General features: G+C 37.0%; 2 protein-coding genes, 1 long non-coding RNA gene and 1 pseudogene across 3 annotated transcripts in view; 1 reads left to right on the top strand and 3 right to left on the bottom strand.

Annotated features, from left to right (window-relative positions):
* The window catches only part of FCHO2 (FCH domain only 2), a 151567-nt gene extending 132310 nt beyond the window's left edge, over positions 1-19257 (bottom strand). Inside the window, exons 1-2 of the mRNA XM_027864185.1 lie at positions 19217-19257; positions 18966-19161 (exon numbers count right to left, since the gene is read on the bottom strand). Of these exons, the coding sequence (XP_027719986.1) occupies positions 18966-19161; positions 19217-19257 (237 nt within the window). The remainder of the gene's footprint in view (positions 1-18965; positions 19162-19216) is intronic.
* A 455-nt stretch (positions 19258-19712) lies between these two features.
* LOC114044665 lies at positions 19713-44571 on the top strand. Its single transcript, XR_003569270.1, has 3 exons — positions 19713-19856; positions 27816-27873; positions 44495-44571. It is a non-coding gene; the product is annotated as an uncharacterized LOC114044665 (long non-coding RNA).
* Positions 44572-46103: 1532 nt separating this feature from the next.
* LOC114044632 lies at positions 46104-49866 on the bottom strand (annotated as a pseudogene).
* Positions 49867-61877: 12011 nt separating this feature from the next.
* Positions 61878-136058, bottom strand: TNPO1 (transportin 1). The gene is made up of 25 exons (XM_027864165.1): positions 135908-136058; positions 135658-135771; positions 132513-132588; positions 130575-130724; positions 122616-122722; positions 121151-121284; positions 119003-119084; positions 111839-111961; positions 108528-108646; positions 103866-103926; positions 100736-100904; positions 99429-99581; positions 95891-96116; positions 93434-93605; positions 89686-89772; positions 86598-86705; positions 86289-86447; positions 85979-86066; positions 84731-84829; positions 84438-84533; positions 80982-81057; positions 80015-80114; positions 72231-72305; positions 71134-71276; positions 61878-67750 (listed from the first exon to the last, which is right to left on the bottom strand). The coding sequence occupies exons 2-24, from the start codon at positions 135760-135762 to the stop codon at positions 71169-71171; spliced, it is 2673 nt and encodes an 890-aa protein (XP_027719966.1). The 5' UTR covers positions 135763-135771; positions 135908-136058; the 3' UTR covers positions 61878-67750; positions 71134-71168.
* Positions 136059-144179: the final 8121 nt, after the last annotated feature.

Below are 144179 nucleotides of genomic sequence, written 5' to 3'. Positions count from 1 at the left end.
CTACATGTTCAATTAAGGAAAGATTGGACAAACTAGTAGATTACATCATAACAATGAAAAAATATGAGGAATGTGGAAAGAAATACAAAATAATGTGAAGTGAAGGTGGCAAAATTAGAATCATTATACACTCAATATCGATAACTATATGAAAAATGAAAAAATTGTTTTGGGGTCTACCTCTACTATTTCTCCACTGTTTACTATCAAAGTTCTCTGCTCCACCCTGGGGGAGATAAAAATTTAAACAAAACAAGGACTCTGACTTCATAGAATTTAATATATTCAAGAGAAATAAGACAACAACACAGATACTAAAAACATGATATTTCATTAAAGCATTAGCAAGTTATAAAACAAGGCTGTTACTAAAGGGGGGTTAGGAGGGAAGGAGTTATTTATCAGTGGAAGCTTCCAGAAGGAGGTAACATTTGAGTTTTGGTTTAAAGTATAAGTTTAAAGGAATTTGACAGAAGACAGGGAGAGAGACCACACCTAATACAGGCAATAACACAAGAACCTGGGGGATGCTGGAGGGGCAGAGCTAGTCTAATGTGGCTACATCATATAGCACACAGAAGGGAGAAACATGAGACAAGGGAAGCTGCTCCCAAATTGCACAGGGCCTTGAATGCCAGTAGAGTTTCAATTTTGTTTCACAGACAATAGGGAGCTACCTAAGATTTTTTGAGCAAAGGCAGCAGCAGAATGAAGACCTAATTAGAGGGCGAAAGAGCAGCAAAAGGAAGACCTGAAAGGAGGTTATTATAATAGTCTAGGTGGGTATTAATGAAGGACTTATACTAAGATAGGGGTAAATGGGAATTAAGAGGTGGTGCTACATGAGAGGAAAGCTGTGGAGAGAAAATCAACAGGATTTAGAGAGATGGAGGAGAGAATCAATAAGCATTTAAGTGCCTACTATTTGCTAGGCACAACACAAGGGCAGGACATAAAAACACAAATATAAAAAGTGAGAAGGTACCTAATCTCAAAAGGAACCTACATCCTTCTAAAGGGACACAACTAACATTCAGATAAGAAAATAAAGGGGAAGCTAGGTGGCACAGTGGACAGAACTCCAGCCTTGGAGTCAGTAGGGCCTGAGTTCAAATCTGGCCTCAGACACTTGACACTTATTAGCTGTGTGACCCTGGGCAAGTTACTTAACCCTGATTGTCCCACCAAAAAACAAACAAACAAACAAACAAACAAACAAACAAAAAACCAAACCCCTAACAAGATGCTAGAGCATAAAAATTCATAAATAAATACAGAGAAAGATAAATATTAAACAGATAAAAAATACAGTATACATATAACATATACAATGACAGGGGATGGGGATGGAGAGGATTGCCTTGCTGGAGCCAATCAGGAAAGGTCTCTTACAGAAGATGACTCAAGCTGAGCCCTGAAGGGAGCCATGAGTTCCCAGAAGCAGAAGTAAAGTATGGTAGAGAGCCTGTGCAAAAGGCAGCAGACAGAATGGAACAGAAACATGTACAGGAAGGACAAGTTTGGCTAGAATGTAGAAGGCATGAATGAGAATAATTTGCAAATAGATTTGGAAAGACAGACTAGAGTCAAGTTATGAAAAGATTAAACAGAAGAGTTTGTGTTTTATGCTAAAGGCAACAGGTAGGCACTGAAGAATCTTAAGCAGGGAAGTGATGTGGTCCAGCCTGTGTTTTAGCTGTGTGGAAGCCTGACTAGAGATCGGAGAGACTAGATACAGGAAGAATAATTAAGAGGCTATTGCAATAGTCCCAAGCAAGAGGTAATGAAGACTTTAACTAGGGTGGTTTGGGTATGAGTAGAAAGAAGGGGATAGATTTGAAAAATGTGAAGAGATGGAATGAACAAGACTTGGCAATCAATTGAATATGGGTGGTGAGATGGTGATAAAACTGGATGACTAGCAGAACCTTTAACACAAACAGGGAAGTCAGAGTCAATGATTATCCCCAAAATTATGACCATGGGAAAATGGATGAATGCTGATGCAGTGAACAGAAACAGTGAGGTCAGTAAGGTCACAAAGCAGGATGAAGGGAAAACATAATGAACTCTTCTTGGTACATAATAATAGATGATATTAACATAGTGTTTTATAGGTTACAAAGAGTTTAATAAATATTACCTCACTCAAACCTTATAACAACCCAATGAAGTAGATAAATAAATTATTGTATCCATTTTACTGACAAGGAAACTGAGACTTAAAGACAAGAATAATTCCCTCAAATTCAGAGTTAATTCAGTGGCAGAGCTAGAATTTGAACTCAAATCTTCCTACTTCAAACCTCAATGTCTCTCCTTCCACTTTACCTGTAAGTTTCAATTACTATTATATTACAGGCAGCTTGAGGATGTGGATCTAGAGCTTAAAAGAAGGCAGGCCTAAATACCTGCTTGATATCTGCACAGAGTTAAAATTTTGCTTGGGACTAAGTCTATCATTGGAATGCCTACATTTGAGGAACAAGAAGAGGATACAGGAACCAGGAAGGAAGCAGAGAATCAGAGGAGTGATTGAAAAGGCAGAAGGAAAACCAGAAAACTCTTGTGTGTATGAAACCACTAGAGAAAAAAGTATCCTAAGAAAGGGGTGATTAACATAACCAAAAGCTGCAGAAAGGTCAAGAAGGATGAAGAATGAAAAAAGACCCCTGGATTCCTTTGTTAGGTTGTCATTAGTGACCTGACAGAGCAGTTTCCTTTCTGACCTTTTCAAACAGTTCATTTTACTCTCCCATCACAAACTCTTAGTCTCAGGAAAATTGACTGAATGAGCTCCCCAAACTCAACACTCCATCTCCCACCTGCATGGCTTTGCATATACGAAGAAGACCCTCCTCCAGTCTTGCCTCTCAGAATCCTTAGCTTTCCCCAAGGCTCAGGAAGACACTACTTCTTTCATGATGCCTAAAGAAGGCATCATGAAGCCTTTCCTGATGCCTGAAGTGTTAGTCTCTCTCTTGTCCAATTACTGTGTATTACTTGCCTATGTACATATTTTATCTCTGGTACAATGTAAGCTACTCAAAGACAGGAACTGTTTTCATTCTTGTCTTTTCATCCCTAGTGTACTAACAAGGTCCCCTACAAATAGTAAGTACTTAATAAATGTAGGCTGAATGAATTCCCCAACATTTATGGATAAATGGAACATGTCTATATTTGAATATATAATGAAGAATGACCAGAGATACATGGTAAAGTCCCTACACAATCTGCTCTTTTGAAACACCAAGACACAAGAAATTCATTGTAACCAAGTTTTCTTTCAAATTAAAATGACTTTCTAGAAGGAGAGGAAAATGGTCAGTTGCCAGTCTATCTTGTGGATCACACAGCCCTACAAAAAAGATCCATGACTACTCAAAAAACACTTCTAACAATCCACAAGAGAAAAAACAAATAGATGAAAAAAATCCTGTTTATACGAAGAGCACTTATTCTTAACCAGGGGTCTCCAGACAAGGAGTCTGTGACCTTGGATGGGAAAAAAGAATTACATCTTTCTTTTTCACTAACCCTGAACTGAAATTTAGCAATACTTTCAATTATTTAAAACCATCATTCTGAGGAGTCTGTTGGCTTCACCAGACTGCCAAGGGGGGTTTAATGACTCAAAAAAGGTTAAGAATCTATGGATTAGACATGCTACTGAATGTCAATCTATATTTTGAACAAACAGCAAAAGGACAATGAGTTGAGAGTCTAGAATTAGAAAGGAAGTAGGGAACAAAGCTGACTTGCATTTCGGAAACTGTTTGGTAATATCAATGATCCCAAGCTCCTCACAGACACAAAAACTCATTTACTTATTCTTTTTTTTTTTTTTTGGTTAGGCAATGGGGTTAAGTGTTTTGCCCAGAGTCACACAGTTAGTAAGTGTTAAGTGTCCACGGTGCAGCCTGGAGAGGAATGAGACAGGGCTACCCTGGGTGTCCTCCTTAAATAGAGGTTCTAAGAGGAATCATCTAATCAGAGGGAGAGGCTGCAGGGATTGGATGGTACTTCCAATGTGTGAAATTCCAGGGCTAGAGTGATTTTCCAGGATGAAAAGGTTTCTCATGACGGAGAAAATCTGCAATACAGTTTGGAGACAAATGAAGTGATAGGGAGGCAACAGAAAGATGGATGATAAACATAAATAGGCTGTAGTATGATATCAAAGGTAACTGAGATATCCAGGAAACATTTAATTAGAAAAAGAGGTGGATCTTCATGTAGATAGACTAGAAATAAGTAATAAATATACAATCCTAATGTGCCTTTGGTACCCACAGAATGCCAAAAGATCTAGAGGAAGACTCACAGATGTCCTATAGAAGGATTTAGGGGAGGACAGACAGAAGTTACACAAGATGGAGAAAGTGTGGTGGATAGGATTCACACCACTGATGGGAATACTCACATTAATGAACTCATGAATCCACTGAAGTACCCATCTCATCCTCTCCCCATCCCATTAGATTATAAACTATGTTCTGCACATATCCTTAATAAATGTTTGTCAGATGAAAGTTGGATAAATGAATGAAGAAGTATTTATTAAGTGTATACTACGTGCCAGGCACTAAGCTAAATCCTAGGGATACACACACACACACACACACACACACACACACACACACAGATGTGGGACACTCCCTGCTTTCAAGAAGTTTACATGCTACTAGGGGTGAACAGCATATATAAGGTAGCCAGGGAAGAGTATTCTGGTCTGGGAAGTCACAGGGATACAGAGTAGAGCCATAGGGGCAGTTAAGCAACACACCCTTTCCAAAAGTAATGGGTATATTGATTTGATTACAGTTTCCAGAGAAAAAGATAGAAGGTGAGGGATAGGGATGGGTGGTAGATGAAGGTGAAGAAGCCTGGTCCCATAGCAGGAGTTTAGAGATAAATGACATATGTTACATCTAACTGGTATATTAGTTAGAATTATAATGAAGAGATGCCTGAGTTTAACTTAAAAAAAAAAAAACACCAACTTTCCTATATCATAGACACTCAGAATTGGTAAGTGTCATGGAGTGTACCCTATCAAAATAAATACTAGAAATAAGAAATTATTCAAAAGCTCAATAGTCAGTACTAAAAGCTCAAATGCATAACAGACTGGCACACCCAGTCAGAAGACCTAGTCAGAAGATAGTATATGGTGCAGGGAGAGCACTAAATTTGGAGTTAATAGGGATTAAATCCCCAGTTCTTCTACTTAATTCCTATATGTTTTCCCCATCTCAATATCCATCCTCTTCCCTCCACTCACATAATCACCAGCCCAGTTCAGGCCAGCAGCACCTCTCACCTAAACTATTCCAAAATCTTCCTAATTGGTCTCTCTATCTCAAATATCCCCTTTATCTACCCTTCACACAATTACCAAACTGATTTGCCTAAAGTGCAAATCTGGCCATGTTCTCCCCTACTTAGCTCCCTATTACCTCCAGGATCAAATATAAACACCTCTCTTCAATATTTAAGGACCGTCACATGACTGAGCCTTAACTCACATTTCCAAATTTATGGCATACTACCTTCCCTCCATAAATATTGTGGTCCAGTCAAACTGACCTTACTGATCATCCTATACCATCTTCCATCTCTGTCTTTGCACAGGCTGTCCTCCATGACTGTAATCTACTTCCTTCTCCCCTCCATTTCTCAGAAACATTTGTTTCCTTTAAGGTTCAGCATAAGCACCACTTTCTCCAAAGGGCCTTTCCTGATTCTCCACCTCTCACTCCCAGTGGCTAGTTCTTCCTCTCACAATCAAATTTTATTTATTTTGCATATACCTTACACATATATATTGTTTCCTCTGCATCTTCAGTACCTAGAATCTGGCACCTTGGCACACTGCAGCTGCTCAGGAAAGGAACAATCTCTTAACCTGATAACTGTAGTAACCTGATAACTATAAAAAGGTCCCTTCCAACTCTAAAAGTCCTGTGTCTCCAGCTAACATTGAGCTAAGTCTCTAAAACTTGCAGGGCCCAGTTTCTTCATCTGGAAAGTAAGGCTTTAAATTAGAGGCTTCTTAAGGTTTGAGTTGAAAGATTAACATTAAATGTTCCACGTTTTATCTTCTGCTATATATCTGGCGTAGAGAAAAAAAGTTGATTTCTGAACCCTGTTGACATATCTGTAGTTTTGCCATAATTCCAGAATTTATCTACTGTTTTTCAACAACTTTTTTGTCTCTTCTGAAGACAAGAACCCCTAACTGGGGCTCTGTAACTTTTGTATTACACCTACCTTTATTTTTAAGCATTTTGTTTTTAATCTTATTTTTACATTACACCTAACTTTAAGAAGTACTTGTTACAAGAACATAGAAAAATTTCCAGAATTAACTACATATTAATTTCTAACAAAATAAGTCTTGAGAAACTATATTTCTGTTATACTAAGCCTCATGACTGTTTCATGAACAAGACTTTTCACCTCTCAACTCCGGGTATTTCTCAGCCTGTCCCCTATGCCTGGAACGTTCTCCCTCCTATGCTCTGACAACTGAAGCCTTTAAGTCCCAACTAAAGTCCCACCTTCTACAGGAAACCTTCCCCAACCCCTCTTAATTTCAGTGCCTTCTCTCTGTTAATTATTTCCAACTTATCCTTTATATAGCTTGTTTTAACTAAAAATGTCAGATCTTCATGGAAGGTAGGCAAGCAGGAAATAAGCATTTATTAAGTACCAAATATGTGCTAAACATTTTTACAAATATCTTATGTGAGCCTCACAACAAGTGAGGTAGCTGCTATTATTATTATTCCCATTTAAAAGCTCAGGAAACTGGCAGATAGAGGTTAAATGATTAGCCAGGATCACACAGCTAGCAAGTGTCTGAGGTTAGATTTGAATACAGATCTTTCTGGCTCCAGGCCCAGTGCTCTATCCACTAGAACACCTAAACTGCCACTGCAGGAATAGTGAATTTCGAAACACTTCTGACTGATAAATCTGTATTACATTTCTGTAATGGAAATTTACCAGGGTAAAAAGCAGAAGAGTTGTTTCTCTCAAAAAGGTATTTTTCCCTCAGGGAGAGTAGCTATTTATATTACTATGCATCACTTTGAAAATAGTTATAATCATAAGTATTTTTTAATGCTTTTGGTATGCTATAATTGTCAACATAAAACCCTGCTCACAAGTTGGAAGTCTTTAAGTCTGAAATTAAATGACATTCTTACTCAGCGGTGGCAAGCTTATTTACAGCTGGATTATTCATTAGTTTAATTGATACTTAAAAGCCAGGCAAATAACATTTTTGTACACTTACTCTCCTGGGTTTCTGCATTTCTCTGTGTTTAACAAGCTTCTACTGCCTGAAGCAGTTATGGTTAGAAGAGTACAGCATATTCTCCTGGATTTATTCTTTTAGTGAAATTTTCCTTAACTGACAAAAACATGTATTAAAATACTACTGGTAAATAGACAAGCAGTAATACAGGAGGACAATAATTTTGGTATCCGACACTGCATAATATGTGTGCTGAAGTCAAAAGTACTTTACAGAATCCTGGATTTTCTGATGAAAAAAGTACCTTGACTAGAGTCAGGAAGTCCTGAGTTCAAATCCAGACTCATATACTAGCTATCTGAGCTTGGGCAAATCACTTAACTTCTGCTTGCCTCAGGTTCAACTGTAAAATGGGAATAACAGTACCTATCTCCCAGGGTTGTTGCATGGTTCAGATGAAAGTAATCTTTGTAAAGTGCTTAGCACAGTACCTGGCACATAGATGGTACTATATAAAGGTTAATTATTATTAAATTCCACAACCTCTCTATATTTTGCTACAATTAAAGAGTTGAAATTTTTCACATACCTCATACGTATTATGAATCATCACAAAGTTTTATCCTCCTTTAAGAGACTCAAGTGACTGGTGTGGAGTCACAAAGTTCCTTAAAAGGAACACAAGCCTTCCAGGATTTGTTGCCTCCTCTAGCAACAACAATAACAATGAATAATTGGCATGTATATTAGTTCTTTATGGTTATAAACTATACTATCATATTTGATTTCATGACCACTTTGGGAGATAGATAACCACTATTCTATTCAAATTGTCACTTTGTCAACTTAATTGGAATTTAACTATTGAGGAATTAAATTATAAATTAAACCCCAAAGCTACAGAGACTCTCTAGATGTTTATCTTATCTAGAAAGGAATTGGGAAAACTAGAATCTTTCGAAGTTTCTAATGGAACAAATCTTAACTCCATCATTATAAGGATGACTTTGAAAACTAAAAGGTATTTTCTGAGAACTTTTCAGTATAATTGTAAATTCAAAACATAACTATTAAACAAGCAATACTGTGTTTCCATTTTGAGAGGAAAATTATATCTACATACCAGTAACAATGATGATGAATGCATATTTCAACTATGGCAGAGTTGCCTACTGCTAGCGTCAAGGACCATAGGATGGGACATAAGGATAGAAAGGATTATAAGATGTGAGAGAGCAAAGATAAAATGCAACCAACAAGCTTTATTTAGCAAATGGTTCTGCCCTCTTCCATTAAATCTTTCAAAGATTTCAACAAAACAACAACATAAACTGCTTTAAGATTCATCTTAAATTACTAGTAAATGATTTAGATGTCCAAAATGCAAGAAACAAGGAGATGATCCACAAGTAGTATAAGCAACTCATAAATAACTGAGAATTGATTGCACCGTGTTCCCTCATCTTTTCTCTTCCTTCCTCTAAAAATAAGGGAGACAATGTCTCTCTCATCAATCTGTCACTCTCTTCCCAATGGCTCCAAAAGGAGCCACTGTTCTTTCCTTCTATCTCCATATTTTCCATTATTTTCTTTACTATCTCTTTGTATACTTTTATGTCTATCCATCTTCTTACCTTACCTCCTCCGACAGTACTCATAAAACATGTAAAATCTTGTGTCTGTTTTAAACAGCAATTACACAAAGGCAAGGAAAATATTTTCTTTGATTTACCTCAATATTGTAATATCTACTAGTATCAAATATAAATTTGATAATCATGGACCCCTGCTGCTATTTTTTATTTTGAAGTCTGCTAGAAAGTGTAGAAGTACTTGGCAAAAAAGTTTTCCTAAACTAGCAGGAACTACAAAACTGTTGAATTCAATTATACCTGTTAAACAGCTTTTACAAAATGTTTTTTTTATCAGCAACTTGCACAAAAGTTAGAATCACTCTCTCATCAGTTATTTGTACATGTGATATCTTTAGATTGATACTATCTGTGTGATCTTAGGCAAGTCACTGAACCTCTCTGGGCCTCAGTTTCCTCATGTATAAAATGAAGAGGTTGAACTAGATGGCCTCTGAGGTTCCTTTCAGCCCCAAATAAATGATCCTATCAATAACAAAATTCTACAAACAAAGTCAATTGCAAAGTGTACCTAGAATAGACTATGCTGTCCACCTTTTTATAGATGAGCACTGACCCAGTGACTCTAGGACTAGGTTTATAACATGAGGAAGTTATAGACAAGAACAACAAAAATATTTGTAGCACCACTATTTATAACAACTAAGACAAACTATGTGCTCAGCAACTGGGGAATGACTGTACAAATTGTGGTATATGATTTTTATGGAATGCCATGATGCCATAACATTCAACAAATTATAAAGACAAAGAAATATGAGAAAATTTGTAAGAAGTGATGTAAAGAAAGCAGAGTCAAAGAACAATATATATACTATATAAATTATCATATTAAAAGGCAACAAAACTCAGGTCAAATACAATGGAGAAAGACCATACTAACTTGCTCCAAAGTTAAAGCATAGAACACTTTTTGTGGTAGCAAAGTTCTGTGAAATAGGTGTCCATCAATCGGGGAACCATTAAACCAACAGATTTTTTTTTTTAAATGTAATAGAAGACAAGGAATATGAAGAATTCAGAGACACAATGGAAGATGCTGACTGAAATAAGCAGAACCAGAATAACAACATATACGCTGAAAATAATGTAAATGGAAAGACAAAAATGAATATAGTGATAATTATAATGGCCCAGGATTTAAGAAAATGCACCTTAATTAATCAATAAGCATTAATTAAACATCTACTATATCCCAGGAGATATTCTAAGCAGTAGGGATACAAATATAAAAATGAAACAATCCCTGTCCTCAAGGAGATGACATGCTATTGAGAATGCTGACATGTACAAACATTAAGGTTGTTAAAAATACATTCAAAATAAATGCAAGAAAATTTGCAAGGTGGAAAGGTACTAAGAGCTGAGAGAATTAGGAAAGGCTTTATTCAAGAGTGTGCATTTTAGCAGAGGATTCTAGAGATTTTAAAGAGAAGTGTTAAGAAGGCAATGAATTCCACACTTTGGGAACAGGTTATATTGCAAAGGCACAGACACAGGAGACAGGACAGAGTGTCTTGTTTGAGGAATAGCAAGAAGAATTTGGTTAAACTGAAGATTGTGTGAAGGTGAATAATGTATTACAAGGGTAGAAATGTGGGATGGAGCCAAGGTGAAGGTTTTAAATATCAAACATAGGAATTTGTATCTTATCCTACAAATAACACAAGAGTTGTTGAAGTTTATTGAGCAGGAAAGTGATACATGGACAGACCTATGCTTGGAGAGAGGAGAGTTGGAAGGCAAAGATCAATAATTGACTGAGGAAATAGTTCAAGCAAGATATGATGAGGGTTTGAGGGTAGGATGCAAACTATGTGAGGAGAGCTGGAATCAACAAGATTTGGTAACTATGGCATCATGGTAGAGTAGAAAGCATGCTGGATTTTAAGTCAAAGGACCTGGGTTCAAAACCCATGTCTGTCACTTGGATGTATGACTTCATTTAACTTCTCTAGGTCTCCATTTCCTCATTTGTAAAGTGAGGGGTGGACTAGATGGCCTGTAAGGTTGCTCCCAGCTCTGAATCTATTACTCTATGATGGGGTGGATAAGACTGAGGAGTCAAAGATGACTCCAAAGCTACAATCCTGGGTGACTAGAGGGGAGACTGAAAGAAAGGTCAATTTAGGGGTAAAGTTGAGTTCCATTCTAGAGAAGTTGATTTGGAGATAACTTTGGAACATCCAGTTCAAAATACCCAATCTATAGTTGGTAATGTGGGACTAGAACTTAGGAGAAACTAGGTTTAGAAGATACATAGATCTGGGAATCAGCTCCCTCCCTTAACTGCACAGCTGGGAGACCAGGGGTGTGAAATACTATATATATGGTGATATATTTTTCCCCTCTTCTTTTTTCATCCTTGTTATGAGGGGAGGCTCCTTGGGTGGGGAGGGAGAGATATTTAGATTAATGTAAAAACAAAAGGTTATATTTTTAAAATTAAAAAACAAAGTTAAACACAAATGCAATTGAGTGACTCAACAATTCTGGAAAATGTGAAACTATGCCAGAAAAGTTACTGTTTCTGTTCTCTGGTGCAGATTTTACTACTGCTCCTATAGCTTAAGAAGATTACTCACAGCAAAAAAAGACCAATATGTACAAAAATATTCATAGCGGCATTAATTGTAATGACTGAAAATAAAATGTGCTTAACAACTAAGGAATGGCTGAACAAACTAGAGTATATTAACATGATGAAATATTATTACACTAAAAAGCCTGGAAAATATAACGAATTCAGAGAAACATGGAAAGACTTATGTTAAGTGACAGAGAGGAAATGCTTCATCAAAAGAACAATATCTACAATGACTCCAACAATGTAAATAAAGTCACCAATGAGAGACAAAAATACTCTGGTCAAATACGGCAATATGATTTCTCAAAGTTAAAGGGCACATTACTCCTTTTTCTTAACAATCAATATACACTGGGAGAAGGGACATGGGAAAGTTAAGGTACATAGCCTTTCTTTTAACAAAGGGTAAATTACAAATGTGTAAGATTAAAAATGTACTAATAGTGGCAATCACTTTTCTGCTGCTTTGTTCAACTCTTCTCTTAGAAAAAAAAATTGTTGGTAATTTGTTGTGTACGCTCTGAAAAATGAAACTTAGGGTGTGGTTCAACTAAGTGTTTCTCCTCCACAATGTATACATACTACCTAATATTGTATATAATGTAGGAACTAAACCACTATCATATATTTTATGTCCTAGTTAACTTAAAAGTCAACCTTATATTCTCCAAGTTAATGTCTCCTCTCTTTAAGCCTATCTACTGTCTCTTCCATAGCCTTATGCACCACACTTAAATAGGTAAAGTACATGAAGCATGCCTGATTAATCAAGACATGACAGATTTTATATATTTAATAAATACTTGTCAACTACAGCTTCCTCCTTTTAATCTATTCTGTACACAAAACTGGTAGAATTACATGTTCCTCAATTGTCATTTTGTTCCTATAACTGCCTTTCCTCTCCTCTCAAAGGCTCTCACAGGTTCTTCATTACCTTCAATAAACTTAAACCTCTCAATTTGATCTTCAAAGATATTCAACAATTAGCACTCAGCTTTATCTTGCCTTATTATCTTCCTAACTATTCATTCAAGCTAAGTAAACATGCATGCCATCTCCTCTGTGACTTTTATTCACATCTTTCCTCCTCCCTGGATAATCTTCCCCTACCCTTCCAAATTACTTTCTTTCCCTCCTTCAAAACACTGTTCAAGAATTACTTTCTTGAATTAATTCCAGATTAATCTCAATTAGCTCTGAATACATCAGCAACATTCCCCAAAACAGAACAAGTGAAAACCGGTTATAAACCAGTTAAATATTAAAACTGATTATAAAAATGTTTAGCTCCTGACCCCCACAAGACCTCAGCTTCCTGATCTATAATAAGTGGGAACTAGACCAGATAATCCCTCAGATCCCTGTTAGCTCCATCTCCCAACTGCAGAAATTTTTACATGCCTAGAATGTTCTCCCTCTTCATTTCTGTCCCTCAATTACCTGCCTTCCATTAAGTCCCAGCTAACATCCCACCTTCCAAGGAAATCCTTTCCTGATCTTTCTTAATTCTAGTGCCTTTCCCTGTAAATAGCAAGTTTGTACACAGTTGATTGCATGTTGCTTCCACCTCCAAGGCAGCTAAGTGGCACAGTGGATAGAGTGCTGAGCCTGGAGTCAGGAAGAGATGAGTTCAAATTCAGCCTCAGACACTTAGTAGATACGTGACTCTGGGTAAGTCCTTTACCTGCCTGCCTCAAGTTTCCTCAACTGCAAAATGGGGATAATAACATCACCTACCTTCCAGGGTTATTTTAGAATCAAATGAGATAATATTTGTAAAGTGCTTGCCACAGAGTAGGTGCTATATAAATGTTCCTAAATCTTCCTTCCACCTTCCTGCATTAGATTGTGAGCCCCTCAATCACAGGGGCTGTCTTTTAACTTTCTTTGTATTCCCAGCACTTAGCTCAGTTTCTGACACACAGTAGGCACTAAATAAATTTTGACTAGCTTTAAAATTCTAAAAATTTCACTCCCTCTTTCAACAATTTTTTTTAGAGAACAGATTTTTTTATATAAATACTATATCCTTGACTTTGTGTCTCCTCATAGTATTTATTATTCTGCATACATTAGGATCTTGATAAATGCTGACTTAATCAGGCTGCTTCTTTTAATTCAGAATTAAGGAATCAGGAAGGATAGTTTCAGCAGACATCCAAGATAATGGAAAACATTTCAAACTAAATCTACGTTAAATTATGTTCACAAAATCATGTAAAGTATACCTGGTTCCGCTTTGTCTTTAGCTATTTAAGTAGATATTTTTGCCACTTCATTAAAATCACACAAAAATAATTCTACAGGTTTCAGTGTTCTGCAAGCTCAATCCTGATCAATAATATGACCTGGCAGCCAAAAAAGCTAATGCAATCTTATATTGAATGAATTAAGAGAAGTATAGCATCCAAAACAAGGAGTGTTAGAGTCCCGCTACTTTCTGCCCTAGTAATATTATTTGGTTCTCAGCACCACAAATTGAAGTAGTGTGGTTCTAGAGATGCACAGCTGGAAAAAAGAGAAGCAGGGTGAAGATGACACACATGATAGCCATCTTCAAGTTTGTGAAGGGTTGTCATGTAGAGAAAGGATTTTTACTTGTTTTGCTTGTCTCCAGAAGTTCTGTAGAAGTTAAAAGGAGTGTTACAGAAGCAGACTAGATTCTGATATAAGGAAAAGCTTTTAGAACAATTAGAGCTATCCCAAAGTGTAGTGTGTTACCTTAGAAAATAAGTTTCTCCTCATCAGAGGTTTCCAAATAAAGACTGGATGTTGTAGAGGGTTTCCTGAAGATATATGAGATGTACTGGAGGGCCTCTGAGATCCCACATCTGAGATTCTGTAACTCCCTGCTTTCTGTTACTATTGGTAATTCAAGAATTTGACAGTCTTAAAATGTCCTGCCCTATGATATTACAAAAAATTTTCTGATGTATTTGTGCATACATAAAACAATTATATCCACTAAAAAGAATTACTGCACATGGAGTTGGACCAACAAATTAGACAACAGCAATTTGAACCTCTCCATAGGTGAGGAATTAATAGGAAAGAGAAAATTTCAGGAAAAAATCAGAAAGAAATGTTTTCAGGTTTTTTTTTCTTTAAAAGGATGAATAGGGCTGATCTTCCTTTAAATGATCAATACTTGAAAGTCCTCTAAACCACAAGTACTAGTTATCAATGCATGTTACAGGTTAAAGAATATTCTAAATACCATATGGTCTTCTCAAGCAGACAAGAAGTATTATATAAGATATGGTACATAATTATATCTTGTACTCTTGAAAGTTTTGCCCTTACCCACTTCATCCTTTTGGTTAATAGTAATTTAGGAAATCCGTAGTTTATTAACTTTTTGTTCAATTCTTTAAAAAAGTTATTAAAATATAAAATAAATATAAAAATAAATGTGTTTATAAAATTTATATTTTATATAAACATATATAAAATATATATATTCAAGTTATTCATTAATAAGCACCTGTGCTAAGCACTAGCGATACAAAGAGAGGCAAAAACAATCCTGTTTTCAAAGGAGGTCACAGCTTAATCAAGAAGATGATATTCAAATGATTATGTGTAAACAAGAATCAGGCAGGAGAAATTAGTGATAATATATCAGAGGGGAGGTACTAGCATTAAGGACCAGAAAGACTTCTTACAGAAGGTGGGATTTTAACTGGGACATAAAGGAAGTTAGGCAAGCAAGGAGGTAGAGATGAAGAGGGAGAGAATTCCAGGCCTGGAGCGCAGCCAGTGAAAATGCATTAAGGGGGCAGCTAGGTGGCGCAGTGGATAGAGCACCGACCCTGGAGTTAGGAGGACCTGAGTTCAAATCGGACCTCAGATACATAACACTCACTAGCTGTGTGACTCTGGGCAAGTCACTTCACCCCAATTACTTCACAAAAAGAAAGAAAGAAAATGCATTAAGTCAGGAGAGATGGAGTGTCATGTTCAAAGAACAGTAAGAAGATCAGTATCACTGAACTATAAATTACGTGGAAGAGGATAAAGTATAAGAAGAATGCAAAGGTAAGAAGGTGCCAGGTCATGAAGGGCTTTAAATAGCAAACAAAGAATATATTTTACCTTGAAGGTAACAGGAAAGCACTGTAATTTTCTGACTACAGGGGTGGCATGGTCAGACCTTCGCTTTAAGATCACTTTGATAGCTAAGTAGTCGATGGACTAGAATAGGGAGAGATATGAGACAGGAAGACTAACAGAAACCTATTGCGATAGTTCAGGCATGAGATGGTGAGGGCCTGAACCAGAGTGGTGGCGATGTCAGAGGAGAGAAGAGGTTGTTTAGGACGGGGTTGTGAAAAAGAATCTACAGATTTGGCAACAAGTTTCCCCTATATATATGGGGGAAAGGAGATAAGAGAGTGAGGAGTTGAGGATGACACCTAATTTCCAAGTCTGTGTGACTGGGAGGATAGTGATGCCGTCAAATATAACAGGGAAGCGAGAAGGAGAGGCAGGTTTGAGTGAAAGGATCAGTTCAGTTTTGGACATGTTAAGTTTATGATATTTGCAGGACATCCAATTCAAAGACACCCAATAGACAGGTACAAGAAGAAGACTGGATGTCAGGAGAGAAATTAGGGCTAGATAAACAGATTTGAGAATCATCTGTACAGAGAGGTTAATGGAATTCAATATCAAATTATTCGTTTTAGGCAATGTACTATTTGGTAATACTGGTTATGGATCTCAAATATATTATAAATTTAAATAATTATAATCACATTCATTTAAGTGCTTTCCAATTTACAAAGAGTTTTCTTTACATAACCCCATGAATTAGGTAGCTTAAGTATTATTCCCATGTTATAGACAAAGTAAAAAAAAAAAAAACTTAAGTTAAATGACTTACCAAAGTCATACATATAGCTAGTTAAAGTTCCAGCAGAGACCTCCAACCCAAGTTTTCTGACTCCAATCCAGTGCACTTTCTAAACTCACTACCTCACACTACTCCAAATACACACGTGCAAAAACTATAACCACTCAGATCAGTTCATGCAGTATACATTTATCTTACACTTCTACAAGCAGACTTCCTCAATTTTTTTAATACAAATAGTCATCTTTTTAAAGTATTCTATTGATGGGCTAACAACTGTTTTCCTATATGAAAGACAAAGATTCTTGCTTTCTAAGTGATTTTAGCTGACTAATTTAGTTGAAAGGAGAAACAGTTTCAGTTTGACTATCAATGTTACCATACTGTGTAGCAAAAACTTACTTATCAGCAATAAAACACCTGTTCTAAAAGAAGTTTTGAAAGATATTTTCACTTCAGAATAGAATACTAAATGAAGGAATTAATCATTTCAGTATATCATTTTGGTCAAGAATGATACTTCAAAAGAAAAAGACTTCTTTAAAACTAGGCATGATATGTTTCCTCTTACAAATGTCCAAAAATGACACAGTAAAAAGACATCTTATAAATGTTGAAAAAGAAACAAAACTAATAGTATCATTTAGGCCTAAAGTTTTGTATCATTCTCACAGCCTCATCTCAACTAATTTTATTTCATTTCAAAAGCTTAATCCCTTTAAGTATGAACAACATTCTGTATGTATACACTATATAAGATTTAAATGGTTAAAGGGGAGCTAACATAGTGGAAAGTATGCTGATCACCTAAGTTCAAATCCTGGCTCTAATTACTTTATCTCACTAGGCCTAAACTTCCTCAGCATTCAAATGAGGGGTTTGACCCAGCTATTCCAACTCTCAACCTAACTCTCAACCTATGATCCTATACAGTTTTAATTCTTTCTTGGGGTAAAAAGGATGTGTGGAATGAAAGACCTGTGACTCTACCAATGCAAATCAGCAACTGCTCGGTAACTTACAGACTTAATGGGACACTAAGTGTTCAAGATCACACAACCAGTATGTATTAAACGTGGGATTTGGACTTGGGTGTTCTTGAATAGATAGGGGTTAGAACCTCTATCCATTAGACTGCTGGCAATATTTTCAGTAATGTCTGCCATGCAGACACCTGGGAAGGTAGTAAAATGTATCAATCTCATCTTGCTATCTGAACTACTTTAGGCTCTATCAGAAACATTGGCGGAAAAGAATCTGAAGCTTTGTTATAGAATGAAGCTTGGGAATTCTCTGGATTTTAATTATCCAAAATATTCTTGTTCCTCCATTACCATAATCAATAACTATTTAAGAAGTTTAATTAGCATTTTTTCTTAAAAAAAAAACTACAACTGCAATAAAGTCAGAGAATTTCAAGAATACCTAGGTTTATAACAACTTAAATTTTCACATAAATTTTGGTCTTTTGGGAAGAGAATACTAGCTTATAAATTGCCTTTTCACAACCTAACAGCTAGGTTTTACAATACTTCTGGGGGAAGAAAAATTTAAGAACAGCAACAGTTGTTCAAAGTTCTATAAACTAATTGAATTCTGAAAGGAAGAGTCCAAGTTAAAGAAACACTAAGGAATAAAGATTTTGAGCTTAGTAACCAAACCATAGCTCCGCCTTTTCTGATCCCTATAGTTAATTCAATATTTGCAGTACTTCAAAGTTTTAATGAAAATAGAATTTCTGTCCATAGCTGGCAGAGGGATGTCAAAGTGAGATCCATCTCAGTTACTTTCGTAAACATGCTGCTTTCCTGTATATGGCTGAACTGTACTTCCCAACCCTGCAAACAATAACTGCAGGAAAACACACACAGAGACTCAGAAACGGGAGACAGAAGTGATTTTTTTCAAAGAACAATCTTTGTCTAATATTAAGGGCTCAGAGCAGGGGCGCGACAGGAATGAAGAAGGCAAAAGGAGATCTGGGTGAAGGAAAGGGATGGGGGGGTGTCTCGTTGCACTGAAACTGAAATATTAACATTTCAACTTTTTAGAACCTTTTTTTTTTTTTTTTTTTTTGGTGAATAGGCCCAGAGGGCAAAGCAGTGGGCAATGTAGTGACCTAGCCGAGATGGGGGCGGGGTGGGCAGGGGGTAAGCCGAGCAGGCAATGGGGGGGGGGCTGCACAGGGGGTAAGCAGGGGCTGGCCCGGAGGTGGGGGTGGGGGAGCTCTGCTAGTGGGGGGGCGCTGGGCCCACGCCCTCGGTGCTGCTCCCCGGAGATCAGTGTGTGCCCAGGGCAGTCCTGCTGAGGGGCCCACCCCCACCCCCCGCCAGGCCTGCGGCGCTTTGTCCCCCCCAGCCCGGGGCGCGACCTTGCCCGATGACAGCGGGAGAAGACCCGAGAGGCCGGGGCTCCTTCCTCCCTCCGTCGGTTCTGCCGGAGCCGGAGCCGGAGCCGGAGCCGGGTCCCCCTCCGCGCCGAGCCCGGGCTCCGGACGCTCCCCGTCGCCGCGGCTCCCGCCTCGAAACGTCGACGCTGAACCCGACCGACCGGCTCCTCTCCCTCTTTCCCTCCCAGGACGCCGCCAGCCCCTTCTCCTACCCAGAAACTCTCGACGAAATGCGCCATGACCATCGTGCCGCCGCCGCCGCCGCCGCTCGGGCTCTTGTGTCCGCTCCCGGCCACCCCCGCTCGCCTCCGCTGTGTAAACACCAGCCCGGCCCCCAGCGGCACCCCCACCCTCCTCCGCCTCAGCCGCCGCCGTCGCCGCCTCTGTCCCCGGGGCCTGCCTGGGCGCCTCCAAGGCGCATGCGCCTCCTAGCGGCCATCGCGGCCTCTGCAAGGCAGCTCACCCCGCCTCCTCGGCTTCGCGCACGCGCCTCCACCCCCCCATTCCCCACTCCCGCTCCGGTCCAGTTCCCAGACCGCTTGCCGCTGCTCTAACCCCTTTTCTCTGAAGCGCGTGATGCTATTGGTTGCGTCCTCCTCGAGCGCTCCCCCCGCCCTTCTTTCGGGAACGCGCTTGCCCGCGGGCTTCGCTCTAGGGATCTAGGTGGGGAAGGGAGCGAAGTGGAGGCCGTAGGGGCAGTGAAGGTTCGTGCGCCGAGGGCACGGGTGGGGGAGGGGGAGGTGCCTCTCGGCTGGCCGCGCGCCTTGGTCCACCCTTCGCCCGCCCCCCCCCATAGCCTTCCCGCTTCGCTGGCCCCGCCCCGACGGAGAAGAAGCGGCGGGAGCGGAACCGTCCCCCGCGGCCAGTTCGGGGCGACGCCGGGGATCCTCGCGGCCTCTGGCTCGGGCGAAAGCCCGAGGGACGGTAGCTCGGCTTCCCGCCCGGCCCCGGAACCGGGATCTCCTCGGCCGGTTCGGGCCCCGGTGGCCAGCTTGATGCCCCCGCCCCGGGCAGCTTGCGAAGTCGTGGAAAAAACTGCAAGTTTTAACGTGCTTTGGCCCAAGAGGGAAAAGAAATCCGTTTTTCCTCCGTGTGTTCCAAAGGTAAAATGAATTTACATGTGCACCGTGCTGGGATCGGGCTCCGAAATTCACCATTTACCCGCACGTTTGCAACTGGAGAAGGAAGTGGAAACCCAGGACCCAGAGCAGCAATTATATTTTAGCCACGGTTCCCCCCACCCCCACCGCCCCCAGCTTTCTCTTTGCAGCCTCAAATGTAGAGTTGTAGACAAATGCTTTTATCCTAATTTTCATGGAATTTTACATTTTAATCTTTGGAGGAGGGTTACTTAAACCTTTTTTTTTTTTTAAACACGTGTCCTAATGGCTCACATGCTTCTGAAAACATTTCCAAATAGTGAAATATTAACAAACTGAAAAAGCCACACCTAATTCCAAGTAAAATCAAGTTTGGAGATGGCTTTCAGGCACACCATAATCCAATTTATCAGCTTGGACCTGTTTTTCTTAATGCCAGGGAAATTCCAAAATAAGGAAACGAAATAGATCGCCCTGCAATAGCCCTTGGCCTTAAATTCTCAGCACTAAGTAAAGGTTATTCCAGTCATCCTATAAGTACATTGGAAAAGTAACCAGGGTCCGCACAATGTAGTGCTAGTGTTTAAATTATTAAAATGACCAAATTTCAAAAAAGACTATTGGGTCATAAGTATGTATGATTAATGATTAGCAAACAGCTTGGGCAGGACATTGAAGCGGCATCACATGTATATGAAGAGCTGTATTAAGAAAGTGAAGCCAGTTCTAGTGCCCCTTCCCCCTCAAAAAAAAATGTGTGTTTGTACATATATTTATATGAATATATATGTATATACATACATACACACATGTCTTTATACTTAAACTTTATTTGGACAATTATAAAGAAGCCAGTACTTAGAAACAGAAAAATATTAGAACTGAATGGGAGCCTAAAGATCACACACAAAGGGGCCCCAATTTCTTCAGTGTGCCCTCTTAATAAGAGGTGGTAGATCTTAGATCCACTGATATTTCCTATGATCTCAGTGTAGTACATGGTCTGTAGCTCCCAACTCCCGTTCACATTAGCGTGTTAGTGTCCCATGTGCCTTCACCATTCTAGGAGTAGCTCTGAAGAGTTAGGAATGCTTTTCTAATGTGTAGCTTGTGAGCCCCTACTAGTGAGCTTCCCAATGATTATCAATTGGTATGAATTAGTAAACCAGATTTAGTCCTTTTTTTCTTTAGAGATATTCATCAATTTCTTCTTTGGAATGTTATGTAGCTTTCTGCTGAGTTCCTTATAGAGTCTTAAAACTTTCTTTCCTTATTTGTGTCCCTAGGGAATAGATGTTACTCACCAAATTGTTGATAATATACCTTGATAGCTAGGGGCTTAGGATGAAGTGGGCAACTCTTCCAACTAATGAAAAAGGGAATGAAGAACAATTTGAAAGTGGTATGGTAGAGACTTACATAATATAAGTCATTTATTAATTTGCCTTAGTAATTGGAAGAAAGAAATACAGAAGATGAGAAAGAGCCTTTAAAATGAGTAAGCATCCCAGATATTATGAAACTGCCCTTTTTTTGCAGGCCTGTTTTAGAATGCTGTCTTACTAAGATGAGAGAAGCAAAAAGCAGAGCTGTCCAACATAGAATAATACATTTGGTCACTTAGCTAATCATAAATGCCTTTTTATGCCAACAAGCAAAGTAGACAAAAGTCAGCTTGTGTGGCACAGCTATAATGTTCTCCAAGTTGTAAGTATACTTTAGGTAACGGATTACAGTGTTCCTTATTAACTGTTTAACTTTACTAAACATTCATTAAAGAGCCAAGTCCAGAGCACTCTTGTATATGCAGAGTACTGTACAAGGTACAGAAGGATTCTACAGGCTAGAATTTTTAAGAGCCTATTGTGTGCCTGGCATTGGGGACAGGAAGACAAAAAGAAAATTCTGTACCTTCACGGGGTTTACATTTTATCTGGAAAAACAACATGAACACATCAAAGTAGTTACAAAATATGTGAATAGGGACTGGCCCTGTGATTTTATCAATATAGGGAACTCATAGGTGAAGAAGCTCCCTCTTCCAATGCAGGTAGTTACCTTCGCTAAAAATTATAGCCTTAGGAGAATTGCCCAGGGCGCTGAGGGGTTAAATAATTTGCCTAGGGTCACACAGCCACGTATCAGAGGCTGGATTTGCACTCCTAGTTCTGAAGGAAGCCTTCCATCCACACTATCTCTCCAATACAAAATATATGCGCAGTAGACAGAAAGCAATTTGGAAACAGGTCACTGTCTGCTTGGAAGGTGAGTCAGGAAAGGCTTCTCGTAGGAGGCAGCACTTGGGCAGAGCTTTGAAGGGATCTAGGAATTTTGAGAGGCAGAGGTGAGGAGGGAGTTCATTTCAGGCATGTGCAAAAACAGGAATACAGGTGATTGAATGTAATGTATGAAGAATAGCAAATAGGTGATTTTGTATGGAAATTAGATATTATGAAGAATAATGTGTAATATTATACCTAGAAAGGTAGGTTAAAGTTAGATTGTGAAGAGCTTTGAATGTCAGAGGACTTTATATTTTATCGTAGTAGCAATAGGGAGCCAGTAGAGCCTTGGAGACAAAGGAGTGAAGTGGTCAGGAATTAGAGATTCCTTTAGGAATATCACTTTGGCAGCTATATAGAGGATGAATTGGAGAAGGGAAGGACTGGAGGCAAAGAGGTTAATTCGGAGGCTATTGCAATAATCCAGGCAAGAATTGATGAATATTTCAGTTAGGATGATGGCTTAAAGGAATAGAGAGAACAGGATGGTTATAATAGATACTGTAAAAGAATTAATGAGATTAGGCAAATGATTGGAGAGAGGGATGGAGAATGAAGAATGGAAGAGGACTCTGAGCTTGTATGGCTAGAAAGATGCCTTCAACAGAAAAAGGGAAGTTAGGAAGAAGAAATATAAAGATTAAATAAAATTATCCCTGTCCTCATGAATCTTATACTCTGTAAAAGGAATATGACACAAACACAAAAAACTATATAATACTAAAAGCTAAGTGTATAAGAGGTGCAGACCAAGTGTCATTCATGGTCCAAAGGGTGGGGCTGAAGAGCATGAGGGTCTTTATTGATTAAGGGGATCAAGTGAGGCTGAATAGGACAGACAGTAATTCAAGGAAAATGGATAGATTGTCAGTTATCTACCCACTTTGGCTAAAGCAAAGTATACATGTCACTGTTAACTTCACAAAATAGCACTACTTTGAGCAAACGATCACAAAACAACCTTTTGTAGTTCCTTTCCCTGAAATGCCGCTAGACTACATCTGCCTTGAGATACTTCTTACTGCATAACTTCAAGGACAAAGTAGCTCAAGCCAAATTCTTGTTTTCAACTAGATCCAGAAATTGCATGTTATTTTTTTCTTCTTACTTCCCATATATCAGCAAAGACTACTTCCTTCCTTTATTCAGAACTATGAACTATAACATCCTCCCCAAAAAGTTACCAAACGCTCCTACTTCCCTCTCTAATATCTGCCTTTTATCTTTATCTTTTTCTATTCCCTCTCTTTTTTTCTCTGTCACAACCTTTATCTTGGCATGCTTATATCCATCCAGGATCCTGTACCGTTCTGCCTGCCAACTTTCTTTTGTAATAATAACATTAACTTCTTTTCTCTGATGTTGCTTCCTTCACTCTTCAACGTCACCATTGTTAATTTACTCAATACTATTTTGACTGTAACTTTCTTCAAAGTTCTCCAAATAGTTGAAGCTACTAATTAGGGACTTCCTTTTTACCTCTTTCATTGCTTACTCCTACCACTCCTGCCTTTTCCATTCAGCAGCACTCCATTCCAATCAGTATAAATTTCTGTCACCTAGCTCTCAGCTTTCCCACTGAGTTCTGTATTTATATAAAAAATGCATTAGTCCATCTATACACATATATGCATACATTATAAGCCATACAGACTGATTAGGGCCCTCCTCACTTTGGTAGCATTCCTAAAACAACAAACTTTCTGATATAAAGCATTGGGTTTGTTTTCAAGCAAACCTACATGAAAGAATTTATTTTTGTTCCAAATCTTTGATTTCATCTAGAAATTAATTCCTTGTTTGGAAACTCTCCTCACCCAAAATTTATACTTTTAGAGAGTTACCTAGAGCACTCAGAAGTTGAGTGACTTCCCAGGCTCACATGCTAGTATGTGCCAAATGCCAGATGTGAACTGTGGTCTTCCTGACTTCAAGGCCAGCCCTTTATTTGATTAACTGTACCACTTTTCATGACAGAATACTCATTTATAATCTTTTTTATTGAGTTTAAAAGCTTTTTTATTTATCTAGCATTTATTAGCTCCTGTTATGTGATAGGCACTGTATTTGGTTCTGGGGATACAAATGCCATCAAGAAGCTTACATCCAGGGACAGCTAGGTGGCACAGTGGATAGAGCACCAGGTCTAGAGTCAGGAGGACCTGAGTTCAAATATGGCATCAGACACTTACTAGTTGTGTGACCCTGGGCAAGTCACTTAACCCCTCCAAAACAAGATTGCCTCCAAAAAGAAGAAAAAGAAGAAGAGAAAGAGCTTTCATTCTCCTAGGATGATACCACACACACAGAGAACCAGCCAAGATGGAGTAGTAAGAATCAGTACAGCCTGGCACTCCCCCACAACTACCCAAACAAAGACCTAAGAAGAGCACTAGACCAAATATTGATCAGAAAATCCAACACCAAAATACAGAAAGTTTTCTGGCCTAGGGAGCAGGAATAGGAGCCAGCCAGCATCTAAGTCTTTTTTACCTCAAAGCTGAACTGCAGATCCAGTTGCAGATTTAGGAGGGGACGTGTAGCAAGATGTGGGCCAACCTGGGGCTGTTTTCCAGGACACGGAATGGTCATGAGTCTAAGAGGAACTGGGCTTGATCCTATATACCTTGCAGACAGCAAGAACAGCCCCAACCTGAAGCTATGGAGTTCTGACTCTCAATTTGGATTTCAGATCCAACTTCAATGGGAAGATCCAGATTTAGGTGGAAACATGCAGCTATGTATGTAGCGAACGTGTGGCTCTGTGTCAGGGCAAGGGCCAACCAGTCATCTAGCAGATCCAACTTAGGCAAGGCCTGAAGCAGCATATTGGGCAACGAGCAAGAACAAAATATGCAGCAGCTGTCTGACACTGACTCCAAAATAAGATCTCAGATTCAGCCCCCAGCCCCCAGCCCATTCTGAGGTGTTAATCAGCAGTGGGGCCAGGGCAGGGAGCCCAGACTCAAGGAAGCCTGTAGTTCTGCCTTTCTGAGCCATCAGAGCCTTCGAGCCCACTGACACCAGAAGCAGTTTGCTGAAGCTCCAACCAGGGGCAAGCCCAAGGTTATGTTGCCCAGATTCAGACTGGGATTAGGAGCTTGCCAAACAGACCAAGAGAGTAGCGGTCAAGCTTTGTCCTGAATCAGATTGCTTAAAACACAATGAAAGTTGGCATATCCCCAGACTGAAGCACCTCTGATGACATCTTTGAAGAAACAGTATTTGATATCCAGAGAAAACATCAACAGGACTCCAGAGAATATAAAAGTTAGCCAATTAAGACACTGATATTCCATCTGGCCCTAATACAAAACCTCAATTTGTAAATTAAGGCTAGAAGACTGAATAAAAAACAAAAGACTCTCACAATAAAAAATTATTATGGTGCCAGGGATGCCCAAGACACAAACCCAGTAAAAGAAAATAAATCCAAAACAGCTATAAGCAAAGCCTCAAAGAAAAATGCAAATTGCTACAGGGTAAACTAAAATTCTGGAAAAAATTAAGCAAGAATCAAGAAAAAGGTTTTAAAATGATATTATAATTGAAATGAGAATGCTAGAGGGAAAAGTTGGAAAAGAACTGTGAACTTTGGAAGAAAGATTGAAAGAATTAACTTATTAAAGAGGTACGAAACCTCATTCAAATAACAGATTCCTTGAAAATTAAATGGACTATTTAGAATTTAATGACTCCATGAGACAACATGAAATATAAAAATAAAAAGACTGAAAAAAATAGAAGAAAAAGTTAGTTATCTCATATCAAAAACAGCTGTCCAGGAAAACAGATTGAGGAGAGAATCATTGGAAAATGAGAATGAAGGAGGCCTTGGAGTTCCAGGTCTCAAATTACGCTACAAAACAGTCAATATGATTTGGTACTGATTAAAAATTAGAAAAATTGATTACAGCAACAGTCTGTCAATAAACATTTATTAAATGTCTGCTATATTCCAGACACTGTGCTGAGGACTGGGGATAAGAGGAAAAAGAAAGATAATCATTGCCCTCAAGGAGTTTACAGTCTAATGGGAAAGACAGTACACAAAAGGAAGCTGAGAAGGGGGGAAGAAAGTTATTCTACATGAGGAGCATGACAGAGAAATTCAGAGGAGTGCCTGGGTGGGAAATGAAGAGATGGCTGGCATACATTCCCTCTAAATGGAGCTTTGCCTTCCAATCAGAAGGATCCTGGGAGTCCTGTTGGCTACTCAGGTAAACAGATTAGGTACACAATATATAGAAATAAATCAGTATAGTAACCTCATGTTTGATAAACCCCAAACCCCTGGCTGCTATAATAAAGACTTGTTGATTCAACAAAAACTGTCAGGAAAACTGGAAAGCAGGTTTGTCAAAAATTAGGTTTAGAGCTATAATCTCACATTATACACCACGATTAGCTCTCCAAATTGATACATGACTTAACTGTAAAAGGTCACATCATTAATGAATTAGAGGAACAAGGAAATTTCCTTTCAGATCTATGGACAGCTGATAGGATCACAAAAGATAAAATATGCAGTTTTTATTATATAAAATTAAAAAGGTTTTACACAAACAAAATCAATGTAACAGATGAGAAGGGAAGCAGTAAACAGAAAAAAATCTTTGTAGCAAATTTCTCTAAGTCTCATTTCTAAAACGTAAAAGGAATTGATTTAATTTTATAAGAATAAGAGCCATTCCTCAGTTGGTAAATAGCTAAAGGATATGAACAAGCAATTACTGTGGGAAGCTCTCAATAGCTATGTAAAAATCCTGCAGATCATTAATAATTAAAGAAATACAAATAAAGAAAATCTGAGGCATCATCTCACACCCTAGATTGGTAAAGGTGGCAGAGCAAGAAAAGGACATGTTGGAGGGGCTCTGGGGAAAATAGTCACAATGATATATTGTTGGTTGAACTGTGTCCCACCATTCTGGAAAGCAATTTGGAACCCCAAAAGTTACTAAACTATTCATACTCTTGGACCTAGCAATGCCATGTATGAATTAGGAATACCTGGGTTTTTTTCTTAATTCTGACACATTGTATAACCTTGGGCAAATCACTTCGCTTCTCAATGCCCCATGCAACTCTCTCAAGATATTAAATTACTGGAGAAGAGAGGGAAAAAAGAACAAGCATTTATTTAGCACCTACTATCTGCCAATCACCACACACAGCACTTTGCAGATAGTATCTCATTTGATCCTCACAACTTAGCACTGTGTTAGGTACTTTACAAAATATTATTTCATTTGATCCTAGGAGTTAGGTGCTATTGTTATCACCATTTTACAGTTGAGGAAACTGAGGGAGACTGAGTAACTTGCTGGCGTCACATAGCTAATAAATGGCTGAGAGCTAGTTTTGAACTCAGGTCTTCCTGACTCCAGACCTAGCACTCTATCCATTGTATCAGTGACAAATCGCATTGTTGGTCTCTGTAGCCTATAAGAATCAGCTATGGAATTGGTTCTGCCTCTTTTGGACTCTTCTCCCTAGTTTCAAGTTTTCTAGCAAAACATGGAGAGATTTCTTCCCCCTTTGCTCCCAGCATCAATAACAGCATCTTGTAGTAGCTACAAGTGGGACTGGGAGGTGTGCTCACTCAAGCAGTCCTGAAACTAGGGCCCCTAAACTCCCTGATTCTTGGTGTCCTTCATCTGCCATTTCCTTTTATTAGCACAGGTCATTGACTACTGTCCTGAGATGTGGACGTTTCTAGCCTTGGATTTTACCTTGTAAGTATAAAGAGTTCCTGAGTTCCAAAGTGAAGCATCACCTGCTGTCCAAATGAAGAAAGTTGCTGTACTAGCTGGCTTTTGAAAGAGGAAAACAACAACAGTGAGATCCTGTAGCAACAGAACTAAAGCAATACCTGCATTCAGCAGGAAATTCTGACTTTGCCAACCCTCCATGGTCAGTGCAGAATTGCTCACTGCAGGTTCAGGGAGAATGTGAAATGTCTGTGCAGTAGTTCATAAAAGGCCTTATAATTAATATAATGTGCTATTTGGAAATATGGTGTCTTTGGACACTGAAGTAGAGATCGGCTGGGAGTATATCATGGTAAGAGCAGTGGTAGCAGGAACAAAGAGCATTCCAGTGCCCAGGAATGGAAAGGGAGCTGAGACAGAGCACCAGGGTTGAAAGATCCCAGGAGACTCTGCACTAGCTATAAGAGCAGAAACAAATGACATCTAGCAGCACTGTTGCCGATAAATCAGTTTGGAGTCGTAGATCCAAGGAAGAAAGGAGCAGTCACTAGCAAGCATTGAGATTTGCTGGGTACCAAGCAATGAACAAGTTCTAGAAACACAGTTGTGTGGCTCTGAGCCCGGGAACAGAGCTAGGCCTTTAGCCTAACACATAAGCTTGTGGTGAAATAATCAGGGCAAGAGACCAAGACTAAGGGAAGTCAACAATTCTGTTGCTATGAACCTGCAGCAATCTCCCAGTGGGCAATCAATGACTGAGTCCTGTAACAGTCTACTGAAACTCAACCACATATAAGACAACAGAAGTAAACCTAGGTCAGGAGCTTGCAGAGCTCAAACCAGAAAGTCAAACAGACCTCTCCCCAGATCAAACAACTTTGGGATCACTAAAACTTACAAGCTCCCAAAATGAGCTATGGAAAAAGCTGAAGGACATAAAAGGACTGAAATTCAGGTTAGACATCCCCCAACCCAGAAGTAAGCATAACCCAACAAAGTCCAAAGGTAAGAAGTAGGCTTGATGAATGAATAAAAAAAAAAAAAAAAGGAACCTGACCATAAAGAGCTATTAGGGTGACGGCCCAAGGCACAACCACAGAAGACAGTGATTTAAAAACATTTACAACCATATGTACAAGCATTAAAAGATTCAAAGAAAAAGGCAGATTGGTCACAAGTCCAACAAGAATTCCTATGAAAGTTAAAGACAATGATTTTTTAAAACCAAATGAGAGCAGTAGAGAAAAAATAGGGAAAGAATTGAGAGCTGTGCAAAAAAATTATGAAAAGAGAATTAACAGCTTGGCAAAAGAGGTACAAAATGTCAGTGAAATAAGTAACTCCTTGAAAATTAGGATTAGCTAAATGGAAGCCTATGACTCCATGAGACATAAAGAAATAATAAAATAAAGTTTAACAAATGGAAAAAAATAGGAGAAAGTGTGAAATGTCTTCTAGGAAAAACAACTGACCAGAAAAATAGATTGAGGAGAAATAGTTTACAACTCACTGGACTAACTGAAACCCCATAAGCCAAAAGAGATCCCAGACTTATTTCAAGAAATTATAAATAAAACTACCCAAATAGCCTAGACCCAGAGGGCAAAGTAATCATCTTCTTAAAAAACAAACAAAAACAAACCGAAAAAAAAACCTCCCAGAAACATTATAGCCAAAATTCAGAGCTTCCAGGTCAAGGAGAAAATATTGAAGCAGCCAGAAAGAAAGAATTTAAGAACCTCGGAGCCACAGTCTGGATCAAATAGAATTTAGCAGCCACCACCACTAAGAGAGGGCTTGGAATATGATTTTGAAAGGCAAAAGATCTAGGATTATAACCCAAAATAATCTACCCAGGAAAACTGAGTTTAATACTATGGGGGTTGGGGTGGGGACAGGAAATGAACACTTAATGAAACAGACTTCTGAACATTTCTGATAAAAAGACCAAAAGTGAATAGAAAATTTGACATTAAAATACAGGACTGAAGAGAAACGTAAAAAGGTAAACATGAAGGAGGAATCATAAGGGACTAAACAAGGTTAAACTATTTACATTCTTAAATGGGGAGATGATACCTGTAACAAGTAAATAAGAACTTTATTATCACCTGGAGTTTTAGAGGGAGTCTAATTAGACTGAGGGCCTAGAAATTCTAGGGACAAAAGACAAGTGGTTCTACAGGCCTGCAGGTGGCTGAGTAGGGCAAAAGATTGGGGCAAAGTTCTCCTCTCTTGGCTCCAGAGGTCTCAAGCCATGTCCCCGGGAAGGTCCTTCTTCAGTTTTCCTTTGGAGGGTTGTTTTTTAGGCTTTTTTGGATCGGTTTAATTTGGTTTGAAGGGGAGTTGGGAGGCTTCAAACACCAAGCTGAGGGGTAAGAGTAGAGACAGAGCACAGTACTCTACAATAGAGTCAAGATTAGTTGTTTTTTTGGGGGGAGGGCTGGTATACAGATTTCTTTCAGAATTCTTTAGGTAAAGTCAAATTTGTATAATGTGAATTTACATAAAATGAGAACTGTCTATATATATCATCTCCCCATTTATGAATATAATCAGTTTAACCTTGTTTAATCCCTTATGATTGCTCATTCATGTTTACCTTTTTTAAAGGTTTTTTTTAATTTTTATTTATTTCACTAAATATTTCTTAATTTCATGTAAAAAATATTTTAATATTAATTTTTTAAAATTTTGAGTTCCCAATTCTCTCCTTTCCTTCCAGTCCTCCCTCTTCCTTGAGAAGACAAACAATTTGATGTTGATTATATATGTGAAGTTCTGCAAACATTTCCGTATTGGCCATTTGCAAAAGAAAACACGACAAAAAATAAAACAAGAAAAACAAAGTAAAAAAGTATGCTTCATGACCAGAACCACGTTGTGTGATGACTAATACTGATAAATTTAACCCTTCCCAGCAATACCAGGATCTAAGACATCTCCAAAGGTCTCATGATGGAAAATGCTATCCACATTCAAAGAAAGAACTATGGAATTTGAATGCAGATTGAAGCATACTATTTGCTATTTTTTTCTCTTCTGTTGAGTTTTGTTTCCTCTTGCTGGTGGTTCCTCCTATTGGTTTTAATTTTTACTTACAAGATCACTAATGTGAAAATATGTTTAGTAGTAATGTATATGTATAGCCTATATGATATTGTGTGCTGTCTTGGGGAGGGTGATGGGGGGAAGGGAGAGAAAAATTTTAAACTCAGAAGCATATGGAAGTGATTATTGATAAATCAAAATAAATTAATTTTAAAAAAGTATGCGTCAATCTACATTCAGAGTTCATCACTTCTCTCTATGGAGGTGGATAGCGTTTTTCATTATGGGTCCTTTGGAATTGTCTTGGATCATTGTCTTGATAGGAGTAGTTAAGTCTTTCACAGAATGTTTACCTTTTTATGCCTCTTGATGCCTGTGTTTGCATTTCAAGGTTTCTGCATAACTCTTAACTTTTCATCAGAAATGCTTAGAAATCTATTTCATTAAAGATCCATTTTTTTGTTTTTTACTATTTTCCTAGTAAGTTATTCTTGGTTCTAAGCTTATATCTTCTACCTTCTGAAATATTACATTCCAAGCTCTCCACTTTATGGTAGACTGCTAAATTTATGTGATCCTAAATGTGACTCTTCAGTACTTGAATTCTTTCTTTATGGCTGCTTGCATTTTTTTTTCCTTTAATCTGGAAGCTTTGGATTTTGGCTATGAAGTTCCTGGGAATTTTCATTTGGGGTTTCCTTTGGGAGGTGGCAGGTGGATTCTTTTTATTTCCACCTTGCCAATGGTTCTAAGAGATCTGAGCAGTCTTCTTTTATGATTTCTTGAAATATGATGTTTAGTTCTTTTTGTTGTTCTGGCTTTCAGGTAGTCTAATGATTCTTAAATTATCTCTCTTCAATGTTTCCCACCTCTTTTGTTTTTGCTATGATATAGCTCACATTTTCTCCTGTTTTTTGTTTTGTTTTGTTTTGTTGTTAGTCTTTTGATTTTTTTTTTTTTTTGGTGAGGCAATTGGGACTTGTTAAAAGTCACACAGCTAGTGAGTGTTATGTGTCTGAGGCCAGATTTGAATTCAGGTCCTCCTGGCTCCGGGGCCAGTGCTCTGTCCACCTAGCTGCCCCTAGTCTTTTGATTTTTAAAAATAATTTTTGATGTCTCAAGGAGTCATTAGCTTCTATTTGGTTAATTCTAATTTTCAGGGATTTATTTTCTTGGGTAAGGTTTTGTTCCAGGCTCTTAATTCTTTCATATCTTTCTTCCTTAGCTCTCATTTCTATTCCTATTTTTTTTCCTTTTCTACTTTCTTTTAGTTTTTAAAAAAGATTTTTAGCTCTTTAAAAGAAAAGAAGAAAGCCTCTTACTTTGTTTCTTTTTGTACTTTTTTTTTTGAGGCAATCAAGATTAAGTGACTTGCCCACAGTCACACAGCTAGTAAGTGTCTGAGGCTGAGTTTTGAACTCAGGTCCTCCTGACTCCAGGGCCAGTGCTCCATCCACTGTGTTACTTAGCTGCCCATCTTGCTTTGTTTCTTCTAGGAGTTTTGGTTGGATTAGTGTGTTAGTTGCATTTTTCTTTGAGGCTTTGCTTATAGATGTTTTGGAGTCATTCTCTTTATCCAGGCTTATGTCATAAGATTCTCTGTCTTTATGATAGCTCTTTATGGTAAAATTATTTTTTTCCCTCATTCTTCTAGCTTATCTCTTGACTTTGGACTTTATACTAGGGCTGGGTTCTTTGTACTTCTGGAGTGGGCTGAGCTTTGTTTTTTTTCCTTGCATCCTTCTGCTGCTTTCACAGCTTGTGTTGGGGGCCTACTAGCTTTCAGTGTTTCCAGAGTGATGTGATCTGGGGCAATGTCTGCTCACTGCCCTCCTGGTCTGAGTTCAGCAAGTTTTTGACCCAGGTTTGGATTTGTCAGTTTGTCTCTGGTTAGAAGTTTCAGCGGACTGCTGCTGGACTCAAGTCATTCTTAGACTATTAACCCACTTTGCATGTTCAGAACAATTGAACTGCAGAGTTCCCTTTGGTCTAGGATTCCTGTCCTAGTGATTCCACTGCAAGCTTCCAGGCTGGGCTGGAGGCTAGAACTGAGTCCCTACTCTTCTCCTAGAATCAAAGCTTCACAGCTACTTTTTGCTTCTGAATTTGTTCCTCACTCAGTAGGTAGAGTCCATGACTGACTGCCACTCTTAGTCCATCCTGGCTTCTTGACCTAGAACTGGGTAGTAAGCAACAGAGCTACCAGTTAGTACCTATTTTGGCACTGTGCACTTAATTCAGGGACCCCTGGGATCTCTTCCTTCCCTAGTACTTCTGTCCTGGTGCTCATTCTCAGCTCTCTCTCATTACCTGGGCACTGGAATGTTCCACATATGGCAGTCTCCTGACCAGTCCCACTCCTCATTGTCTGCAGACCTCTCTTTCAAGCTCCCTAAGCCAGTCTGTGCTAGGAAAATGGCTCACTGTGACTTTTTCCAGAATTCCCAATTAGAATTCGATCTGGTGCATTTTCCAGGTCTTTGCGAAGGAGTTTTGGTGGGGAAGCTAGGCTGTAGTGCTTTTTCCTGTGGTCCCACCATCTTGACTCTTCTTCTCCCTAAGATTTTCTAAATAAAATTTCATTTTCGCAACAAATAAGGATAGTTTTATCTCCATTGTGCCTATCTTTATGACTTTGTTTTCATTCTTTTGTCTTGTTACTATTGCTAGTATTTCTAGAAATATATCCAATAATATTGGGGAGAGTGGGCATCCTTGTTTCACTCTTATATTTGCTGGGAAAGCTTCTAGTATATCTGCCATTCTATATAATGTTTGCTTTTGGTTTTAACATATTTTTATGATATTAGAAAGTTTTATTTGCCTATACTTTGTAGAGTTCTTTTTTTTTAACATAAGTGAGTATTATATTTTATCAAAGGCTTTTTATGACTATTGAGATAATCATGTGGATTTTGATGTATTTGTTTTTAATATGATTATGTTGATTGTTTTCTTAGTGTTGAACCATCCTTGCATTCCTAATTTAAATCCAACTTGGTTAAAATGAATGATTTCTCAGATTAATTGCTGTAGTCTGAGAAGATTTTATTTAAAGTATTTCAATCAACATTCATTAATGATATTGATTTATAGTTCTCCTTGTATGCTTTATCTTTTCCTGGTTTATATATTAGGACTATATTTGTCTCATAAATAGAATCTGGTAGAGTGCTTTCTTTCTCAACTTTTGAGAATAAGTTGTGTAGTATTAGTACTAATTGTTCTTTAAAAATTTGACCAGGAGGGTTTTTTAAATTCCTTTGTAACTAGTTTTTATTTTTATTTCTGAGATGAGATTATTTAAGATGTATGTCTGTTATTATTTTGGTTATTTTATATTTTTAAAAGTATTTCTCTGTCTCCTTCATTCTTTTTTGTGCGTAGTAGATTCTGATAATTCTTTTTATTTCTTCTGGTTTTGCTGTAGTTTCATCTACTTCATTTGTTATTTTGGTTGATTTGATTTTCTGTCCTTTATAATCAGGTTGGCTAAAGGTTTATCACTTTTCTTAGTATTTTTGAAAAATCAGCTTTTAGTTTTGTTTATATTTATATAGTCTTTTTGTTTTCCAGATTATCTATTTCTCTTTTAGTTTTCAATATCTCTTCTTTTGTTTTTACTTTGCATTTATTTGTTGGCTTTCTATTTTTGAAAATAAAAAGTACCTATTCAGTTCTTTAATGTTATCCTCTTCTATTTTGTTAATATATGTTATTAGGGATTATTGGAGGTGTGATTCTAATACCAGTACCGTCTTAGTTCAGGTTCAAAGTTGAGATGAAATGAAGTACAGGCTTTTAACAGCAGCGTTTAACAAAAGAGGAAGTTTACTTTGCCCTATCACAATAAGAATTTGCAACATGGACACAGAGTCCTTTAACTTCTCTGGATGTAGTCCCCCCATCTCCATCTGGAAACATATCTGGTTAGTAAATCATCAGGGTGTGGTGACTCAGGTGGTTTCAGGCACCCACCAAGTATGGGAGGTCTTGCTTCTTAACCAAGCAGCTGCATCGGGGAAGCTGGGGCCAAAGGAAGTTGCTTCAGAAAATCCCGATCCTATCACGTGCCTCCCTTGGGTTGTAAAAGCCTAAGGATCTTCTAGAGGACCTTCTACCATTTAAATGCAGAGAGGACTTTTACTATTCAGTCCTGTCATGGATTGTGTATTAAGGGATGATAAAGGGGGAAAAGAGGAAAAAATAAAAAATAAACAAAAATGTGGAGGAAAACAAAAGTCAATAACCCTAAGTCTTTTTTCCTCCTTTGGAAAGACTAAGCCTCAAGTCTTTTACTGGATAGACCTTGTAGCATGAGCAGTACTAAAAAAAGGAAAAAGAGGAACAGAAACAAACCAAGCCAAAAGAAAATATGGAGGGGCACAAACACCAGAAGCCTTTTCCTTCTCCCTTCAGAAAGACTACGTCTCAGAGATTCACAGTTGAATCTCTGTGATGACATCTTTGTGGTTTACAGTGGGTTTCCTTATGCAAAATGGTGATAATGAACCAGAGCAGCACAGAAGATGCCACTTCTAAGATAGTCACAGATTTCTTTTCCTGATGTGAGGTGGTGTTGATCAACAGGAACAACTACAGGAATATCAGGGCCTCTGCACAGACACTTCTGATACAGTCAACAATTCCTCATCCTCCATCAGAGTCATCTGCAGTAAAATTGCTAAGAAGCCCCAACTTCTTACATACAATCTGTCCCAGGATCTAAGGTGATATCAGTGCATTTCTTATAATTTCCCACCTGCAAAAATGTCCCCATCCATGAGAATTCTGTCAGGGGAATGATACCAAATCTTTGCCCTTTTTGTCAGTCAGTTAATATGTATTGATTAAGTATCTACTCTGTGCCAGGCTCCACTGTGCTAAGTGCTGGGGATACAAGAAAGGCAAAAAACAGCCTCTAATCTCAGAGGACTTGCAGTCTAGTGGAAGAGTGGAAGCAAACAATAAATAAACAATATACAGGAAAAATAGGCAATAATTAATAGAGCAAGAGCCAAGGCAGAGTAAGCAGTAAATCACTGTCACTTTCCCTTATTGACCTCTGAAAAAATCAGAAAATAGGACCTCAGGAAAAATCCTGGAACACTGAAAAGACAGAGTGAAGCAATCTTTTAGCCCTGGAAACTTGAAAGATCAGCAAGAAAGGTCTGTCTCACTTGGATAAAAGGGGGCACATTCCAGGACAGAAAACATCCCAGCAAGCCAGCAACAAGCCCCACCTCAGCAAACCAGTGGGAGATCCTGAGCTCCAGAGTGGTGGAGCAGACAAATGCCAACACCAGGACACTCCTTAGCATAGCCAGGGGAACCAGCAGATTCCAGCTCAGAACCACCGCAAGCACTGGCATAGCCCCAAACAGGCAGGCCTCCTCCAGTGACTAAACCCCCACGTACTTCAGTGTAGCCTTGGGGAAATGCAGAAAAACTCCACCTGGCCTCAGCACATGCCAAACAGCACCACTAGGACCCTAGGTCAGCATCAGGTAAGCTGTCAGATCCCTGCAGCCTCCAGCTGGCAGCACCTGAGGCCCCAGCACACAAAACCAGTGACCAGGGCCCTGGCTCCCAGCACAAGAAGCTTGGGACAGTGCCCTCTATGCCCCAGAAGCAGAGCTCAACTTTAAAAGCCAGGAAATAAGCAAACATCATAAGCAAAAAGCAAAAATGAACACTGACCATAGACAGTTTCTATGAAAACAGGAAACATCAAAACACAAACTCAGAACAGGGACAACATTGTCAATATACCTGCATCCAAAACCAAAGGGCAATATGAATTGGTCTCAAGCTCAAAAAGTCTTGTTGGAAGAGCTCAAGAAGGATTTGAAAAGTCAGATAAGAGAAGTAGAAGAAGAATTGGGAAAAGAAATGAAAGTTATGCAAGAGAGAGTCAACGGCTTGGAAAAGGAAGTCAGTCAATTCAGTCAAAAATTGACTGAATAAAACAATTCCTTAAGTTTAGCCAAATGGGGGAAGAAAACAACTCCTTAAAAAGTATAATTGGCCAGGTGGAAAAGGAGATACAAAAATTCACTGAAAAGAAGAACTCCTTAAAAAGTAGAATTGGCCAAATGGAAAAGGAAGTACAAAAGCTAACAGAAGAAAGTGATTCCTAAAAAATTGAATTGGACAAGTGGAAGCTAATAACTGGGAGACATCAAAAATCAGTCAAACAAAATCAAAAGAAAGAAAAACTAGAAAAATGCAAAATACCTTATTTGAAAAACAATTGACCTGGAAAATAGATCCAGTACAGATAATTTAAAAATTATTGGTCTACCTGAAAGCCATAATCAAAATAAGAGCCTGAACAGCATCTTTCAAGAAATTATTAAGGAAAACTGCCCTGAGGTCCTAGAACCAGAGGATAAAATCATCATTGAAAGAATCCACCAATCACCTCCTGAAAGAGATCCCAAAATGAAAACTCCACAGAATATTTTAGCCAAATTCCAGAATTATCAGGTCCAGAAGAAAATGCAGCAAGCAGCCAGAAAGAAACAACATAAATACCATGGAACTGCAGTCAGAATTATACAGGACCTAGCGGTTTCTACATTAAAGGGTCAGAGGGTTTGGAATATGATATTCCAGAAGACAAAGGAGCAAAATTAAGCATAATTTTTCAGGGGAGGAGATAGACATTCAATGCAATAGGGGACTTCCAAACTTTTCTGATGAAAAAACCAGAACTAAACAGAAAATTTGATCTTCAAATATAAGACTCAAGAGAAGAATAAAAAAGTAAACAGGAAAGGAAAAAAAAAACACATGATTCAATAAGGTTAAACTATTTACGTCCCTGCAGGGGAAGATGATACTTGTAACTCTTGAGAACTGCCTCTTTATTATGACATTTAGAAGGGGTATACATAGATAGAAGGTGTGGGTATAAGTTGACTTTGATGTGATGATAAAAAAAAAAAGAGATGAGAAAAGGATTGTACTGGGAGAAGAAGAAAGGAGGAGGCAGAAAAGGGAAAATTATGCCATGTGAAGATGCACAAAGACCTATTACAGTAGAGGGGAAAAAAAGGAAGATGAGCATTGTTTGAACTTTACTGTCAGTGGATTTGGCTCAAAGAGGGAACAACATACACACTCAGTTTGGGCATAGAAATCTATCTTACCCTATAGGAGGTAGGGGAAAGGGGAGAGAAAAGGGAGGGGGTGGATAGAAGGGAGGGCAGACTGAGGGAAGCAGTAGTCAGAAGCAAAACACTAGTGAGGAGGGAAAGGGAGAAAGGAGAGAGAAAAGCATCAACAGAAGGGGAAATAGGATGGAGAGAAAGACACAGTTAGTAATCATAACTGTGAAAGTGAATGGGATTAACTCTCCCATAAAACAGAAATGTATAGCAGAGTGGATTCAAAACCACAATCCTACAATATATTGTTTAAAAGAAACACATTTGAACCAGAGAGATACATTCAGAGAGGTGAAAGGCTAGAGCAGAATATATTATCCTTCAGCTGAAATTTAAAAAGCAGAGATAGCAATCTGATCTCAGACAAAGCAAAAGCAAAAATAGATCTAATTAAAAGAGGTAAGGAAGGAAACTACATCCTGCTGAAAGGAACCATAAACAATGAAATAATATCAATACTAAATATATATGCACCAAGTGGTATAGCATCCAGATCTTTAGAGGAATAGATAATGAGTTACAAGAAGAAATAGTAAAACTATACTAGTGGAGGACCTCAGCTTCCCCCTCTGAGAACTAGATAAATCTAACTAGAAAATAAACAAGAAAGAAGTTAAGGAAGTAAATAGAATTTTAGAAATGTTAGATATGGTAGACCTCTGGAGAAAACTGAATGGGAATAGAAAGGCACTTACCTTTTTCTCAGCAGTATATGGAATCTACACAAAAATTTACCATGTACTGGAGCATAAAAACCTCACAATCTAATGCAGAAAGGCAGAAATATTAAATGCATCCTTTTCAGGTCATGATGCAGTAAAAATTATATGTAATAAAGGGCCATGGAAAGGTAGACTAAAAATTAATTGGAAATTAAATAATCTAATCCTAAAGAATGAGTGAGTCAAACAGCAAATCATAAGGGGCAGCTAGGTGGCATAGTGGATAGAGCACTGGCCCTGGATTCAGGAGGACCTGAGTTCAAATCCAGCCTCAGACACATAACACTTACTAGCTGTGTGACCCTGGGCAAGTCACTTAACCCCATTGCCTAGACCAAAAACAAAACAAAACAAAAACAGTAAACAACAAATCATAGAAACAATCAATAACTTCATACAAGAGAATGACAATGAGACAACATATCAAAACTTATGGGATACAGTCAAAGCAGTTCTTTTTTTTTGGGGGGGGGTTAGGCAGTGGGGTTAAGTGACTTGCCCAGGGTCACACAGCTAGTAAGTGTTATGTGTCTGAGGCTGGATTTGAACTCAGGTCCTCCTGAATCCAGGGCCGGTGCTCTATCCACTGCACCATCTAGCTGCCCCCCAAAGCAGTTCTTAGGGGAAATTTTATTTCTCTAAATGCCTACATGAATAAAATAAAGAAAGAGCAAATCAATGAATTGGACATACAACTAAATCAAAGGAGAAATTAATTAAATTGAAATTAAGAAAACTATTGAACTAATAAATCAAACTAAGAGCTGGTTTTATGGGAAAAAAACAATAAAATAGATAAACTTTTTGGTTAATTTGGTTGGAAAAAAAAAAAGAACCAAATTACCAGTATCAAAAATAAAAAAAGTGAATTCACCATCAGTGAAGAGGAAATTAAAACATTGATTAGGAGCTATTTTGCCCAATTGTATGCCAATAAATCTCACAATCTAAGTGAAATGGATAAATATTTACAAAAATATAAATTGCCCAGATTAACAGAAGAGGAAATAAAATACCTAAATAACCCCATTTCAGAAAAAGAAACTGAACAAGCTATCAGTGAATTCCCTAAGAAAAAATCTCCAGGGCAAGATGGATTTACAAGCGAATTCTACCAACATTTAAAGAACAATTAATTCCAATATTATATAAATTATTTGGAAAAATAGGTGGAGTCTTGCCAAATTCTTTTTATGATACATATATAGTGCTGATACCTAAACTGGAAAGAGCAAAACAGAGAAAGAAAATTATAGACCAATTTCCCTAATGAATACAGATGCAAACATTTTAAATAAAATATCAGCAAAGAGATTACAGGAACTTATCATGAGGATAATGCACTATGACCAGGTAGGATTTATGCCAGGAATGCAGGGCTGGTTCAATATTAGGAAAACTATCAGCATAATTGACCATATCAGTAACAAAATTAACAAGTCATATGATTATCTCAATACATGCAGAAAAAGCTTTTGACAAAATACAACACCCATTTCTATTAAAAATACCAGAAAGCATAGGAATCAATGGAGTTTTCCTTAAAATGATAAGTAACATCCATCTAAATCCATCAGCAAGCATTATATGTAATGGAGGTAAGCTAGAAGCATTTCCAAAAAGATCAGGGATAAAACAAGGATGTCCATTATCACCATTGTTATTCAATATTGTTATAAAGATGTTAGGTTTAGCAATAAGAGAAGAAAAAGAAATTGAATGAATTAGAATAGCTAATGAAGAAACAAAGCTATCACTCTTTGTAGATGATATGATGGCATACTTAGAGAATCAAGTAAAAAACTACTTGAAATAAACAACTTTAGCAAAGTTGCAGGATATGAAATAAACCCACATAAATCATTGGCATTATATATATTACTAACAAAGCCCAGCAGCAAGAGTTAAAAAGAGAAATTCCATTTAAAGTAACTACACAATATAAAATATTTGGGAGTCTACCTGCCAAGACAAATCCAAGAACTATATAAACACAACTACAAAACACTTTTCACACAAATAAAGTCAGATTTAAGTAATTGGAAAAATATCAGTTGCTCATGGGTAGGCCAAGCTAATATAATAAAAATGACAATTCTGCCTAAATTAATTTGCTTATTCAGTGCTATACCAATCAAACTTCCAAAAAATTATTTTATAGAGCTAGAAAAAATAATAACAAAAATCATATGGAGAAACAAAAGGTCCAGAATATTAAGGGAAGTGATGAAAAGAAAAGCAAGGGAAGGTGACCTAACACAGATCTAAAATTGTGTTATAAAGCAGCAATCATTAGAACTACTTGGTACTGGCTAAGAAATAAAATGGTAGATCAGTCGAATAGGTTAGGCACCCAAGACAAAGCAGTCAGTGACTACAGTAATATACTGTTTGACAAACCCCAAAACTCCAGCTTCTAGGATAATAACTCACTATTTGACAAAAACTGCTGGGAAAATTGGAAAATACTATGGCAGAAACTAGGCATAGACCAACATCTTATATCATATACCAATATAAATTCAAAATGGGTACACAATTTAGACATAAAGGGTGATACTTTAAGCAAATTAGGAGAGCAAGGAATAGTTTACCTGTCAGACCTATGGAGAATAGAAGAATTTATGACCAAACAAGAGATAGAGAACATTATGATATGTGAAGTGGATAATTTTGGTTACATTAAATTGAGAAGTTTTTGCACAAACAAAGCCATTGCACCTAAGACTAGAAGGAAAGCAGAAAGCTGGGAAACAATTTTTACAGTCAGTGTCTCTAATGAAATACAGCCAGTGACCTCATTTCTAAAATATATGGAGAATTAAGTCAAATTTATAAGAATACAAGTCATTCCCTGATGGATAAATGGTCAAAGGATATGAACAGGCAGATTCCAAATGAAGAAATTAAAGCTAATTATAGTCATGTGGAAAAATGCTCTAAACCACTATTTATTAAAGAAATTAAAACAACTCTGAGGTTCCACACCACATCTATCAGATTGGCTAACATGGCAAAACAGGAAAATGATAAATGTTGGAGAAGATGTGGGAAAATTGGAACATTAAAGCATTGCTGGCAGAGTTGTGAACTGATCCAGCCATTCTAGACAACAATTTGGAACTATGCCCAGAGAGCAATCAAACTGTGCATACCCTTTGATCCAACATAGCACTACTAGGTCTGTATGCCAAAGAGATCATAAAAAAGGGAAAAGGGCCCACATGTACAAAAATATTTATAGCAGCTCTTTTTGTGGTGGCAAAGAATTGGAAATTGAGGGAATACCCATTAATTAGGGAATGGCTGAACAAATTGTGGTATATAAATGTAATGGAATACTATTGTTCCATAAGAAATGATGAGCAGGCAGATTTCAGAAAAACCTGAAAGACTTACATGAACTGAAGCTGAGTGAAGTGAGCAAAACCAGAACATTGTGCATAGTAACAGCAACATTGTGCAATGACCAACTTTGATACACTTAACTCTTCTGAGCATTGCAGTAATCTAAGACAATTCCAAAAGATTCATGATGGAAAATGCTATCCAAAATAAAATAAGACAAAATTTAAATAAATAAAAAGAAAATGCTATCCACATCCAGAGAAAGAACTATGGAGTCTGAATGCAGATCGAAGGATACTATTTTCTTTTCTTTTTTGTTTTTTCTTTCTTGTGGTTTTTCCCTTTTGTTCTGGTTCTTCTTTAACAACATGACTAATGTGGAAATATGTTTAACATGATTGTACATGTATAGCCTATATCAGATTGGATGCCATCATGGGAAGCAGAGAGGGGAGGGACAGAGGAAAATTTAAAACTCAAAATCTTATAAAAATGAATATTGAAAATTAAAAATAAATAAATAAATAAACCCTAAAGAGACAAGGAAAAACAAATAATAGAGAGAAAGCACTAGAATTAAGAAGGGGTTGGGGAAGGCTTCCTGTAGAAGGAGGGATTTTAGTTGGAACTTAAAGAAACCCAGGGAGTTCACTAGTCAGAGCAGAGAAGGGTGAGCATTCCAAGCATGAGGGACAGCCAGAGGGAATGCCTAGAGCCAAGAGATTGGAGTGTCTTGTTCATGGAACTGCCAAGAGGCCAGCATCAGTAAGCTATTGCAACAGTCCATGTGTGAGGTGGTAACATCTGGATTGTGAATCCAGGGGCCTGGGAAGATGGTGGAAGAGAGAGAGGTTTAGAGGCTTCTGTGAAAGAGCTGTGCCCTTCTTCCACGTTGGCTAAATAAAAACTCTTCCTTGTCCTCATCCTGGTGAATCAGAATCACACCAAGTCAACTAAGGGATCCCCTTTGTTCCAGGCAAATACACACCCACCATAGTTATAGCAAGAGTTTCACATCTACCATGTTATTAGAAAGCAAGATGCCTTGATGAGGAAACAAAACTATCATTTGGGGGGCAAATAATATGATCTTTTACTTAGAAAACCCTAGAGAGTCAATAAAAAACTAAATGAAACCATTAACAACTTAAACAAAGTTCTGGGATATGAGATAAACCCACACAAATCATCATCATTTCTATGTTACCAGCAAAACCCAGCAAGAGGAGACAGATAGAGAAATTCCATTTAAAATAACTATAGAGGCAGGAAGGTGGCGCAGTGGACAGAGCACCGGTCCTGAAGTCAGGAGGACCTGAGTTCAAATCCAGTGTCAGACCAAACACTTGACACTTATTAGCTGTGTGACCCTGGGCAAGTCACTTAACCCCAATTGCCTAAAATAAATAAATAAAATAAAATAACTGCAGACAGTAGAAAATATTTGGAAGTCTACCTGCCAAGACACATACAGAAATTATACAAACACTATTACAAAATGCTGTTCACACAAATAAAGACATCTCAATACCTGGAAAAATATTAATTACTCATGGTAGGCTAAGCCAGTGTAATAAAAATGGCAATGTTGTTGTTCATTTGTTTCAGTCATGTCTGACTCTTTGTGACCCCATTTGGAGTTTTCTTGGCAAAGATACTGGAATGGTTTTCCACTTCCTTCTCTAGCTTATTTTACAGATGAATAAACTCAGGCAAATAAAGTTAAGTGACTTGCCCAGGATCACACAGCTAGAAAGTGGCTGAGGCTGGATTTGAACTCATGAAGATGAGTCTTCATGACTCCAGGCCTGGCACTCTATCCACTGTGTTACTTGCTGCCCCTAAAATGACAATACTGCCTAAATTAACTTATTTATTCAATGCCATAGCAATCAAACTACCAAGGAATTACTTTGTAGAACCTAGAAAAAATCATAACAAAATTCGAAGGAATAAAAGGTCAAGAATGTCAAGGGAAACAATGAAAAAAAAAAGAAAGGGGACCTTTTCTATATCAGCTCAAACTATACTACAAAGCATAATCATCAGAACAGTTTATTGCTAGATAAGAAAAAGTGGTTGATCAATGGAACAGATTAGGTACACAATATATAGAAGCAAATAAATACAGTAAATCAAGCTCAGAGATCCCAGTTATTGGAGCAAAAATCAGTGGGTGGGAGAGGGAAAGAATTTAGAACTGAAGATGAAATTGAATTTAAAAAAAAAAATGAAAACAGAATGTCCTCCAACAATACCACCCCTTGGACTCCCAAGCCCCTTGTTTGAAGGAGTCCCTGAGCTATCGAATAGCAGTCTACCAACTGAAAGGGACCTGAACTATTTCTCCAGGACATATGGAACCCTCTGAAGAGGCAGGAACCTTGAGGTCAAGACACCTGTGTGATGAAGAAGGAATAACGAGGGAGTGGAGAGGATCAGCCAGAACCATGCTAAAAAATTTTTCCATTCTTATCAAGTAAGTCTTCCCAGTGATTAGATCCAAGAAACTACTGGTTAAGAGAGCCCTTCCACTTTCCAGGGAAGCATCAATTTGTCACAGTCATGGCTTCTGGGAGGTTGGAGATATGACGCATATAGTCAGATGCATAATGATGCAGCTAGTCATCACTAGGGGCAACCTTCTTACCCTGAGAAGGGGAGAGTTACGTTTTGCCAGTTAGAGACAAGTCAAGGGCCATGTGGGTTAGGAATAGTTGCCTTTTCCTTAGGGGCATCATGTGATCCCATTCCCAGTACAAGTTGGCATCACCACCCAAATGTTCAAATTGACACTGGACCCATTCCCCAATTTCTGCTGTTCTTGTAAGAGCTCTAACTTGGTTGTTCAGCATTTGTCTAGTGGGTGCTGACATGCCTCACAAACAACTATATTCAATACAAAACACTGGCAAAATTCTTCCATTGGCTTTGACTCCAAAGGAAAGAGACTGTGTTCTCTGGGCCTGGGCAACCTAGTGTACAACAGTGACAAGATTAGCCAGACCACTTTGTAGACACATGGCCACTGCCCAGGAACTAGTATAGATAAAGATCTTTGTCCCATTGCCCAGGACTCTCTCACATGCCAGCCATGTATCCTGGAGCTCAGTCAACTGGAAAGACTTGCCAATGCCCCTACTCCCTAGGATAGCTCCAGTTACCAGATTAGTGGCTGCTGAAGAACATTATTTTGCCTGGTTAACCAATGGTTCAATGGTTCTCTCAATGACAAGAGAGGCATACACAATTGGATTTCAGCAGCCAGGTATTTTTTTTTTTGAAGAGAAAATTCCATGTATTTATTTATCAAAACCAAACTTGGCCATACACCAACCAACACACATATATGCATATACAAACATATACACACACATACATATGACCCCTAGAAAAGGCCTGTCAAGTAACATGGGAAAGGGGATGGAATGATCAAAGCTGGGCCTGGGATGGAGGGTAAAAGAGTTGGCAAAGGAGAGTCAAGGCTCCCCCTACCTCCTAACCATTAAGGGTTAGGGGTGAAAGACGATGCCAGAAAAAAAAAAAAGATGGGCAATAAATAACCTTCAGGTCAAAGCGTGAAGGAGGGATTGCTTTGGCATAACAAAAACAGAGAAATTGGGCAATGCCAACCGGTGACGCCTTTAGTAATTTGGTCTAAGAACATGTGACCCCCACCCCCACCCCAGAGCCAGGAGGAGGTGCTGGTGAGGGCCAAGTCCAGGGTTTCTCAGGCAAGCAGTCCAGGCTGGCAGGTTAGGGGACCAGGACCCTCCCAAGTCCGGCATAGGCACTTTGATGAGCAGAGGATGTTAGTGAGGGAGAGGGCATTGGGGCAAGGAGAGATCATACGGGAATAGAGGAGAACCATCACCAAAAAGGGGCATTTCTGCCTTTTCCAATGTCCACAGACCCAACATCCTCTCCTCCAGCCTCCCTCCACATCCAGAGAGTAGGGTGTCAGAGGAGAAGGGACAAGGTCGCTGGAGGTAGAGCAGAATGGAAACAGGCTGGCACTAGCTGTCCAGGTCTGATGGGGCTGCCTTCTTCTGAGTTCGAGACTTTAGGGAGCATGAGGTGCCCAGAGGCTTCCTCTTGCCGATTCAGAGGCTCCGGCTCCGTACCAAGGGCTTTTCCCTTGGACGGGGAAGGGTGTGGGCCTTCGTCTGGGAATCGGACCGACACTTGTCTTCAGTGTCCCTGTCCTGGAGGCCCCCAAGATGGTACCTGATGGGTGGTCTCTGGTGCAAATCCTGGTCCTCCAGGTAGAGGGGATCCTGATAGGATGGAGCAGGATCGTCAGGGATGGTGCTCAGGTCCTGCATGGAGAAGCTCCGAAGCCTACCAGCGAGGGCACCCTGACTCTTGGCAGCTGCCTGCACTGCGGCAGTGGCAGTGATGTTAAGACCTCACTTCCCAAAGCTCAGCACCGTCTCGTAGCTCCGCTCCTTGGCCTGCACAATGTATGAGTCGATCTCCTTTTCCAGGTAGGAAAGGGCTGGACAGATAAACTTCCTACAAAGCAGGAGCAGCCAGGTATTCTATAAGGATAGGTGGGAGCCCATTGGGCCAGAGGAGGAGGGAGGGTTCTAAGGTCTGGCCGGGAGGCCTCAGGCTCTGTCATAGTCACCATCTGTTTGTGAAGAGTGCTAACACCAGAGACACTCAGGTAAACGATTGTATGTACAATTGTAATGTATGATTTCTATTTTAGCAATAGAAGCATCCTGTGCTTTACCCGTCTTGCATCATGCAAGCCATAATAGACAACTCTGGGCAAAGGGTGAACTGTTTCTGAAATCCCCTGGGTTTTCCTCACCACTGTATTACACCAAAACTTGACTGACTGTGCCGGATCCTTGATTTCTTAGGGTTGATTTCCTACCCCTTGCACTTCGGACAGGCCACCATCTGAACTAGGGCCTCTGCCAATGGGCCCTTATCAGACTCAGTCAACATTATTGTCATCAATGTAGTAGTGTAGACCAATGCCCTCAGAAAGGGAATCTCTTTCAGGTCTCTGCCTACCATAATGTGGCAGTATGAGGGAGAGTTCAGATAGCCCTGGGAAAGGACAATGAAGGCTTATTAGACTCCTCAGGTGAAAGTAAATTCCTGACTAGTCTTAGCCCAGAGGCAGGGAATCTGTAGTTTGGAGGCCACATGTGGCCCTCTTGGTCCTCAAGTGTGGCCCTTTGACTGAATCCAAATTTCACAGAACAAATTCCCACCCCTGTCTTAGCTACATGAATAGAGGGGGAAAAACACTTGGCATGTTGGTAGCCCCATACCATTCACCATGGGCATGAGCTCCTTGGTACTGATGAGATCAGGAACAGCTTTAGAGATAGGCATGATGACTTTGTTCAGCTCCCTTTACTGCACTGTAATCTCACAGGTAATACAACGTTGTAAGGGAACTGGTATAATGAAGTACTTTTGCTGCTTTCATCTCCGTCACTTGAGAAGAAATATCTTCCGCTTCCTTGGGGACCCAATATTGAATATTGTTAACTACTTGGGACGGTTCAGGTTCAGGAAAATAAGGGTTTCTATTTGGCCCTACCCACATTAACATGCCTAGAAGGTGCTGAAAAGGCTTGTACAACTACTGAGCCCATAGTTCCTTCTCCCACCCTGTGCTGCCCTCTATAGCCTCTACTGAAAGATCCAAATGGGGCAGGAGCTTTGGAGGCTTGGGTGGGGCTGAAAGGGCATGAAGTGCTCTGGTACTTAATTTCTCTGAACAGTTTTACTAGCACGTCCATGTCCTGGCCATCAACTACATTCTTATTTAGTATTTTATTTTATTTTTCCTCAATTACATGTAAAAACAGTTTTTAACAGTCACCTTTAAAACTTTTGAATTCCAAATTCTCTCCCTTCCTCCCCCCCCCAATTGAGGCAAGCAACTCAATATAGGTTATACATATATAGTCATGCAAAACATTTCCATAGTAGTCATGTTGTGAAAGAAAATATAGACTTTTAAAAAAAACTCAAGAAAAATAAAGGAAAAAAAAGTATGCTTCAGTCAGTATGTTCAGACACCATCAGTTCTTTCTCTGAGGATGAATAGCATTTTTCATCACAAGTCCTTCAGAGTTGTCTTGGATCATTATATTTCTGAGAATAGCTAAGTCATTCACAGCTGATCATCTGACAATATTGCTGTTACTTTGTACAAAGTACATTTTACTTTGCATCAGCTCCGTGCTTTTCCTAGAGCATCCTGCTCATTATTTCCCATAGCACAACAGTATTCGATCACAATCACATGCCACAACTTGTTCAGCCATTCCCCAATTGATGGGCATTCCCTCAATTTCAAATTCTTTGCCCGCAGAAAAGAGCTGTTATAAATATTTTTGTACATATAAGTCTTTTTTTATCTCTGTTGGGATGCAGACCTAGTAGTGCTTGTGCTAGGTCAAAGGGTATGCATGGTTTTATAGTCTTTTGGGCAAACTTCCAAATTGCTATACAGAATGGTTGAATCACTTCACAACTCTACCAACAGCGCATTAATGCCCCATTTTTCCCACATCCCCTCTACTATTTGTCATTTTCTTTTTCTATTCTGTCAGACATTCTAATAGGTATGAGGTAGTACATCAAAACTGTTTTAATTTGCATGTCTCCAATCACTAGTGAGTTAGAGCATTTTTTCATATGGCTATAGATAGCTTTGATTACTTCCTTTGAAAACTGTTCACATCTTTTGATCATTTATCAACTGGAGAATGACTCTTATTTTTAGAGATTTGACTCGGTTCTCTATATGTTTGGAAAATGAGGCCCTTATCAGAGAAACTTGCTTCAAAATAGTTACTATTGGTAATTGTATTTCCCTCCAGTCTATCCTCCCCATTTGTCCTATTCTCTTTCTTTCCTTTCACCCTGTCCCTCCTCACAAGTAGTCAGCTACATTCTTATCAACCCTACATTTCAGAAGGCACAATCAAAGCTCCCTCCAGTGGATGATTTCATCCCCCTGTGACCACTTAGCAGGGCAGCTGCATGTTCTATGACTTCTGTTTCCAAAGAGTCAGCCCAAGCCACAACTGTCCCAACCTCCTGCTCAAAATTCACCAGTTGATCAACTGGTCTGGTTGTGTGGTGGGGGAGACCCATAGCTGAAATCTGAAGCCATTTAGATAGGGCTCCAAGCTAGAAGACAGGATCTAATTGCTCCAGAGACTGGCTGGATATAGGTTGTGGCAGGTGTTTGTTGGGGTGAGGGTGGGGGGAAGGAAATGGCAATGTATCAATGTATCATTTCCTTTAGGAATTTCACCCCCTCTTTTGCAGATCCCCATCTTTGAGCTGGCTGCAAGGGGAATTCATCTTTATACAGCAAGGTGCAAATAATTCCCCATCTCAGTCACATAAAACGGGACAAAGAACATAACCCTCTGGAAATTCTAACAAATGTAATTGGCTAGGTAAAAAAAAAGTCAGTTCCCCCAGTGGAAGTCCATAGCAGGAAGCCTCCTTTAAACCATACCCTCAGGAGCCGTTCCTCCGGGGACTCTTCAGGTTTCTATTTGAACTTTTTCTGCAAATGCCAAAGCTCCTTGGAGATCTGCACATAGGCTACTTCCTCCGGACAGGGTATCACTGGCCTCTTCCTGGGAGCAGTGATAGGATAAGCCTGCAACTTTCTTAGCCTGGGCAGGAGTGCCCCAGTCTCTTCTCCCAAGTCTGCCCTCTTTCAATCTCATGGCTCAAATTTTAGTAGGGACCTGGTTTAGGTCTGAGACCTTAGGGTAGGTTCCTGAGCACCCCCTTCCCCATCCCCAACCTCATAAGAGAGAACTCTTGCTTGGCCACTAGCCCCATTAGATGTCCCTGGCTTTCACTTCACTGTCCCTGAAAGTCAAGGACATCCCTGTCTCCAGCTGCTGAATTTACTGTCCCAGTTTATTTATACTGGCAGTCCAACTTAAGCAGAAGAGTCAACAACATGCTGGCCTTGCTACTTTCTTTACTATCCTGGACAGCCTTCTGCAGCACCCACCAAGCTAATTCCTCAGCTCTAATGGAATCCTGCTTCAGATCCCACAGACTCTTCATACACAGTCTTGCAACAGGAAGTGATGAAGTATCCTACCATCTAATCATTAGATCCTCCTCTATATTTGCTGGTCTGTTCCCCCAACTCAATTACTGTGTGAGCCAGGAGGCTATCTGCTCTTGTCCCAGCCTGCCAAGACTGTACCAAATGTTGGAGATGTAGCTGTACCACCAGTACCCTCTTAGTTCAGGTTTGGTGTTGGGACAAAAAGAGGTACTTGCAAGTCACTGAATATTTAACAGGAAGAACTTTACTTCGACACAACAGAGCGAAAATATACAATAGAGATACAATAGATGGAGCTCCTCTCATCTCCATTTGTTAGTAAGTCATCAGGGTATGGTGACTCAGGTGGTCTCAGGCACCCACCAGTCTTGAGAGGCCCAGACTGCATTGTACCTGGGAATTTTCATGCCTCTTGACCCGGAGGTTGTCAGGGAACCAATCATGTTGTGGGATGTGGGGGAGAGGAGTTTGCATCAGAGAAGCTGGGGCTGAAGGAAATTGCATCAGGAAAATGTTGGTCATATCACAGGGATATAGTATTTTTTTCCTGTGGGCTGCTTTAGTTGCATCCCAGAACTTTTGGTATTTCAACAGTATCATTCTCTTTTATATAATCGTTGCTTCTATTACTTGTTCTTTGACCTGTTCACTATTTAGTATTCCATTTTTAAGCCTCCATTTGGGTTAATGTCTTTTGTTTGTGCTCCTTAAATTGGTTACTATTTTTTATTGCATCATGGTTTGTAAAGGATGATTACTGTTTCTGCCTTTTTACATTATATGCAAATGTATGTTTGCAGTTGTCTTTGTGAGTTACTACATGCACAACTTTTGTAAAAATTCCTTGTGATTTTGAGAAATACATAAATTATTTAGCAAGCCCATTTAGAAGACACTGTAAGTCTTTTAGGTCTAGTTTCTCCTTTTGTTCATCTTCATAACACTTGTCTGAAACTGAAAGAATGACATCAAAGTCTCGAGGTATTATTGTGTTGCTGTGTGTGCCTTAATGTAATTAAGTTAATTTTTCCTTTATGAATCTAGATGCTAAAGAATTTGGAGCATATTTAACATTGATATTGATTTACTGTCTATAATTCCTTTCAGTATAATGTAGTTTCATTGTTTATTTCTTTTTATGTTGTGAATTTTTGTTTTTGCTTTAACAGCATGATTACAACTCTTGCTTTTGTGGATTCACCTGATGCATAGTAAATTTTGTTCTAGCCCTTCAGTTTATTTCTTTATATGTCTTTACTTTTTAGGTGTGTTGGCTTTAAGTCAGTGGTGTCAAACTCAAATAGAAACTGAGGCCACTAAACTGAACATAAGGATCCCTTCTGGTCTTATACTGGCTTAGAAAACCACATATTAACATTATCTATGTTTCATTTTATTTTTATGTTGTTAAGTATTTCCCAACTGCATTTTAATCTAGTTCTGGGCATATCTACATACAGTGTTGGTATCTACATACAGTGCAGCCTGCTGGCCATGTGTTTGAACCTCAGTTCTAAGCAAGTGTTGTGTTTTGTTTTCTTGTCCAATCTGCCACTCATTTTTGTTTTATTAGATTGTTTAATCCATTTATATTTAAAATTAAAAGTTAGGTTTATATTTTCCTCCACATGTCTCTAATATTGTTTATCTAAATTGGAACATTTTTGCTCCTTTTCCTTTGCAAAGACAGTATTTTGTCTCCAATTATTTTTGCTTAATCTACTTCCCACAGATTCTCTTCACCTTATATTCAAGTCCCATCCTCTCCTATTTGTCACCTGTTTCCTTAGTTTTAGAGTTTTGTTTAATTTATTAATTCCTTTTTCTTTTTTTTAAAGTTATGTCAATCTTCTGTTTTCTCTCAGTTAAGTAAAACCTCCCTCTGCAAATTTTTATTTCTTTAAAAAATGTCTTTCCCTTTTACTCATTAATGTTCTTCCGTTTCTAGTCTAGATTTTTATTCTTTGCTTCATGATTCTTATACAAATATAACTCTTTCCTTATTGGTAGAGATGAATACCCTGTCCTACGTGAGGAGTGGGGTGAAGTTGGCAAGAGAGAGAGAGCAGTCAAGCCTTCTTCAGTTCTTCAAGCTACAAGGCTTCAAGCTTGGAGTTGCTCTGGGCACTTGTGGCTTCCACCTTCTGGAGAGCCAATTCCACTTTAGACTGCTGAAGGAAAAGACTCTGGGAAGGCAAGAGATGAGCTGGCAGTTTCTATTATGCCCTTATCCCCAGCTTGCTACTCTAGAGATATTAGAGAATTTCCCCTTGGGTGTGATCTACAACTCCTCTTGCTTCCAATGGGAGAATTTCATCACTCTGTGTTATTGGGTACATACTCTCCTGTGTGTGTCTTCTCTGATTTCTATTCAGCAATGATTTAGTTAAATAGATTTCTTTGCTATTTACTATGTGTGTTCATTGTGGGACTGGTATTTGGTGGCAAAGGGATCAAATCTTGGATATAGAGATTAGGGCCCTCCTTCTCCCCACTAATAATGACACAGTGATCAGAAGTTAGATTGAACTTAATCGTATCTCCTAAAATAACAATATTTAAAGACACATTACTTATCCCCTCTCTCAGAGGAGAGCAGAGTGGCCTCAGGCCCTAACCTCCTGCATTGTTCCTGGCAGGAATTAAATAAATTTAATTTATAATTAAAGCCTCCCTTGGAGAAGGATGGAGGAAGAAGATACTAGGGATGTATGTTCTTTTAGAGACTAGGGATGTATATTCTGCCTTCCTTCTGACCACACAAGGACAGCCCTCAACACAGGTGGGCCTCACTCCACATGGGACTCATATTACACATACGTATTCTTTAGTCTCTGTACTCCTTAAGGAATCAAAGTAAATAACATCTCTGTTTTGAGTTTCCTCTTCTAAACTGTTGCTGTTATTGTCTTGTAGATATTGACTCCTCCCCCCTATTTTGTTGTGCCTCAAACTTAAAACCTTTAATTCCTGGAAGAGTTAGAAAGGGTAAAAAGTATTGCCCCATGGTAGAAATTTTCCTGTATCCCTGATTGTGCAGTTCATTACTATCTTCTGAGTGCCCCATGATCATTTCCCCCTATTTCCCACCAAAAAAAAATCCCCACTGGGTCCATGTCCTCCCACCCATCTTAATGTCTGTTGCCCTCAGGAGCTCCAGTTCTCCTCCTGTGGCTAAATATTGTCCATGCACAACATTTTTTAAGAGGTAGTGATCTCTCTTAAGTACCAAATCCCTACATTTAAGGTCCCCATTTCTTTTTTTTTTTTTTAGGCAATTGGGGTTGAGTGACTTGCCCAGGGTCACACAGCTAGTAAGTGTCAAGTGTTTGGTGTGAGGTCAGATTTGAACTCAGGCCCTCCTGACTCCAAGGCCCGAGTTCTATCCACTGCGCCACTTAGCTGCCCCAAGGTCCCCATTTCTTGTTAGAGAATCTCCCTCTACTATGGGAGTGGTCTTCAGCAGGAACTTATTCTCTGAGTTGAGGGTTATTTATTTATGTTATGTTGTGAATTTTTGTTTTTAACATAAATGTATTTAACATAAATAAATAAATAACAATAAATAATAATAAATAATAAATAAATGAATAATCCCCATTTTCTCCATTTTAATCTCTCCCTTTGCCACCTTACTCATTCTCCTGGCACCCTTCCTCTTCCTAGGAAACTTCCTGTGCTACCATTTCTCTTTAAGTTTTTTCACCTTTGTCTCCTTGTGTTCTTTTAGAAAGAAAACTCTCATCTGTTATTATTTTGTTGTTGTTGTTTTGTTGTTGGTGTCTTTCTCTTTTGATTTTCCCCCTTATATTTGTTTTATTTAATAAATATTTACATATAAATATGCCATATAATATATAAATGTAAATGATACATTATGTGGTATCATATGTAACTATAAATGATACATCTTATATAATATAAAGTATTCATATTATATAATACACATGTGTGATGTATTATAACTAGTTTAATACAACATTTGTAATTGTGAATTATAAATATAATTTCTATATATTATTTTGCCTTTACAAATTATATTTATAATATATTATATTTGCTTATTTCAATTACAGATTATTTTGTTATTTATGTCTTCTCTGGTTGCTATATTTGTTTACTTATCTTGTTTTTCTATTGTCTAGGGTGTTGGAAAAGCAAATAATCTGTTCATCTGTTTTTTTTTTTGTAAGAATACTTCAAACTCCTCTATTATTGAAATCTGTCTTTTTTTTCTTATAGGCTCAAGTATGCAGGGTGTGTCACTTTGGGTTGCATCTGGAACTCCCTGGCTCTTTGGAACACATTTCATTTCCTTTTGTGATTTCTGTTGAGACGGAAGAGTTTTTTGTTATTTGAATTTCCTTTCTTTATATTTGAAAGCCACTTTCCTGGTTACTTGCAGAATCTGTTGCTTGTCATTAGAATTGTCCAATTTGGGGCAGCTAGGTGACGCAGTGGATAGAGCACTGGCCCTGAAGTCAGGAGGACCTGAGTTCAAATTCAGCCTCAGACCAAACACTTGACACTAACTGTGTGACTCTGGGCAAGTCACTTAACCCCAGTTGCCTAAATAAATAAATAAATATAATTGTCTAATTTAACCAGCACGTTTCTTGGAATTTACAGCATAGGTTTATTCTTTTCTTTCCCCCAGAAGTGACCTGTGGATTCTTTAGATTGGCACTTTCTTATGTTCACAAATTCTGGGCAGGTTTATCGTTATTATTATTATTATTATTATCATTTCTTGCATTTCTGGTATTCAGGTTTTTTGACTTTGTTGTGCTCTTCTGTGAGAACTCCAGTCCTTATCTCTCTGCATCCTGTGTTCATGATCAGTGTGTTTTCCTTTTCTTTTAACATTACTGATTTTTGCTTTTCTTTTTGCAAGTTGGAAATATGAATACACAGAAGTGAAGGGCAATCAGGTGTTGTTCCTTTTGTTTCTTTAGAGAAACTTATGAGCATGGATTCAAGGTTTTCCTATTGTGCCAATGACTTCTGGCCATAAATTCTTTCATTATTCTTATTTCTCTTTTGAACCCCTTTTGGGAATATACATGGTCCTTTGGCTCCTCAGGTGTTCAGTCATTTTCCTATGTCTTGCAATATTTATTCAGACTTGTTTGGACCATTTAGATGTTCCAGAGACAGTCTTCTTTTCTTTCATAATTATCTTCCCCTTTGATTTATTTGCTTATGTTCAGGGTTTGTTTTTTTCCTTAACAAAATTTTTTTTCTTCTCCTAAGATCTTTGGTAATTTTAGTCCTTTTTCCTTATGTTTTCTTATCACTTACTTTCTGATTTCTTACCCTTTGATAATGGATTCCCCAAGCTCTGAACCTCAAAGCTGTCTCAGTTTAGGTCTTAGTCGGAATTCTCCATTCTGGGGAATTCACTTTTCACTGACCCCAAATTCAGCCCATTTCTGGGCAACAAGATTGGCCCCAGTTGGATGTCTATGTCCTTTCCATAAGCTTTTTTTTTTTTCCTGAGGCAATCAGGGTTAAGTGACTTGCCCAGGGTCACAGCTAGTAAGTGTCAATTGTCTGAGGCCAGATTTAACTCAGGTCCTCCTAATTCACTTCACCACCTAGCTTTTCCTCCATAAGCTTTTATGGAGACTCACAAACACTCTGGCACTCTGCCCCAGTTCTATTTTTTAGCTCTGTGGTTGAGCTACGGTTTAGTGTGTGAATTGCAAGTCTGGGCAGAGCATGTTTCTGCTTTTCTATGCCTCCAGCTCTTCAGTATGGAGTGAGGGTGAGAAGGAACAGAGTTGAGTTCCATTGCTTTTTGCCACAGAATAGTAGGGTGAGTGTTGGGGTGTATGAGTTCGAGGTGGGGAGGAGGGGATTTGGCCAAGACTGCAGCAATAGCAAGAGAATTGCTGAATGAATCCCAGAACCCAAGCCTGTGGGTCCCACTCCATGACCAGAATTAGTGGGTGAGGAGGTGCTGAATGATCATGTTAGGGATTAGAGAGTTTTTGGTATCTTAGCCTCATGTGTAATTTATATCTTGTAGAGTTTTGAGAGGTTATGTTACCTCTCAACATGTTAGTATGTTTTTATACACACACATATACTTGGTTATCATACAGATATGTATGTACACACCTATTCCGTATATATGTGTGTGTTCATATAGCAATATCTATGTATAGATACAGAATATATATATAGTGCATATGAAATGAAAAAAATATACAAAACATACTCTGTATCTATCTAAATGAGTATATATATGCATGTATATGCCTGTGTATATGTATATAACATATAAACATGTTGAGAGGAAACAGCAATCATATATATAGAATATACACAGGCATGATATACAATCTAGATGCTAACCTGTATATCTATAAACATACTACATGTTAAGAGGTAACAATATATAATATATACATATATTCTGTGTATACACACATAACTATATATTAGTATAAGTTGTTCTGGTTCTACCTGCCTCATTCTGTATCAAAGGTCCAAATGATACCTCCTCCCCTTCCCCCTTCATTAATGTAGATTTTCACTAGCACCCTCCACTTATGGAAGGTAAGTTCTCCTCCTTGTTCCCTAGACTATTTCTCTTTTCCTCTTACCCCTTTCCTTTCTTCTTTTATCATCAAAACATAACGGAAATCTCTCCCAGGGCCTCCATCTTATTTGCTTCCTACTATGAACCCTGCTGATACTATGGTTCTTAGGGTGCGCTTTTTTCCTCTTCAATAAAGTGAGTTGGACTAACCGACCTCAAAGGTCCCTTCCCTTCCACTTCTAATTCTAGGATCCCAACTCTGGTTCTCTCTGATACATACTGGCTGTGTGATGTGGGCAAGTCACTTAAATTCTTAGCAACCAGTACAAGTCTCCAAAAACTAAAGTGAAAAACAGTTGCCAATCTGGATTGACAGAAAGTAGCACTAATTATGGAGTCATGAAGGACTTGGGTTCAAATCCTGCTTCTGATACCTACCTGTGTTATCTTGAGTAACAACTTCCCCAGGCCTCACATTTTTCTCATCTGTAAAATGAGGGGTGGGAGTGGGGGGAGAGGTAGAGAAAGGCAATGTAAATTGGAGTTCCCTTCCAATTATAGATGAATGATCCTAGGAAATTACAAGTTTAGACAGATAAAACTTCTACATTATACAGTCTCAGCCATTGCCCCTTCAAATATGAAAAGCTGTATACCTAACTTGAGGATTAAATCACCCATAATTTTTTGAGGAAAATGTTTTCCCCCATATAGTAATGCTCTTGTTTAAAAAATCTAAATCAAAACTAAGTAACTGAGACTGACTTGCGTGGTTTTTAACAAGGGCAACATTGTTAGAAGTATATAGCCAGTAGAAGTGGCTTAAAGGGCATACTTACATAAATTCAAATATTTCTGTTTAAAATCATTACTTTAGAGTCCCACTTCATTTATAAAACAGGGAGTCAGTGGAGAAAAAAGAACACAAAAGAGTATTTAAAATTACGTTCTCTAAAATGTCTGCAGGCTGTTGCCACAGATCCATTATTACTAGACATAGAACCATGAGGATAATGGTAGTCACCCCTTTATCTTGTTTATCTTAAATGTATCTAATTTATACATAGATTTTGCATGATGTCTCCTTCAGACAGTGAGAGCCTTAGGAGCAGGGACTCCCCCCCTCCTTTCTTTGAATCCCTAGTGCTTATTAGTATAGTGCCTGGCACATAGTAGGCACTTAATGTTTGATTAAGACATTTTATCTCCCCTTGAGTCTAGCATGAGCTTTGCACATTGTAGCTTAATGTTTGTTAATGAGATACTGAAGAATACTCTTATTCTGATTGTAGTCATCAAAAGGGATTTAAGCTTGTAATTCCTTTCCACTTATTTTATCCATTTGTACCTGCAATGCCTAGTTAGCTGAAATTAGCGTACTCATAACTCAGAATCCCACCTAGTAGCAAAAGCTTCTTAAGTCAAAATGAAGTAATTTGGTGAATAGAATTTAGGGTGAGTTACACTTACTCGCTTCAGGATGCTATGGCAAAAGGGCATGTTTGTCTCTTGGGAATGCATGCAATCCGTTTATTGTATTTATCAAATGTAATCACATTCGACTGTATTTTATGTAAAAAAGATCTGAGCAGAACATACTTATTAAAATTAGTTATTTATGCTACCAAACCATGGTAGGAGAAAGGGTTGATAGTAAGGAAAATTACTGTGGTAAGAGAATTTCTGGCTTAATTTTGCAATTAATTTAGAGATAAGCACCTCAAGTAATTAGTCTGCAAAACAGAGTTTATCAGTTACAGGTCCTCTCTCAATCCTGTTTCCTGTTTTATCTGTTCTTTGATCTGCAAATCATTGTCTTTCCTCGTTTGCTTTTTGGGAATTCCATTGTACTCATCCTGTTTACATAACTAAAACCTATGTAATGTAGCTTAAAACTGATGCTGGTCTCTGGGGAAGAAAAAAAACTGATGCTGGGATCTCACTGATCCATTTTGTATATATGATCAGTGCAGCCTGGGCTCTGAATATAATGAACTGCAGTCCCTGTCTCCATGGTTATCATACGATTGGAAGCAGTCCCTGATCAATGGACCTTAGGACAACTTTTGTCACAGATGAAAAACTAAAAAAACAAATTTTTTTTTTTTAAGCTTTAACTGCTGTCAACAACTATTTTGTTCAAGGCCCCTACTTCTTTCCTTTTACCACTGTGAATTCTCCATTCTGATCAGTGTTGCTCCAAGCACTAGTTTTAAGGGGGCAGATGAGTAATTTTAAGTTCAAACCCTTTAAAAACCTTTAGCTCTATTATTTTGGTATTCCAAACTGAATTTGTCAGAATTTAATTTTTAATCACTTTGGACTCTACTCCCTCAACCTTATACGTTAAAATTTACTTTAACTACGTATTTGTAAATACAATTCCCCAAATTGATTTTGGGTAGTTGTACTTCAGAAATATCCTAGTAAATTTGCAGTAAAGAATCAGAAGTCCTGAATAAAAAAAAAAAAAACACCCCCACTTCAGGAAAATCCCTTTGCCTTTCTGAGCCAATCCCCTTATCTGTAAAATGAAGGGGTAAGGTGGGGGCCAGAGTTGAATTAAATGGTCTCCAAGGTTCCTTCCAGCTCTAAATGTTTCCTTAGCCTCAGGACCCACATTCATAATATTTCAAGGGATATTTCTAGTCATACATTTTGTTGAGGACTTTACTAAATTTAAACTGTAGGAAAAAATTTAGATTAATTTACTTGACCTTATAAACAGAGAGTATCACTTTCTGTAAATAGTATGAATTTGAAGCCACCAATGGCAAATCAATTCATCCCCCTCCCATGTCTACCTTTAAAAATTTATCTCAGATGAAGGTCGGAGGAAATTTTCTTTACCTCCTCAAACCACTCTAAAAGTCATCCAGTTTGAGTCAGCAGTGTTATCTCTTCCTTCCTACAGTCTTTTTTTTTTTTTTAACTTACTGATTTTAGGTCTTTATTTTGCTAAATAGGACGAACACTTGTCTAGAATGTTAAAGACTGGATAGTCTCTTTCCAATTCTAAGGTAATGGGTCCCCACCAACTTTGAAGTTAAAACAGAAACTCTGAAATTAAATACTTTATAGTTAAACCTAAGCTCCATTGTTTAAAGTATTTAACATGCACTTTAATATTGTATGGAACCCTTCAAATTCATAGCCTGATTGAGATTAATTCAACCTCTTTGCCTTTCCTATTGTAATAAATTGTGAGCTACTTCCACAAAGTCACTAAATGTCATACAGACCAGGTGACTGAAGGAATAATCCCCAGAAATGAAGGACACCTTTAAAGATATCATCACTTTAATATTGCTTGGGAAGTGGTAGTAGATAGATCATGAATTGGAGGATGATCTAACCCAAGTCACTCTATCAGTGATTTTTACAATGTGAACCAGGTTTATAGAATCAGGGTGTGGTCTCATCCCTTCCTTTTATCAATTTTTAGTAGTTTGAGTGCCCACCAAAAAAAAAAAAGAGTAATGTAATTTACATTCTCAATGATTCCAAGCAACTCAGTTTTGGTATTAACTTTAGTACTAAGGTATAACACAAAATAAGAACTATAAGCATATACATGGCATACTACCAATTTACTAAGCAGAACTTGATTACTGAAAAAAAGTACACTAGAATCTTCCCATAAACACCAGGCATACTCCACATTTCTACCTTCTCTCCTACCCCGTGCAAAGCACTTTTTATATGTCAGGCAACCAAACCTACCACACAGACATCAATTTAAGCCTCCCAAGTAAAATGAAGCTCTTAAGAAAACATCTATTCATTACAAAATTAAAATCACTTAATGACACACAAACATTGTGATTCACTTGATCAAAAGCACAAATCATTAAATATAACTGTTAGTACTCTAAAGCTTGAGAGAAAAGTGGTCAACTTACCTGAGTAAAAATATCAATTTTCATTTAATTTAAAACTGATTGACAAATTTTAATAATTCTAAGTACCATACAATAATCCATAATTTGCTTCAGTTTATGAAACTGACTCCCCTGATTATCAACAGAAAATTTCAGTTTATATTTGAAGTGCCTAAATTGATACAGATTACTTTGTAAATGATCAGTTATTTTTATCAACTTTAAATTACCCCAAGACAACTCAAAATATAAAGCATTGCCAACTGAACATTTTAGCTTCAGGTTTAGTCTTCTATAAATTGCCATACAAACATGAACGTGGACCTCTCTGACAATAAAGGTAAACTATGTTTTCTTTAAAAAGTAGCAATTTCAGGGGCAGCTAGGTGGCACAGTAGATAGGTCCTCCTGACCCCACGGCTGGTGCTTCCTAGCTGTGTGACCCTGACAAATTACTACACTCAATTGTCTCACCCCACCCCCAAAAAGTAGTAATTTCTAGGATCAATTTTTACCCTAAAGCTTAATTTTAGAATGTGATAACCAAATTCCAATCATCACTTTCCTACATATTTGTATTATATGCTGGATTAATTTCAAGTATTTATACACAAATCACACTGAGGGAATATGCCCTGATAAAACAACCCAGTTACACTAACAACCCTCCTAAAACAAGTACATCTAATTTTGGTTTACAACGATGTGCAACCATACTTCTGCAACTTGATGCCCATTTTTCATATTGCAGACGACTTGTGCTTCATTTCACAATCACTGAATGCTTCCTTTGTGCAAGACAGATACAGGCAGCCTTCAAGCTTAGTACTTCGTAAAAGGTTTATTTCACCATAATTTTAAAAGGCTAAAATGATAGTAATGCCTCAATTTAAAAAAAACACATATGCACCCATTTCATTATCCTTGGATAAGAGTTTTGTTCACATGAATGAAAAAAACAAAACACTACTTTGCTGGTTTCTTTTACCCCAATACTAAAGGGGGGAAAAAGGCTTCAAACAATTCACATCTTGGTAACAGAAATTAAAATAAAAGGAAAAAGTTTCATCTGGTCAAATGTTCAGGTAACGTAGAAAATATCAATCTTCAAAATGGATGATGCCAAACAACAAAAGTGCCCCATTCCAGAATAGCCATAATTTATAAACACAAAATGAGGAGGGGGGCCCTCAAATCTTCCATTAAAAATCAGAGTGCAACATCTATATTTAAACAACTTTATTAACAGTCAAGCAGTGATTAACATTCACATCTATTATGTCACATCATACAAATGTAAATACAAAATTACTACAGTACAATATATATTCTCTGCATGATCCAAAATATTTGGTGGCCCCAAAAAACTTTCTTTAAAATTCAGCAGCTTATCAAAAATTAAAACCATATTCTATTTAAAATGAAGTTCTGTTAGCACAGAGTCAGACTTCAAGGTATATCAATTTAAAGGTATATCAATTTAGTACAGCTTGAGAAATTGCAGGAGGATGTTTGAAGGAAACATTCTAACATTGTGTGGCAGATACAAGAAACATTAGATTTAAAGCTTTTAAGCATAACTCATACAACCTAAGTTGTCAGCAGAAAGATCCAGTTGTTTTTCACTAATGCTAAACTACTAAATTATTGCACCTAATGTTAACAAAGTATTAAATTGAAAAACTTTTAATATTAGTTAATTTACAATATTTAAACTTATTTATCCTTGCAAATGACAATCTATTTAGGACAATCTATTTAAATTTAAGTAGTGCCAAGTAAACCTAATTACACAGTACTTTCTTATCGCTGCTTTCATAAAATTATCTACACCCTTAGTTTGGTTATATGCTCAGAGGAAAAACAAGAAGTATGGTGAAAGTACAGTGGTACCCCTTTATAATGCTGGTATTGGGGAGAGGGGGCGCCAATACTGACACCTAACTTTAAAAGCTGTGTAATCACTTTTACCATGTCATGTTCTTTCTTGGTATGTGATCCGAGTTAATCTCTAAAATTATAGAATACCTAGACATGGCATAATGGGATTTTACTGTAAGTCAACTAAACTGGCATAATAATTTTTTTCTTAAAGTAAACAACTGTTTTGCCTAACCAGTGATACAGTGCTTGGCAAACAGATTTGGCTAGGTTATTAAAAAAAAAAAAAAAAAAAAAAAAGCACACTGGAAAATTTTCTAACTTCCTTCAAATCATGCATACATTCTGCTAGTTAAGCATTCATTTAAAAAAATTCACAATAACTGTGGTGGATGCAAACCACAATAAATGACAATTTATCATAAAATCAATTATTCTAACAATTACACCTAGAGATTAATAATTAGCACATATAAATATCAATTGGGGAAAGCCTATATAATACAAAGCAAAAAAAACACAAAAACTCCACCAAATTATCAGAAAGCATACAGGTGAATAAGATTACCCTTCAGCAATGTTGTATCTTTTTCTTAAGTGGCATCAGAGATGTCTCAATATGTAATGACTATCTGTATGCAAACTAAATTGGTGTCCAACTAAACAATACTAGGTGGTATTCTTAGTAGTTAACTGTAAGTAACTCTCTGGAGATTTAAACTACCACAAGTCCCTTAGTAGATACTCTGCAAACCTTGTAAGGTTCTTAAAGATTTCACTGCCTACATTTCAATAATAGTACTAATGAGCAGTTGTTAATATTCATTTAAGTTGTTCCTAGTATTTTATTAGCAATAAACTTAATATGCAGTGCTGTATCTAAAGTATTTTATTTAAAGGACTTAAGTTGAAATTATGCATGATACATCCTTCCCTTGAGAAGAATGCTTTTGCACCGTTATGTTAATACATTCAATATGAATAAGATATATTACCTATATGAAACCAATTTTTCCCCATCATAAAAGGCTATATTTGAAATAATTATAGTGTAAATTTAATCAGCCCAATTATCCCATTTCAGCTATGCAGGGTGCTAAATAATATGTCTTCTGAATAACTTCAGGGGAGAAAATCTTCCATTTGCCTATTCCTGAATGTGTAGCTAGGGGGTGATTGAGGAGGGGGAGCCAAATCCTCCCATCTCGAGGTAAACCTGTAGGTAGTTCCCCTATAAAGGTTTTACACAACCCCAGGCGCTAATAACTGGGTAGGAAAATTGGGCTAAATAGGAAGTTCCTCTACGAAATACATAAAGAACATGTATAATGAGTTTAACAAGCATGTGCCCCCCAAACAAAAAAGGGTACAAGAATTTATTCACCTGAGATAAAACTGGTATCTGAATATTTCATAACTGAGTATGCAAAGAGTTTTAATTAAGGAAAGCCAGTTGAAATTTTAGAATATACATTTGATTCTATTTTACAGTATATGTAATTTACTTCAGAACAATGCAAAAAGAGTCTTAACAAAAAAATATCACAGTGTCTATCAATGTTAATTACAAAATGAATGCTACTTGACTTTTTCTTTTAAAGATGCAATGGCTTAACTAAGCTTTTTAGTTTCCACTCTTAAATGATGTGTCTTACGTGTCCATCAAAACCAAGTAGCAATAATCTAAAGCATCAGAACTGGCTCTTAAAGGATTATTATTTACACATTGATTATTTTGAAAATAACCAACTAGAAAATGTACAAAATGATTTTTACACAGTATGAAGTCATTAGAGATTAGACAATATGAAAAGCAGACTAATTTCCTGAATACATAAAAGAAAACCTGTGGCATTAAGTTCATGTACTATTATAATTTTTACTTGGAACTGCCAAAAGATGCATTTAAATGATATTAAATACACTTTCTGTTACCAACTTAGGTTGATCAGCAGCTTTTGTTCACTGTTAGAATCCTTCAAAGAGGGAAGCTCAAACAGGAAAAAAGAAGGCATATATATAGAACAGTAAACACTGACCTCCTGAGGTTCCTACAACATAAAAATATTCAAGTAGAAAATCTACGTCACTTAGCAGCGGCTATTTCTGTAGTTGAGCACACTAACAGCACTTTATTCAGTGTGTAAGGAGCAGATGAAGTAAGCCGTGCTTTTAGCATGCCAAGAGGCAGAAACACTGGAATGTAACAAAGACAAACTCACAATTCCATGAACATTCAGTCAACATTCAAAAACTGTCAAGACTACACCACAAGAAGATGCTTTATATATCCCATGATGCAATAATTTGAATCACAACTATTAATGCTGAATCAGAATGGATCTTACTTAAAACTAAAACTTAAATGGCTTCTGCAAATCTCTGTTATACTATGTATTAGAAATATGGTTTAATTATGTACTAGTAAAAGGACCCCCTCAAGAGAATGTTTCAGTCTCAAATAATGGTAGTCCTATTTAAGCATTTTAAAAAAATTTTTTTTAAAGTATTCTCTTCCTACTTCTGAGGCCAGATTGATAGCCCTTAATGGGCATAATTCTAAATATCCCTGTAAATATGGTAAACACTTGCAAAACTGCATCTATGGTCTAATCTAACACGGACAGTGTTGCTTTAAATCAACACATAGTTGTCACAAAGAAACAGGACCAAATAACACTGAATTATGTATCTATATATAGATATATATGTGCACAGATCTATATATAGATATATGAGAGATTGCTTTTAGCTTTTATGTTTGGAGTGAATTTTTGTCATTTTCCTCTGAAATACTTAACCAATACCTATCTTACAAAAATATTAAAGTTTGTATCCAAGCTGTTTCCCTTACCAAACTTTTAATAGTAATTTGTAACACTTAGGTTATCATTTAATAAAATAGTGACCCAATTTAGAAGGCTGAGAGATTAACTAGGAAGCAAAATTTAAGAGCTCTGAATGAAGCAATGGAATTTGAAAGCAAAAATGCAATGTGCCCTTTTGATCTAACTCAAAATTAAAACAAATAAGGTGCTCCATCTGGCATTACTGAATTTACTTCATTCAGTTTACGCACCACAACTCCAAGAGCACATCATTTACTGAAATTTGCAAAGCCAAGGGGAAGTGGGCAGAGGGAGGGGAAAGGAATGTGTAAAAATTTTGCTGCATGCTACCATGCACTTGAAATGATTTTGAAACAGCATTTATAAATTCACGCACACAGCTCAAAACTTCAGTGCAATGGCTGTATCATTCAATACCCTTAAAGAATAGAACCATGCAAAGAGGAGCAATTTCTTATAAAAACTGTTATCCAGTATTCATTCTACAATGCAAAAGTGAGAAACTAAAAATACAAAAAGGCTGTTATGGCTTAACATTTTTGTTGCAGATTAATTATGCAGCATTTGAAAAATGGAAAGGTGTGGCTTCACCTCTGACCAGCAGAGTTAAAAGAAATCTCTCCATTTTCCTTCATCATCATGGGATACACTGTTCAGGCAATCTAAATTAATAAAGACTTGCACTTTCATGTGGACACAAGATCAAGTGTACCAGTTAGATTTTCACATTCACAGTATATAAGAAAATACACATGGAAGGAAAAGTAAAGGGTTAACTTAACAAGGATTTATTCACAGGAATACATGTAAGTAGAGAAAACAACAGAAAAGCTAAACAAATGAAATGAAGAGGATCCAAACCATCTTTCACTCTGTCGCTTTTAACTTGCCCCTTGTGCATGTGTCTAGGGCACAGAGGGCCACCAACATGCGCCATACAGTGCAGGGACCCTGCGTTACATCCATAACTTAAACATCTCTTTAAGATCATGCTTTGAACAAAAAAGAAAGCTTAGAAGGTATATGTTGAGTGGGAATAAACACTGAAATATAGCAATCATGTCATCAACTTCTACAATTGTCTTGACGTGCCAACTAACATTTATGCAGCCTTTACAGATCTTTTACCATGAAACTTTGTTTTAGAAGTTTTGATAAAATCACTAGTAGTATATAACCATGCAGAAAGCACATCACACTGACAGCACAGAGGCAAAGGTTTTGCACAGGTATATCAGCTTTCCACATTGTGCAGGTTACACACAATACAATATCAATCTTATTCCTAACAGATCCTAAAAAGATATTTCAAGGCCTAACTGTAAACTACAGTACTTTATATCTATAGTCTTAATAAAAATAAAATCCACAGAATCTTAAAGGAATTTTAAATGCAGGGCTATATTGAATTGGTAAACTGCAACACAAACTGGCGCAACATAGGTAAATGAATACCAATCTCACTCTAAGTGATACAAGCATGCTACTTTCCCACTAATTTAAATTACTGTCAATCACTATGAGCCAGAATGCATGCCTGAACCTTAAACTGCACATTAATAATGCCTTGGTCTAAAAATTAAATCTAATGAAGTACAACCGTCAAATTATATTCACTACTTAATGTTTTAAATGTAAAATTAAGATGTCAATCTTTAGTTTGATATGCCCTCCCCCATTTCTCCCACCCCCATTCCCCAAAAGGTGAAAGGAGTGACTCATTTGGCATTTCACAGGGCGCTTCATTTTGTTTTAATTTGTCTTGTTTTATTTCCAACTTCTTTTGGGGTACCTAAATTGTAACTCACAGGAACCTGCCTCTACTATGGGTAGCAAGCTCCATTTTAACTGTACTAACTTCATTTGTGTAGTTCTTCATTAACATGCAAATAACTAGAAATCCCATCAACTGGGAAAATTATGTAGAAAACCCTTATATTAAATTAAAAAAATAAAAAAAAAGCCTCTTTACTGTTTGTAACCCCCATTCTTAGGTTTCCTTTATTGTGCGCTAAAGAATTTTTCCTCTCTTTCTTATCCCTATGGTTCAATTATATGGTTCTTGTTTTGGTACAATTCCCCATAATATTTCAGAATGTGCTGTTTTGTGAATAGATTCTCTTTTTTTGCTTCTTCACATCCAGTGCGGAGTTGTAATAGGAGACAGATTTCCACCCACAAAGGCTCCAGATGTTAAAACGTTTCCCAACATCGACTTAATACAGTGACGGCAACACCTCCCTCCCGCCCCTCCCAGTAGGGTTGGGATTGTACTGTATTCCCTACTGGTTTACCCTTCCCCCCTGTAAAGGGTAACATTTTCCCTGGGTGCAGAGGCTCCCTCATAGTCTCCCAAGACTGAAGGACCTGTAAGAAAACAGAAATTTTCTTTTACTGAATAGGTAACATACACTGGTATTAAAATCACAACTTCCTTTACCTGTTTAATGTCTCCTCCCTCTCCTCCTCCATTACAAATAAATAAGATTTTTTAAAAGAAAGAATTACTACACCCACATCCCATGAATGATTTTAAGTGTATTTCATTCAAAGACTAAACAAGTTAATGACGTAGTAGCTAGACCCCATTCGCAAGTAAGACAATGAGCATAATTCCCCCCAATACTTAGGAAAATTAATAATGTTGCTTTCCTTTGCCTTTGGCTATTTTTCATCTGAAGCAGGTGTAAAAATCAGTAGGAAGAGAACTGCCCAATGGAGGCACAATGCACTATATTAAATGAACTTTGTGACACATTCTGAAAGTTAATGAATACACTGTTTTATATAGGCACAAACAGAGCAATCACCCATTACTGGTAAAAACTAAACTAAAATATCACTTCTTTTAGGGCAGAGTGTTTACCATTTTAAAAATTATAACCCCTTTGGCAGTCTGATGAAACCTATGGACCCCTTTATCAGAATAATGTTTTATTACAAAGGAAACCAATTATATTGAAATATAGTTAGCCATCCCAGTTCTAGGGTGTCCTGAGGTGAATCAAATATTACTGTCTCCACCATCTGCCCTCCACTGGATTTGGTAGTCTTATTTCCTAACTTGGATGGCAACCAATGCTCTCACCTAGCACTTAGTATGCTAAACAAAGCAAATATCAAGTGAATCTTTATATCAACTTTTTCCAATATTCTCACAACTCTACTTCCATCCTGCTGCATTTCAAAGTAATGGGCTATTTTGTTTTGTTTTTTTAAACACATTTTATGAATCTTTGCAGGATTCAAAAACAAAGAAAAAACGGAAAATATTTTTATGTGGTCTTAGAATCAAAAAAGGCAGTATCTCACAACTAGCATCTGTACCAAAAAAGGCTTATTTTAGTTTGAGGGAAAGACTTTGATTCTAGTTCTGACAACCTCATAGAATGTTGTAAAATTCAAGTGAGATAACAGATGTGAAAACACAATGACAAATGTAAACTAAATGCACACAACATAGTGGTCCCTTGAGAATAAAGATAAGCCATTACACTTAATACATAAAAGGCACATGCTGCTATTCAGTTAAACACCACACACACCCACACACACACACTCTCTCTCACCACTGGATAAGTGGGGAAATAAAACTGTATACCCTTCAAAAAAGAAAAACAGTGGCACACCTAGTCTCAGCACACTATTTAACAACTTTGTATTTATTCTGCATGTACATATATAGGAACACAATTATTTCCTCCAATAGAATTTAAGCTCCCTAAGAACAGGGACTGTCTTAATCTTTCTATTTGTATGCCCAGCACCTAACAAGGTACTTGACGCATACATAATAGGCCCGTAAATGCTTGCTGATTCATGTCTGAACATGGTTATCACTATGCTTAATTTAGAATTGCTGGCAAAATGAGACAGATGATGTACTAAAGCCTTCTATGTTATATTAATAGGTGCTGAATGTGGAAATAGCCAAGATGTCCATATTCTAATACTTGAGTGCTGGGAGGTCAATACTACCCCTACTAACTGCCATCCCATTCCATGAGTTACACAGAATTCAGCACACTCCTATCTGTGCCTTCCTGCCTAGACATCTCAACACATCTCAGCACTTTTCCAAGTCCTCACATCTAAAAGATTGTGAGATCTCAAGGAACTGCTATAACTGGGCCTAGAGGCAGCAATTAGGCTTTTCTCATCACATTTTTGACAACTACAACACAAGGGCACTATGTCTTGCCTAAACATCTAGATGACAGACATAGCTGAAACTCTTGCAGGGTAAATACACAAACAACTCAACACAAAACTGAGGACAATTCAATCACAAGGTGAACTTTGTCCATGAGGTTTGCTCTGAAGCTTCCTAGAGGCTGCTGGGTGACTCCATAGTGCAGAGTGCTAGGCATGCAGTCATTAGCATCGAGTTCAAACACCACCTCAGACACTGTGTGAACCTGGCCAAGTTCCTTAACCTATCTGCCTCAGTTTCCTCAACTGTAAAATGGGGATGATAACAACATTGGTATCACCAGGTTATGACTGAATTACACACACAGAGCACAGGGCCTAGAACACAGTAGGAGCTTAATAAATACTTACCCCCCCCCCCAAGTCCATGACTTCTCAACTAATTCTAGACCTACAGATATTAAGTTAGAAGTAAGACCTTTCTAATTGACCCTGTGGAAAAAGGTAAATTCAATTTTTAGAATAGTATTAGGCATGTTATCTCATATAAACTGATGCTAGACTACTGCAGATTTGGGACTAGTAATTATGGTGGATTCATTCTCATCCCGAGCTAGAAAAGCAATGTCAACTCTTAGCATCAGGATTGGTAGCCCCAGGAAATTTAGCTGCTGGGCAAAAGAAAAGGATGCTCATTTCATTTCTTAGGTATGGGAACTCAAGCAAAAAAGCTTTATGAGCAGCCAATAATCAAGCAGAAACTAAATATCATCCACTTCAATGTCTTTATTATCCACTAGAGAATTAAAAAAAAAGTTCAGAGGATTACAGAGCTGAAAAAGGACCTTAAAAAGGAAACAAGCATTTATTAAGCACCTATGTGCCAGGTGCAGTGCTAAGCATGTTACAAATATCTCATTTGAGCCTCACAGCAACTGTGGGAGGTAGATACTATTGTTACCTTCTTTACAGATGAAAAAACTGAGGCAGTTTTTTGTGTGCCCAAGGTCATACAGCTAGTAAATGTCTGAGGCCAATATTTGAACTGTCTTCCTGACCCAGGCTAGCACTCTGTACCTCCAGGGGCCCCTTAGCATATTATCTAGTCTAAAACCCTTATTTTACAGATGAAGGAACTGAGGCCCAGAAAGATTAAGTGACTTAGCCACGGTCAAAAAGACAATCAAGCGACAGAGTAACAACTCAACCTCAGGTCCTGACTTCAAAGTCACTGCTCTTTCATTAGACCATACTACTTTCCTACCTCAGTGCTACTTAAACCTTGGCTTAGTTCCTATTGGAAAGTTCAAACAGGGCTATGTCTAATCAAGGGCAGAGCAAATCTCTCATTAAGGGTCCACATCTACTCTTTTAAGCCTGTGAGGAGTATATTTTGTGCTTCAAAAGTGTGCCCGTGCCATTAAAATGACTGCTAGAGACTTTTCTACACTTATGTTAATTTGGTTAAATATTTATTCTCCTGAAAAACAGACTAAGTATGATTCATGTCTTTCATAATTTAAAATCTTGAGAAACACTGCATTCAACTTTGTATGACTGTATTCTTATCTCATGAAACACTCCTTTTAGGAACTTACCCCTAATCATGGGACTGCAGCCTAAGTGCATGAGATTAAACTCCATAGTAAGCTGCAAGACGCTCTTTTAAAGGAAGAGGAAACTGGTCAGAGAAACGCCTCCAATTTTCATCCCCAACTTGATTTTTAAATCCATGAAGGATCTGTGAAGGCAAAAGCACATTTCAATTTGTCAGTTTCTAAAGGTCAACACTACTTATTTAAAAATTTTTTTTAACTAATTAAAGAATAATTTTCTCCTAACTTTTTGAAGTTGTGACACTGCTTGACTTCATTACAATTTCTTTTTTTTTTCCCCCAGAGTGAAATTTTAAAATTCTATTTGCTTTGAGAATTGAGACACTATTTCATGATAAATATACTTATTTTGAAGTGCAATAAGAACAGGGCTGGAAATTACATTATAAAGATGCCCCTTTTAATGGCATACTAGATAGTCTCTCCTCAACAGTGGAACGCATTCATGACTCCTACCTTTAAAGCTGCTCCAACACAAAATCTGTTTAAGCAGTGCAAGTTAATTTACTTGGACAAAGCTTCCAAGAAATACTTAGAAGAAATGATACAGTTTTTTCACATTAAAAAAATACACATAATTTGACTACAACTAGATTTCAATAATTTTAATATTATTTAGGCGGCTCTATTGGCCAATAGCATTTACTTTTCAATTATTCAAAGCCAAGGAAATCTTTTGGTTAGAAAATAATTAAAAGCCACCACCCACGTGTGAGGCTAAAAATTTTGCTATTTAAATATTATAGATGATTTCTGGAATCATAAACTAGCTATTTTGAAAAATATGTTTTGTAATGAACAGAATGGATAAAAGAATCTAAGAGCCACAACTACCAAAAAAATCAACTTAAATGTGTCATCTGATGATTGATAGTGCATACATAAAATATAATTAATGCCATAATTCCAACTTATTTTGTACTAAGGGTAATTGTTTTCCACAATAAAAGAAAATAGAAATAGGAATATCCTAACACTCTAATAGGAAAACAAATGTAGAAGCAAAAGGTGAAACCCAAAACCAAATACATTAAGATCTGAAGGAATAATACTTTTAAAACAAAGCTATAGTTAGTTACCTTACAGAACATGTCTCTGAGATCATCTTTTGGACTAATCCATGATGCAACAGCATCACAAAAAAATATAAAATCCTGTAATGTGAAATGATGAAATATCATCAGGACCCAAAATCATATTTCCATTTAAAGTATCAATATGACATAAAAAATCTAAATTAAATCCACTTTACAATAAAAAGTAAAGAAATAGACGTTAAACAGCGTTAAAGTCTCACTCTGTAAGCCCCTCCAGCTTTTGTGTACTATACCCCTCCCATTTTTCACACTGTCAGAATTGACTGTGCCCTCCTACTTTTGCCCCACTTTGTATCATTCCAGCTAGATTTTTCCACACAAGCATTGTAAGCTTTTAAAAAATTACTCTATGGTACATGCCACTGCACTGATGTAAAAGTTAACTTAGCTATTTCCTAGGTTTCTAGCTTTTGGCTAGATAGCATCTTCATACAAAGATTCTCTTTACAAGATGTCTAATAAAGGCCCAATATGTAAAATGTGCTGAAAATACCAAAAAAAAAAAAAAAAAAAAAAGAAAGAAAAAAATTTGCTGCCTTCAGTTAAGGGTTACCAACAAAAAAGTTTCCTTTTTATCATTCCAATTTATTCTGACACTCATCTTCAACATTTTCCCTCCAAGTCTGTTTCCTTTTTATATTTTACCTTTAATATTTTGTGTTAAATGTTTATCTTTTTATACAAGTTAGCCCCTAAACCACTGTCACTGCTTCTGATTCGCAAATTCATCCCCTTTTGTACATTAGGAACAAATCCTGAAACTTTTTTCCTATGTACTCTCTCCACAGTTGTAGAGAAAGAGATATAACTCATACCATAGAATCATGGCACTATACTACAGAGCCTGATTTAGTTTTTCTTCTCATTTTTACCTTGGCTCATTCAAAATGAATTTACTCACATTATCTTAGAAAAAAGTGCCAGACCACATTGGTTTGGCAATATAATGCTTTGTTTTCCTCTCTCAACCTACTTTAAATTCAACAAAATCTAAAATTCCTAAAAATTAAATCCCTAAGAGTCTTAGCTAGTGCTAAAAATCAGGCAGATCCATTAGGAATTAGAACTAAAATCTTTAGTAGCTATTAAAATGACAAATGGGGTCACTACTGATTTAGCTTGGCTTTGAAACCATGGAGAGAAAGTGTGATAGTGAATGAAATGTTGAACTCAGGAAGACCTGAGTCTGAATCCTTCCTCTGATGGTAGCTTTGTAATTAAGGGCAAATCCTTTAACGTAAATCCTCAGTTTCCTCACTTGTAAAGTGATAAAGGATGTCTGTAGTAGTATCTATCTCATAAGGTTATTGAGATCAAACAAGATCAACTGGTAATGCACTCTGTAAACCTAGAAGCACCCTATGTTATTTACTATTTTCATTTCTAAATGATGGTCCATAAAATATACAGCAAAATCCCAACATTAAAAACTGGACAACTATTTGTAATTTTCATTAAATGGACCTATAAAGTAGTAATATGCTCCCTGGAAGGTAGGAACTATTTATTTGTAACAATTGTATATGTAGCACAATATACAGCACATAGGAGGCATGGGAATAAGTAATTTGTTGATTAATATGAATGCAAAAATAAATCCCAATGTGATTTCAAATATTAAAAAGAGATACTGCAGTTTGTTATGAAATCATAACAAAGTCCTTTTGTAAAACTTTCAATTAGTATAAAAATTCTTTGAAACCAGTTCAATATGCTGATGGGCTTGATATGAAGTTAAAAAATTAACACTTGAAATGAGTTTTATGATATAGAAAAAAAATATTCCAGGGATGGCCATTTATTCAGAGACAAGAGGGTAGGTCACCAATCTAAAAATCAGTAGGTTCTTTTGACTATAAGAAAATAGAGGGGGGAAAAAACACCACTATGATATTTCACAAAAAGGAAAAATTACCATCCCCCATCAATATGAGTTATCTGCCAATGTACTGATCAGATCAGAACAGAACACAAAAAGGTATTTAAAATTCAAGATAAACGTTAAATTTGTATATAACTCCCCTGCTATTCATTTCTTAAACTCCTTTCCTATCAGTGAACACTTTAAAATTCAACCATCAAATTTATAAGAACATTTTCCTCATAATTTAGTAACACTGAGTATTATAACTTCAGATATGAAAACCCACAAAAAATGACATTAAACATTTAAATAATTCAGGCAAATTTCAGAAATTTTAAATTTTCTAATTTGTATTAATACCTGTATTATATATGTTATAGATCAATTAAGTGATATCATAATTGGAGAAACAATGATTTTTAAATTATAAAGGCAAATGAAATAAAACCTAACTTCAAATACATAGTAGGACCTATCATTATTACAACTTTTGCGCATATGATTTCTTAGTTAATTCAAAGATCTTAATTTTATTGGCATGGGTACTCCACAAAGACAGACTTTAAAACTTAAGATGATCTTCAAGAGTCACTGTAGTTGAAAAAAATTCATCAAGCTTACAACCAACCTGGTAATGAATCTCTCTGAAATTAGCCATGAATGAATAAAATGAAATTGGTCATTACACAATAGACAAACAGTTTGCTGGAACAAAAGCTTCCATTAAAGGTCTGGTATTGAACCCCATTGCTGTAACTTTCTAGAATTCAAGGTTATTAGCCCCACGGCACAGTGAAGCACCTGAATATAATTTTAGTCTGATGTATTTTTGTCTTTTTTTTTTTAAGAGGACCCCTCCCCCACCTTAACATGGTTAAAGATACCCAATTTTTATTTGGCATTTCCCCAGCTCTATATTAAAACAGAACTATTAAAATTTTATTGTTGCAAAAAAATGAGTGTAAAGTAATTGCTAGGTCATCATTTTGTTTGTAGGAAGAGCATCTTATAGCTAAGTACTATAAACTCCTTGCAAACAGATTGCTAAAGTATTTGAGCTTATATCTCACTTGTCTTTGACACTGAGAGCATTCAATTTTGATCTTGTAGCTTTCAAACCAAAAGCTTATTAAAATGCACATCAGGAATCTAATTTGGAAATTTTAAAGTATGATGAATCTGAAAAATGTCCTATTTCTTAACTTGTTTGCAAAGAGAACCATTTCCAAACCTTGTTTTGTATAATCTTAGTTGTTTTCATATTAGAAATGCTTTTTAAAAATCATCACTGAAAAAAGTTGTACATAATAATTCAGCAATCGGACATTTAACATAATTAACTTGAACCTTTAGATGGAACATTAATTTTATTAATTTAGGTAACTAAGCTTAATAAGAAACTTAATGTAATAATACCAGAATGAGATTTTTGAAAAGCTCTATATGTGGATCACAACTTTTTTGGGGAAGTAGAATTTGAAATATTTATAGATATTATTTAATTTTTATAACATTAGTCTTGATATATTTAAGTTTTGCCAGTGTCTACCCCGACCCTCCCCTTCTTAAAAGGATGATTTTGGGGGGCAAGGGAAGGGAAAATCTATTGGGAAATGAAGATGATGTAAAAAAAAACAAACATGTCAATGGATTTTTTTAAATTTTGAAGGGGCTTACAAAATCCAAATGGTTATTTTAAATTTACCTAAGTGAATGATGAAATGGAGTATCAAATTATTCAACTATAAATCCAGTCTCAGACTAGCTACAAAATGATGCTTTCCATTATCATGATACATGTAGACAAAGCCAAGTAAATTACATTCATGTTTGTATCTATCTTATCTTTTCTTACACATTTATGCAGGGTTGGAGACAGTTTAACGAATACATACTGAAGTGACCAGGTATCCTAAAGAAAAAAAAAGCACTTAAACTAGCACACTTCTAAGACGATGCCATTTTCTGGGGCAAAAGGTTCAAATTGTCAACTGTTATTTGTCAGTGGAATGTAAAAATTTCTAGTCAGGGATTTCTTAAGTTAGGACACAGCTGAGGATTTCACAAAAATTGGTTTAAACATACATTAGTGAAAAGACATTTCAACGACTTTCAGTCTATGTTTTCTATGCCCACTGGCTCCTATGGACATTTAGCAAAAAATTAAACAAACAAACAAAAAAAAGCCATTTCTGAGGTAATCTCCTAATTAGCAATTACCTTCAAAAGTTACATCATACTTTAAATATACAAAAATAAAATTCCCTATACACTGTTAAAGTCACAATGAACAAGCCATGGTTATCTTGCCATCATTCACAAAATGTTCCATTTCCTGACTTCCATTTCTCAGTTCTTTTCCAGGGCATCACACCTGTACCCATTCCCATGCTCCCTACCAATGCAACTACGCCATTCTCCTTCTACCCTTGAATTTCTAGTGCCTTTGTTCTGTGATGATTCTACCTTGCCAAACCCCAATCGTGGGTCACTCTCACCATCTCTGTCCTTTTCCCTGAACAGAATTGGGGGAAATCATGAAACTGCTGATGAGATCCATTAAAAACTTATCACATCTAATCTCCATTGGGCCACCACTGTCGCAGGAAAAACATTCTATTCCTCTCTAGTAAGTAAACTACTTTTCCACTATGCACAGAATTCATTTGAAATATTGTTTCTCCTCAAGCCTCCTCCAGTATCCGCCTCCCCAGTCCACACTCACAGCAGAATACTTCAGTGAACAAAGTTACACTATTTACCAAGAACTGCTCCTTCTCTACACCTTGAATCATCTGGGCAGAATCTTTGATCTCAGATGAAGAGGTGACCTTTCTTACCAAAGCCAATTTCTGTAGGCACAACCCTTCACCCCATCCTCTCCTGATCTCACCAGCAAATTGCTTCCATTATTTTTGATACTCTCATCTTCTAATTCAAATGAGGAAGTGACTAATAATTCTCATTTTACAGATGAGAAAGTTGAGGTGCAGAGAGGTTTATAGGATCACAAGTTTAAAGGTGAAAGGGATATTGGAAGCTACCACTCCCTCATTTTATTTTACACATGAAGAATCTAAAGCCCAAGGAAGAGAAGTCCTTCCCTGTTGCCTACAAACATGTCTTGGTCTCTTCTATTATTAAGAAATCTTCACTTGGCTTCTGCAAGCCCCACTAGCCATCATCCTATGTTTCTCCTCTCCTTCAGGGCTAAACTCCTTCATGAAATATTCTATCATCAGTGATTCTACTTCCTCTCCTCTCACTCTTCTAAACCCTTCAAAGGTTGGCTTCCAACCTCATCATTCAATTGAAACTGCTATCTTAGTTACCAGTGATGTCAATTGTCAAATCCAATGGCTTTATTTCAACCCTTGTTTTTTCCTGATCTATTTTAAGTATTTGATACTGTTGATCTTTTCTTACTGGCTATTCTCTCCTCTCATCTACATTTTTATGACGTTGCTTTCCTGGTTCTTCTCCTTACCTGTCTTACCACTGGTTGGTTGGTTGTTGTCCTTCTTTCTCAAAAAGGACCAAAATGACATCACTATACTAGAGTGAAGTTTTAGTGTGTCTGATCAGACCAATACGAGCTCGAAATGCTGTACTACATGTTGGGTACAAATAGTGCATGTGAACCCTTGAAGTGAATTTCTCTAAGTTTGCATATTTTGTGTTCCTCTTGCACTACTTCAATTCTGCTTTGCTCATACAACACAGAACCTTTTCTGATGTGGGTACACCATGCTGAGCGGTCCTGTGGCAGTTTCTCCCATGTCACACAGTCAATTCCAGAGTTCTTTTTTTTTTTTTTGGCTAGGCAGTGGGATTAAGTGACTTGCTCAGGGTCACACAACTAGTAAGTGTTAGTGTCTGAGGCCAGATTTGAACTCAGGTCCTCCTGAATCCAGGGCTGGTGCTCCATCCACTGCGCCACCTAGCTGTCCCCAATTCCAAAGTTCTTAAGCGAGACCTTGAAAGTGTCCTTGCTTCTTCTGACCACTATGTGAACACTTGCCCTTTGTGGGCTCTCCATAAAATAAGTCTTTTTGGCAAGTGTATGTTTTGCATTTGAACTATACCCCAAGGTTATGTCCTGGGTCCTCTCTTCTTTCCTTTTATTCTGCCTCATCTGGTGATCTCATCAGCTACCATGGTTTAAATATCATCGATACACAGACGACTCCCCAATCTAACCCTAACCTCTCTCCTCAGCTAGTCATGTATCTCCAATTGCCTTTTGGACACCTCAAACTGCATGTCCCTGAATAATCTTAATCTAACATGTTCATTTTCCCCCCTCCAAACTCCTCAATCTTCCCAACTTTACTATTACTGTCAAGGGCACAATCATCCTCTTGTCACCCAGGCCCTAACCTCAGCATCATCCCTAACACGTCACCTCATTCCACATATCCGAATGGTTACCAAATCTTGTTTCTCTCTTCAGAACATCTCAGGTACGTGTAGGCTACTGTACTAGCCTTCTCATCGGTCTCATGGAGTTAAGTGTTTCCCCATTCTAATCCACCCTCCACTCATCCACCAAAGTGATTTTTCTAAAGCTTAGATAGGTCTGACCATGTCAACCTACAAACTCTGGAGCCTCTCTATTACCTTCACTACTTGACATTTAAAGCTCTTAATAATCTGGATCCTTCTTAGCATCCTCATCTTCTTATACTTTGATTCCCTCTACATGCATCCCTCCACATAGATAATGTTGATTTATGGTTTTCTAAGTCAATACACTTCGGGCAGGTATCCATTTCTATTTGTGTTTGACACCACTGATTTAAATGCTGTTTCTTCTTAGGTAAATAGGAGCACTAGAATTGAACCCAGGTCCCTCTGACTCCCAATATAGTACTCTTTACATTATACTGTCCATAAAATTCAGAAGACAACAATTTAAATCTATCCCTAGAGATGAAAATACGTAATATTTCAGAGTTAAATTTCTAGGCGCAATCATCAGAGCAGTACCATCATTATACTGAGTCAATTATTCTAATATAATTTTTCTTTGTATTTTTGAGGCAGCCAATGCAAAAGTGAGATTCTATAATTTGCATGGAGTAAGATCATTAATACAATTGCTTTCTAGAAAGCATTTCTCAGAAAATACAGAAAGAAAAAGCAAAAAATAAACACAAACCCTAGAGTTTAAAACTTCAAGATTAAGAATATTTTCCAATATATTTTGTTATGTAATTACTGAGCAAATGGAATTTTGTTCTTTCTTTATCCTTGCCTTTACTAAATAAAGAGAGATCTCTTAATTAAAAAAAAAAATTCCCCTTTAGAATGGAAGCTCTTTGAAGACAAGGATTGCTTTTATGTTTCTTTGTATCTGACACATATAAGTACTTAATAAAAGTTTGACTTTACTCTGGAGATAAAGGAATGGAAACCTTTTATTGTCTGATAGATGTTTAGGCATAGGTAAAATAGTGGCACGGCCCTACAGCTAAAAATAAAACCATAATTAACCAATCACTTCTGATGCTCAAAGATTTCTTTAACTTCTTGATACAAAATAAAGGGAAGCCAAGTGACAGGAATGGTTCTATAGAAATCCCTTTTATGTTCAAAACAGGACATTGTTTCCTGAATTTGAAATATGCTGGATTCTAGTAAGTAGTTATGTGCAAAATTGCTTTAGGAGATACCATTCCTTTGTACTCAGATAAAATTCTCCCACAGTGCTGTTCACTTAGCAGGCATTCAGAAAATATTATAAACAAACCAACAAAAACCTCACTAGCTAATAAATTCGGCATGAAAAGCCCATTTTTAAGACCTAGTTTGCATTTTCCATTAAGTATTGGCCTAATCTGCTATAATTTTCCATCTATTTGTTTTAGTTCAAGAACAAAAGTCAAAAAATTCATCTTACTTGGATTACTCCACTGGGGTTGACACTGATCATAGTACAAATCCCACGAAATGCTGAATCCTTTTCCTCATTGTCCCTTATATTTCTCAGAGAGGTACACCTATTAAATTACAGAAGTGAGCTTTAGTAATAAAGTAAAAAGGTGCTTCTGTTTTATTACTAACAGTATTTAATGGAATTCTACTCAAAGAGTTCTTGGAAAGCTAAAAGATGCCCAACAATTCTTTTGCTTTATCTACTTAATATCAAGTAATTAAAAAGTAGAATTCTTATTCCTTAGTAAAAATTAGTTATGTGAAAAATGAATGAATGAATTTAGATTTTGTACTAGATGTGCATCAACTGTTGAATTTCAGCCATGTGAAGGTTATTAAACTAGTCTAAAGAGTTAATACAAAAAGTATTCCATTAAACACCACTAATAGGGTTTTTTTTAGTTTATAAAAGCTATAGATTTTAAGAAGCAGAACATAGAATATACTGCCACAGTGTAAACTACATCTCGATACAACTTATGGTAAAAAATATTTAAATTTTACAGCAGCAAGCAAACAATACTTTTATACATAACAAATCTATGTTTTCAATCCAAGTTTTCAAATTAATTTTAAAGTAATGTAATGCAGTCTAATTTTTTACATCTGCATGCATCAATATTGTTCAGGAGGATTTTTAAATGCTCTGTAGGTATAAATCAAGCTTTTAACACAGCAAGCATGTGACAATCTTATCCCATGCATCAATTAGTCGTTAGCCACAACATAAAATAAATATACATGACGATGCTACTGAAAAACTCACAAACCTGATAGGACAAGATTAGTCACATGGTTGGCAATGATTAAGGATTGTGATTTTGTAACCAACTGAAAATATATCTAAAAGTGAGATAGAGAGAGAGAAAGAGAAAGAAAGAAAGAGTGAAGAAAAAATGAATTTAAAAAAAAAAAGATTGAATAATACACACCAGGGTCTTATAAACTGCTGTAGCATGGGGGCCACCTCTTGAGGACAAACGTAACCAAGACGACCAATTGTTATTGCTAAGGTAACGCAATCACGGTTATACACCACCAAACGCCAACCAAGACATGAGCAAATGAGGGGGAAGGAGAAAAAATAAAGAAAAAACAACAAATAACTCAGAAACAGAAACCAACAGAATCTGTGTATGATAATAAACATAAGATTTCACCAGTGCTGTTTATTACCACCCCCTAAAATAAGGGGCAGCAACATATATGGCATACTTTTGGGGAAAAAGAAAGCAAAAAGAATTAAAAAAATTTTAAAGATTGAGAGAACACCAAAAACACAAGCAATTTTGCTTCTCCCACCCAATTTATAATGCCCACATATGTCTATACACTAACAAAAAGATTGATTTGGAGGTTACTTGGTATAGGCTAGTAAATATTTTAAGAATTTGGTATCAAAATGAAAAATATTTAAGTACAGTTCTTTTTTTTGTTTGTTTGTTTTGGTGAGGCAATTGGGGATAAGTGACTTGCACAGAGTCACACACAGCAAGTTAATGTTATGTGTCTGAGGCCAGATTTGAACTCAGTTCCTCCTGACTCCAGGGCTGGTGCTCTATCCACTGCACCATCTAGCTGCCCCAAGTATAGTTCGTTAAGTTACATAATTTAGGTAAACTTACATAACAATTTATATTGATTTCAGAATCATTTATATGAAATGGACCATGAATCATCTCAAGTGTCACGTCAAGTATATTGCTAAAAATTTAAATCCGGTCTTTTCATCTCACCAAATTTATTTACATAAATGAATTCCTTTCATACTTCAATTTTAGACTGCCTAAATCAGTAGTTAAATCTCAAGTGTTAAGGTGCTCACTGACTGAATGGAGCAGGAAACAATTATTGTGATAGGTCAAATCTCATTTCAGCAAAACTCTCCATGTAACAAAAAACTTCAGGTCATATATTAATTTCAAGCAATATTCAAATTCTAATACAAAAAAAATTTTTGAACAGGAGTTTACTATAATCCAATTTGTTCCCCCTATTTTTTAAAAGCATTTTTTACTATATGGTCTAACCAATTTTCTGCTTTTATTATAAAAGGTATAGTGGAAAAGTAGAGATAACATAAAGGAGTAAATGTTAATTTTTAATTTTAAAAATTTAAATGGGAAAGTAATCACCAATACGTAATCATTGAAAAGAAATGCTTTCTTAATATAAGATGAAACAATTGCAACTCAGAAGTGCATTCTACAATTCAAAAATACATACATAAATAAATACACTTATACATTTAAAAAAAAAAAAAAACACAGAAAACAAACCATGAGGTGCTTTAATGGTGTTCTCTCAAAAACTCACAAAAGGTTAATATTTCAGAAAAAAAGGGTGGGGGGAAAAAGATAATGTTTAAGGATTACTTAAAGCAAACTACACAGATAATACTAAAAATCCAGCAGATTCATATGAAGCAAAGAAAACCTATGTTTAAGAGACACAAACTATGCAACATTCTCATTAAACAGGCATAATGAAACATGCAATAAAGCAGATGATGTTCTATTAAAAAGTTCAGTGTAGGATATACTATTTTTTTAAAATTATTTTGTAAAACAGGCATTGTATAAATTAATCTTGGACCACTGAACTTGAGCAGCAGAAGATATGGTTTCAAAATTCAGTTCAAGCACTTAATAGCTGCGTTTCCTCTTAATTTCCCTTAGGTTCAACTTCCTCATTTCAGGATACTACTGGAGCTACCAACTTTGAGAGCCATAGTGAAATAATATGTATCTGAACTATCATTATCATTTCCCTCTTAATGTTATAAAATTCATGCTAGATAAGATTGAAAATCATGAAAAGTCAATATATTCTAATTGCAGGAAGGATTTCTAAAAAGTTGAAATGGTAATGAAATTGTTTCATTTTTTTTTTAAATTTGTATCCATAGCACCTGATACAGCACCTCCCTCAAAAGGGGAACTTAATGCTTGTTGACTGATTTGATAAACCATTAATTTTTAAAAGCTCCATTTTACCTCCAATATACATATTCCAATAAAAAGTTTTGGCATTAAGATGTATGTTATGGAGCAATCTGTAATTAACTAATTATCAATTGTATTTTCAATGGAGGTTATGAACTTGGATTTCACCATTTTAATCCAACTTCTAACCTAATTATAGGATAGGTCAATTAATGTTCTAGGATGTACTGCTGCAGATTCAGTAGCTGATATCCCACAAAAAACTTTAGGTACATCACATTCAACATTTATTTGCAGTTATGCATTCACATTTAAAAACAAAGGTTCCTTTTTTTTTAAATTAATACATATGAAAGCTTCTACAATTTTATAGTAGTAAAATGCTTCAACTGTGGATGAATGTTACATACAGGTACTGCATTCTAAAAAGGAAAAAAACTGTTAAGATAACAATTTTTTTCATTTTTCAGCAATGTTTCCCTTGTGAAGTGTCAGTACCTATACAAACAACCAGATCTCTTTAAAATTTTAAAAGATCTCCTTCCATACTAACTCTAACACTCTAAAAATAGATTTAAAACAAACCTTTTCCATCATAGTTGATTTTATTCTAATCTTTCTATGGAATCTTTAGAAAGACAACTGCAAACCAGTAATCATCATGGTACAAAAAGGAATGAAATGAATGGAAAAGAATTTTGAAATTTATGACCAAAAACTATCAAGAACACTAACAAGTAAAAACAAAAAAAATACAAATATATTTCATAGTATGGAAGGTGCTCTTTAAACCATATATACATGCTCTTTGAAAATGCAAAAGGGAAACAAGCCCCCATAAATCAAATCCCACAAAGCTCTGCTTAAGTTCACACTTAGAAGTTAGTTACTGGAGAGAATACAAAATGTGCATGCTAGTAACAACAAATTAACTTTCAACAGCAGTGCCATATCCAATGTCTCAATCTATCTCAAAAATCTTGATATAGGGAAATAAAGCAGGATAGATAAATTTTTTGCAAATTTTTCAGACTCTTCCCCCCATGTATATGTCCAGCTCATATGGCTCAAAACTTTAAAAAGTTAATGTGTATAAACACAACATACAGGTGCAATATATTTTCTGAACCAGTATAATATAAAACCCATGAGGTTCCAGTATCATTCAACCATTAGACATACTTTAAGCTAATAAATAAGTATTAGGAAGCAAGGAAAATGGATTTCTAGTTGTCTTATTTGTTCTTCAGAGTTTTATAATACTGGTGCAGGAATATAGCTTTATTAATAAACAGCATATTTTATACACATGATCCACAAATGTTTATTTTAAAAAGCTGGACAAATGTTAGTACTGGTATAGTTTTTCTGAGCAATTTAATTTAAAAGAATTTTAAAAACAATTAGTTTTCCCTTCACCACAACAGTTCCGTTATATGGTACCTGTATTCTCTAACAACGTCTTTGGTGTGTTGGGTCTGTTAATGATTTCTACAAGCTGGTGCAACACCATTGGAATATAAGGCTGCATCTCTATACCTAGATAATTTAAAAAAAAAAAAAAGGAAGAAATTGTATAAAAAAAGAATATTTAGAGCTGTATTTACTGCGATACAATTTTATGTTAACGATGTTAATGATAAATCTGATAGTGCTTACGTTAATCTGATAGCAAACATAAAGAATGTTCATTTTAAATCTCTTCAACACTTACTAAAAAAAAAAAAAAGTCTCACCCATTTGAATCGAGATTTCTCCAATTGCCCACGTCGCATTGTTGCAGACTGAAATAAATTCTGGATTTAGGTTGGTTCCCAATATTGGCATGAAATCAGCTAGAAAGAATAACATTTTTTAAGATATTGTGCATTGACTGAAACATTTTACTCTAAGTGAACTGTGCTTCAAAGGGAAAAAAAACCCTCCAAATCTATGTGTAAACTGACCTGGGGGGAAAAAAACAGATTGGATGCTACACTAGAATGCCACCATCTATTAACTGAGACTGTTAAAAGACAGTCATATCATACAAAATATATTCTTTTAGAGCAAAAAGGAAATTTAGATTTTAGAAATATTGGTAATTTGTTTCTCTGAATTAAAATGGCTACCTCTATACTTTATAGGCTCCTCCTCACAGGAAGCCAGAACTACAGATACAACTTAAGTTTTTCATTTTTCTCATTAGGTCATTTAAAAAAGACTTACTAGACTTTATTTAAAGCATGATTTTTATTACACTAGGAGTCATGAGGGGAAGAACCTAAAATAGAAGTTATGACAATGTAAGATTCAACTTTTTTTACAAAATATTTTACACAAATATTTCAAATAAAAACCCAGTACTTGAACTGGCCAGAGATAGTACAATTTAAAAATGCACAATGCTTGGCATATAGTTAAATGCTTAACAAATGTTTTTTCTTTCCTTCTCTCACTTGTTCATCTACAAAAGGCATATTTGATTATTTAATCATTTATGGACCCCTTCCTATTACTCCAAAACCAGTTTCCTCCTTTGAACTCTAAACAAGATAAGTGGAATTTTTAAAATATTTTATCTTTTAAGAATCCTCAATGCTGGAGTGCATGGGTGGGAGGGAAAGGGAAGCAGAAATTGGGCTGCATTTCAGTTATGAAATAGTATGATTTTTTTTTAACAACTTGTTTTTGGAAAGGCCATTAAATTATAATCCAGCCACTGGAATAGGAAGAAGTAATGCTAGATGTCTTATGCTCTTTCCCCTCATCCCACTGGTATATTCTCATGCAGAAGCATAGCTGCAAAAGTGTGACTAATTTATACTGATATTTTCTTGTCTTACATAAATATACCCTCAAAATTGTGAGGAAGGCAAGTAATCAAATCGTATATATGAAAAATGAGTAAGATTTGTCACTACATCGTATCCATTAAAGAAAAGCTGAGTTAATCATGCTACTGATGTTATCATCATAGAGTGGAGAGGTAAGTATGGTCATACCTATGCAAGGCTTAACATGCTGAAAGCATGCCTTCGTCAGGTCACCTAACAAGGCAAATGAACTCTGTCGAACTTCTGGCATTTTATCCTGCAAAAATGAAGGGAAAAAACCGTCATTCCAATTCAGAAAACTGTATGTCAATTGAAGACATCAAAGTAACTGGTTACACACACATCAAGTGAAATAATATTATAGGGAGCAGCCCATAAAACAGCACTGGAGTGGGGACTGGTTTTAATTTGTTAATCACTCAGTTCACAGCAAGGTAATATAGTGTATGCCCTGCACGGGATTACAAAAAAACCTTACCTGCATGCACTGGTACATCAGCGTTAGAATGTTGCTTCGAGCTACTAGCTGTTCAATGTTGCCTCCAAGTCCTTCAGCTAGGCCACTGAGTAAATCAAGAGCCACAATCATGAAATCTTTATCAGGAGCCTCATATTGATCGGGTTGAGCATTGTGCAACTATAATTTTAAGAAATGGTTTTAAAATAAATACTTTAAAACATTCAAGAAAAAAGCTAAATTTTAAAATGGACTGTGCCTACTGCCAATAACTGACTTGATTTGGCAGACTAGGAAAAAACGAAATTATAATAAAAACAATGAAAATACCATGGCTTGTGCAAGAGTCTTCTGGACAAGGTTCACACAACGCTGATACACAGGTTCACAGTATGGAAGGAAGCCAGACTGCAGGGCCGTGGCAACCGAAGACAGGCACTGAAACAAGAGTCAAGTATATGATTGCTTTTTTGGCTACACTCGAGACAGCCAGAGATCTCTGAATGTACAATTCAACAAGACAAAATGAAATCTTGTATAGCTAAATGCTAATGGTGAGAGTCTCAATCTGGGATCAGTAATGCACTAGTTGCTACATCAAGCCTTACTTCCTTTTTCTTTTTTAATTAATTTGTTTTGATTTATCAACAGTCATTTCCATAAGCTTTTTTGAATTTTTCTCCCCCTTCCTTCCTACCTCCAACCCCAAGATGGCACAAAACCTGATATAGGCTATACATGAGACTTTTGGAGATGTCTTAGATCCTCGCATTGCTGAGAAGGGCTGATAAAGTTAGTTCTCCTGGTTCTGCTCACTTCACTCAGTGCCGCCAGTCCACACAAGTCTTTCCAGGTCTTTCTGAAGTCTGCCTGCTCATCATTTCTTATAGCACAATAGTATTCTATTATACTCATATACCACAACTTGTTCAGCCATTCCTCAATTGATGAGCATCCCCTCAATTTCCAATTCTTTGCCACCGCAAAAAGAGCTGCTGTAAATATTTTTGTACATGTGGGTCTTTCTTCTTTTTTCTTAATGCATTTTCATGCCATCCCTACTCAATCCAGCTCCAGCCTTGGGGTCCTGTTTGGTGAGTTTTTCACATTTAGCTCAACCTAGATCCACTCCCTAGCTCTCAGCCATGTTTGCCAAACTTCTCCACAAATATCCTTCCTGCTCATTTTCTACCTCTAAGCTCTAGGAATAGTAATCAAATCAACACTGCATTCCTGGAAAGAAGTACTCATCAATTGCCCTACAGCTCTACACTCATCGATCTATACCTAACCAAATCATCCTACCCTGGACACCCCTCCTACATATCTTGTCTTTCTCTATTAGAATGTAAGCTTCTTGAGAGCAGGAACTGACCTACCTTTTCTATTTGTATCCCCGGTGCTTACTACTTAACATGTAATAAGCCTTTAATACTTTTTTTTTGGTATTCATTTAAATGTAATTTAACATTTTTCCATCATGTATTAGGTGTCAATATTTTTGCCATGATTCCCTCTATACTCTCCTAACCCCAAAAGCAAAGTTGACGACTTGGTACCCTACATCCGAAAAGCCACCAATTTCTAACATCTGTTTTAGCAAGGTTCATTTCCCACATACGTTAGTGGTCAAGAACAATGGTTTTTTAAATGCATTCTATTCCTAAGAGAAAAATCAGTGGGGTTCACCACACAAATCAGCTGTCTGGACTGCGCGGCACATTGAACAGCCCCTTCCCACTATCCACGCTTGAATCAAACCTACCATACATGTATCATGTTAGTAAGTATTGAGCTGGAGAAGTGACAAGACTACACAATACTAGTCTGCTCTGAGGTTGGTGATAATTTGTAATTCTGGTACTCCTGGGCATACTCTTCTTCCCCCTTAGTCCTTGCCACAAATTTCTACAAATCCTATCTTTCATATTTTCTAATTCTACCTCTACCCCTACCTATAATCTTAGCAATTAAAAAAATTTCTATACCAAATTAACCCTTTGAAGGCTATTTGACAAATTATTTTTAATCTTAAAAATCCGGAAACGCTGTTATCTAGGGTCACAGGAACACAGGTTTAGAATCGGAACGGACCTTGGAGATCCCAATTATTAAGGCTAATTTTTCCTTAAAAGATAGCGAAACCATTATTGAGACTTGACTGGCTCAGAGAACTAAAAGCTCAGGCTGTTGACATCACTTCTTGGTCACTGTAGTACAAAATGTTCAGGAAGAGCTCCATATAGTGCTGATGATTAACAGACCATGATGGAAAAGACAGGCAAGGGAGCTGCTACATCGACTCAGCATGTCCTCAGTGCACATCCTTTTGCGATAGCCTTCTGCCATGCCTGAGTAATTCTCCTTCTGTTAACTGTTGAAGGACTCACATGATTTCATTTTGTCCCAAGACTGAACATAAATTACCAGGGGATGGGCCCAAGTCAAGCTTAACCCAGAACAGACAAGCTGCCAGCTGCCACTCATTTTTAAATAAGAACATTTATCGTAAGCAAGAATTTGGTCACATTTTTCTGGTCCTCTACCTTTTTAGAAAGTTTAAGTAGCTCCTAGCAAGATGTCTTTTTGCATTCTAGAGCCTAAACTATTTTCCAGTTCTCCACACATGTATTTTTTAATAAAGAACTGTCAATTCGCAGACACACGAAGTCATCATTGCACTCACCTCAACGATTTACTGCACACTTGCTATGTGCCTGGCTCTCTAGCAGAGTATTCTATGTTTTAAGAGTTGAAGTTACTACATTACATGTAATATTACAAATGCAAGTAGATCACTCTTTATGTCAGTATTTCAACTAGTACGGTTTTAAAATTGTTCTAGTTTGAAATAATTTATATTCTATTCCAATACCCCATTGTTGCTGGGCAGCAACCAAGGGCTATGCAAGAAAGGTACAACCTCTAGCAAGTCACACTTAGGTAGGAAGGGGGGATGACAGACTACATCATCTGTTACTCAAAGACCAGACTAGCTAAATACTCAGGGTCACATCCCCAGGAGGTTGGCAACTCATTAAAAAAATTTCTTTGGTCATTGCAATTTTAAGACATTAGGAGTAATCCATCAAAAATAACAAAACTAATAAAAACAACAGATCGAAGCATACTGCATGTGCAGTTATCACAAATACAGTTACAACTTACATGATAAACATTTTGTACTTCACCATCCTTCAACTCAGAGGTAGCAAACATATGGCCTGCAACACTTCTGAGTGCAGCATGGACCAGACTAAAACACAACTGGCAAACACTTAACGAAATAAATAAAAATACAATATAATGTCAATATGTGGTTTTTTAAAGTAAAGATGCAATCCACAGGGATCCTTATGTACAGTTTAGTGGCCCCCTTTGTACCTGAGTTTGACATCACTGCTTCAAATGATCTTACCTCAAGTAAAGGGAAGAGATCTTTATCTTCATCTTTCAGCATGTTCCATTTCTGGATTAGTGGAGGCATTAGCATCTGTATATATTCCTATTTATATAGAAGAAAAATAAACATGAATTTTTAAGAAAGGACAGTTCCATGATGAAACGAATCAATTTTAGTACTGAAAATCAAGGAAAAGGAATTGCCCTTTATAAGACATCTAACCCTATTGTTTTACTTTTAAAATATTCTTTACAAGTTCAACATTTCTTTCTGGAGAATGGTATACATATACATCTCCATGATTCAAGAAAAGAATCCTGGTTTTGGACAAACCACTCCTGTCTTTGGACAATATAAATGTGCCTTAGATTCCTTAAGGGAACTAACAGTATGTTTCACAACTCCACTGTGGGAAGAGGCAGCACGCTGTAATGGAAAGGGCACTGCGCTGCGCTTGAAGTCAGGAGAGATGGCAGTTCAAGCCGTGGCTGACCAGCACTGTGGGATCGAGGGCAAAGCCATTTCATGTGTCTAATCCTTAGATCTTCTTCTGTCAAATGGGATACTACTGTGTGAAGTGCTCACCTTAAAAGGCGGTTGTGAGAGAAACGCTCTGTGAAACGCTAAGTGTGATTTTAAAAGATGACAGAAAACAGGTCCTCAAGTTTATCTTCCAATCCATTAGATCAGCGCTATTGAGGCTCGTGGCCTCATGTGGGGTTGCAACCCACAGTTTAACAAGCACTGAAAAGGTCTGGAGTAGGAAAAGTTTAAGAAGCTCTGCTGGTATAAGCCTTGGAGGGGACTGAATCTATCCCATATTAATGAGGGAACTGAAACACAAGGTGATAGTGACAAACCTAAGTCCTATGATTCCAAATCTAAATTAAACTGACATTACACCTTATCTTAATTCTCAATCATGTATCAGCGAGCTATATCTTTTTCTTACCTGACACACTGGGAGCTGGGGGAGACTCAACCTATGACATGCTACGGTTACTACTGCATAGTGCTTTAAAATTAACATGTAATCTGAAACTACCTAATATTCTAAAACCATGGTAAGGTAATCTTAAAATGAAGTTAAAATATAAAGACTTAAAGTATTACATAAAGGTGAATTATTACAGATGTTTCTTATTTAACTGCAGACAGTACAAAAGAAGCCAAGCAAAATAGTACAGGTACAGATGTCCAAATTCTCGAAGATCATTTCTAAAATAAATTAGGCAAGAGAGCAATGAAAAGGGAGATGACCATATTCTGGGGTGGAAGTGGGTGCTTCAGATACTCCTAGCAATATCAGCTCTCACCACAATTTGCATTTCATATAATTTTGGTCAGACTAAGCTTCTCTCGAAGTTAGGAACACATGTAGGCAGAAATAGTTGGCATACCCATGAGGAAATTTAATAATCCTTATAGATTCCTCATAAACAGTATATATTAAGATTCCTGAGGTCTGCTTACTCTAAGTGGTACATTTGCAAAGGATGTCAGTTCTCTTTGTCCTTCTGATACGCCAAAATTCAAGAGCCTCTCACTGAAGTCAGTCTACAATCCTACCACAGCTGACCAGCTCCAGCTGGGTTTCAAGTACGCTCTTGCACATCCTGGATCAGGACAAAAGGACCCTGGGTGGCCATGTCACAGGATGACACTTGTTTTTTGTTTGTTTTGGCACTTGTTAAAATAGGGATACACTAAGGATATTCTATACACTAACTGTGAGGGCACACCAAAGATCTGTTCTGGGCCTTCTTCTCTTGCTAAACCTTCTTTTCCTTGGTTCTCACTGTTTTATCATGCTTATTTATGAAGATGGTTCTCAGATCTATACAACAAGCCCTAGTCTCTATCCTCAACAACCTCTGCATATCACCATCTACCTATTCAATAATTTAAAGTAAATGTCCCAGAGAACATCTCAAATAGTTAAAAATAAAAAAAACACCCCCTTAAGTGCCCCCCACATTCATCCCTCTTCCAGATCTTATTTCAATCAAGAATCTTCCCAGTATACCATGTTTATGCAACCTGAGAGTCCTCCTCCACTCCTGATTCTCCCCTAACCCACATATCCAATGTGCTATATATACTAACATTACTATCTATATAGCCTATCTCCTATCTAATCTTATCTCTTTATTCACATGGCTACTACCCTAGCTTAAGCCATTATCATGTTTTGCTTGGACTATTGCAATCCTCCTGGTTACCCTTGCCTCACAAGTCTTTCATTCCCTCTAATCCATCCTTCATATAACTGTCAGAATGGATTTTTCCTGAAATACATTCCACTCTCTTACTCAACAAATTCCCTTTTACCTGTAGGATCAAATATAAAGTCTTTGGGCCACTGAAAACCTTTTATAACCTAGCCCCAATCTACCTTTCCATCTTATACACATACTACAGTCTAGCCAAATTGGCCTTCTTGACATTCTCCCACATACAATGCTCCCCTTTCTGTCTCCTGACTTTGAAATGGTTGTTCCCCATGACTGGAATGCCTGTTTTCCTTCAAGACTCAGCTTGAGCATCACCGTCTGCAGGAAAGCCTTCTCTGGTTCCCCCAATGGTAGTTTCTCCATTCCTAAAAGTTCCTTCTATTTATTTTGTACATAAATTTTCTATATGCTTATTTACATACATGTTGTCTCCTGATAGAAAGCAAGCTCTCTGATGATAAGGACTTGCTTTACTTTTCTCTCTGTAACCCCAATGCCTGCCACACAGTTGGTACTTGACAAATGCTTATTTATCAACTGAGGATTAAAGGTAGGACTGGAATCTAAGTGTTCCCAACTCTGGCAACTGGTGGTGCAGTGGATAGAGCACTGGGCCTGGAATCTAGCTGCATGAACTTGGGCATGTCATTTAACCCCCATTTGCCTCAGTTTCCTCAACTGTAAAATGTAAAATAACAACAGCATATACCTTACATCGTTGTAAGGACAAAATGAGATATTTGTAAAAGTGCTTAGCACAGCGCCTAGCATATAGAAGGCCTACCCTTCACCACCCATCTCCTCTCCCAACTCTTAAGTCTAACACTCTTATGTATTTGGTCATGCTGCTTGCAAATGCCAAGCCTGAACCTTCTGCTAATTAGCCTGATCATTTTATCATTCCCCTCAGCAAAGAATATTTATTGTGGCCATCTTGGTTGGAATAACTCCTTTCTCTTTTCTGTTCGAGGGCTATATTAATTCTCAAATTGTCTAGCTCTAGTTTATTTCTTCCATGAAGCCTTTCCTAAGGTAGCCTGCAAAAATTATTCTTTTAGCTAACTTCTGTTAAAATGTTTTATAAGGTTCAGTCTTGTTTTCTGTTTCACTCACATCTCTTTTTCTCTAATTAAAATATATCTTTGATTCCCTCCCCAACAGGCAGCAGTGTTGATTAATAAGCACTGAAGTAATTGGGTTCCTTTAAAATTTGTATAAACTAACTTTAAGGGGAACTGAAGAAATTTCAATGGTGCATCTGTAAATGTCACAATGAATTCCAGTGAGTTCAGTGCTGTTTTTTTAACCTCTTTCTGTTTGACTTTTATAGTAAAGCACTTGCATATTAAGTTAAAGGGTTAATATCAAAAGGTATTAATATTACAGCCACACCTTTCTAATCTATCTATATTCTGTACTACAGATGTACATAATTAAAAACACTCATTACTTCACGGTGCTACGCTGTACTATATAATCCAACTAAGCTGTATTTCCTTCTCTTAAAATTGTTAAAGAGATATACTTACCGGTTTATTTAAATGATGCCCTACAGAATCTGCTAATGTTCCTATGGCATCATAAAGAATGAGCAGATTCTTATGCTGGTATTTACTAAATGCGAAGACCAGGGTGTCAAGTATATAAGCAAGGTAGGGAACAAGTTCTGTACAAGCCTCCTCTTCCAGGGTAGCAAAGGCACTAAGAATTTTTTTTTTAAAAAGAGAGAGAAATGGTTATTATATTAAAAAATGTGCAATAGGGATAGGTACACTGACATATTATGTGTCATTATCTTCTACAAGCCCATAACACCCAAAAAGACTTTTCTTCTTCTTTTTTTAAAAATTATTTCAACTTCCTATTCTCATCTACTCCTCCAATTGTAGGCCTGTCTGGTTGGTACCATTTAGCCCACTGTTACCACCAGATCTAAAGATTAGACTTTAGGATTACAAAATACAATGAAATAAAGTTGTCACAATCTAGTCCTTTGCAAACAATTATAACATAAAGGAACTAGAAACAAAAGAAGTAGCCTACTCCCTGGGAGTAGCTAAACAAACTGTGATGTATTAGTATGATGGAATATCATTGTGCCTTAAGAAACAATAAATACAAAGAATTCAGGGAATCAAGGGAAGGCTGTATGAACTGATGCAGAGTGAAATAAACAGAACAAAGAACAATTTACACAAGGTCTACAATGATGTAAAGAAAAACACTGAAAGACATTCAATGAAACAAACAGTCATAGCTTCAGAGGATTTTGAGCCAAACAAACCTGGGTAAAGAGATGGCAGACTCAAAGTGTGCAATGAAGATCGTATCCATCAGATATGGGCAACCTACTGATTTGATCAAGTCAAGTCTATTGATCAAGTCTTGCTCTAAGTCCTGTAACTAAATAATGTCTCATAATTAATTGTGTGGCTTCTTTTTAGGAGATTTAGGGGAAAAGATGAAATCAATTTACCACAGACTTGAAAGACAGAAGTGACCTTAAAGATTACGGCGGCCAACTCCTTGGTTTTACAAATGAAGCCCAGTGATGTGACGTGCCCAAGGTCATGCCACAAAGAGTTCAGTGACAGCTTTCTAAGGTAGACTTAAACATACACTAGCTACTAGTTAGGTTAAAACAACCTTGGTTCCTAAAAAACTTGTAATTTTCTGATTGGTGCTACCAAGAATGCCTACCAGTATACTGTTTTACTAATTCACTTCATACTACAATACCCTCTAGAGAAAAATTTTAATTGAGGAATCTTAAAAAATTATTAACAATATTTTTTCTTTATATGTTTAATGTTCTGCTTATTTCCATTATTTTCATCACCCCCTAGTCATTGTAGCTACTGGAAAGGATTTAAATGAGGCAAGAATGAAATGTTTTCTTGCTAAAAATAGGTTATGAAAGGATATTTATATGTAGAAATTACAACCAGAAATAAGGCCTCCAAAATATGTTAAGTGCATTCCAGAAAAGTAGGACATTTATGTCAAAGGACATATGCTCAAGATAGGAACATCCCTAATCTTAGCCTATAAAGTAATTCTAATAATGGAAGGTTCAAATACCTATTTACATAAGACTAGTAGTTGAGATGAAGGTACTATGTAATCACTGAACAAATAACAGATAGGTGAGGAATCTCTTTTGGTGAAAGGATAATCCACCCGGGGGAATGGAAAAATGGAATACAAGTATTCTTATAAATATTAGAAGCTAGATGTAACAATGTCACCTAGAGACTAGCCTAAATACAATCAAGGTTAGTGGTATTAAAAAAATGTCCTAACTTTTTACCTTCATCACTACTGTCATCTTTGGAAAGTTCTAGATGGGGACTCATTCCCTCTTTAGTTTTCTCATTTTTGTCACTAGGTAGTTGTGTGCACATGTGCTATGCAGTGGGGAAAGAGAAACAATAAGAAATGTGAGCCTAAGTTTGGGGTTATTGCTTTTGTGGCAAGCCCAAATTTTGAAAAGTACTGGAAGGCCCTCTATAAGCACTAAGCAAAAATTTGAAGGTGTGGAATATGATTAATGTTAAACAAAAACAAAAACAAAACAAAAAAACCCAAACTTTAAGTTCCTTCTTGTTTCCCTCTATTCCTAGGGAGATACTATCAAATTATCAGCCAATTTTTTTCCCCAAGCAAATAAAATTTTTCTGAAAAGCTGAACAGTAGAAATAAGTAATACAAATTTCTTGTAAACAGAACTGTTCATCCTAGTTTCCTAAAGCTTTATCATCAAGAAAAACATGTAAAACAGGGCAGTAAGAAAATAGGTTTTAAACGTAACATTCAAAAAGGGACTTAATAAATTGAAATTTGCTAATCTGATTAAAATGACTGCTAAGTCATCTCCACAGGGTTTTTGACCTGGAAGAAACCTTAAGAGATGCTGAAAAGTTTAGCCAATGACTAAAGTAACAAAGAAAAATGTGAGTTATTTGTGAGTTAAGATGATAGCCTACCTGCAGGCAGCTTCTTGTACTCTCTTGTTGCTATCTAGAATACGTTTAAGTAATTCTGTCATTAATGGCTTCAAGTACGTATCTGGGGGCTGGCTAACTACCCAGTGTGCATAGCGGCTAAGAGTCCAGCACGTAATGGAACGTACAAGAGCCTTTTTATCAGAGAGGCACTGAATAAGGTGAGGGATGAGTTCAGGCAGATATGGTATCATACCCTGCATACAACCTGAAAAAACAAAAAACAAAACAAAAAAAACAAACAAAAAAAAAACAAGAGGAAATTACAAACTTTGAAAATAAATCTGACACAAGCTACTTCCCATTTTGAAAGGATTAGCTGAATAGCAGAGATGCAAATAATATTAGAACAAAATAATCTGTAGAACAGATGACATATCCAAGTTCAGCTCTCTATCTCCCTTTTTAAGTAGTATTCAATTCAACAAAAACTTCAAATTACAAAAAAAAGTGTATATAATCCCGTAAATCTTTAGAAATGAAACCTATTACTTTTACTTAAACTTAAGTGACAAAGAGCAACAAGACATGAATTTTTATTGCAACTTACTTCCAGTCACTAAATGCAAAATATATACAGATCAACTCGAGGTATGCAATTACCTAACAAGATTCATTTTATTACATGTAAATTACCATATATTAACAAGCTATATACAAGACGAGTTGGAGATTATTAATAGTGGGAGGGCACTAAACAATAAAAGGAATCACAAAGGATTCGTATACAAGGTGAGATTTTAGTTGTGACTTAGAGGAAGCCAGGGAAGTCATGACAGAGATGAGGAGGGAGAGAATGTAAGGCACGGAGAACAGCCAGGAAAATACCTGGGGTTGGAAGATGGATGTCTTATTTAGGAACAGGTCATTTTCACTGGACTGGAAAGTACATGGTGGGGTAAAAAGAGTGGAAAAGTAGAAAGGTAGGAAGGGGTCAGGTTATAAAGACCTTTAAAACCAAACAGAGGGCTTTATATTTGATCCTGGTTAATAGAGAGCCACTGCAGTTTTATTGAATGGGGTGGAGGAGGGAGTGTTATGGTCAGACTTTCAATTCCGGAGGATCACTTACACAACTGAATAAAGGACAGACAAGAGTGGGGAGAGATTTGAGGCAGAGAAACTAACCAGCAGGCTGTTACTTTATAATAGTCCAGGCATGAGTTAAAAGGATCAGCTTCAGTGGTAGACAGAGGAGAAAAAAGGGTATATGTAAGAGATGTTATAAAGAGTCACAAAGATTTGGCCACAGATTAGATACAGGAGGTGGTGAAAGTGAGGAGTAGAGGATGATACTTACATTAGGAGCCTGAATGACTGGAAGGATAGTAGTACCTTCAACATTAAAAGTTAGAAAGGGGAGAATCTAGGGAAAAGATGAGTTCACTTCTGGACATGGTGAGTTTTAGGCATCTAGAGATGGAGGTTAGGGATATATAAGTAGATTTGAAAATCATCAGCACATACCGCCCCCTCCCAAAAAAAATCATCAGCATAAAGATGGTAACTGAATTCATGGGAGCTGATGAGATCATCAAGCAAAACAGTATAGAGGATGAAGAAAAGAGGGCCAATGACAGAGCTCTGGGAGATACCCGCTGTTACTTCCTATTAAACCTCCTCCTCTCTCATTTTGGTTTCCTATAAAATAGTTTAAGGCCTGAAAGTATGTTTGCCACTAATCGTACTAGTATGTTACTTTACTTTCTTGTAGTTTATTTTTTCAAACAAGTTCATATTGAGAACACTGTATTATGCTCTGGTAGTACTTTAAAAAACATAAATCTTGGACCCAGCTCTCCAGCAAGTTAAAAGTTAACATCAAAAATTTTGTGAGGCTTTTGTAAATAAGAACATCAAAGTGCAAAATGATAAACCATAAAAGCTTAGTAAATCAAACTGTATTTCCTCAATAGAATAAATTTTAATTCAAACATGATCAACATCAACTTGCCAACAGAGGATGAGGTAGAAAGCATTCTGTATAAAGCTAAGAGTAAATGTACAGTTATTTAATCTAGAGCTAACGTTGTAAGAAATAACTGAAAACAGGAAGTTATCTGCTAAATGTCTCCCAGAAGGGTGGGGACTTCATCCTCTGCTGAAAATAAATGAAAAACCATTAAACAATGTCCACAAAATGGTTTCAACTTCTCATAAACTGCATGCATATACACATAAACACACACACGCACACATACACACACACACATATAAAACATTCGTTAAAGGATGAGTGATGTCCACCAGTCATTTGAAAATGTTATTACTAACCAAACAATAAAAGGGCATGTACTCAATTTATTTTTCTTGTAAAGTTACTGGACTCTTCATGAAAACTGACCATGGCCAGTGGCAAACATGTGGAAAGACTATGACTGTGGCAGAGTTATAGCTTATTGCTATGCAATGGAACAAAGTCAGATGGTTCAGAATAGAACTCCATCATAATACAGTAATTCAGATGTACTATATTAGTATTATATAATATATATAACAAATGCTATATAATATTAGTAACAACCTAACTTCTTATCAGCATTCTTCTGGTAATATATAGTTATGAGTCACAAAATATTCTGATCTCCTAAGAACTTAAACTGAAAACCACACAAAGTATGATGAAGAGACAAAAGGCAGAAATGGTAGGCTATAATGCATTATCAATGAGTAATTATACACGAAAAGTAATGAAAAAAATGTTATCAAAAAATTTATGATAGGAAAAAATTTATGGATGGTCACATGAGGAGCAAGAGGGACAAACAATGGATAGCCAATGTGCTCCAGTGGTATTTACCTAACATGAAGAGAATATGAGGACCACCCCGTGGAGGATGGCTACTGTGTGGTAATTTATGGAAAGACCATGAGATCAAGATTTAGAATTAGAAGGGACCTTAGAATTGAGTACAACCCCTTCATTTTATAGATGAGGAAAATAGAGGTTAAGAGACTTGTCCAGGTACCACAGCAAATGAGCCCAAGTCTTTGCACCTCCAAACTCAGCACACTATCCACTACCCCACGGATGAGAATTGAGTAGATATTTGGCAGGGTTTTGATATGCAATATGGAAGGGAATGGCCACCCTGATGATAGCATACAACTATTGGAAGTCATTTGTCAATTTCAATGTAAAAAACAATTCCACTACATTATTTAAAAAGTTTTAATAATATAGTGTGTTATACTTGTCTCTAAAGAAAGATGTGGAGTTAGGTATGGAATTTTATACACAACGTCAGATGTAACGACAACGTTCTCAGGTTTTGCTCAAGGTTGTTTTTCCTCTCTTTTTATTACAAGGAAAAATTCAATTGAGAGGGGAAATGTATTGGGAAACAAATGTAGTGTAAAAACAAAAAGGCATCATGACTTGAAAGAAACAAAAATACTCTGTTGTTCTTTGGTATGATGGTAATACTATTCTTTGTGTAATAATTTTTTAAAGAAAACTGACAATCTTCTCAAGTAAGTTTACTAAGGATTTAAAAGTAAAATCTAGATTCTTACTTACCTTCAGCAATTGCTCCTAAGACTAAGATGCCTGATTCTTTAACTACCCATTCGGGATGAAAAAGCAGTTCTTTCAAGAGGGGCAAAATATGTGGCAAAAGTTCATCACGAAACACATTCGCCAGGACATCTAGAGCGGCAGCAGAACACTTTCCTAAAGGAATGATTTAAATTCAGTTACTCAATAACACCACACAATATTCCTGACTAAAATTAGTGGCCAGAAGAAAAAAAGCAAGCATTACTTCATACGTGACATTGTTTCTAGAGAGAGTCATTAAATAATAAGAAAGCTCCTTGGGACAGAGTCCTACCAATTACAAAAAGAGTCCCAGAATCTACTATGTGCTTTCCAGTGGCTGAATCTAGCACAACACATAACACACAAAGGTCAATACACAAGAAAGGTCTTGCTCCTCGTTGAGATAAGTAATTAGCTGAACTCCAACTGGGGACAGCTTTTCCCCTGTGATTTCCATGCAAAAATACTGGTTATCAATGGCAAATTGTAACTGAACATGTGCTACCCCAATCAAATGTTCAGAATATGAGTATCTAAATATATTGGCAAAGTAGAAACATTACTATTTATTTCCAACATTCCTAAAGCTTATTAACACCAAGAAACTAGATGGAGCACTGAAATTGTTTAAGAAAAATAAATCACCAACAAAAGGATAAAACAGGCTAAACATATACTGTAGTTTTAAAGGTAAAGGAATAACAAAACATGCTACAGCAAAACTTGTTAAATGTACAACGTTAATCTATAATGCTAATTTTTTGTTCTGAGAGGCATGGAATCTAACTACAATTCAGTCACTAACCACAACTGTAAATCAAATGCCATGCTTCAATTTCCTCTTTTGTCAAATGGTAATACTCCACTTTACAAAACCTTGAAAAATATTGAATAACAAATCTACCCACTTCCCATAGTTTCTAATCAGATCCAAGAGAATAATGAAAAAGTACTTTTGGATTGTACATTATCTCAAAAAAGGTCAACATGACTACATCCGTAAAGATAACACAAGTCAGATCTGGAGGTAAACAAAATCTACATTCACACTGATACAAATAATTTTATTCGATATTCTATAATGCCTTAAGTTTAAGCATTACCAATTTTAGCTGCTCTGGGAACTAAACAGGTTCTTTAACTTCCCTGATTGTCAGTTTTCTTCTTTGTAAAATTGGGACATCTGAAATACCTTGCAGGATTATTGTGGAGAAAGTGCTTTGTAATTTATAAAGTGCTTTAACTGAGCAGCTACTACAGGAAAGTCATGACATTTTCTGCCTTACTTAGATTCCAGTCAGATATTGTATCATCATCATCAAGTTCATCATCGTCGTCGTCTTCTTCCTCAATTCCATCTTCATCATGCTGTTGAGCCACTGTCCGTGATCGATGAAAACGAGGCCTTATATCTTGTTCGCTATCAGGAATAGCTTCATCCTCTTCAACATCACCCTATTTTGCCAAAAAAAAAAAAAAAAAAAAAAAAAGCATTTCTTTAAGAACAATCTTCATGAGCTAAGACGCACATCAGTACAAATGAAACCTGTATATTTTATTTATTCGTTTCTTCATTTATTTACATATTATTCATATATTTCCAGACAGGTTGAAACTGTGCTTTATATCTACTTTGCAAAGAAGCACTTCTCATTTTGGGGGGGGGGGGGCACTTTTCACTTCACCAACATATTCATTTAATGCTACCTTGAAAACACCTGTATTGCCCTTCTGCTATCCACTTACTTGGTGGAATCACATCATTCAAATAGTTGAATGTGCTTAATAAGCATTTTATTCTACCTGATAAACAGCCAAAATAAAAAAAAAATGCAACCTCAACTCAAACATCACCTATTTTAACCCCAAGAGGCAGAATACTCTAGGCTATAAACCTCAAAACTGGACTGAAGATAAAGCTTAAGAAACTTGTCCTCACCAAGGAACATCACAGGCAGCATTTGAGGATGACTAACAAAAATACTTGGACTTGCCTTTCGTCTACTCTAGGTAACTGCATTTACCCACTGTCATACTGAACTTGATTATTCGATTCAATTCAAAAGGCATTTCTTAAAGCACTGATATATGGGTAACTATTTCAATAAAATTTAGCTTCCTTTCTAATACTTTATATCTTATTTTATTCAATTAAAAACATTCTGAAAGGGAAGGAGTTCATATGTTTCGTTTCAACAAATGTCAAAGGACATAACAAAAAAAGTTAAGAATTCCTGATTTAAATGAAATGATTAATCAAATATTCTAGCAAAAAAATGTTTAGTGTACAAGTGTGTAAATATGAGATCAAATTTTAAAGAACCAGATTATAATAAAATATACTTAACACTCTATAATGAATATAATCTAATCCTTCTATGATGATAAATTCTCTACCCCTCCTCCCAGGTTTTAAATAGTTAATTAAGTTACATCAGCTGAGAATGTTACAAGAGTGGAAAGACTAATGCAAAAATTACTATTCTGTGGTGCTAACTGACATTTATATTTTGAGAAAAAGCACCAACCAAAATAAAAATGGATAAACACTGCCAGAGCTTTCTTTATAAAGGGGCTACCTAGGCAGAAACCCATTATTTTGATACTTTGGATATGGTGAGAAACCTAATTTTCAAGCTCAAAAAAGTGAGTTTTGGGGATATTGACTCTGTAAAATGTATTTGTTTTGTTGTGATCTTACAACTAAAGGCACAAATTTTAACATAAAAGGACTACAGTGGCAATGGGGCAGCTAGGTGGCGCAGTGAATAGAACACCAGCCCTGTATTCAGGAGGACCTGAGTTCAAATCCGGTCTCAGAAACATAATACTTATTAGCTGTGTGACCCTGGGCAAGTCACTTGTCTAGCCAAAAAAAAAAGCTAATAAGCTTAATATACTAATTAATATACTAAATATACTAAAAACAATATACACAGAGGAATGACTGAAGTTGATGCATTCAAAGCAGAATCGAACTGTGCCCTGGAAGGATGCTGGAGGGACAAAATAAAGTCGTTGAATTAGTCTGTTGGTATTTTTTTTAAATTCCATGAATAAAGAGATATTAAAGGAGGGGCTGGAAAGGAAAGCAGACAGAAAATTTGTGTTTTTCAGAAACAATCTAAGAAAACAAAATAGCAGTTTGAACACAGACAGAACAGAAAAGGAAGTGAAGGACACTTGATAAATAAAACATGAACAAAAAAAAAGAAGAATTGGACCTATCCTCTGCTCCTTTGTGGGTTATCTTTTGGATGACTCATTTTCTATCCTTCTATATCACTCATCTCACCCCAACTTTTTTCACTGTCCTTATAAGCCACTTCTTCTACCTAGAAACAGTTTCTAAGAATATCCTACAGGGGGAAACTGAGACGACTTGTACAATACAGAAGTGTGAATAACTGCTCCCTAATTTTTCTTTGTTTGGATTTTTATATCTTACATTTTTTTTAAAGGGTGACTGTGCTGAGTCAGTGTTATATTGGAGTTCATAGCTTTTTATCTTTGATCCACGATCTTTAAACCAGGGTTCAACAAATGCCTGACACCAGGTAGCTAAGTGCCATTTCATCATATTGTCTAGTAAAGTGCAATTTATTCCTTCTTGCTCATGGACAGTAAGCTTAAAAAGTAGAATTCCATAGGGCCACTACTCAGTAGCTGTGGAGACCCACTTGAGGCCTTCCTTGGGCTTCTCGGCTGCCAAAGCAAGCTCAGGCTTGGGATCCTGGTGCAACACAAATGGAGGACCCAACCTGCTGCTTGTTTCTCACCCTTCACTTCTCCAGATTTTGTTTCTCTTTCTTAGGAAGATGAAAAGTTTACAAGGACCTCCACTTTTGGGTCTGAAGCCTAAATCCAAAGGCCAAGTATGGAGCTGTTTCTGCCACTCTAAATGTTTCCTCTTAAACAAAATAACCTTGCAAATTAAAATTCTATGGATTTTTTTCTAGTTTTCTTACAACAAAATTTCCAAAGGTAAAACTGAAAACAAAAAACTGCCCTTTAATTGGTACAGAGTAAATATACTTTTGGACCCTTAAAAAGTACAATGACTCAGAGAACATTATGAAGAATACAAGCGCTCAGAGCAGAATATCTGACATCCCATTTCTAAATTAGTATAATGCGAAGTCTGGATCTACAAAAGTCTAAATTACAGATTGGCTTTATCTGTGAATATATTTGACAGATCAAAGTTACTGAAATCACAGATAAAAAATAGATTTTAAAGAGAAAAGAGGCAAGCATTAAACTTTTATTGCATATAAGCTTATGTAACAAAAAACTAAACAGCTTTATTTAAAACATTTTTATACCAGTCAACTTATTTTTCAAACCCATTGCCTTAATGTGTGATTATCAAGATGTCTTTCCTACATACATAAAGAAATAGTTTGATTTTGTTACCTTAAGTAGAATAATATCTATTTCTGAGTACTTCATGCCATTTACTAATACAGGAATCAACCTATTAAAAAAATTGAGATAAACATGAAACAACAGATACACAAATTAAACTGTAGCTTTAAAAATACTCTGGTAATAATTTTGTACTAATTAACCTCTTCTCATAGGAAAACCAATATTAACACCCAAGGTAACATTTTATTTCAAAGTTTTAAACTTGATCATTAATGAGAAGATATGCAGTCCGTACTTGTGAATATTTGTTCCCATTTTGCTTATTCAGTGCTAATTATCACTAATAATCAAGTCTATTTCTTGAGGTCTCAATTTCATAGACTGTGGTGGCACATAAACACCCAGGCCCACCTCAGAGACTGCCCTTTTGTGGTATCTTTCTCCCTTCAAGATAAATTTGATATTTTCTCTTGCTGGGGGTGGAAGACAGAAGAATGAGGAGCAAATTTGGGAGATTTGCTCTTCAACAGAAAGGCCTTCAAACATTTAGATACTAGGAAAGAATACTTCTGTACACCTTAGCTAACAGAGCAAGAGACAAGAGGAAAAAACATTCATTTAACTTTTCTTGAATGATTTCTTAAAGAGATGGGGTGTTCAAATCAAACCCCCTCCTCAATTCAAAATAAAATGAATGCATTCACCACAATAAAGAGCTAATCAAGATTACTTCTGGATAGATATCTATAGCAACATAATTTGACCTATTACTTCAAACATAATAGAGCAACCCTTTAAATAATCAACAGGCACAGTAATTAAGATTTAGAACATAACTTTATAAGTAGGTCTCTTACAAAAAAGTTGTTTTTATTTTACCCATATTGTTCTGGTTCTATTTTAGTGCAATGTTCAAAATTTATTTGATTTGATTATCTAGTTAAGAGATTAGATTTGTATTTTTGAAACCTCTTTGATAAGCTACCTTTTATAAAGGCACTTATGACAACAAGAAAACTACTGTAGTGTCAGTCAAGCTGCTGCACAGAATGAGCTCAAGTGCCATCTAACGACCAAAAAGACTAAACGCTCTACTATGGAGAAGAGCTAAAGCTCTATTCAAATAGCTCATGGGGAGGACTTAAGAGCAGTAATCATAAAAATTCTCAAGGTTTTTTTTTATTACAAAATGCTTTAAATACAGATATGAAAGCATTCTGGGTTATCTAATACAACCTCCTACCCAAAGAAACAACCTCTAAGTGTTCAAATGGTAATCCAGCTTCTTGAGTACTTCCTAAGATTATGAAGTGTCTCTCTTAAAAGGTAATACCTTCTCTATCTTCAATAGTTCCATAATATTTCTCCTTATAACTGAACCCAAATCTTATTTGACAGAACAAATTCCACTGTCTTTAGTTCCATTTTCTAAGCTACAATAGCCCCATGATCCCTATTCTACATAGTAAGTACTCTTTAAATATTTGAAGCATAATTATCATTACCTCCTTCCTAAGTCTTTCCTCTTCTAAATAAATGTCCATTGTTCCCTTCAATCATTTCCTAAAGAGGGAGGGGGAGATCACTTTGTTCTGAAGAAGTGGAAATGTGTAAAAGGGTCTGTAACAGAGCCCCTCAAGTCCCTATTCCTCCTCAACACTCTCAGTCCCAGAGCTAAGGATGGCGTAATGACAAGTCTCAAACTGCCTTTACTTAAAGCCCTGTTTCCAAAAGGATCAATGGAAATATTTGTATTATATGTAAACCTAGATTCATGTACCACCTGCACATAGCAGGCCTGTATAATAAAAGTTAACTGATTATAGGGTAGTAGAATTAGCTGGTGATCATGGCATGCCTTTATTAAATAAGCTTGCCTAGATTCACTAAAAGACAACTTTTGGTACTTTTTTTTTTTGCACAAGGTATGCTACAATACTAAGAAAAATGATCTTTCATAGAAAGCTCATACAATTAGACCTTGTTCACGTGGATTCATCCAGTCTAAAATTTGTGCAAGAATAAGCTTAAGCATACTTAGTAAGCTCCATAAAAAGTGCCAGGTAATAATTTTTAAAAAGCTTTTAAATAGCTGATAACAATTCTTTAAACTCCATATCACAAAGCCCTATCTACATGTTAAACAAGTGAAGTCATTATTCATTAAATCAAGCTACTTAAGACTTTTTTAACAATTTTTAGCTTTATATTCCATCACTATCTTCTATTCTTGTTCTTTAGAGGTGCGTATTTAATAGCTAGCATTTATGTAATGCTTTAAGTTTTGCAAAGACACTTACAAACATTAGCTCCTTTGATCCATATGACCCAGGGAGGAAGGTGCTATTTTTACGCATATTTTACAGATGTGATAACTGACACAAAGTTACATGGTTAGTAAGCATCAGGATTTGAAATCAGACATTATCTCCAGATCCAGCTCTATATCCACTGCACCACCTAGCTGCCTATATCAATGTCATGTGTTTAAGTCTACTCACATCTATGGTACACCTTCTGTTACTTTCTGCTGTTTTAAAAGCTAGAAATGTTTGTTTGGGTTTGTTGTGGAGGTGATTTCCCCCAAAGAACTTAAGATCATCAAAGATAGGAAGAAGTTCTTAACTAGGGGTCCATGGACCACCACGCCCCCCTCCCCCCGGTACCTGTGAATTTGGAGAAATTACTTTTTTCTTTTCTAACCTCTAACTGAAATTCAGCACTTCCTTTAATTATTTTAAACCATTATTCTGAGAAAGGATCCACAAGCTTCTCTAGACTGCCAAAGGGGATGTGATCATTCAGATCCTTGTGTGGAATAAGGCAGAAGGCCCCACTTATCTTGATTCTGATTCTTTGTACAAAGTATACCAAAAAGGGAGAAAGACATATTTGAGCTGTGGGATCAACATGGAGATAGCTCTATATGAACATTTTGAGGAGCTGCCTTGGGGGACCGTGATTTAAAGAATTAACAATTCTAGTGAGGGATAGAAGCAGCACTATAGAGAGATACTCTAAAAATGGAAAAAGTCCAGCTACTACTGTAAGTGTTATTTATTTTAATTTATTGGTATGGGGCCAAAAGAACAAACTGTCCAAAAATCATTTATGTCTGGAGGGGCAGCATGGCAGAGAAAGAGGATCTCACCTCAAAGTCAGGAGGACCTGGGTCCAAGTACCAACTTGGACATTAGTTCTGCAACCCTACTTTAGTTACAACCTCATGAGCCTCATTTCTGTCACCTGAAAAACGGAGATAATAGGACCCACCTTACAGGTTTGTTACAAGTATCAAATAATGTATAAAGAGCTTTGGAAACCTAAAAAGTGATAAATAAATGTGAACTTTTGGAGCACATGTGGTTTCAGAATGAACACTTGCCCATTCACTTGGAGGTGGGGCTTGTATTTAGGCTAGAATTAAAATGAACTCACATTCCCCTGAGTGCAGAGCCCAACACTTTCTGAGTAGAAAAGTGAAGTCAGCATACAATTAAAAATCACCACAAATCATTAGGAATAATTTACAAAGGATTTACATGTTACATACATACATCATCTCATTTAAAGGCTATTATCCAACTTAAAACATCTTCATGAAGAACTTGTCTTTTTAAAGTGCTTAAAAAGCAATTCCTTTTAATAATCAACCTACTAGTTTTCTAAGAACCATCGTCAACCTTATTGGCTTCCTGTTTGTATAATTCAGAATCCACCATATCCTCTCAAATCATCTCTTTGCATCAACAAATACTTTCTTGAAATACAACTTTTTTCACCTCCATCTCTCACTCAAGGATCTATAATGGCTTCTCATTTTCGACTGGATTCAGTCTAACTTCTTCATCGTGGTCTTCAAAATCCTGCATAATCTAGTACCACGTGATCCTACTTCTTGCCTATGAACAACCCATCAGACTGTTATCTTCATTGTCCCCTGAACTAACCATGCTTATTTTAACTGTCACACCTTTGTTTATGCTATTCCCTATTGAGAATGTCTCCTATTCCAATATACACCTACTGCTCTGGTTTGGCCAGTCACCTCGCCATTCCCTGCCCGAGCCGTTTCTGCTGACTGGACCTACTCCCTCCTTGTCCTCCCTCTTGACCCAGTTCAAAGGTCATGTATCATTCAACATCCATTCCAAGTTCCAGCTCTCCAAGGAAGCCTCCTACACTACCTCACAACAGCCTCTCCTTTATTTCAATACCTACAGAATTTGTTGTGCCACACATTTTGATAGTCTGTCTGTCTTGCATTATTCCTTGTTTCACATTTGATTAAATGATGTACATAGCAGTGTGTTAAGTGCTAAGGATACAAAGGCAGGAACAAAACAGTTCTCTCAATGAGTTAGTATTCTACTACATATATATGCTATATTCAATAATAAGCATAATACCAGAATGACAGAGGCAAAATAGATAGCCAGCAAAAGTACTCTAGAAAGGTTAGAGGAAGAAGAGAAATGTTTCTCTTTTGGAAGGAGGAGATGGGAAGGAAGGGGAAGGCACACAAACTAGGAGTATTTTGAGCAAAAGTGTTTAAGTCCAGTCTGGCATTAACATTTTTGCACATCTGGACTGTCTATATTAAGGATAATTATTAAAAATACCTTAAATTCATTCAAGAACTCCAAAATGAACAAGGCAATAATTACTTCGACTCAAGTATTAATAGTGCGCAGAAATTCCACCTACTTAGAAAGATGTCTACAGAGTACATCTTTGCAGATTGGCTGTTCGGCCAAAGTGAGCCAAAATTCACAAGCTTCCAAAGCCACATTTTCATCGTGATCTTGGGTCCTCTGAAGCATGTACTATAAAATAAAGGAAGTTCATGAAATATTAGCTTATGCACAGTTAAAAGCCAACGAATAATGATATACAGAAGCAATACTATCTGAGTGAATCTGGTCATATCACAACTCTCTGGAACTCAAGTTTTCTCATCTCTAAAATGAATGGGGCCTGTCTGGATGCTCTCCTTAGTCTCTTCTCCAGTTCTAAATCTAAATTAACTGTTGTGGAGATGTTTGTTCTAATGCAAATGCACCTAGAGGTAACATGGGGCAGTGGGAAGACCTCTCTGGATTTAAAGTCAAAAGAAAAGGGTACTCCCAGCTGTTTCCATTTCTGATGACCTTGTATAAGTTACTTACCTTTTGACTCAGTGAACAGGTAATTTCTAAAGTTCCTTCCAACACCTATGTCCCACTTCATATTATGCAATGTCCCTGAATTACTGTGTATATGGATTTATTTTTTAGGAAATAAAATAGTACTTCAATTGAGCTTGCTACCATTGTTACTTTTCATGATAAAAATACTCTATAACATTAATAACAAAATGCACCATTTGTTTATCTTTATATCTAAATAAAAAATACTCACCTTCTCATACATAAGAATCACGAAACACCTCAAAATTATTCCCTTACTGTAACATTTAAAAACAAAAAGTGGAGTCTCCCTCTGTCTGGGCTGGAAATGCAGTGTGCCTGGCCCCATTCTGATTGGCATGGAAGCTTTCACAAGCTCCATTTCACTTTCGCCTCTCCTTAGGCAAGGTAGTGTATTTCAGGCATCCTACTCCCCTCTCTACCCCGAAATACATCTTACCACTGCTGCATGAAAACTCATGTTATCACTGATGCCGAGTATAAAATATTTAACAAACCAGATCTGTGTTGGAGGAGCATTCCTGGGTTACCAATCCCAGTGCTCTCTTCCTCTCTATACCCCAAACAAAACTACTCAAGATATCCATTCCAACCTCAGACATCTTAAAAACAAAAACAAACAAGTATAACAAAAACAAAAACCCACCGTATCTGTTTCTCAGAATTTTCCCTCCCTAAGAAATCATTTAGTGGATTTATCTCATAACCTCCACTGAATTTTGAATTTTCATGTCAGTGCAACCCTGGACAACTACTGACATCTGTCTTTTCAAATCCTGTTGGTGTGTTTCTAAAGAAAACCTTCATCTGAGCAGACTTGGATAACTACCAGTTATTCTTTTAAGAAACTGCTTAGCAGTCCTACTTTAATCAACTCCCTGAGTCACTCCACAAGTAATTTTCGAAAGTTAATAAGAAGTCCTCAAATCTCCCTATTCTAGCCCTTAGCAGTCTACAGGCACATATTCAATGCCTCTTATGCGCCAGGTACTGCAATAAGAATTAGGTATTCAAATAAAAATAGCTAAAATTTAGATAGTGCTTCACTGTAAGCAATGAGCTTTACAAATATCTGATTTGATCCCCTCAACAACCCAGAGAAGTAGGAGGGGGATCAATGATCATTTCTATACTGACAACTCTCAGAGCCCTAACCCTCAAACTAGTGTCTTTAATTACCTACTGTACATCTCAGAACTGGATGAATTGGACATCTTGTACTCTTGTACTCCTATCATTTGAGCACCTTCCCACCCCCAGCATCCGATCTGCTACCAAGGCTTGTCAATTTTACCTTACCCTTTTAACATCCCTCACATATGCCCTCTTCTCTCCTCAGACACTACTTCTACCTGATGCAGGCAGACCCTTCATTTCACTCCTTGACGATTATAGTGTGGTTGGTCTCTCTCCGCTCTAGTCCATCACACTCAGCTGCCAAAGTGATCTTCCTGAAGTGCAAATCTGGCCATGTTAGCGCCCCCCTCCCCCTATCACCTGCAGGACAGAATATAAAATTCTGTTTTATTCTATAAACTGCCCCCAGCACCCCCGTTTCCAGTCTTCTCACATCTTACGGCCCTAACCTCCCATGACTCAACGGGCTCACTGGTCTCCTTGCTATTCTTCAAGACGCTGCACCTCCCAACTCTGGGCACGTTCAGTGGCTGCTCCCCATGCCTGGAAAGCTCTCCTTCCTCATCTCGGCCTCCTTGGCTTCCTTCAAATCCAGAAACCTCACCATCTTCTACAAGAAGTCTTTCCCAATCCCTCTTAATTCTAGTGCCTACTCTTTGTTGATTATTTCCAATTTATGCTGTCTACAGCGTGTTTGTACCAAGTTGTTTATGTGTTGCCTGCCCCATTAGATTGGAAGTTCCTCGAGGGCAGGGCCCATCTTTTGCCTTTCCTTGTATCCTCAGCACTTAACACAGCACCTGGCATACAGTAAGCATTTAATAAATATTTTATGACTGACTTCATGCAGATCAAGTTAATACAAATCTTGTCTCATCTCTCCATCTACCTGTATCCTCATTTATACTTAAGATTATCTCATCTTTTGAAAGTTACCTTCCTCATTTGTGCTTTGAGTCCCATTACTTTCCAGTAGAGAATTTTGCTTCTACAAGTTTGCTCTACAGCCACTCAACTAACATGAACTTCTGTGACCACATAGCTATTTTTAAAGTGCACACACAACTACAACCAGAACTACTCACAATATAAGATAGACATTGATATCACATTAAACTGAGATAAAGCTGAAATAATAATATAAGAAGTAGAATTTTCCTGAATGCATATCAATAACTTTAAAATTATCATGATTAACATTAAATGGTTTGATTTACATGTGCATGGCATGATAGTGAACGCTATACCAAGACCTTTTAAAAACTGATAATAAAATATTTGAGACTGCTGACTTAAGTTATATCCATGCCACCCAAAAACTCCTTTATGATAAACCACACATATATATACATCAAATCAACTGTACTGGCTATGACTAGGAAATATAGTCAGTCACTAGCTTTAATCACAAACATATCTGACAACAGATAATGTCATAATCTTAATTCTAAATAATCATTCTGAAAACCTATAATCCACCCCAGTAAGAACTTCAATTAAAAATTAAAATAAACTAGTATGTTCTTTATTATCTAGTTTAGGAACCAAATTTAAATGTAAAACCACCTATTTTATGAAGATCATGAAAAAGTAAAGCTAACTAGTCACAGTATATCCAAAAGAAAACATTTCCAGATTACTTTTTTAATTAGGAAAGGGAAGTGACATGATTAAATCATAATTAATAATTACCTCAACTATATTATGCATATGAGGAAGCAGGCGATCCATTCGGACTTCAAGTAGCATCACGAGAGCCCGACACACATTTTTACGTACCTCTGGCTCTTCATCACCAGCCAATGCAAACAGATTCTATCACGTGAGAAATAAAATTTAATTTTTTTAAAATCCCCAAACAGAAGTAGTTTGTATATAACCAACTAAATTTATACCTAAATGAAAATTAAATTTAATTAAGTACATTCAAATACACCTAGTGAAGCACTACTGTCTTCATTATTGCTATCTCCCTCTGCTGAGCTTATCCAATTTTACACCCTTGCCATCATACTGACAATTTTCATCTCTCCAAAGCATCCTAATGTGTACTTAAAAAAAAAACAAACAAACAAAAAAACACAGGTACGCAACCTAAAACCTATAAAGAAAATTCTATTTTATCATCTATTTATACCAAACATTGAAGATCTTCCCTCCAGACCTAGACTGCAATTGTGTCTAATGCGCAGTCTTAACATTGTTTCCTGAAGCTCAGAAAGGTTCAGTAACTTACTTGCCTATGGTCACACAGCTAGTGTCAGAAATGGCATTTGAACCCAAGTCCCTATACTGAATCCACTGTCATACGTTCACCTATTTTTACAAATGAGATTACTGTGATGTAGAAGTGGTACAGGAGAGAGGAAGGAGTGTTAGATGTGGTATCACAAAGTCTGGGCAGAAATACCACCTGTCACTCTCTGTGTGACCTTGCACAAGTCACAACCTCTCTGGGTCTCAGCTTCTTCATTTGTAAAACAAGCGTTTCAGGACTTTATGACTTCTAAGATCCTTCTCAGCATTAAAGCTATATCCTAATTCTTATTAAACATACAGACCAATAAACACTTCATAAAAACAGAATCCTAGGACAATTAACAAATGTGACATGTACATTATTATGATCACTTTTGAACAAATACAGACTAATTGAAGATTTTATAACATAAAATATTAAGCTTGGCTCAAGGAATGCAGTACATTCTCAGTTTAAAACAAACTAATAAGAAACTTAATATCTTTTAGGAGTAACTAATGATGCTTATGTTTTCACTCAATCAAGACTATTTGCTGGCATCTGCCACACAACTCCATAAATCAACACATATTTTTGTTACTTAACTTGCAACAAAATTAAAACAATGTGTATGGCTGTTCTTATATGGGCACAATGAAAACAGTTATAAAAATAATGCAAAATACAATAGCTTCTATATAGGAATGATTTCTAAAACCAAACTTAATACATTAAAGTGCTAGCAAATAAAGAATTTGCCACAACTTTGTTGGAAAGCCTCACATTTTCTGATACTGCAGCTTATCGACATGTTCCCTAAAATGTGGTACTCAGAACACAGATAATCAGATCACTCTGACAGTGTACAGCAAATGTTAGAGTCAGCACTTCTGATAACCAGTTGACTAGTATAGTATGGGTATTTTCATTTACTTTTATTTTTCATTAAGTGGATGATGAGAATATTTCCCCTACAACCAACAGACCAATGAACCAGTAGAAAAGTACATAATGTTCAGGAACTGTAGAAAATAAGAACTAGTCTTTGTTTGCAAAGATACTGCAGACTACATAAGCACCACACACACTGGCCATGTATATAATTTGTGGCAATTAGAGACAAGAATATGGATGAGAAGTGATTTTTTATCCTATTCCTATAGGAAATTCCCCCTACTAATGCAGGTCGGCATCATTTATGAAATTTAAGAGTTTCAGAGAATTACCTAAAGCTATGAGAACTAAGTGATCATAATTACAATTCAGTCTGTGTCAGCACTGTGGCAGGGCTTGAATCTGGTCCTCCAGGCTTTGAGGCCAATTCTCTCTCCACTATACCACACTGAAGAATTGTGCCAAATTCCTTACTTGACCCTGTTGTGTCTAGTTTTGTTTGGGAAGCAACTTCTTATGTGTATATCCTATGATATCTTAACACAGAATTTTTCTAAATAGTTTCAGGTTACTCAATAAAAAGAATAGCGAATATCTCATTTAACAATGCCAAATAAAAGTAGCTTAGTACTTTAGTTATGTTGCAAAGTCAAGAAATAAAATTAGTCATTGTTAATTGATAGGCCATTAGTAAGTTGGAGAGAAAAGCTTGTTGAGAAAAGATGGGTATGCATGAAAGGCCACAAAATCATGCCAAGGGAACCAGTTGAAGTAACTGGGGGGGATTTTAGTCTGGAAAAGTGTGTATGGAGTGAAGGGAGGGGAGAAGGATGGCACAATCCATAATCTCCAAATACTGGAAAGCCTCTATAAGTGTTAGAAAGTCAGTCACAAGGAAAGTAATGAGCTGCTTCTGCTTGGCCCCAGAGGCAGAAGTAGGAACAATGGGTACATGTTATAAATAGGCTTGAAGTAAAGGCTGAACTTAAAACAACTGGAACCATTAAAAAGAGAAATGGGCTATTTCAACACGTCCAACTTCCCATCCCTCAAAGTTTTTAAGCAAAAGTTGGATGACCATTTGTTGGATATGCTATAGAAAAGATTCCTGTTCAGAGATGGGCATTTTCATCTCCAACAGGTTTTCTTCAATACGTGGTGAGTTAGCAAAAAATAAGTTAAAAACTTGTTTTTAAAACATCATGAAAATAATATTTCATAATTGTTTTCCTTTGTAATCTTATGTTATTTTATGCACTTAATGTTATTATTCTGAGAAGTCTATAGGTTTTTCCAGCCTGCCAAAGGGATCCCTCCCAAAACACAAAAAGTTAAGAATCCATGTTCCATATGTGTCACCAGTTTTCCTACTCTTCCAATTTCATCTCCGTTCATTATTACTTCACATAGTACAAGCACATACAGAGTAGGATACTAGTGCAGTAGTTCCTATTGAAACAAAGGTGATATGAAAGTTCATGTATTAAGGTTGAGTTACTTTGGAGAGAGTGGGATTGATAATTAGGGAAGGCCACATGGAGGAGATGGCACGTGAACCAGGCCTTGAAGAACAGGCACTCTAGGCATAAGGAACATGGTTGTCAGCAAAATTTTTGAATGTCTTTAATGAGAAAAACATGAGTGAGTTTTAGGTCCTTGAGGCTTTTTATTAAGATGTGTACATTTTTATCCTCTACTAATCCTAATAGCTGCCTCCCTTCTGGAAGATGCTCTCAGATCACTAAATATTAACTGCGACAACTCTTTTGGATTCTTTCTTATAACTTGTCCTACTCCCAGTTTTGAGGTCACTTACTTTGGTTCTGGACTGTTCCAAGTCTCTGATGCAGTTGCAACCAACCACTTTGATTTAACCAAAATGTTTATTAGATGCAAAATATTGTGCTATCCCCTAGGGTTATAGTCCCTTCCCTCAAGGAGTTTACAGTCTACTGGGTTTACAAGATATGTAATGTTAAGAAAATTAAAAAAAAAATTTTTAAGTGGGATAGATTAATAATAGGGGAATTGAGAAAGGCTTCTCAAGAGAAATTAGTACGTGAACACTGCCTTGAACTAACACAAAAATTCTGAAAGATGGAGCTGGGGCAAGAAATTCAGTCAAAATTAGAGTATAACTAGCAAACCAGTTAGTCTGGAATGCACAATGTAAGAAAGGAGAATTATGTGTGGGAATAATATGAAATAATGTTGAAGTGTCAGTTATAGAGAAATCTTTAGAATAAAGCTGAGGAGGTTGCATTTTAAACCTGCCTGAAGTAATAGGGAGCTCCCAAAGGGTTTAAAGACAGGGAGCAGCACATTCAGAGCTCTGCTCAAGTAAGATTACTTTGGCAGTGTTGGAGAAGACACTGAAGAGGAAAGAGAGTAGAAGCTATGATGCCCAATTAAAGAGTCTTTTAAACATCATAGCATGGCACCTAAACTTTAAAGAGAAAAGATTGTGTATTTCCAAATGGCCTAGCAAAAGTAAGGTTGTTTCTTTTTGCACTTAAATAATTTTGCTGAAAGGTTATTCTTATTATTATTTTTGGCTAGGCAATGGGGTTAAGTGACTTGCCCAGGGTCACACAGATAGTATTATGTGTCTGAGGCCGCATTTGAACTCAGGTCCTCCTGAATCCAGTGCTGGTGCTCTATCTACTGCGCCATTGAGCTGCCCCTGAAAGGTTATTTTTAATGGAAAAAGAGGCCATGAATCCATGATTCTTATAGTGCTAAGAGGGCTAAAACAAACAATTATTTAAGCCATCAAGAAAACTAGATAAAACTCCTACAAATAAAAAGCCTTACATGCCACTCCATCCCTGTTGAATGAAACAGCTTTACATATTATATACATACACATATACACACACACATATATACACAGCTTTATATATATCTATATATAAATAACTTTCCCATGCTCTTAGGAATTAAGGTAATATGCCAATGAATATAGACTATTTAAAAAAAAGAATGTTGTTCTGTTCCCACAGTAAATACATTACTTAGTCTTGTAACTTGAGGAAGCTGCGGGGGGGCGCCCTAACCTCTTGCCATCTTATTCCTGTTGCTGTCATTGTCCAAGTACCTGGTTTCCCTTAACGGGGCACCCAGGTGGTGCAGTAAGTAGAACACCAAACCTAGACTCAGAAAGACTCGAGTTCAAATCTTCCTTCAGACACTTACTAGCTGTGTGATCCTGGGTAAGTCACTTAACCTGTTTGTCCCACTTGCCTCATCTGTAAGAGGGGGATAATAGCATCTACCTTTTAGAGTTGTTGTGAAGGTCAAATAAGATAGTAATTGTAAAGCGCTTGCTTACACAGCGCTTGGTACATGGTAAGTCATAGTAAGTACTATATAAATATTAACTACAACTACAACTATGACTACTACCACACGTATTAGGGTACATCTGTAGTAAATAATACCTTATTAATGATCGACATTTTCACAAATTCAACACAAAGCTGCACTTAACGACCTCTTTGACATAGTAATAGCCTAAAATGAAAATAACTACAAGGTTAAAAAATTTTAACTTATGAATATTCACTGATGTTCACGTATATTTCTTTAATATTCACTGACTGTGGTATGTGAACTACATTTTGGTTTGTCCCCTTTAAGAAATCAGGTTGTACATGACTAATGTGAAAATGTTTAATATGAATGTATATGTAGAGATTACATCAGATTGCACGTCGTCTTGGGGAAGGGGAGAAAATTGAGAACTCAATCTTATGACAGTGAATGTTGAAAACTAAAAATTAATTAATTAATTTTAAAAAGGAAAGAAATCAGGTTGTAAAATTCAGAGTGATCTTAAGAGAGAATCAGATAGCAGAGGTCAGACACTGTAATAAGACTTCAACATAAAAAGCAGCTCAGATGGTGGAAATATGAAAACAAACAAACAAACAAAAAAACAACTCCCCCCAAATCCTTGCAAAACCCAGACAGTAGAACTGAAAAGATTTAGAAAAGTCAAGAGTTAGGCCAGGCCAACTGAAAAGCCAGTACAGTCTTTGTTACTCCAAGTAAACAAGGACAGTATTGGAGACTTCCTTCTAACTACTTAACAGCTAAGATTAAGCTGAAAGAGTTTAAGCTAAAGTGACACAGGAGGGAGGTGGAGAGAATGAAGCATATAAACACTTGGGATAATGATTAGGAACTGAGCTTTACCACAGTTAACATTCTATACACACTTTTCACTTACTGTGACATGGTACTGGAAAGTTTATATTTTAAAAGTCAGTTTAGCTAGTTTGGTTGCTTTAAATTATTTTCTTTATGATAGACCTTAGTTATCTAGAGTATACTTTACTGATTTTTTAAAAAAGTTTTTCCAAAGCAGAAGCTAAAACCCTCAAGGCCTGCTAAACCACCCCAAATAGATACTGCTATTTATTCCATGGTAGCCACCAAAAACGACAGGAGAATTATAAAGGAACTGAGGGTCACTAGGTGGCACGCTGGGATGGAGTGCCAGGCCTAGAGTCAGGAAGACTCATCTTCCTGAGTTCAAATTTGGCCTCATACACTTACTAGTTGTGTGACCCTAGAAAAGTCACTTAACCTGTTTGCCTCAGTTTCTTCATCTGTAAAGGTGGCTGAAGAAGGAAATGGAAACCCCCTCTAGTTACCTCTGCCCAGGAAACCCCAAATGGGGTCACAAAGAGTTAAGACACTGAACAACAGAAAAAATGAATACGATAGTTACAGCACCAGAATCCCTAAGAACTGCTCCAGCTATTTATCCCCATGTTCTCCTGCCCTGCTACTCAATATTTTAAAGAAAAACTGTTTTCCAGCTTTAACATTCTAATATTCAATGATCAGAACAACCAAAGTGATTATTCAGGACATTTCTGTGAATAACGAAAGCCAAAAAATTAGTCTTCTGTCTAATATCTATGGGATAAATCAAATAAATGGATTTAGTAGTACCAATACAGGATCCTTCAATGAAAGGTTGGAAACTTTACAATTAATTTCTCATGGAAATGCCTTTGCAAAAGGCACAAGTAGGACAGTGCACAGATCCCACACTGTAATTCCACTTCTCATCTTTATCTTATTTGTAGTACAATATTAAATTTACTTTACCAAATATTTCTCTAAATTTTATCAGAAAGTCACTTTTTCTTTAAATGTCATTTCTATAGTATTTCCTCCTCCCCACTGCCACCTGATGCATAACTAATTTTAAAATGCACATCAATGGAAAAATTGGATTCCTTGGACCAAATTATTATTCCTTCAATTTGGAGTCTACAGTTCTTATTAAAAAATAATCTATATGCAAGGAATTAGGGATAGACATGGGTAAAGAAAAGTATCAATTACAATTTCTATGAGCAACCTTAGGCACATATGTGAAGCAGAAAAAGATTTAATTAGCCATATTATGTATTTCTAAAAATACATGAGACTTCACTCACAATATTTTAAGATGAATGACCAAATTCTAATATAACATAGCTACAAGTTTCGCAAAATTATAAGAAAGAAGTTATACAATGCTAGTTTTTAAATTTTTAAAAAGAACCATGTTCTTCTTTGTATTTTTCCGATTTTAACTACGGTAAAGAAAGCATGAAAATATTTACAACTAAATAACCATTACATTTTTTGTGCAATTATAAAGAAGCAATGCTAAATCCATTCAGTATTACTATGCACACTTTAAAAACAAAAAAATAGCTTACCTCAATAAAAGAATCAATGTGTAACATCAGAGCTTGGGTTCTACTGATGATAAATTGATTGACACAAGCAACAGCATGAGACCTAGAAGTATAATGTAGAAGTTTAGAAACATACTTTCTGATAGTATCAGAAACAAAAATAATAATATTATAGCTCAATACTGCATTTTTAAAAGAAATTCTCGTATCTCATTAAATGACAACGTTTTAGCGTGTAAGCTCGAAGGTAGATAACCTACTCAACTTTTTGGATACATATTCTACTCTAAAGCTATCAAAGAGTTTGTGGTTTTAAAAAACATTAAGCAAAAATTGTAGCTCATTTTCTCAGTTTTTTTTTAAATGGCACAGAACACAAACTTAATTAGAAATCACTGACAAGCATAAAGTATCCTGATACTACTGACTGGAACACAGACATCTTTGAGCTGTAAAGGACCTTAGAAGCTGTCTAGTCAGTCCAATTCTTTTATTTTACAGATGAGGAAACTCAGTCCCAGAAAGTTTAAGTAATCTGCTCAAGGAGGCAGTGGCTAAGCTGGAACATTTCTTCCAATTCCTACTCATGTTCTTTCTATAAAGTTCTAATTGCAAAGTTTCTTTCTAAAAATTTCAAATAACATCAGAGTTGTCCAAAATACCCAAAAGACTATAAACAGCTAAAATGTCTTGAGTGTGGGAGAATAACTCCAAGCTCTAACTCTATTATCATGTTGTTTTTTTGGGAAGGCTCCACTTTTTTAAATGGTCCACTGATAATTTGTACCCTGTCCCCTCAAAAAAGCAGGAGGTGGGAGAAAAAGCATACTTATCATTAGCATTTATTAAAAGCAATTATGAAAGAAAGCTTAATATTTCTAAGTGCAATTAAAAACATAGGGATGGAGTAAAATCATAAAGTAAACAGCTAAAATGAATAGCTAATTCATGTTGTCACTGGCCCACATAAACATATCTATATTTACAACTGGAATAGTTTTAATATTGTGCATGCTTGTAGAATGCAGCAAGGACTGCTATTTATGTTAAGTGAATGGTTGATCTGTTTTCTCTTTCTAAAATACTTATCTATATGGCTAACCAACCTAGTCAATACTTGTAGTTAAAATCTTAAATCTCACTATTTTCTCTGTAATACTGTTGGAAAAGTACAGTAAACATTGTTTTCTTGCAATTTATTGGCTGTTTGATGTCATTTCTGACACTTCTGGCTGCCAGCAACGATGTTCCAAGATCTAAGAATACAGACTAAAGGATAATTAGTTTCTCCCATCTGCAAGGGGGTGGGAGGTAAAGAGATATTTACCATACAACAGTGAAATGCAGTGTGTGTGAGTGTGTGTGTATAAATTATATATATATGTGTATATGTATAAACAATTTCCCCCTATCATCTTCTTACAGTTTAGGAAGTGAGATAGCAAGGCTAGCAGAGCAATGAATTTAATAGCTAAATGTAACTTTCAATAATCATTTCTTTTACCATAATCCAATGTCTTTGTACTTAGCAGTTCAAAATACTATCATTAAGGGGCAGCTAGGTGGCGCAGTGGATAGAGTACCAGCTCTGGAGTCAGGAGGGCCTGAGTTCAAATGTGACCTCAGACACTTGACCCTTGACCCTTACTAGCTGTGTGACCCTGGGCAAGTCACTTAACCCCATTGCCTAGCCAAAAAATCAAGAGAGATGGATTAAACAGAGTACTGGGAGAGGGAGTAGAATACAAAAAAGATGGTAGAGGCTGAGAAACTAGTGAAATTTTTACGTTTTTTTTTCCTAGAAGACTCACAAAGCAATACTGGTTTGATGCCTCACTGTACATTGTTAAGAAGGCAGGAAAGATGGAGGTAGGGGTAGGAAGATAATCTGGAAATAGGAAAAAAATTTTATAAATCCTATGCTTTAAGAAAATAAAAGGGCAGGAAGTTTTAAAAAAAAAAATAGCTTTCCATTAACCTAGATTAAAATTTTGACACTTTTGGCACTGAAAGTGTGTTAAGTTTCCACTATCTGGAGAATTCATTTATGTGGAATAATTTACTCTCCCAGGAGATATGAACACTTAAGCAACAAAAAAAGTAGTAGTGATTAATTCTGATAAAGTGAAACAAATTTTCTTAAAACTTCAATACTATATTTAGATATACCTTATTTTGGGACTACTGTGCTTGAAGAACTGTAAAAATTTAGGAATCATGATGTTAAGTGGACGGTCTAAAACATCACTATCTAAAATTTCAGCAGAATCTTCACATATTTTCTGAAGGGCTCCAAATGCTCCCTGCAAAAGACACAAATTCAAATATTAAAATTAAAACTATTTTAGAATGAAATATATGTATGGTTAAAAATTATTATTTTGACACAATGTTTCTATCTTCAAGTGTAATCATCATATTTCCTTCTTTTATAACCTAAAAGGGAGGAGTCTGAAAGCATTTATGGATTTTTAAGTTTACCAAAATAAAAAAATTTTCACCTTCATGAAGAATAATCTACCTTTACAACTTTCATTTTTCACTAAGATTAGTAAAACACTGAGGGGAAAAAAAACTTCTCATTTCACAGAAATAATAGTAAGTATTTAACTAAACGTTAAAATTAAAAGGAACTTTCAGGTTGAATTAGATACAAATCAGCAGCCATTAAAGAATAATAATGTAGAATTTTTAACTTTCTACACACTATGTAAAATCGTATGTATTCCATAATTCACACATGACAATTCTAGTTCTAAGTGACATTTTTAAATCATCTATATGTATTTACACTTCCAAAAGGCTATCCTCTAATTCTTTTCCTTTATAAGGAATATAATTTTTTCTTTATATCTTTAGTATGCAGGTTCAACTTATTGCCAAATGTATTATTAAGTATTCAATAAAAGCACAGGAATTACTTTGAAACATAAGTAAATGTTTCTACTAAACGAGTCTGTTATATAAAAGAAACTTAACTTGGTTTAAAATCTCTTTCTGACATAATTTGGGAATGCTAAGTGAATTTGGTTCAGGAAATAAATGACTCCTGAGAAAAACGTTTTATCAAAATAGTAAGAAACAGATTTAAATATTTCTGCCCAGAATATTTGCTACATCTAAAATAAGGCAAAGTATATCCCCTAGGACACCCTATAGGAAGTTGAAGGAGGGTGGAAAGGTCACAGTGTTGAAGATGGTGTGTATGTGCATACACTTGTAGCTAAAAAAAAAAAAAAAAAATTTAATGGCTCTGTAAAACTTTCTGCTTTTCAGTCTAACCTAAGAAATTACATAAGTTAACATTAAAACTAAAATTAAATTTTGTTGTATTTTGTACAATTTTAGACAACAGATTATAAAAAGAAAAATGGATTCAGATCTCAAGTAGAATAAAATGCTTTTGGTACAAGTATATTTCAATTCTGTTTAACTAAAGAAAATATTCAAAAGAAATGGAAAATCAAAAAACTAACTTCAGGTTTTAAAGTGGAAGAAATATTTTTAAAACAAATTTCAAAAGCATACTAGTGAATAGTAAAGTTAAGTATAATTTTAAAGTATTATATTGACAGACCTAACAACTTGTTTGACAATGGAAAAAAAAATCTAAATGTGATGTAAGAATCCTTACTTCACACGTATTATAATCTTCAGAATCCAACAAGCTACAGAGCTTTGGCAAGAGTTCAGGCCAGTTCTGTAATTCCCCTTTGGAGGCAATGGTTGTAATCAGAATACCTTGGGAAGAAAAAACAAATTTCTCTTTAGAAAAAGAAAATTCTCAGAGACAGGATTAAGTTATAGTTCTTTTCCTTAACATACATGCACTTGCACACATGCTCTCTCACACACACACTCACTCACTCACTCTCTCTCTCACCTGTCCTATATACAAACGACAAACTAAAAATACCATTAATGCTTGGAAAGAGAAAATGATAGGAAAAATGAGTTTTTGATGAAGTATATTTACCCTTTAAATATTTTTACCATTACCATATCAAAAATATTTACCATTTAAATATTTTCATTCTGCCACTAATCAAGTTATTATTTGCAAGGTAAAAAGTCCAAAGAACTCTATGTGACACCTACAGTAACAGAACAAGCAGTATGAGGGCCTTCCCTCTAATTACCATAGCTCTCTTTTCTCTAAAAATACACTCCTACTTGCAGAGGAAAAGAAAAAAAACACGTGGCCATGCCTCCAATTATTAACAGGTTCCATTCAGGTAACATTTTATTGTTACAATCATTTTAAAGATTTCTCCTTTGATCCTCAAAAGTTTGCTGTAGTGTGGTGTCACATACATCATACTCTTTTCAGAAAAATTCCTAACAAGTTCAGAAAAGTTAAATGTCCTGACCCCAAACTGCACAGCTGCTGAAGTGGCAGTTTTACCCAAGGCTAAAGCAGACCCTTCAAGGCCTGCTCCTTCCACTGTGTCACTGCCTCTGTGGCTGGCAACTGAAGGACTGTTTCGGTGCTATTCAAAATATAAAACTTACAAAAGACCAAATGTCTTCATGGGACATATTTCATTAATAAGCTTAGCTTCTATCATTGCCTTGTTTGCTTTAACAATGAGGTGAAGATATACTCCTTGAAGTCCACTAATTCGACTTTATCAGAATTTAGAAAAACCCCACAAGCAGCTGCTATGCTCAACTAGAATAATATTTCAGTAACTTAGTAATAATGAAAATGGCCTTCTTGCCTCCCATGTCTTCAAAATATTTGGTTGGTCAGTTAAATAGTAAGCTCCAAGAGCAGTATTCTAGCGTTTCGATCAGAAGATTTGGGCTCAAGGTCTGCCTCCAATGCATACCGGCTGGGCAAGTCACTTTATTACTCAAGTGCCCCAGATAATTCTCTAAAAGCCTTAAGTTGCAAAGACAACCTCTATCTGCATTAGCAGGGTACCATTTCTTACCAGGAAGCTCTTTATATGGATGAAATTACATGTCCAGAATCTCCTCTGCCGCCCCCACCCCCCACAAAAAAGATGAAGAGTTAGCTTATCTCAAATTATTCAATGATAGGAAAGAGAATTTGAAAGCATAAGAGTGTGCCAGTGCAGTTCATTTTACTCTTTTTGCACACTCCTCTCCAAAATCTTTCAGTAAGTAACAAGCACAGTGTGCCCTAAATTGTGATTTATCTTACCAACGTTGACTATAGCACAACTTTAATTCTCATGTTGATACACAGTAATGCTGCATTTAACCATGGACAGTTGGGGAATGTCATTAATCTTTTTATCTCCCTCATTACCTAATACCATGCATCAAACAAATGTCTGCTGAACTGAAATGCAACTTGCCATAAAAACAACTGGATTAATAAGAACATTCAGGAATTCATAAAAAGCTGGTCTCTTTTATGCAAATATCTTTTATGTAAAAAGCAAGCAAACAAAACTAAATGGTTTTAATTTTTTTCTTTGCTGTTTAGTTGTTCACAATAGTGTCCATCTCTGTGACCCTATTTGGGGTTTATTTGGCAGATGAAAAAACTGAGGCAAACAGGATGAAGTGATTTACCCAGGGTCATAAAGTTAGTAAGTGTGAGTCTGGATTTGAACTCAGATCTTCCAGGCCCAGCGCTCTATCCACTGCACTACCTAGCTGTCCCTTTATTTTAATTTAGCAAATTTAAAAGAAAGTAAGTCATGTTTACTTCTACCATTGAAGTCAATGGGAAGCAAACCATGCCCCTAACCCTCTTCCTGCCCTACCCTGCCCCTCCAAAGTGATCTTCCATTCCTTGGATCTGTCATGACATTCTTTGGACTTACCAAATTACTAAGTCATATTCTAATTTGCATTGTAGTTATACTCCTTGCCACTTCCACAGAATAAAGGCTTATTGAGGACAGTTTTCCAACAAACTCAATAAATTAACCATAGCTATGTGGAGAACACTTCCAACCAATTTACTCTAAAGAGTAAACAAAATGCTTTAAGAAAGTATGTGCTATGGTTAACTATATTTTATGGTTGATCAGAAAACTTCAAATTTTAATCCTTATTGTTAAAAAAAAACTTTTAAAGTTATATTAATATATTCATGTTTTAATAAGTATATGCCAAACAATTTAAGGTTAATTTCTATTTTAGTATCAAAGTCATCAATTCAAACCAATCAACTATCGCTGCAGAAGCAGCATGGTATAGTAGTAAGAGGTATATATGAATTGGACTCTAGTCTCAGCCCTGACATTTTACTGTGTGGTCCTAGTCCAGTCACAAGCACTGTAAAATTAGGCTAATAGCTGTTACACTGCCTAACAGGGTTATCATTAAATATATAACCTAAGCAAAAATGATCTTTAACACCTAAGTGCTATATAAATAAAATGGTATTAGTGTTACTGCATGATAATGTAAATGTATCAAGTACTATGCATTTAGGATGGCAGTTTAAAACCTTTATTACATACCCTGAAAATGTTTTTTCATTAAATTCTATCAGGTGTTTGCTGCTGTTGTTAATGTTATGACTGGTCTTTTCCTCCTAAATGGAATTCTAAAAAGAAATTAATCAGGCTTCTCCTGCAGTTGCTATTATGACATTTGTGTGGCTGAATGCTCATGTCATGATCCACTCTTTTTCTGCAGCTAAAGATTATTTTTGGTATTAAATATTTATTATGTAGTAAGAAAACAAAGTGGTCACATGAACAGAGTTCTCAATTATTTTAACTCCATTGGCCCCCAAACAGGATGGGGTCAGAATATTTTATAAATTCATAAAACCATTACATAAGCTCCACCATAATTTTTTACTTTACTTTCTACTGATGGTCTGTTTATGTCAGTGATTCCTAATCTTTTATTTTTAAGTTGATAAAAACAAAACAAAAAGACCCTTCCACAAAAGGCAGCACAGTACAACAACAAGATTGCTAGAACCTAGAATGTGTGAAGACCTGGGTTCAGCTCCCGGATTCTGTCCGTGCTCAGACAGGTCCATAAATCTTTCCATCTTTCAAACAATGGAGCTGTACTATATTATGCATGAGATTCCTTCGAGCTCTAAATCTATGATCTAACAAATGGCACTTCTCATTGTGAAACTAAGTATTGCTTGGTTTCCTATTTCATGAACATTTAAGGACCCAAACATATAATGTCCCTCTCTGGGTTTTTCAAGCTCTTAACATGTATGACATGCTCTCTTTGTATGTCTACTATCTACATATAAGATTCTTCTAAAATAACAGCAGGATAAAATAACTTAATGAGCCTTCCAATGTGAGCTTGAAATAACAGCAGAGAGCACCAAGTTCTACTAGTCTTTAGTATTTTTGTCGAAGAAAAAGAGGAAGGAGAAAGAGGAGGCAGATGTATATATTAACCATAATATGCAATAAATATCATGTAAGAATTAACAATGACCTGAGATCCTGAAACTTCCTAACACACAAAGAGCACCCCACTGAAGAAAGATGTGAGACACACAGAGTAGTCGCTACATCAAATTTAAACATTAACCAAGGGACATCTATGTCAACTTGTATTTTTTTTTAAAATGTTCAACCTTTTTTTTAACCTTTTTTCTTTGAATTTTTTGGTACTTTTTTCACTTGTGGATTTGAGAAAACTAATCCTGAGTAAATAAATGTTATAAACTAAGTATTTTTTTCCTTTTCATTTTAGACATTTCTTTCAAATACCTATACAGAAAAATTATTTTAGAAAAGTCCCTGATATTAACTGCTTTCCAAAAAAATTTAAAAGACAAAAAGTAACATTAAAACCATAGAAAAAGATCCAACTTAACATAGGTATTTGAACATTAGTTTTCAAAAAAAGATAAATATGCAAAACTGTAGAGGTGGGGAGAGAGGGAGAGGGAGAGAGGGGGAGGGGGAGGGGGAGGGAGAGAGAGAGAGAGAGAGAGAGAGAAATCAGAGTGTCAAAGAAAAATAGAGATGGTCAAAGAAGAACAGTAAGTTTGGTTTAGCAAAAGAGCATCAGACTTGAAGTCTAAAGAACTGATTCTCAGGTTCAGGCTGCAGCATTTAATAGCTGTGTGACCACAGGGCAAGAAGCTAACTTAAAATCTCTGAGCTTCAATTTCTTGATGTGTAAAATGGGGAAACACACATTCTACATAGACTGAATAGTCCAATGGATTTCAAACAACATACACAAAATGCCTCGTAATCACAAAGCACTAAATAAATTAAACAATTACCATTACTGGGGAAAAGGGGGAGGGGAGAGAGTATCTTTATCTTTACTCTAAAGAGTAAACAAAATGCTTTAAGAAAGTATGTGCTATGGTTAACTATTTTATGGTTGATCAGAAAACTTCAAATTTTAATCCTTATTGTTAAAAAAAACCTTTAAAAATTATATAAATATATTCGTTGCTTTATCTTCATGAGTTTCTTTTCTTACTAGGAAAAACAGCAATAGTAGGAAAGAACATAAGGACGAGTCTATAAGGAAGAAGAGCTGTTTTACTATGGAGAAAGGGCTTTGTAAACCCCAGGAATGGAAGGAGGAAACAGCCTCTGGTTTACCCAAGAAAAGTCACTCCTTCTACAACGTAAATCAGCACCTTGTATGCAATCTAATTTTAGATAAGCCAAGAGCTCTGAGAAGTCAGGTAACCTGCTTAAGGCCCCAAAGTCCGCACATGGGAGGCTAAACTTGAAACCAGGCTCTTCTGACGCCAAGACTCTCTATCCATTGGGCCACACTTGCTTCTCCTGAAATGTGAATGTTTTGTGTAAGTTCTAATATGAGGTATTATTGAGGACTGTCTCTGGAATAGTGGATAAAGTGCTAGAAATCCCAGGTTCAGAGCCTGCTTCACACTCATAACTAACTACGTGACACTGAGCAAGTTATTCAACCTTTCTGAGACTGTTTTCTCACTCTGTAAAATGGAGATAATAGTAGCACCTACTTCACAGGGTAGTTTTGAGTGTCAAGCAAGAAAATATGTTTGCAAAGGTTTTTCACGCTCTTTAAACCCTAAAACATAATACAAATAAATGTAGACTTATCACTGGCCTTCTTGCAGTGATAAATAATCTAGAATTGTTGCGTTTGACCCTGTGGACCATAGCAAGCCAATACTGTCCATGGGGTTTTTTCTTGGCAAGGATACTGGACAGGTTTGCCATTTCTTTCTCCAGTGGATTAACACAGAGATTAAGTGGTCAGCTAGTAAGTGTCTGAGGCCAATTATCAAATCTTGTTGACTCTACTTTCACAAAATCTCTAATACATCCCTTGCTTGCCTCCTAATGGAACTTCCTGTTTTCAGTCTACATCTTCCTTATACTTTCCTCCAAACAGGTGCCAAGTTGATATGCCTAAAGCCCAGGGCTGACCTAAGTTACATTCAACTTAAGAAGCTCCAGTGACTCCCTCTTTTTTCTAGAATAAGACATGAACTTGCCATGAATAAGGCATGATTTGTTGGAAAAAATCTTTCACAATCTGGGTCCAATCTATGTTTCCGGACTGAATCCATTTTTGTGCACTTTACATTGCAGACAAACTAGTTGATTTGCTGTTCCCTGCACAGAACATTCCATCTCCAGGCTGTCTCCTCATGCCTGGACACAGCTTCCTCTTCACCTTGGCGTCACAGCCTCCTTCAAAGTTTAGCTAATGTCACCTTCTATAAGAGGCCCCGGGGCTAGTCCTCCCCTCCCAAATATCTTTGTGTACATATTTTCTATGTAATTATCTGTAAGCTTATCAGTATATAAATCTCCCAATAGAACATAAGCTCCTTTAGAACAGGGACTTTTTGTCTTTTCACTCCCAATGCCTAACGAAGTGCTTGGCCTGTAGACTGGAACTGTCATTTCACTTGGTCTAGTGAACTCTCAGTAAAGAAATTGCCTTTACCAATGCTGGCCTGTAACTTAAGAGAACTGACCAGGATAATGAGAAGTTAAATCACTTCCCCAAGGTCACAAAGCCAGTATGTGTCAGAAGCAGGACTTGAACCAGGTTTTTCTGATTCAAATCCAGCTGTCTAACTTATCACTAAGGAGATAAATCACCTGCTTTGCAAATGATAAATCTTGCCTGGCACATCAAACATCTAGCAAATGTTTACTGAATAAAATGATGAAAAATTAACATTATTAACAAAATTAACAATACATTGTGGACACTGTACAAAAAGGTCCATTAAAAGATTTAGCAGGTAAACATATTTCTAAATCTACCCTCAATGAGTTGCAGAAAAATTAATCTCTATACCTATAATAAGTATGTTCTGCCATGACTGATGGTGTCCAAGTTTAGAGACTTACATTTTCTAAAACTCTGGAGTAATTGTACAAACACAGCTTGTTTTACTCGAGATGATCTTTTGAAAAGTTGTAGAAAGTGAAGAGTTTTGCTTTATTTTTGTGGATTGAGTTCAGTAAGTCCTTTTTGGAACTTGAACCTGTGTTATATGGCCAGAATGCTAACATTTATTTAGTTTTCCTAAAATATGACAGTGAAAATCAAAATGATTTTCACATTGTCTTTCCCCAATACCCAGTCTATAGTACAAAATAATCCAGGTCAAAAGCAGGAGTCCTGACCCAATCATGTGAAAACCTCCGCCTGATTCCTTAGAAGTGACTTGGAAATAAAAGATTCTCAAATAGTTCTAACTCATAATATTAAGATTCTCTCCTCTTTAGTGACAAGTTAGTGTGCAATCCAAACAAATACATGAGGAAACACTTCTGTTAAAAAAAAAAGTTTGGGGTAGTTAGGTGGCGCAGTGGATAGAGCACCCGCCCTAGAGTCAGGAGGCCCTGAGTTCAAATCTGACCCCAGACACTGGATACTTACTAGCTGTGTGACTCTGGGCAAGTCACTTAAACGTAAAATTAGTTTAAGTCTATTTAGATTATATCCAAAATTGCAAATGGCTACACTATTAGAATAGTGTTATGTGGACAATTTATTCCATTTAAATGGCCAATAAGGAATAAAAATCACATATTCCCTTATGATTTAGTTCCAAAGTTAACACTTTAAAGTAAAACTTCTGTGTGATCATTTTAAGCACTTGAACGATGAAATAATCCACATCCTCAAAATGTACTACATCTTTCCTTGTAACAACAGAAATTCAATATTCACTGACAAATAATAGTACCATACCTCCCCACCCCCAAAATGTTTGATACTAAATTTTCTTAAAAGGTCATTTGGAATCAAGGATACCTAAAAGTGTTCAAAATGAAAAGGCATCCAATCCAAATCTTTCCCCAATCTCCTCTTTCATCTTTTCAACCCTATCAAAAGCCCACCCCCCACCCCAGGGCAACTCACTCCCTATTTTAAATAACCACCTTCTCGAGGCACTGCTCCCTAGGAAAATGACATCACCATTAATGGAGCTTCAAGAGCCAAACACAAATGTTAAGATTACCTAGCTTTCTTGATGGATTATGGATTGATTAACAGTAACATTAGTGAATTGGTTGGAAACAATGTAACAGAAAAAATTTTCCTACCATAAATCTGTCTTAAAAAATGGACAGTAACAACAATCTCAAAAAGCGAACAAGGCAGAAGGCAGATAAATAAATTGTATATTGTAACTTACCCACAGTGGCTCTGATTAAAGGGGAGGAGTCACCAATATTATTCAGACATTCACTCTTAATAAAATCTGTTACTCCATTTGGAAAGTTGTGAAAGTGTGCTTTCACATTATTCTTCAGAATGAGACCACTCAAAGACCTTGTGGGTTCATCTGCAATAAAAGTCAACACTGCTTTGAACTTTTAAGTAGTTTACACATCAAAAAACATTACAAGAATTTTAATCTTTTGAGTTGATTTAAGGAGAAAAAAAAGAATCACAGCACATTATTAGTCTTGCATTATGACCGAGACTAGGAAAAAACACTTTCATAGTCTCAAGAGCTAGTTCCAACATTTAGGCTGATGAGGAAAGAAACAAATCTTGCTGATAAAGTTAGTACGTTTGTATAATAACCATTCCATGAACAGTCACCATCATGATTTTAATGACAATTTGCTTTTAAACCCCCCCCCACTAAAATATATCCAAACTGACCAATCTTGCTCACTATGGAACACATGATTAAACACTTTCTTCCTTAGGAAAAAAGTGAGGGACAATATATACAGAATGTTGGATAAACTGTCAAATTAGCTGCAGTATAAAATGGTTAACTCTTTTTTATTACAAGAGGAGACTGGTTCATGGTAGGGAGGGTTTGATGACACACAAAAGAGCTAGGAAATGGTGTTTTTAAAAGCATCAATATTAAAAAAAATACTTAATTCTTAATTATGAACTCTTAATTATATCATATCTATTTATATAACTAAATACTTACGTGTCTAGAATTGCAAATGAAAAGATTTTCTTTATAAAATGCCCATTACATTGACATTTAGCAAACTATAAGCTCACCCTCAGCAAAATAAGAGTTAAATAGGTAAAATAAAATACATATCCACTTCAAGTTTGCAAAACAACCTTTTATGTTTATAAAAGTCAGAACCTTAGACTGAAAACTAAAGCAGATTTTTAAAGTAGTTACACCAGGTGGCCAGAATTTTTATTGATAATTTGTCTTTGGCTCTATCACGTGAAAGATTCATATTCCAAAACATTAGAATTATATCTTCTCTGTTGTTTAGGTCACCTATGACTATCATTCATACACCAACACTATGAACAGCAATAAGGTCTCTCGAAATTAAATACCACATGAAACAAATGCTTCACATACCCTAGTAAGGTAATAGGAAGTAAAATTTCTAGGTTCATTTGAGTCCAGTCCTAAACCCCTGATTCAACTTAGGACTCAAATGATCCTTTAAAACGTAAGATGGATAGAGAGAGGTAAACAGCTATCAAGCTATTCCTGAATTCCTCTTTTGGGATATTCATTCCCCCATGAGAAATAGCGTCTATCAATGAAATTCCTCAAGGAAATTATTTAAGGCCATCTTAATCCCAACTACAACACACACATTTGATGGACAAACACTTTCTCATCCTCTGTCCCCTATGACTTTCTACAGCAACCATGAAACCAATCTTCCAAGTTTCTAAGAGCAAAATATTTAACTTCTTTAGGTGACAACTCATTTTCCAAGACTTTCAGGGTACCTTTTAGCAGTTTCAGCACTCTTACTTTTAATGAAATTTGTCTGTATTTTTGTGAAAGCTAGGAGATAAAATTTCACAAGCCTGCCTAATTATATACAAAAAATTATGAACAGGTTAATGGGAAAATGTCTTCAACTAATATTTAAAACGGAATGGAATTGGCAATACGTTTCTCATATGTATAAATCTGAATTTATTATACAAAACTCCCAAATAAGGAAACTTTTACGAAACATTAACAGAGAACATCCTGGAAAGCTTAAGGTAAAAGGAAGCCTTCTCAAACTTTCCCATCTTTTCGTATGTTTGTAAAGGAAAAAAAAAAAAAAGCATTATCTACCTTCCAAATTACAATCCATAATCTTAAAAAAACCTTTTAATTATTTCCACTTACCTTCAGATTTTAATTTTGTAAGAACAAAAATCAGGTAGTTGTTAAAATCAGGATACTGGTTGAGTTGTTCCAGTTTCTATAACAAATGTAGTTAAGAAAACTTTTCAAGATAATCTGAGAGAGAGTAATTTTTATACAAAAAAAATCAAACACTCAATGTTTTCAGCTTCTTGTTTTCATCAGGATTAAGATTTCTTTATTAAATCTGACACTACTGCTTACAGTTGATTCAACTGTTTAGACTATTAATAAGAAGCTTAAGAAAAAGGTACCAAAATAACTTAGAACTCAAGATCATGAAATCGGTGTAAAGTGTTTTTAAATGTCTTAATTTATCCATAAATCTTTAATAGTCTTGCATATAACTTGGTTCTTAATCATTCAATCCTGTTTGATAATCAATTTTCTCCTCTCTATAGTCAAATTTGTCCTTCCCAAAGCAGAAATATTCACAATTCATGGTATCTTATCAATGATAATTTAACCACAACAGTTCTACAAGTGTCCCTACCCCCTAAGATTTATCATATTGATTCATATTTGCAGGTATTTCACTGATAACTGTGGGTAACAGTGACATAATGTTCCACCAAATTTTCCTTGCTCCCTGATTCTCAAACTGCTCATTTACATCCAAACTGAATTTCACCGAAAAGTGCCACTACAAAAAGTATCAGCCAGAATATGTACAAAATGATGTGGACGCTTTACTAATTTCTGCTTAAATCTGACACAAACTACAGTTACGAATATTTGTTGCTTATTAAATGAAGCCCTCTCAGTGCTAAATGGATCACATAAAATTTAACAAGCGTAAAACAGTATTTGAGAAGAGGACACAACGAACAAATCTGAAAATGTGCAAAATCTTCCTTTTCCCAACAGACAGAAAGGCAAAATGTGGATTCTAGAACCTTTAACAACTGACAGATTCATTTCAGAGAATTCAGCAATGGTTTAACAGAATAAAAGTAAACTTGAACACCTCAAGTTGAACTCCCTAATTTTTATTTGCCATATATATAACATTTCATTGATAAGCACATTTTCTTACAATGTAATGAATAATTCCATAATACTAAAATTTCTCTTAATTCCACTACGTTATTTTTAAATAATTAAAAGCCAAATGGTATCACTCTTTCCCAAGGAGCACAAGCAGAGGACAGAGCAATAAGCCATTACTTTGAAATAAAGAAATTCTCACCTCTAGTTAATGACCTGAATTCATTTTTTGTTGTAGAAGAGACAAATTATACAAAATTTATACACCGAGATAACCTGAATAAAGTTTTCACAAGTTTCAAGCATTTTGACCTTCCTAATAAGCAATCCAATTTTTTAAACCTTATGAAATACTATTTGATCAAACAGAAAGCAAAAATCCTAACCTTGTTTTCCTCATTTGGAGGTTTCACGTTAGGTAATTGATTTTTACCATACGACAAGACTGCGTTATACCATACTACATGATATTTTTATGATTCACTGACATAGACAATCCAGGTAGTAATTTGAAAACTTCACTAGCAATCTATAATCCTTTTCCTTTTCAAGATCCCAAGAGGCTGTTAGCTATGACATCATAAGAGGGTGTTATGCCACAGTCATGGAACTCAGCAGAACTGAAAACTCAAAACTGGCTGTGGGATCAAATAAATACTCCTCTTGCTATTTGCAGCTTTCTAAAAGAATTACCTTTAAGATGTTGCAATTAAAAAAAAATCTTTAAATGAACACTTTTGAATAAATCCTATCAATTTCACTAAGAAACATGTAAAACATATTTGCCCACAGTTTAGTTAACTTAATAAGCTCCAGCCAGAAAATATCATCTGGCTATATACGCTTCCCACACATCAAGGAATAAAATTTGACTGCAACTTCCCTCATTTATGTCATTCTATTAAATATCAACTAATTATATGCACTTCCCACCTATCAAGGAATAAAAGTTGACGTAACTTCCCTCATTTATGTCGTTTCTATTAAAGCGTTATAAATTTAAAGACTCCAAAAGACTATATTTGAAAGCATCGCACGAGAATAAATTTTAAAAGCAACTCCACGCTGTCTGTGTAGAAAAATCTTTTATCTATTTCATTATGTGTTTGGGATTGTACTTCTGCAAAAGGTCAAGCGAAGCAGAGATTTAAAAAAACAAAACAACAACAACCCCCCGCCCCCCAGTGCTTTGGGCCAGAATCCGTAATGGGAAAGTTGTATCTTGACTCTCGGATGATCTCTTGGGGGGATGTGCGTTTGGGGGGGAACGTGTAAAGAGGAAGGAGTGCTCCTTTCCCCCCATTTGGGACATGGCTGAACCACACGTTTAAAAGGGTTTGCTTCCTCTTTCTCCCCCGAGCTTTCCCCAGCCCCCCTGAAACCCGAGCGCTCCCCGCCCCCCCTGCCCCGGGGTCGCCAGTCCAGCGGGAGCCAAGGCTTTAAAAAGAAAACCCCAGCTCGGATCCAGGCGGCAACAGGTGCTGCGCCGCCCGCCACGGGGCGGGGTGAGGCCCGGCCGAGTCCCCCCTCCCGTGCCCAGACCCGGCGGGCCGGAGCAGAAGCGAGCCCCCGGACCGAACAGAGCCCCACGCGAGGCTGCTCCAGCAGCTCCATGGCGGGCGGGAGGCGGCCTCGCGCCTCCCTCCTCTTCGGGCCCCCGCCCCCACCCCGGCCCCGGCCCGGCCCGGGCCGCCGAGGCGAGGCTCATTGTGTAGGCCCCGGCCGCCAGCGGGGAGGCCGCCCGGGCCCCCGCCGGGGCTCCAGCCCTCCCGCGGTCCGCCCGGCCCCGAGCACATGAAGCCCCGAGGCCGCCGCCCGCCCCGGCCGGAAGCCGGCGCCCCTCCGCGAGCCCGAGAGCTCGTGGCACGCCTCTCCCCGCGCGCCAAGCCCGGGACCGGGAATGGGGCGGGGGCAGAAGGCCGAAGCGGGAGGAAGGCGCCCGCTCGCCGCTCCCTCCGCCACCCGCCCAGGGGCCCGGGCCTCCAGAGGGGCGATGCGGCGCGAGCTCCAGGCCAGCCCCGCCGCGGCCGACGCATGGGGCGGGGTGGGGGAAGGGGAGCGGAGCCGGAGCCGAGCGGGCCGGGAAGCGCGGGGGACTCCGCGGCGGGAACGGCGGCGGCGAGGCCCGCGGAAAGGATACTTGTTGCACGGTTCTCTGGGTGGAGGTGTCCGGGGACTGGGACTCTTTGAGCAGCTGCAGGATTTGCTGAAGCCCTTGCTCGTCGGGTTTCCACTCATACTCCATCTTGGTTCGCTGCAAATAAAGCCAGACACAGGAAGAGACGGAGCCAATGTTAACTCTCCGTGCACAGGCCCCAGAGCCGCCCGCCCCGGGGCAGCCCCCCCCCCAAGCCCGCCGCCCCGCAGCACCACCCCCCCCCGGGACCTGCCTGGGCTGCAGGGTTTGGAGCCTTTGGACCGGGAGAGCGAGCCTAACAGTTGCCAGCAGCAGGGCCGCCAAGGTCTGCTGCTGCTGCTCCTGCTGCTGCTGCTTCTGCTGCTGCTGTTGCTGTGTGCACGGAGCCGACCAGACTGAGTCACGGCGAATTTGCAATCTGGCCCTAAGATCCGCTCCGAGGATCCCCCTGGGTCCTAATGCCACCCTGCTTCCTCGGCCGAACCCCGCAGCTCGTCCCGGGTGCAGAGCACAGCCTCTTTCCGCTAGCAATTTAACCCTAAGGGAAACTAACCGATTTAAAAAACAAACAAAAACAAAAACAAAAACAGAGAACTGAATTTAAAAGTCAACTCCAAAAACGATTTAAGAAAAAAAGCGTCTCTTCTGATGGCTCAGTGTTTTGCCTAGTAGCCACTTGGTCAAAACACTGAAATAGTGGACACTTGAACTCAATAGCCAAAAAAAGAAATCCTCTAACGGGGAGCAAGCAGTAATTTGTGAAGCTCTAGGGACACACACACACACACACACACACATCTACAACATTATGAACTGTATACATTGAACATTAGGGTTTTTTTTCAATTTTTCTAAAAAAGATAAATAATTTTCTACATTAACAAAATTGCAACACACCTGCATCAACCTTATGGGGAATTTCATGAAATGTCACTGAAAATTTATGTTGCTCCTGTTTCACTCTTCGAATTTTGAACTGGTCATAATGATGCACTTGGGCTTCTGAGCATGAACGCTAAGCACCAATAATAATTTACATTTAGATGGCACTTTATTGAAGTTTTTCGAGCGATTTTCACACGAACATTTTTGGGGCGTGTTCTTACAAAACAATGAGGAAGACGCGTCTGGTTTTGTGGGGGATTTTTTAAGCTTTTGATGAATGAGGCAACTGAGGCTGGGAAAAAGTTAAGCGACTTGCCTAAGGCCACAAAACTAATTAGTGACAAGATTAGTTCTAAATTTATCACTTTGGGTTTCCTATCTATAGCAATCAGCAATCTCCCTTCGATACAATGACTTGGATTAGTGTAGTAGCAAATGGGTGTCATTAAACTAAACACTCAAATATGAGCCAAAATTATTGATGTAAACATGCATTATGTTGATAACTATAATTTAAAATCAAATTTTGAGTCTAGGTCCACCGAGTTTGGCCCCAAAGAAGAGATGTAAGAGGAGACCACTTCCTTTCTATTGGTGGGAGCTCACTAATGTGCAACATTTCGTATGATGCTAGATTTTTTTGTTGTTGATTATGTTTGCTGACTTTTTTATTCCTCTTTTTTAAAACTTATTTGTTTTAAGGGAGAGATTTCTGGGAAAGAAAGGGCAAAGGGGATAAGGATACAGGGTAAAAAGTAGGTGATGTAAAAACAAGCTGAGGAATATTTGGCTCCCTCTGATTTTAGAACCCTAATGCCTCTTGAGCTAGGGAGGGACACGGTCAGACCAGTCAGTCCTTTCTGAAAATTATTTTTGGTAGCTATGTGAAGGATAGATTGAATAAGGGAAAAGACTGGAACCAGGGAGACCAATTAGGAAGATACTGCTGTAGTCCAGGCAAGTTTGGTGATGAAATAGCAATAAGAAAATCTATTTTTAAAAAAGAGAAATCAAATTAGAAAAGGTCCAGAATTTGGTTGGCATAGATCATAGCAAATCCATGGAGTCTGGGCACTTTGTGTGACCTTACTTTGCTCATCTATAAAAATGAAGATGGTTGGACCTTCTCCCCACTCACCAAAGTCGTAGTTAGGATATACTTGTTATCTCAATGGTATAGGGAACACCAGAACAAAGAAATCCTTCTACCAAGGTTGGTTGGCACCTTCTCTGCAAATTGAAGTCTCAGAGAATCACCTTGAGCACTGAGAGTCACACAACCAGTATGTGACTGAGATAAGCCTTGGACCAGGGTCCTGTGGTTCCACTGCCAGTTCTATAGCCATTGGGCCAGGTTGGCATGCTTAAAGTAATAGTTCTATTTTCTAAAGTGTTATGACTTAAAGACAAAGTTCTTCCTCTGTTGGGGGTTTAAAAAAAATCAACCACAACAAACTTTAATTTGACTATACTGCTCTCTCTGGCTGTCATCCTTTTTTCTTTACTTTTTTTTTCTTGCCAAAAGGCAACCCTCACTTCTACTGATTCACCCACCTTCTTCATTAACTCTTTTTGTTACCTAACTATATGGCCTTTGCCCTTATTAGTCTAGTGAAACTGGTCTTTCTAAGGTTATCAATAACTTCCTTATCACCAAACTCAGTGGCTATTTCTTTGTCATAATTTCACATTGCATTTCACTCTTGACTAGGGGGCCATCTTGAAATTCTGTCATCCATGGACCTCTGTGATGCTATATTGTTTCTCCTTCCACTTCTCTGGCTGGTTTCTCTTCCTCCATTCCCCCCCCCCCCCCCCAATAAATGTGGTCATTTGACAAAGTTCATTCCTTTCCCCTCTTTTTCTATATTTCCTTCCTTGAAGATCACAAATATTTATGGCTTCAAATATCCTCTTCCCGAAGACGACCACACCAAATCCATCATCTCTAGTCCTGACCTTTTCTCCTGAGCACTAGAATGAAGCTTAGAAATCCCAACTACCATTCTATGGCCTCCTGGCTCCTCATGCCTATAACCAGATATTTCTCCCCAAACTCTGTGCAATCCTCATTGTGCTAATTGTATTGTCATTCTTCCTGTCACGCATACTTGATACCTCTAAGAAATTTCTGACTCCTTCTCCCTTGACCTGTAATATCCAATTAATCACTAAGTTCTATTTTCCTTTCAAAATATCTCTTGAATTTATTCTTTTTATATTGCCTCTACTACAACTATAGTTCAGATCCTTATCATCATCACACCTAGAAAAGTATTTCTCCTTTTCTCTATCCCCTTTCACCCTTTCTCTCCCTCTTTCTACCCCATTCCTTCCTTTTCTCTCTCCCCCTTCCTCCTTTTTCTCTCTCCTCCCTCCCTCTTTCCCCTTCCTCTTTTTTCTCTCTCCTCCTCTCTCCCTCTTCTTCCTTTCCCACTTCTCTCTATCCTTCTCTCTCCCCCTTCCCTCCCTCTCTCCATCCTTCTCTCTCTCTTTCCCTCTCCTCCTTTTCCCTCTCTGTCTCTCCCCCCTTTCCCTCTCTCTCCCTCTTTCTGTCTATTTATGCTCTGTGTGTTTGTGTGTGTGTGTGTTATAGACAAGGACAAATACAGACAGGAGAGGGAGAGAGACGGAGACAGACTCCCTCCCAATTCCTCTCACTAACAGCCCTTAATCTTCATACAACAGTGCTTTGACCATTTTATTCCCCTGTGCTCTCACTTTTCATGGCTTCAGAGGCTTCCATTCTTTACTGCCAAGGCTCCATGCTTTGGGTGGGACATAAGCTGGAGACTGTTAAGAGAAGAGCAACTAAGATGACGAAGAGTCTGGAGCTCATGCCACATGAGAACTGGTTAAAGGAACTGAGGTTTAGACAGAATAGATTAGCAGTTGTCTTCTAGCCTCTAAAGGGCCATCATATGGAAAAGATATCACACTTGTTCTGCTTGGCCCCTGAAGGCAGAACTACAAGCAATGAGTAGAGATGTGAAGAAAAGCTTTTTAACAATGAGATCCATCTAAAAAAGGGATGGCCTTACTCTGGTGGTGGTGCTGGATTCTTTGTCAGACACTAGGTGGACTAGATGCTCAAGATCCATTCCAACTTAAATCCTGTAACTATCATTACATAAAATAGAAAATTACTCCCTGTTTCAATAGACAGACATGTCTGTATTAAGTTAATCTGTTTAATACCACATTCTCCATTTCTTTAAATTTAGAACATTATTACTAATCAAAAGGTTTGTTGGGTTATTTTTACATGTGAAAAAATCAAACCAAAACCTCTTTCCTCTGATAAGTGATGACGAGTTCAAATCATACCTAAAATCCAGGTGCAATGGTTATTGGGCAAGCCGGAAAGACTGTCACTCAACTGTGACAATCATTGGTAGAGTAATCCTTTGAAGGAATAGTTTGTCTTACTGGCTAGAAAAAGACTGTCATAAATAATAATAATAATAAAAAGGAAGTACTAGGTATAACAATAAGAATATCTGGCCTTTGAAAAGTTTAGTCTTGAGCTTCCGGAAACACAGAAACTTAAATTTCTACAATCAATTTCAAATGGACTGAACGTGTGCCATATTTTGCTCTGGTGGGGAACAGCACATTATATGTTGATTTTTCCTTTAAAATCCTTCTTGAATTAATCCTTTCCATTCCTGTCTGTCCCAACTATAGTTAAGGTCCTTATCACCATTCAAAATATGAATCCCCTGGTACCTAATCTAGTGTTTAGTGACTGACTGACTAGCCCCTCTAAAGTTAGAAAAGTTGGTCAATAGTCAGCCAATAAATTTTTATTAAGCCCTCACTATGTGTCAGGTATTATGCTATATACTGAGGATACTAAGAAAGGTAAAAGACAGTCCCTGATCTCAAGGAGCTCATAGTCTATCAACATGCAAACAACTTTGTACAAACAAACTTTGAACATGATAAACTGGAGATAATCAACAGAGAGAAAACTTTAGCATTAGGGGAACTGGGAAAGGCTTCCTGTAGAAGGTGGGAAAATTTAGCTGGGTCTTGAAGGAAGTCAGAAAATCCATGAGGCAGAGATGAGGAAGGAGAGCAGTCCAGGCAGGGGGTACAATCAGTGAAAAAGCTCATGTCCAGATATGGAGATTCTTGTTGGGAGGAACAATGGATTGAAGTGTACTTGGGAAGGGTAAGGGGGTAAAGATGTAAGATTGCAAAGGTTGGGGTGGGAGTAAAGGGGGGAATACCAGAAGACTTTATAATTGATCCTGGAGGTGACAGAAAGCCACTGGAATCTACTGAGTTGGGGAGGGCAGGTAAGATGTTTTTTTTCTTTCTTTCTTTTTTTTCCCTCTTCCCCTTTCCCTATCTTCGTTTCCATTTCCTGCTTTCTTTAAATCTCCTTCCTTCATCCTTCCTTCCTCTTTCTCTCTTTGTCTCCCCTTTCTCACCTTTTCTTCCTTCCTTCCTTTCCATCATAGTAAAACGTATCAAAGTTTACAAGCTGCTAACATACCTTTTAAAAGCATAGGGTCTTAATGCCATTATACCATGATGTGATATCAGAGTAGGAGTTTAGTGGAAGTAGAGAAAAAAAACCCAAAATTTAAAAAACCTACTTTTTTAGTAAAAGATTTTATATGGATAGGAAAGTAAGACATATAGGTTGTTAACTGTCAGTGTTTTCTCAATCACCTCCTTTTGGTATTAATAAAATCTGAGGTTATAACCTCGGTCCACTCTGGCTGCTTTTCCCATCTTTGTTCTCCTTAGTGACATTTCTACCTCTCCAGAATCAGGAGGACCTAAGTTCAAATCCAGCCTCAGACACTTACTAGCTGTGTGATCCTGGGCAAGTCACTTAACCCTGTTTGCCTCAGTTTCCTCATCTGTAAAATGAGCTGGAGAAGAACTAGTACATTTGCCAAGAAAACCCCAAATGGGGTCACAATAACAACAAATATAAAAAACAACAACAAATACACAAAAGCAACCACAAATTGAGGGCATAGTCAATGAGGGCATTAAAAGAGAAGAAGCAGGCTTTCAAAATCAAAATCCACCTATCAACTACTCTTCCCCATCTCTTCCCTCTTAAACTAAATGAAAGATGCAGAGAATATCAGATCCCACTGTGCTTATTGTCTGTTGACTATGAAAGATTGTATCCGTAGAGCAATAAGCCTGCCTTCCAGGCTCCTTAATGGCCAGGTAAATCTCTAGCCATGCTTCAAGATCATTTAGGATTCTTTAGAACACGTAAGAACACAAATAACCTCATTCAACGATCCTTTGATAATAAACACTGGGCAAAGCATAGAACAGCGTATGCTAGACAGAGGTACTGGCCACTGACAGAGAGAACATTAGGTGCAGAGTCCAGGGGACACTGTGCCCCAAGACACTGCAATGCCTCCTGGAGGAGGTCTGTAATCACTGGGATGAGTTTGGCCTATATAGAAAGACCTAATGGATAAAGAATGCCAACTGCCCAGATTTCAAAATGCACTTGGACTGAAAAAAGCTTGTCCAACAGTATGTCTATCTGAGACAGACAGGACAGAGGGACAGTGAACTGTGTCTACAGGTGAAAAGAAGGAGGAGATTGGAAAGATTTTTTTTTAACCTACTTGAAGCAAATGAAAGCATTTGAAACGAGATGTTGAAAGAAAGTGAGGAAGGTCGTCCTTTGTCTCACTGGGTGAACCTCCAGGGTGGACTTTTGGGAGAATAGGAACCAGAATCTCCCCAGTATGGCCAGGTTAGGATCCACCTTGCTGGAGGAGACTACTGAATTGATGATGTTAATGACTGATGATAACGTCTGAGTATTTGGATATTTTTCTTGGAATAAGCTCAAACATTTTACGATTATGTAAACAATTATTCTATTACACCTGTGAGTTGTGTAGCTGACAAATATCTCCATTTATGCAAAGAGAGGATACTCACTTTACTACTTTGGGACTTCTGACTTTTCTGCCAATCTCCCCAAGTACATTTCTCCAAACACACCTTCCCGACCCCCACTGCCACTTCCCTTTCAGCTTCCTTTTGTAAAGTATTGTCTTCCCTTATTAGATTGTAAGCTCCCTGAAGGCAGGGACAGTTTTGTTTTGTTTCAATTTGTATCCCTAGTGCTTAGCACAGTGCCTGGCACTCAGCAGGCACCTAATAAATGTTTATTAAGTGATTAAGTGAATTTGATCAGTCATATCTTTTAACTTCCTATCTAAACACTCTTAACACTGGATCACCAAAAGATGCTATGGTGAAATGAAGACTAACCAAATGAATAATTGAAAGAGTATGACATTTAGAGAATGCAATAGTTCAATAAACTGTGATACAATTATGAAAAACTGAACCAAGGGTAGTAAGAAAGAGAAAAAAAGATCCCCCCAAAATGATTGGGTCAGGATCTTAATAATGAATAGGTGAAAGAATGGAATCAATGGGTTTTACTTTTTTTAATGAATAAATCCAGTGGCTTGGTAATTATATCTATCTATGGTATTAGGAAATCCTTTAGAATAATAGAAGCTAAAAACAGAAGCAAAATCTTGAACCAAAGAAGAACCAAAAAAGAACCAAATAGAAGAATCAAAAGAAAATTAATTAAATTAGTTTGTGTACTCTGCAAATGCAAGGTCACCATTTTTCATCTATGTCTGTATCTTTCATAGATCCCCTAGAAGGATGCTGTGCTAGGTACACAGCTATAGGCACTCTAACTTGGTTTGACTGACTGATTAAAGTACAGTAATAATTTTATTCTTAGAAAGAATTGTACTAAGAAATAATTTTACAAAATTACCCACTACCATTTTGTACAAATACATGACCTTGAAAGTATTACTGCTGCTGCCTATTGGGCATTTTGAACTGGATGTCTTATAGGCATCTCAAACTCAACATTACACAAACAGAACTCATGATCTCTTCTGGACTTGCTTATTTTGGTCAAGGGTACCACCATCTTTCCAGTTACCCAGGTTTCATAACCTTGGTAACATTCTTGACTACTTATTCCCCCCCCCCCAAAAAAACCCCAAACTTCAGTGGTTCTCTGTTGCCTCTAGGATAAAATATAAACATTTGGCATTTAAGGCTGGCCCCATCCCACCCTTATTACATATTAACTTTTCTCCATTCATTCTCCCTGCCTGCCATTCAGGAGGCCTTCTGAATGCCCTCCTTACACTCATCACTCCATTTCCTATTGTTATAACTTTGAATTTTCTCCCGCTGTCTATAGTGCCCTCCCTTCTCATTTTCACTTCTAGGAATCCCAGATTTCCCTCAAGATTCAGATCAAGTGCCAAGAAACGTCTCTTAGTCTCTCCAACTGCTACTATCCTCTGGGTCCCCACCCCATAGACTTTTACCTACCTGTTGTGTGTTTTGTATATTCCTAAATACATTTGAAAGTAATCACCTTAAGGTTGCTTTTACTTTTATCCTTTGCATTCTCACCCCAGAGCTTAAGGAATAAATACTTGTGGACTCAGTCATTGATTAATTGCTCCAATTCAATAACTGCAAGCTACACAGAGAATTTAACAGTTAGAAGTTTACATATCAAGGGTTATTTTTTTCCCATTTTTTTTTTTAAAGTTAAGAGGGTTGTTGCTACTTACTCTGGTCTAAGC

Source organism: Vombatus ursinus, unplaced genomic scaffold (assembly GCF_900497805.2).
Source record: "Vombatus ursinus unplaced genomic scaffold, bare-nosed wombat genome assembly UNPS02014774.1, whole genome shotgun sequence".
Classification (NCBI taxonomy): Eukaryota; Metazoa; Chordata; class Mammalia; order Diprotodontia; family Vombatidae; genus Vombatus; species Vombatus ursinus.
Note: the sequence above shows the minus strand (reverse complement) of the source record. Positions and strands in the feature narration are given on the sequence as shown.

Coding starts and splice junctions, on each gene's coding strand:
- TNPO1 (XM_027864165.1), bottom strand. CDS start 135,762: ATGGAGTATGAGTGGAAACCCGACGAGCAAGGGCTTCAGCAAATCCTG. Junction 130,725..132,512: donor TACAAAATTAAAATCTGAAG/GTAAGTGGAAAT, acceptor CTTTTATTGCAG/ATGAACCCACAAGGTCTTTG. Junction 71,277..72,230: donor TCAGAGACATGTTCTGTAAG/GTAACTAACTAT, acceptor TTGCCTTCACAG/ATCCTTCATGGATTTAAAAA.